This window comes from Lissotriton vulgaris, chromosome 8, assembly GCF_964263255.1.
Source record: "Lissotriton vulgaris chromosome 8, aLisVul1.2, whole genome shotgun sequence".
In the NCBI taxonomy this organism is placed as follows: domain Eukaryota; kingdom Metazoa; phylum Chordata; class Amphibia; order Caudata; family Salamandridae; genus Lissotriton; species Lissotriton vulgaris.
The window spans coordinates 536,058,779-536,202,957 of record NC_141696.1 but is presented as its reverse complement, the minus strand read 5'-3'; the positions used below and the strand labels follow the sequence as shown (position 1 = coordinate 536,202,957).

General features: G+C 44.8%; 1 protein-coding gene across 1 annotated transcript; it reads left to right on the top strand.

The window, feature by feature from the left end:
* The first annotated feature begins 33,348 nt into the window (after nt 1–33,348).
* EIF1AX (eukaryotic translation initiation factor 1A X-linked) lies at nt 33,349–95,163 on the top strand. The gene is made up of 7 exons (XM_086934350.1): nt 33,349–33,628; nt 70,466–70,549; nt 71,709–71,812; nt 72,542–72,592; nt 78,775–78,856; nt 78,949–79,040; nt 92,804–95,163. Exons 1-7 carry the CDS (start codon nt 33,613–33,615, stop codon nt 92,807–92,809), a joined length of 435 nt encoding a protein of 144 aa, XP_086790476.1. The 5' UTR covers nt 33,349–33,612; the 3' UTR covers nt 92,810–95,163.
* Nucleotides 95,164–144,179: the final 49,016 nt, after the last annotated feature.

The window sequence follows — 144,179 nt, the reverse complement described above, 5'->3', positions numbered from 1 at the left end:
TTCTGAAAGAGGGCAAAGTACCCCCAACTGTTATTAAAGTTTCGAGTCAATCTAAGCAAAGTTATACTGATTAGGATGATGGACCAACAGTGAGAAAGTCGAAAAGAACTAAATTACCAAATCTAAGATACGATGCACCTGAATGGACTTATTAAGCAGCAACCAATGACTGGGAGAAGGCATATTAGGCTTTTTGCTTCCAAGATTCAAGCTCAGAAAAACCACAGTGAGAGACTGTCATAATAAAGGGGCATTATGAAAGCAGAAAATAAAAAAAGGTCTGTAAGAATTTGAAGAGATGAACATACATTGAAATAAGCCAGAATCCTGAACCTTCAAACTGTAACAGTGAGAATAAGCAAAAAAGAATCCCACCTATGAGCTCAATAATAAACATTTGCTGCAAATGTACGCTATATGAAGCATTTGCTATAAATGTAATAGAAACATGAGTTCCGTCTCTAGAGAAGTGAGAGATCCCAATTTAGTATCTTTAAAACTTAAACACATATGTGTTTCCTTGCTAGCTGCTTTCTCTAAAGTGAAGCTTGATATTAACCCTGCTTCTGTTACTAAACTGTTGTTGGAATAGAAGAATAATGGAATTGTATCTAATGACTCAACTGATAAAACTCTACAGCAAGACCAATCTATTCATGATTTCTCTCTAAATGTTTTTACTAAACTTTTGTATGAGTATGTGGACACAATGAATGCTTGAGATTGTTATGTATGCATGAAACTACCTTCCTCGGTTTCAGAGGGGGTGACCTACCATCACCTGCCTCTTACTTATGGAATTTTTTGTAGTGTAATAACCAGATTGTTTTATTGCAAATGGCAATTTTAATATTATTACTCAAAATATGATTTAGTGTTCTCAGAAGTACCAATTACGAAAAATATGAACAATTTTACGAGATACACAAACTGCTGAAATTATGGGTGAATGTTTCAAACCAACACAAAGTATAGATACAGTTTATGCACACAAACATAATTTAACCTGCTTTTTCAATCAAAAAGACTTTATTGCGGTTGTATATACCATAAAAGCACATTCAAATTTCGACAATTACAGATCCAGGGTAAATTAGAGGTATAAATTAGTAACGTACATTGGCATTTGGGTATAATAAAACAATACCATTACTTAAAAATCATCAATATGAAAATTTCATAAATATAAAACACACTTTAAAAATTTGTATTAATTGTACAAATTCGTAAAATTCAAAAAATACTGCACTGATCTCCCGATCCCAAACTACGTAAAGCTAGATCTTCCTCTATCTCAGACTAAGGTTAAAAGCTCCATGATACCAGGTAAGAAAAAGAAGGTGCTACACAATATCAGAGGTCTAATCCGATTTTAACAAATTTCTGCGAATTGTTCACATAGAAAACAGAAACTTTGCTATTGCAACCACATAAACTGGGTCAGTATCTGTTTTTAGGATCCTGAAGAAATCAGGATAATTCCTAATGCCCAGGTTCCTAAACAATTGTATAATCCATTTCTGCCTAGCTTTTTTATATGCCGCACAGAAGAGGATTACGTGGACGGAAGTTTCCTCCTCTGCTAGGCATCCAGGGCAAAGGCGATTTTGAACTCCCGCCCACCTGTTTGTAATTGCGTGTAGTGGGAGAGCTCCATATCTGAATTGGAAGAACAGCTTTTTTGCGAAAGTTGGTTGTATAAAATCTAGCACCTGCTCAAATTCATAGTGACACTTAAACTCCAGAAACCCGTATGTAAGGCTCGTTGAATTTACTGACCGAAAAGTTTCCATCAATTTATACTCTTTAAGTGCATTTGTCAGTGGTTTCTTGGGAGTCGCTAAACAGGACCAAATTTATCCAGAGATTCTCCATAACAATTGCGCTAAAAGAGTGCCTTACAAATGATAACCAAGGTATTCTGCCTGCCCCTAGTGATGTCATTACCGCTTTCAATTCTTCCCTGCAGCTTGCCAGCTCGGGAGTGCACCACAACCGCCGCCAATAAAGCAGCGGACGTGTTGCAATAGCATCAGAAATTGGAAGAATATTTAAGTCCATCCTTAGCGGTACTAGTGGTGTGTTTTTCGGCATGGTCAGGATTTGTCTGATAAAATTATTTTCAGTTGATGTGAGGGTGTTAGAGGGTCTGTGCCCCATATAGGGATGCTGACCTAGCTTGGACTTTATAAATTTCAAGAGGTGGACTTATAGTTTTTAAAACACAATTCTTTTGGACTTTTAAAATTCCCCCCACAGCCTGCATTAATTTCATATTAGCCTTATCGATCTGAGGGCCCCACCCCATTTTGTCACTCAGCGTGAGGCCCAAGTAATCGAAGACGGATACCCTTTCCAGGGGTCTATCCTCCATCATCAGATGAGGGCAATTAATGGAATTAGCATTAAAAACCATGTATTTGGTTTTATTGATATTGACCACAAGATTCCTCTTTTTACAGAACTGGCTAAATTCATTTAACACATGCTGCATGCCCATAGCTGACTTTGAGAGCAGCAGGGTGTCATCTGTGAACATTAATGCGGGAAAACTACGTGAAGCCAGTTTCGGGGAGTCTATATCCTTGACGGCAAGAAGATCTTCTATCAGCTGTGGTAAATAAAAAGTTACCTATGCGGAATTTATGCGGTAAAGTTCAATAAAATAGCTCAATCTAAAATGAAAGGCAGAGTCCGTGGTATCTGAGTTTTATAAGGGTTTTATTCCATAAAATGGAATTGGTTCGAACCAGGTATCATGTTCCATCACCACGAAGGTTCAGGAAGGGATAGACAATGCTTTATTGACAGAATACAATATATATAGTTAATGCACATAATGGTGATGGATACAAAAAGGCGTAACAGCTGAGAGAAACGAGATAAGAACACAGGTACGTAACAAAAGGCGTAACAGAAGGCGTGCACAAGGGCGTACACGGAGGTGTGTACTAGAAACGTCATATGAAAGTGTCATAAGTGGGTGGATTCATAGAGGAATCCTGCAGTGTCAGCAGAAATACATGGCAGAGATGCGCGCGCAGCAGCATGACGTATGATTGTCGTGGAACTGGAGGGTGAAGGGGACTTGACATTTAGCCCTACATGAGGAGACAGAAGTCTGGTGTGTCAGAACAACCTAAACCCAAATCATATCTAATATCTTGTGTTTGAGGAACTGTATTATCTAGAAGGAAAGGTCTCTCGGGCAAAGGCTATTCTATACTGACTGCTAGTGCGTGCATATGTGTCTACGTGAGATGCGAGGGGCCATGGGCCTACCATGGCAACAGGAGCAATGAATTACTTGCACGGAGACAGAAAGGCCGGGCCCTTTGCTCTGCAGCTGGGGAGATGTTTTCCTAAAATCACTAGACAGGAATGTATTTTCGAGGAGCGGAGCAGATAACTTGAAGGCAAAATACAGTCTTGGCAGGCAAGCAGGCCGAGCCAGGCACCGCTCGCCGCACAGGGAGTAAGGCAAGGGTCATGGAAGCGGCAGGCTGCAGCTTTCAGAGAAAGAAGGCAGAAAGGGCTCGATGGCAGGAATCAGGGCCTAACTCACCAGAGCCAGAAAAACGTGAAAGTGCACCATGTAAAGACGGTGGCAAGGCATACTTAGGAACTGAATATTCGACCCATTCATGGTGCATCTGAAAGAGGACATGTTAACGTTGGACGCAAATGTATTTGCGTCTTCATAGCTGGTTGCGGAGGGAACATACATGTACTTGAAGCACGTACATGGAGCCGTTGGGGTCTACGTTAGGGGACACAATTGACCATAAAATTCATATTACCTCACAGCCCATTAAGAAAGAGGGAGAAGGGGAGGAGGAGCTTCGCGGGCAACCAAGGTGGCCGCGTGAGCTCGGAGCTCCGAAGACCCTCCGATCCTCCGAATTAATCCTGCTATCTATCCTGTCCCACACTAGTGGGAATCTGTCGCGGTGCTGTTGCTGATGCGGGACCCGTTCTCTGATCGAGGATCCGGGTTTCCTACGCAGAGTTACACCATGTTGGAGGTTGGGGCGGACGACGCCATAATAGACTGGCACTACGTGGGCGACGGCGGTGCTTCTACGCGGTGGCAGTTCGAGGAGGCGGTGGCTGCCCCGTTCTGCGCTGGCGACCAGGCCAGATCACCCAGTGGATTGACGTGCTGGAGAGGCGGTGGAGGCGATTACTGATTTTTGCCGCTTGGAGGCTGCAGAGGCGACTGGTTCCTATTCCAGACTGGGATAACCCCGTTGCCCAACATGGCGGGCAGAGGTGATCCGGACAAAGGGAAGCCCAGGGTCAGCAGAAAACCTTCCCTTTCGCAGCCCACTATCTCTGAACGCTTCACCCTTCCGAAGGGATCGCCTGGAGCCTCAGGCCGTATTAAAGATACGCAGCGCGATGTGTCGCCGGACGACTCTGAACCCACCCTCTGGGATGTAATGGGAGCCATTGCGGGCATCAAGGCCGAAATGCATAAGCAGCACGAAGTGTTAACGCATAAGGTCGACACGTTGGCGACTGAAGTCAACCTCACCAGGGCCGACCTCGGCAAAACTAATGACAGAGACAAGTCGCTCGACATAAAGACGTCGAGTTTGACTACTGATGTATCCGACCTGCAGTCGGAGATTCGAGATCTGAAGGCCACGAACATGTTGTTTGCCCGCAGGCTCCATGATTTTGAAGGACGGGCAAGGCGCCAGAACGTCCGTATCATAGGTGTGCCGGAGGGCGCCGAAGAAGATGCTGCCGATCTCTTTGTTGAGAATCTTGTGCTGAAACACCTAGCTCCCGGTGGACTGAGCAAGTTCTTTTCGGTGGAGCGGGCACACCGACTACCTGGTGGCCAGCCGAAACTGGGAGCACCTCCGCGCCCCATCATTGCCAGAGTTTTCAATTTCAGGGACCAAGACGCGATCCTGCAGGCCTCGAGGAAAGGTGGTCCGTTAAAATTCCAGAATGCTGATGTTAACTTTTTCCCCGACTTCACTCAGACGGTGCAGAAACGCCGGCAAAGTTTTATGGGCGTCAAGCGACGGCTGAGAGAGATGGGGATTAAATACTCTATGTTCTTCCCGGCGAAACTTCGGATAGAACATGGCAGCCGGGCGATGTTTTTCGACATGCCGGAGGCTGCTGGGGACTGGCTGGACACCTTGCCCCAACGACGGAGTGCCCCCGAGGATCAGTCTAATGCAGGGGTGCAGGGTGGGGGGTGGTTGGTTTGAATGTTTTCTTCGTGTTTTTCTTTTTTCCTTTTCCCTAAGGCAAGGTGACATTCTCCTGATTATTATGTAGCGGTGGCTGTTCTCTGGGGGCGGGGGGAGGGCCTGTGCTTTGATGATGGGGGTAAGACGCTAAACGTACTGAGTTGGAATGTGAATGGGCTGGGGGATCGCATAAAACGTGGGGTGGTATTGCAAATGTTTAAAAGGTGTGTACCCGATGTATTATTGCTACAAGAGACGCATCTCATTGGTAATACGTGCCAAGCACTTAATAGGAAAGGATTTAAGATGGTGGCTCACTCGGGGTTCTCCTCGGGGTCCCGAGGGGTGGGGATTATGGTGCGCATGTCTCTCCCACTGGAGGTGGAGACTAGTGTGATTGACGATAGAGGCCGTTACGTTGCCGTCACGGGTAGATGGGAGGGGCGTACCCTAGTTTTGGTTTCTGTCTATGTCCCCCCTGGCTTGCAATCGACGACCTTCCAGGATCTCGGGGGCGCCATTTTGGGCCTGCCGGAGGGATTGCTCATAGTCGGTGGAGACTTTAATGCAGTTGTGTCGGGGACCCTTGATCGTTTTCCATCCAGAGATCTTCGCGGTGCACAATCTTGGCTCCCAGACTTCCTAAGTACCATGGGACTCATTGACTGTTGGAGACTTCTCCATCCCGCCCAGCGGCAATATTCCTTTCATTCGGGTGCGCACGGTAGCCTCTCCAGGATTGATTATATTTTGGCCCCGGCAGTCCAGGCTTCGGCCGTCTCTGGGGCCCGCCTGATGGCCAGAGGCATATCGGACCACTCCCCAGTCTGGGTGTCATTTGATTTTGGTATCATGGCAGCCTCTAGAGTAGCACCGGTCAATCCCTGGTATTTTCGTAACCCCAAAACTCGTGACCTCCTAGCTAAAGCCATTGACCTGTACTTCTCCGAGAATACGGGCTCGGTGACATCGGCCTTGTCCCTATGGGAGGCCTTCAAAACCGTCCTGAGGGGAGAGGCCTTCTCCTTGATAGCCGAGGTGCGCAGGCGCAGGGATGAGGATGTGGTGCGGTTGGAGTCAGAAATTGAGGACCTTGATTCTCAACTGGAAACAGACCCGACACCTGCTCTGTTACATGCTCTCTCCTTAAAGCAGTCGGAATACCGGACCACTGCCACTGACGCTGCCAAGGCGATGGGCAGAGAACAACAAGGGAGGATTTACGATGCAGGGGACAAGGCAGGCAAGCTTATTGCTTGGCTGGATCGTAAGGAGATGGCCTCCCGTGTGGTGCCCGAGGTGTTGGGTGACGACGGAGTGGTTGTTACTGACCCCAGTGCTATAGATTCGGCCTTTTCTGACTACTTCAAGTCCGTCTATACGTCGGTTTCTACTTCGACTGAGTCGGACTCGGCCTCTTTCCTAGATGGGATCGAGCTTCCTTGCCTGTCGGACACCGAGCGTGATGACATGGATAGGGGCATAACGGCGGACGAAGTGGCGCTTGCGATACGCTCCTTGCGTTCTGGCAAAGCTCCCGGCCCCAACGGGCTTCCGGTGGAGCTTTATAAGATTAAGGCTGATACCATTGCTGTACCATTGCGTCGCATGTTCCTGGAGGCTCGTGAGGATGGCGAGCTCCCGTTGGATCAGCGATTGGCTACTATTGTGGTTATTCACAAGGAGGGGAAGCCTAGGGACCTTTGTAGGTCGTACCGCCCGATTTCCCTGTTAAACGCTGAACCCAAAATTCTGGCTAAACTATTGGCCAACCGGCTGGTGGGTGTGATCGCGGATCTGGTCCACCCGGACCAATCGGGATTTATACCCCATCGCAACACCGCTCTCAACCTTAGGAGGCTACACGCGGTTATGGCACGTTTTGGCAAACTCTGTGAGCCGACCGTCTTGGCATCACTGGACGCAACGATGGCGTTTGATTCCCTCGAATGGAATTACCTGTGGGCGGTGTTGTCTAAGTTTGGGTCCGGCCCCGACTTTATTAGTTGGGTTAGGCTTCTCTACGCTTCCCCGCTAGTCAATGTAACGGTAAACGGCTGTGTATCAGCTTCCTTTGCCTTGCGCAGGGGTACCAGACAGGGCTGTCCACTGTCACCGCTTCTTTTTGCTTTGGCGCTTGAGCCGCTCGCTGCCTGGATACGCACCCACCCACACATCTGTGGGATTAAGTGGTCGCCGGGCTTTGAGGACCGCGTTTCATTGTACGCGGACGATATACTACTCTACCTTACCTCCCGTTGCCGGTCCCTGATTGTGGCCTTTGACGTGCTGGGTACTTTTAGAGGGTATTCGGGCCTAGTTATTAACTGGTCGAAATCCTACCTCTACGTGCTTAGTGGAGAGACCCCACGTCTTCCTAGGGGCTGTGCTATACAGGTTGCACTGCAGGGATTCAAGTACCTGGGTATCTATATATCAACTGATGCCCGGGCACGATACTCTAATAATTTGCGTCCCCCTCTTGCGCGCCTTAGGCGCGATGTGGAGGGCTAGAAAAGGCTGCCGCTGTCCCTGCTTGGCCGCGCGGCATTGTTTAAGATGATGTCCCTGCCAAGATTCTTATACGCGCTCCAGAATACGCAGGACCCCGTCCCTTCCAAATATTTTAAGGAAGTTGAAGGTCTGCAGCGGACCCTCTTGTGGGAGGGCAGGCCGCGTATTGCTGTGGTCAAGCTGACAATCCCATGGTATGACGGCGGTATTGTTCTGCCGGATATCCGTAGGTACTACTGGGCCTCTCAACTTGCCACTCTTAACCATGGCTTTTATGGACCGGTTGATAGCCCGGGCTACGCCATGGATCGATGGCTCCTGCATGATGGGAAGTATTACAGAGCGCTATACTCAAGATCTCTGGATGGAAGAATGACTGGCCCCACCAAGACTGCTGTGAACATTTGGAGGGCCATCACGAAAGCACTGGGGTGGAAGGGTAGACTTACTATGGCCACTCCACTCTATGACTCTGACTTGTTGGGCAGGTTGTGGCACACAAAGGGGTTTGACCGGTGGGACCTCATTGGAATCTCCAAGGTAGCTGATATGATGGCCAGGGGGAGATAAAGTCTTTTGATGCTCTGCCAACTGAATTTCAGCTGGGAGCTACAGAGTATTTCAGATATACCCAATTGCGACATGCACTTGCGGCAGCACTGCCGGTTGGAGAGAAGATCCCCGAATCGTCCCCGCTGGAGGATAGGGTGCTGGACGGCCATATGCCGGACAGTGCCATTTCCCTGATTTACAAAAAGTTGATAAATGTTCGCACGGATCTTTTGTCGGGTGTGAGAGACCAGTGGGTGCGTGATGGAGTTGAGCTGGATGATGAGGACTGGCAGTGTGCGGTGTCCTCCCCTAAAGAAGTGGCAATTTCGGCTAGATTACGTCTAGTTCAGCTGAAGATCCTCCATAGAGTTTATGTGACTGGCCCCAGGTTGATCCATATGGGGCTCTCAGTGGACGGTCTTTGTAGGCGTGGATGTGGAGAACTAGCCACATTCTTACATGTCATCTGGGAGTGCCATGTTATAGCTTCGTACTGGGAACGTGTGCATGCAGTGATGCGTGAGATGACTGGGGTGGACCTGCCTGTGGAGGCCCGGCGCTGCTTGTTAAATGTGTGGGGTCCAACGGACTACAATAATGCCCAAACCCACTGGGTCACTCTGGGTAACATGATGGCTAAGCGGGATATCGCTCAGAAGTGGGGGGCCCCAACTCCCCCCTCCGTGGAACAGTGGAAGACCAACATGGATTGGTGAATTCTCCGTGAGAAGACTGTATATGTGGCCCGGGGAAAGCCCAGGAGGTGGAGAGTGGTTTGGGGGGCCTGGAACGAATATAGGGGTGACCAAGAAACTCTGCCGCTCCCTTGAGAAGGCCTGGAAAAAAGACCCAACCACCAGCACCAAGGACGCCTTCAAAAACGCCACCCGCATACACCACCAACTGATCCGAAAGGCCAAGAAAACCGCCTTCAAGGACCGACTAGATAACAACGCCCACAACAGCAAGGAACTTTTCAACATCGTCAAGGAATTTACCAATCCCTCGGCCAACTCTAACGACATCACCCCCTCTCAAGCCCTCTGCGACTCCCTAGCTTCATTCTTCCACAACAAAATTGCAGACATCCACAACAGCTTCGACAACCAACCCGGAGACCAACCCACCCAACCATCTGCTGGACCTTCACCCCCCTCGAACATCCTTAATGACTGGAACCCAATCTCCACTGAGGACACCATCCGCCTGATGAACTCCATCCACTCAGGATCCCCCACAGACCCATGCCCTCACCACATCTTCAACAAAGCAGACTCCATCATAGCACCGCACCTCCGAGACGTCATCAACTGCTCCTTCAACTCCGCCACCTTCCCGGAAAGCTGGAAACACGCTGAACTCAGCGCCCTTCTGAAAAAACCCACAGCGGACCCCACCGAACTCAAAAATTACCGCCCCATCTCGCTCCTTCCATTCCCGGCCAAAGTCATCGAGAAAGCTGTCAACAACCAGCTCGCCGCCTTCCTCGAAGCCAACAAATCCCTCGACTCCTCACAGTCCGGCTTCCGAGCAAAACACAGCACTGAGACCGCCCTCATCGCAGCAACAGACGACATTCGAACTCTACTGGACAATGGAGACACTGTTGCCCTCATCCTCCTCGACCTCTCCGCAGCCTTCGACACAGTCTGCCATAGCACCCTTCTACAGCGCCTCAGAAACATCGGAATCCAAGGAAAAGCACTAGAATGGATCACCTCGTTCCTCACCGGAAGAACCCAGAGAGTCCGCCTTCCACCATTCAAGTCAGAGGCCACTGAAGTCATCTGCGGCGTACCACAAGGATCTTCACTCAGCCCCACCCTCTTCAACGTATACATGAGCCCCCTCGCGGCCATCGCCCGCCAACACAACCTCAACATCATCTCCTACGCGGATGACACTCAACTGATCCTATCACTCACCAATGACCCTAGCACCGCCAAAACTAACCTACACGAAGGTATGAAAGAAGTAGCCGAATGGATGAAACACAGCCGTCTGAAACTGAACTCAGATAAAACAGAAGTCCTCATCTTAGGTACCTCCCCCTCCGCATGGGACGACTCTTGGTGGCCAGAAGCCCTTGGAAAAGCACCCATCCCGACAGACCACGCACGGAACCTGGGCGTCATCCTGGATTCCTCACTTTCAATGAACAGACAAGTCAACGCCGTCTCCTCATCCTGCTTCAACATTCTTCGCATGCTCAAAAAAACATTTCGTTGGATCCCCACCGAAACTAGGAAAACAGTCACCCACGCTCTGGTCACGAGCCGACTGGACTATGGAAACACCCTCTACGCCGGTACTACCGCTAAACTCCAGAAAAAACTCCAACGCATCCAAAACGCCTCAGCCAGGCTCATATTAGACATCCCGCGTAAAGAACATATCTCTGGTCACCTGAAAAACCTTCACTGGCTTCCCGTCAATAAGAGGATCACTTTCCGGCTCCTAACCCACGCACACAAAGCACTCTACGAAATCGGACCAGAATGCCTCAACACACGACTGTCCTTCTACACCCCCTCCCGCCAGCTACGATCATCCAACCAAGCCCTTGCCACTGTACCTCGCATCAACAAAACCACCATGGGAGGTAGATCCTTCTCCTACCTGGCAGCTAAAACCTGGAACTCACTTCCCACTTACCTTCGCCTTACCCAGAACCACCTAGCATTCAGAAAGCAACTTAAAACGTGGATATTCGACAAGTAATTCCCCACCCCCCCTCAAGTGCCTTGAGACCCTCTGGGTATGTAGTGCGCTATACAAATTCTCTGACTTGACTTGACGTGACCTTTGTATACCTCCTGATACTGACCCGATAGAGGTTCGTCTTTCTCCCTAGCCCTTCCTTCCACCCACCCTCTCATTCAATTGACATCCTGACTTTCTTCCCCCCCCCCCCACATTCTTGCTTTCTTTTACCAGTATGGTTACTCCTTGGAGCCGTTTGGCACTGCCCGCCTCCCGGAATTATGTGTTGCCGCCTCAGTACTGCTCCTTGCCAATTCCTTTCCTTTAGTGTTTCTTTTTCATTAGTATTCTTTTAGGTATTGCATTTATATTATAAAATTAAACCTGACTTGTTCCTTTGATTTGATTTGTGCGCACTTTTTATCCACTCTCTACAATGCTGCCTAGCCTCAGGGATGTAAGGCTGAATAGCTGTGTGCTTGGATTTTCAATAAAGGTTTTACAAAAAAAAAAAAAAAAAAAAAAAAGAGGGAGAAAAGGGTCGGCGCAAGCACGCAACCCTGCCTAACCCCCTTGTCTACAGGAAACGGAGCCGTCAGTTTCCCATTCTTGCCATACCGTACTCTCGCAAAGGAGCCTTCGCGAAGTCGTTTAAACTGGAAGAATAGATATGGTGGAACCCCCATAGCCAGCAAAATACTCCACAGCTGGTTGCGGTCCACCATATCAAATGTCGATTTCAAGTCTACGAAGGTTAAGTATAGGCTACCCCCTCCCAACACTACATGCTTCCAGTGTATTAACTGAAGCCTAAATAGCTGGTCGATTGTAGAGGTTTTGGCCCTTTAGCCTGCTTGTAACGTGGTCAAAATGTCTTGGTCGCTAATCCATTCTTGTAATCGTTGTAATAAAACCCTTGCGTACATTTTTTGGGATACATCGATCAGGCTAATTGGCCTGTAGTTAGCTGGATCCATAGGGGACCCCTTTTTATAAATGGGGATAATCTCCGCCCGCCCACGTACAGGGGGCTGGAAGACCCTGTAGAATTGCGTTAAATAATAATTGAAGATAAAAAACCCACACTACCTGTTCCTCTCTGTACAGATCTCCGGGAATACTATCTAAACCATGCGCTTTATTCCGTTGAAGCTTCTCTAAAGCCAATTGTACCTCAGCCACTGTGCAGGGTGGTATGCACCATGTGGGACAGGGAGTTAAAAGGCATACTGGCAACTCACTTGCTTCAACTAACAAGTTTGAATATAATTCTTTAAAATGTAAGCGCCATGCTTCCTCACAGATATTTGGGTCAATAGTAGACTTTCCCTCTTGCTTCCCAGTGTAGACCAAATTCCAGAAGGCCCTCGCATCTTTTGCGTCTAAGGCAGACTTAATGGTCTGCCATCTTTCTGCCTCCCATTCTGTTTTTGCTTTAAAAATATATTTTTTAAAATCTGCCCTTGCTTTCTTAATACGTAACCGATTACCCTCCTTGAGGGATGTTAGCAGAGCTTGCTTTGCTACCCTACAGCCCCTTCTAAACCACGGATGTTTGTTACCACGATATTTACTCTTGGTAGGCCTGGTATTATAAAAAAAATCCGCCAGCGTTACAACCATTTCCTGGTGGATTTCTCTCAGATCCTCACCAATACCCCTATTGAGGGAGTTTTCTGAAACAATGCTTGCCGTTTCTATCAAGGGAATTATACTGTTATACATTCTTGCCATTGTTTCTGTAGATTGATTAATTTTAGCCCAGCGAATACGCCTCCCTCCATCCACTACTCTGAGATCACTTCTGGGAGTGATTACAGAACCTTGGCCTGTGTCGTTACAACAGATATCTAGCAAAGTGACCAGAGGATTGTGGTCACTTTCAATGCGCTGCACAATGCTAAAACCAAAAGCTTTGTGCCATAATTCTATACTAATTAAAAAATAATCAATTGCCGATGTTTGGCCTGATCTTTCAAAGTTTGGTTGCCCTGGGTTAGCATTCGGGAATCGCCCATTACAAGCCCTTATGGAAAAGGTAAGAGTAAAGGAAGTCATTTGGAGGACAAGTGGAGTCCACCCCTTTGCCGGATATGTGTTTGGCGGTGGAACTGACCAAATTGTGTCCTCATCAGCAGTAATAGGTTTCAGAAAACCATTGAGGGGTTCATAGTGGCAATTAAAGTCCCCGCCAATTAGAAAATTCACATCACCCGAGAGAGAGTTCAAAAGACTTTTCAAGGAATGCAATGTCCGGGAGGTCCCTCCATACTGAACTGGACGAGAATAGATATTAATAAGTGCCAGTTTTTCTGAATTTTTATAAGTCAGGAGAATACAAATTATGTCTGGGCAGTAGGTATCAACTCTCTTCACCACAGATCCAAGGTGGAGTCCCACCCGTATACACAATCCCCCCGATGGTCTACCATTGGGTCCCTTAACAGCTTGCTCGTGGTATGTGACAAACCCAGCTAGCTCATGGTATGTGAAAAACCCAAAATGCAGTACTTGTAGTGGATGTACCGGTGGTCACAGTGAGACATCTAACTCAGGTCAGTCACACAGAAGAGGGGGCGTCTGCTGGTGGGTCTCGAGGCACGGGTTCAAGTGAAGCTCTGAGAGAGTCAGTCTCTGTTTGTATCGAGGGTCATGGACAGAGGAACCTAACTAGGTGAAATATTAATCCAGCTGTTTTTAAGAGTGCAAGCGAAAAGTGAATGATAAGTGGAGACCGTTGGCCCAGAAGAACTGACAGATTGAGGCAAATTCTGAAAGAGGGCAAAGTACCCCCAACTGTTATTAAAGCTTCGAGTCAATCTAAGCAAAGTTATACTGATGAGGATGATGGACCAACAATGAGAAAGTCGAAAAGAACTAAAGTACCAAATCTAAGATACGATGCACCTGAATGGACTTATTAAGCAGCAACCATTGACTGAGAGAAGGCAAATTAGGCTTTTTGCTTCCAAGATTCAAGCTCACAAAAACCACTGTGAGAGACTGTCATAATAAAGGGGCATTATGAAAGCCGAAAATGAAAAAAAGATCTGTAAGAATTTGAAGAGATGAACATACATTGAAATAAGCCAGAATCCTGAACCCTTGAACTGTAACAGTAAGAATAAGCTAAAAAGAAACTCACCTATGAGCTCAATAATAAACATTTGCTGCAAATTTACGCTATATGAAGCATTTGCTACAAATTTAATAGAAACATGAGTTCCGTCTCTAGAGAAGTGAGAGATCCAAATTTGGTATCTTTAAAACTTAAACACATATGTGTTTGCTTGCTAGCTGCTTTCTCTAAAGTGAAGCTTGATATTAACCCTGCTTCTGTTACTAAACTGTTGTTGGAATAGAAGAATATTGGAATTGTATCTAACGACTCAACTGATAAAACTCTACAGCAAGACCAATTTATTCATGATTTCTCTCTAAATGTTTTTACTAAACTTTTGTATGAGTATGTGGACACAATGAATGCTTGAGATTGTTCTGTATGCATGAAACTACCTACCTTGGTTTCAGAGGGGGTGACCTACCATCAACTGCCTCTTACTTATGGAATGTTTTCTAATGTAATAACCAGATTGTTTTATTGCAAAGGGCAATTTTAATATTATTTCTGTAAGGGTTCACCAGGCCTATTCTGCAGGAGCGCCAGGAATACGATGAGAAGTCCTCAACCTTCCGCTACGACCTTCTGCCTTAATCAGACACTGGAGAGCAAAAGGTGCATAGGGGAAAGAATGGAAACAAAACAAGGAAAGAAGGGGATGGGATCTTGTCTTTCTGCGCCTCTCCTCAACTAGCTGGATGCACTCGGATACTGTAAAGGAAACTATGTTATATGCCTTGCAACAAGATTTATACTGGCAGAGCAATGTCTTTCTGTCTCAACAAAATCACCTATTCTCCTGTGTAACTATTTCTCTCTTGATGTGGGGGAAGCAGGAGCCATGGAATCTATAGTCTGTAAAAGGTAATGCAAACACATTCAGTAAACAACAACCTAATAACTACAGGAATAAGAATGCAGGTAATGCTATCTTACCAATCTTTACTCTGACAGGGAATAGGGATCGTATGTCGGGAGAGACAGATGGTCCTTAATTGTGGAGAATAATAGGCCTGAAAACATACATAAGACAATCTTAGTCACAAAGCAAATATCCAAATAGCATTATAATAAATCACTGTTGCGCAGCGCGCTGTTACCGGGACCCAGGAGAGCGTGGTGCTGTTCTTTTGACAAGCGACCGCTGAGCCTGTAACCAGGCGAGGTCGCCCCCACACACCCCTGCTACTGCCTCGTTTGCCTTATCTTTGGTTGCCTTCGTTTTTTACTTCTGCTGTGCCCTAGTTGCCTTATCTTTGTTGCCTTCGTTTTTACTTTAGCTGTGCCCTAATCTGCCTTATCTTTTACTGCCTTCGCTTTCTACTTCAGCTGTGCCTTCGTTTTTTCCTTCGTTTTCCACAGGGCGACCCAGCCGCCGCTGAGCCGCCCTCTGACCTCCTTTCCCGGCGCTGCCTCCCTGCGGCCCTTCTCCCTCCTGCACATTCGCTGCCCCGCTCCCGCCACCCAGCTGCTCCTCCCTCCCGGCTCCTTCTTAAGGGGACCGCTCAGAGGTGCAGGGAGCGACCGCTGAGCCTGTAACCAGGCGAGGTCGCCCCCACACACCCCTGCTACTGCCTCATTTGCCTTATCTTTGGTTGCCATCGTTTTTTACTTCTGCTGTGCCCTAGTTGCCTTCGTTTTTACTTCAGCTGTGCCCTAGTCTGCCTTATCTTTTACTGCCTTCGCTTTCTACTTCAGCTGTGTCTTCGTTTTTTCCTTCGTTTTCCACAGGGCGACCCAGCCGCCGCTGAGCCGCCCTCTGACCTCCTTTCCCGCCGCTGCCTTCCTGCGGCCCCACCCCCCTCCTGCCCATTTGCCGTCCCGCTCCCGCCACCCAGCTGCTCCTCCCTCCCGGCTCCTTCTTATGACGCCCATGCACATGCGCAGCGTTGACCCGCAGCGGGTGCGCCGATTGCACGCCAAAGGCGCGCCAAAGTAAAGCCCGTCCGTGCCCGTCCGCTCCTGGACCGCGCCCAGCGCCAGGACCCCTGGCCCCCGACAATGCCTGCCCACATGACGTACTTACGACGCCGCCACCCTCATCGCACTCAAACCCGACCGAACAAGAGCCTGCCACCGAGCCACCCCAAGACGCACCCACGGACCCTTCACCTGTCAAGCCTGCAAGTTCACCTGCCTCCGGACCTGCACCACAGCCACCAAGCCAAGAACCAACAACAGCCACCTCAAGTGCTTCCTGCTCAACACCCGCTCCATCCACAGACACGCCATCGAACTTTGGAACCTTCTCGACACAACCTCACCAGACGTCGCCTTCCTCACAGAAACCTGGATGAACGCCTCCTCCGCACCCGACATCGCCATCGCCATCCCAGACGGATACAAGATCACCCGGAGAGACCGCGTCAACCAGACTGGAGAAGGCATCGCACACAAGAACACCATCCGCATCACGACCGACTCCAACGACACCTTTGCCGCCGCCGAGCACCTCCACTTCCAGATACACACCGACCCAAAGACGACCCTCAGAGGCACCCTCGTCTACAGACCCCCGGGACCACGTACACAATTCAGCGAAGACATCACGGACTTCATCAGCCCGCACGCCCTCCGCTCCACTGACTACATCCTCCTAGGGGACCTCAACTTCCACCTGGATAACGACAAGGACCGCCGACCTGCTGGACAACCTCGCAAATCTCGGACTCAAGCAACTGGTGAACACCCCCACCCACTACGCCGGCCACACGCTTGATTCCGTCTTTTCATCCAGCAAGCACATCACCTTCAGCCACTCCACCGGACTTCACTGGACCAACCACAGCTGCGTCCACTTCAGCTTCAGAAGAACCACGACCCACCACCACCCGCAACAGGTTCCTCACAGGAGCTGGAGCAGGATCACCGCTGAGCAGCTCACCACCTCCCTCAGCCAGAACAGGCCCGCCAGCACAACGGACCCCAACAAAGCAGCACGCAACTTCACGCAGTGGCTGACCGCCTGCGCCAACGACCTTGCGCCACTGAAGAACCCTCCCAGCAGACCCAGAAGCAAGAAAGCCTCCTGGTTCACCGCCAAGAAAAACTGCTGCACCCTCGAAAAAGCCTGGCTCCTCGACCAGACCACAGACAACATGACCACCCTCAAAAACCCCACCCGCAAGCACCACCAGCTTATCCGCACCACCAAGAAGAAATCACTGAAGGAACGACTGGACAACAACGCCCATGACAGCAAGGAACTCTTCAGCATCGTCAAGGAGTTCTCCAACCCCAGCTCCGGCAACAACACATCACACCTTCACAAGATCTCTGCGACTCTCTCGCCTCGTTCTACCACCGCAAGATCGCCGACATCCACAACAGCTTTAGCGCACCATCCATGCACCCAACCGTCGAACCAACGCCCCCCACCGCCACTCTCCGCACCTGGACCACGGTGACCACCGAAGACACAGCCCGCACAATGAACACCATCCACTCCGGATCTCCAATCGACCCCTGCCCACACCACGTCTTCAACAAGGCTGACTCCATCATCGCACCCCAACTCCGGGACATCATCAACACCTCCTTCAACACCGCCACCTTCCCGGAGAGCTGGAAGCATGCCGAGCTTAACGCCCTACTGAAGAAACCAACAGCGGACCCCACCGACCTCAAGAACTTCCGCCCCATCTCGCTCCTCCCCTTTCCTGCCAAAGTCATCGAAAAGACTGTCAACAGACCGCTTGCAGCCTTCCTCGAGACGAACGGATCCCTCGACCCCTCGCAGTCCGGTTTCCGAGCCAACCACAGCACCGAGACCGCCCTCATCGCAGCCACCAACGACATCCGAGCCCTGCTCAACAAGGGGGAAACAGCGACCCTCATCCTCTGGAACTCTCTGCAGCATTCAACACTGTCTCCCACCGCACCCTAGTCCAACACCTCAGCAAAATCGGTATCCAAGAGAAGGCACTGGAGTGGATCATCTCATTCCTCGCCGGAAGAACACAGAACACCTCCCCCCATTTCGATCCGAGGCCACCGAAGTCATCTGCGGCGTTCCGCAAGGATCATCACTCAGCCCCACCCTCTTCAACGTCTACATGAGACCTCTTGCAGCCATCGCACGCCAACACAACCTCAACATCATCTCCTACGCCGACGACACCCAACTGATCCTCTACCTCACCAGAGACCCCGCCACCGCCAGAACGAGCCTACACGAAGGGATGAAATACGTAGCCGAGTGGATGAAGAACAGCCGCCTGAAACTGAACTCAGACAAGATGGAAGTCCTCGTCCTGGGACCATCGCCCTCCATCTGGGACGACTCCTGGTGGCCCCCCACCCTGGGCACCACTCCCAAGCCAACAGACCATGCACGCAACCTGGGCTTCATCCTGGACTCCTCCCTCTCAATGACCAGACAAGTCAACGCCGTCTCCTCATCATGCTTCAACACCCTACGCATGCTCCGCAAGATCTTCCGATGGATCCCGACCGAAACCAGGAAGACGGTCACCCAGGCACTCGTCACCAGCTGACTGGACTACGGTAACACCCTCTAATGCTTGAGTTTCGGCCCTGGACCAGGGTTCAATTCCCCGCCTCGGCGGGTCTTGGGCTCAATAATCCCACGGACTCGATAATTCTCGCTCCGGTGCCTTCTCAATTCACGGGTTCACACTCTGCGACTCTGGGCAATAGCTTGCTTAATCTCCACATCGGCCCTTCGCGGCGGGATGCCTGGCTTTCACCTTGTGGATACCCTTCCAGGGTTATCTCACAGGGGAATACCAGGACGGGTTCCCTAAGCAAGCGCGGAGATGCCCCAGGGTAAGTCCTGCGCTATATAAGTTTCATACATTTACATTAACCACAGCCAAGCTACAGAAAAGACTCCAACGCATCCAGAACGCCTCCGCCCGACTCATCCTGGACATCCCCCGACGCAGCCACATCTCCGGCCACCTGAGGAACCTACACTGGCTCCCCGTTAACAAGAGGATCACATTCAGGCTCCTCACCCACGCACACAAGTCTCTCCACGACCTGGGCCCCAAGTACCTCAACGACTGCCTGACCTTCTACACGCCCACCCGCCAGCTACGTTCCACAAGCCTCGCCCTCGCCGCCGTACCACGCATCCGAAGAGCCACCGCCGGAGGTAGATCCTTCTCCTACCTGGCGGCCAAGACATGGAACTCCCTCCCCATCCATCTTTAGCTGACCCAGGACCATCTCGCCTTCAGGAGACAACTCAAGACCTGGCTGTTCGAGCAATAGCGTACCCCTTCCCCCAAGCGTCTTGAGACCATTCCGGGTGAGTAGTGCGCTATACAAATGTTATGATTGATTGATTGATTGAATGCTGGTGAAGAAAAGACGGTTCCAAACTAATAAGGGGTTAGGTAAACTGGTTACAAAATGGAGAAGAGGACAAAAGGATAGGTTGCTGTACAGGAGGAGGGAATTTGAAGTCCCAAGACCCTCAAGGTCTCTTCGCTGGCGGAACGGGCAAGGCTGCGGCCGGCCGGCGGGAGTAGCTCTGGCCGACGGGCGGAACATCACACTCGGCCATCCTATCAAGCAACCAAGAACCACGAAGGTGAGGATCCCAGTATCCCTGTGGAGGGAAATCATGAACACAGTCAGTGGCACCAAATGCCGGTCAACGTGCCGTGTCTCCAGACGCTGAGCAACTCTAATGGCTGAGTATTTTCCCAGGACGAGTCGGCACAGCGAGGGGTAAGAGCTGGAATGAGCGTCTTAACTGCAGACGCTAAACACACAGTTCTGAATAGAAACAAAAGGACGGAAACGATAAGTTCTGAGTAGAAACAAAGGACTGAGGAATCCGAAAACAGAGGTCCGTCGGGAGGCTGTCACAAAAACGCGAAGCACAGTCTTAGCCGGGAGTCAGGCTTTTGTTGTCTGCCTGACGTCCGCGCACATGTGCAATGGGATGCCACCATCTTGGTTAGGAATCCGAGAATCATGACAATTACTCAAAATATGATTTAGTATTCTCAGAAGTACCAATTACGAAAAATATGAACAATTGTACCAGATACACAAACTGCTGAAATTATGGGTGAATGTTTCAAACCAACACAAAGTATAGGTACAGTTTATGCACCCAGACATAATTTAACCTGCTTTTTATATATTGTTGAGAAAGATTTTATCAATTCAGTTGAAGACTGAAGGGAAATGAAGAAAAAAAGGCTGAAACTCAATCAAAAATTCTACCTTGGGCATACCAGGAGGGTAAAATGTAAAAAGATGATGCACGATCTGCAATGGCTCTGGATTAGCAACGTAAATGGAATATATGCATACTAAGACGCAGAACTGAATTTAACAAAACATTTGTTGGTTTCAGTGAATGTAATTACACCTTCTAAATTGTGGGAGGGTGGGTCTTGTACCTTGGAGGAGTGGATCCTGTATTTCCAGGAGTATATTATCTGGCTACCAAAACATTGGTAGGGATGCTGCTATAGGGGAATAGTGTTTGCAAAAATGTATCATGTGGGACAAAGAGAGGGAGCCAATGAATTTAAGCACACACACTTAAGAAGAGGAGGGAGTGTTGCCGAAATAATTAGGGATATTTTTGGTGCAATAATACCATCAGTTGGAGCAATTCTAAATTCTCACAAAATTTGAAAATATTTTACTGTGGTTGATGGTTTATCAACGGATACAGCAGGAGGATTCCTTGTTATAGATACTGAAATGGGTGCTATTAGATCTATGGTGTTACAAAACAGGCTTGCGTTAGATGTCCTACTTGCAAAAGAGGGTGGAGTCTGTCGAGTGCTGAAAGTTCAACAGTGTTGTACTTATATCCCTGACAAAAGTAAAGATTTGCTGGGATATATGCGCAACATTGCCCATTTAGGAAAAGATTTGGATGAACTTAAAGCTGATGGAACTTGGGAATCAATTGGGAAGGGATTTACTTCTATGGGAAAATGGTTTGCAACATTGGGAAATAGTTTAATGGGGAAAATACAGACACCAATACTAACTATTGCTATTTGCATACTAATAATAATAATGTTTATCAGATTTTATAAACACATGAAAACAGTGAAAGAAACTAGAGGTTTAAAGATAAAGAAATCAGACATTGAACTAGAGGAGAGGCAATGTAGTTGCTATGATGAATTGACAGCTTTAGAACAATCTAGGCTAAAACGTATGAAGACATCAGCACTATAAACATGACATCAGATAAGAAAGGATAAGAGGGTGATGCCTTGATTCACCATCAATGGGGGGATTGATAGAGCAGAGGTTTTTCTTCTCACTAATTGAAGGCATTTTACAAATAAAAACGATTTGTGACACAACATTACATGAACAATCAAAACGTGTGTTAAGCTCCACGTTTCTAGAAATGAAAAAAACTTAGTTATGATCTAGATACTGCATCATAAAAGTATGCAGAACATTAGTTGAGTTCATGTTACATCCTATATTTACTGACCAGATGTGAATTTTAACAACTTAATGACATGCACTATTGTTATTAGATAATGTGATAATAGTGGTAACTAAGAATTCATATGTGGGAATTGAACTTTAACATATTGCAGATAAATAGTACATTAAAATGTGTAACGTGCACTAAAAATGACAAAAGAAAAGTAAGTACTACAAAAGTTTTAGCTAAAATTGTATTTTGTGAACCTTTCCTTTGATGTGCTTAAATAAAATATGTGCAAAGAAAAAACTCATATAATTTATAGATAAGAGGCAGTGATATTTAAAACAAGCATTTACAATGCAATGGTTTCGCCTTTGGAAAAGTTAGAGCTATTGGCATTGCTCAATTAAAGTTGATATGTTTTTCATTAATTAAAGGTTTGTTATAAGGGTATTTTTTTCACCTGGGGCCCTCTATTATCACAACAGATGATGTCATCAGGAGGTAAACATCAGAGGCCTACCTAGTTACCAGACTCAAAACGTCTTCTGACACACACACCTATTTGTGATAATGACAATTGAAAAGGCAGGTGCATAATTAACCGTAAACAAAACACAAGAACGGCCAGGTGGCAACCTGAATTGTTTCCACGCCATCTTGTGCTCTTATTCCTGTCCCTTTGTTGAGAACCTGGTGATGCAATGCCAACGCAATCTAATGGCCTACCCACTTCACCTGAGCCGGTGCTCAACAGCACATGAATGAAAGCTCTGCAGTGGCAAGTCCCCAGCTCCTTGCAATGCTGTTGAGAAGTAATGATCCGAGGCCTGCAATTATGCACACTTGTTATTACTTAGACATGCAACAGTCTTTATTAAAGACCAGAAACAGAAAATACTTCCCATTGTCAACGGTGTGTTGTACCTACAGAGGTCTGGCTTGGAGACAGGTGTCCCCCAACCTGCATGACCGGTTTATCATTTACACCTTTTGCCTCTCTTGAGGTGTTATTGCATTTGGGTAATGGCAGTAACGTGATTGTCTCTAATTTTGCCTTGAGGCGTACATTTCTAAGGAGCATTGGAAGAATGTGGCAGTTCATAAAATCAGGCAAATTTATGGGAGCTTTTGGCAACGCCCAATGGCGATTGTTCAACTTCCTGACCACAATACAGAAGAAACAGCGCAGCAGGTACCAGCTCTTATATAAGCGTCTTCCCTAGCATTACAGAGCACAGTGGTGTAGTTGCGCCTCCGGCAGCGGGAAATCCTCACCGTTCGCCTGGTGCCTTTCCCCTCACGGCGGCGTCAGGCTCTGTTTATGCCCCCAGGAACGCTTGGCGCTCGTTGCTCTTGTGGCGCCTACGGGCGCGGGATGCTGTGCCACGCCCTCTCCGGGGCTTCTGGGAGCGGTAGTCCGCTCGTCGATGTAGTTGCACCCCCGGCCGCGGGAAATCCTCAGCGTTCGCCTGGTGCCGTTCCCCTCACGGCGGCGTCAGGCTCTGTTTATGCCGGTCAACAGTTACAGAGCCCCCAAGTTTATCGGGTCCATGCATTATAACAGTTCATCCACTCCAAGTTTTTAACTTGCATTCTGGGACTTGCAGTTTTGCATATCCCATTACAAATCCCAGGTTGTAACTTCCAGAATGCAAAATAAAATACAAAAAAAAGCTTGAGAGAATCAGATTTTCAAGCATGATTTGGGGAAAGTCAAAATCTCTTTCAAGAAGGTTGTAAGGGAATAAACTAGCATTAAAAATTAATTTCCGGGACAATATTGCTATAAATACATATATGTAACAGCACAGTCATTCATTCCCTCCATTGCTCTTTACTCTTCGCATTCCTTCCTTCCTATACATCCCACCAGCAATTTCACAACTTATTTCTGAACTTGAAATGAAAGGTGAATTTAGGGACACATTCACAAAGAGTGTAATAAGGGTATGTACCGACAGTGTTATGATGAATCAATTTCACTGTCTGCCTCTTAGCATTCAAGTTCATGTGCAATTATTGACTCAACGTGACTAGAACAAAAAGCAAATACAAGTAAAACCCAAAAAAATCCTAAAGTACCAAAATCTGCAAGTTAGTCCTCACTTTAGGAGGAAGACTTGTAAAAGGTGCTATTTATAACATCTGATAAATAACAAACGCCAAAGCATCATTATTTGGGACGTGAGATGAATATCGTTCCATAATCCAGCCCATTGGTAACGAGGGCCTAAGTGTGCATACCTAATTGTGATCAAACATAGTGTAATACTTCATATGGGTCGCATCTGGTGTTACACCTGATTTTTATTTAATTTTGTAATGCAGCATGGGCGCAGTATCAATAAAAAAATTTAGTTTTTACCCAAGGCACATGTTTTTGGGCCACTGGCAATGGTGAGTGTGTAAACATAAGGAAAGAGACAGTAAGGCCTGACCAAAGAACAAAATTGCAAAATAGCACATGCACTTGCTGGTACCTAGAGCTGGACTTAAGTTAATGTTACATGGTGGTGTGTTTAATGCTAAGTTACTGCATCTCATGTTATATTTTATTATTGTTTGTAATCTTGCACTTTGAAGTTGACACTGCATGGTAAAAAATAAATGCAAATGTCCCTGTGTTGTCGCCCTTTCATCTTCACTACCATCTCTCTCCTTCTCGTGCTCCACCCAGCATGTTCTTTGTGCTTGTTGTCAATGTTGTGAGTGAAATGATTGCTCTCAGGGGCCTGCCAGAGGTGACCTAGAGCTGCCCTATGGCCTGAAGTCTGAAGAAGCTGCTTGGCTGCGCTACTCTCAGCATTCCAAGGCATTGCCAGCCAAAGCAAGGTAAGCTAGTCTCATTGCCGGCGCACCAGTAGGGGCAGCAAATACCATTACCATTCCACAAGGAGCTACAAAGACAGTGTTTTAGAGAGAGGTATAGGAGACTATGGCACCGATATGGTTAGGTTTGTATACTGATTAATATCCACAAGAGAAATGCGTGCTAATTGAATTTATAGCACAACGTGAAAAAGGCCAACGTATCCCCATGAAAGTGCTGAATTAGAGGAGTTGTGAATGAATGAACACAGACAGTGCCAAGGTCTGCGCTGCCACTATCGGAGAGTATCTGAACTGTAAACTGTAGGCAAAATGTCAAATGGCCGCGTTTGTCACTGAGGAACAAAGAGATGTGTTTCAACACCAGCCTTATCTTATCTACCAGATATGAGCTGCGGGGACTGGCTCTTAACTCCTAATGCATACAAGAGTTCACATAAAGGAAGTGATACTCACTACAGCGCAGATCCAAAGTGCATCCTCCACCGCCACCAGGGGCGCCTAATAAACACGCTTTCAAGTGTTTGCAGGCTCTGGAGACAGGAACAATCGATCGATCCTTTTGTTTTCTGCTGTTTTATAGCGCTTTACACAGCACCAGTTATGTTACACAGGGATACATTCATTTTTTGTTAGGCAGATAAAGTGATTTGCCCAGGAACATAGGCTGTTGAGCCGAGACTCGAACCTGGTTCTCCAGTTACAAGGTCGGCAGCTCTGACAGTTACGCCACATCCTCTCCTCTGCCTGTCAGGCGCAGGTGACTTGCAGCCTAGGTGACCGCATGGGGGTTTGACAGTAGGAGCGAATTGACCACTTCTACCCCGTTTTGGTCTGATAAAACTCTAGAAAAGACTGGCTGCCCACCCTTCTCTTTAACCAGAAAACCCTCTAGAAAAGACACCTCACCATTGCCTTTCACCTGACACCTCTCCTACGGGCATCATCACCACGAGGCCTGCATCTCTCAGTCCCGCAGCTGCGCACATCTGTCATGGGCAGTCGGTGCGCCATCAGTCTAAGATGGCGCCCCCCACACCCTTCAGCCTGCCTCAGACGCTCATCGCCCTGAGACATTTCTTCGCAGACATGTCTGCCGTGGGGCCGCCCTTTGCCCCCGAGAAACATCCAAGGCTACAGGGGCCGCTCAGCGCGCCTTAACTACAAACAAACAGCGGAAGCGCTCACAAAGTGCTCGACAAATACCTTCTAAGGAACCGTGCATTAAGCAAGTGCAGTGCACAAAACGACAATGGCCTCCGGGGAGTGGAGGAATGTTCTCACAAACACCAAAGGCGGGCCGCTTTGCTCACTCACGGTGACAGATTGAAGAGGTGCTTAAAAAAAACAGAAATGGTCGGGTCGCCGTAAAAATAAACAAGTCAGGTCCCAGGCCGTGCTGTGATTGGCTGACGTCACGGGGGTGTCCCGGGCCGGCAGCCAATCACAGCGCGGCCCGGGAATGACGTCACGGGGGTGTCCCGGGCCGGCAGCCAATCACAGCGCGGCCCAGAACAAAGGGGCGGGGCTTAAAAAAGCACCAGAAACGCCCCCGAATCGCGTTTTCAAGAGAAAGCGCGATTGACAGCCTCTGTCTCCCAATGGCTAGCCTCCATTTATGGAGCTAGCCAATGAGAGGCAGAGGCGGTGCCGACATCCCTACTGAAAACAAAAGTTTTCGAACTGGGAGGGGCACTGACGAGCCCCTCGCCAGGTCGAAACCTAAAAATGTATGAGTACCCTATACCTACATGAATTACCTACAATTTGATTGAAATGTTTATTAAATGCATTTAGTTGAAAGATTAAGACTCCATGCTATGCAGTGCGAGATTCATGTTTTAGCATAATTTCACTGTGCACAAGTTGTATTTCAATAAGGCCTCAAATCCTGCTTCTTTTTCTATTATGAACTTATGAGTAATTTGAAGCCTATGAGAACTTTGCGTAAAGTTGCCACTTGTATTCTATCAATGATTCCTTTGACATTTGTCGACCAGTCTGACTGAACTGGAAACAAAAACAGATACATGCTGGAACAGATGCTTGAGAACTAGTAGACAAAAGATGAAAGCATAACCCATCTATTTACTGAGTGTCACAATGTTCCTATGACTAAACCGATATAGATTCTAAGGAAATTACACATTATGGATTACTTAATTCTTCCAGATTTGTATGATTTTTACCTACTACATCGTCTCATATTATCATAGACAACAAATAGGACAGAGTGGTGTGACAAACTTGGTGAAGTCAAGGGATGTCTCCCTCAAAAGAATGAAGTATAATTGCTCAGATTTTAGAGCTGATGGAGAGAGACATGCTCACCTATATTGAGGCACAGAAACTGACATTTTGGACGTTCAAAAACAATGTGAAATGTAACGTAAATCCTGTGATCTGCTGCCGGCTCTTGTGCTAGAGTAGTGGAACCTTTTCGACAGAAAGGGTTTGATTAATACAGCTGTGACTTCTAACGTTACAACAAATGGACAGAGACAGACTCCCTTTATTTAATTAACTGGAACTGGTCATTTGGAACAAACTGAAATGTCTTAAGGGTTGGTATGAGGCTCAATCTATTGATACTAAATTCATTAGCAAATCAATCTCCCTTGGCTGAGGAAGATGAGGATGATCAATCTCCATATCGTTGGATCTCGCAGAGTTTTTTTAATGCTTATTAAACTTTAATAAGCTTCATTTAGAATTGTATGTTCTTCACTTAAAATAATTTTGAAATACTAAAATTTTGAGATTTAAACTAAACTCTAAGGATTCCGACTCATTATTTGTTTGTGACAAAATGTATTTGTCTAGTGTTCATTGCTTGTGGGTTTCCTGAGTGAGATAAGTACAAAATCATGGGTAGAAATGATCTTAGTCCTAGTCCTCATTTCATAATTGCCTATCTGCTGAGCATTCCATTCCCTTTCAGCACAGAACAAGATCCATTGGAGGACTAAGGAGGTTTTGTAGGTAGCACAGAGAACAAGCATTTGCAATGCAATAGGTCTCCCATTTACGAGAGTTTAAGCTATTGGCATTGTAAATGACAATGTGTTTTATTTATGTTTCAAAAACAAAAAAATAAATAAAAGCATTTTCATTTACAATACCAATTTCTCAAAATCGTGAAAATGCGAGACCTATTGCATTGCAAATGCTTGTTGTAAGGTGCCTGGCAACCTATTTCTGGTAGCTTGCACACGCCTTGTGTAACTTAATAGAGTCTCCCAAATTGGCACATTGTAATTAGATATGCCTTTAAGCTTTCACATATCCCAGAAATGTAGCGCTTCCAGAGCTTCTTGCATTGTACTCCGTCAGCTGTGTGATATTTCTTGCTTTGCACAGCTCATGGCACCAAGATTACACATAACAAGCTGACTGCCTCTTTGTACCTTAATGGTATTTATACAATGTCCACAAATCTTCCAGGAAGCAATGCACTTTTATCAATGTATTTTGGGGGTCTTGGGACATGCAAGTTATATTTTGCTACTTCATGAAAATGGCATATACTACTATTTGCTTAAACAAACATTTTCAACTGTAAAATAAATTACAATTATTAGTCATTTGTGTCCCAGAGATTAGGGCCATATTTTATGAGGTTTTAGGGTCATAAATACATATTTCTGGGAGATTTTGGACATGTGCATTTCATAGAGATTTTGGAGAATTTATTAAGTTATTGAAGTTTGCCATGGCTATGGTCTGTAGGTGTACAAGAGTGTAAAGGAGGCAGGCTGGCACAAAATGAAATGCAATAGCTGAAGTGGTGTGTTTCCAAATAATCTGGTAAAACCAAGGTTGCCAAACTCCCCTGTTGGGGAGGGGCAGGGCCTGTAGTGGTTAGCTTCCTGAGTCATAAGACGTGCCCATTGACTTACTATGACATCATGGGAAGAGACTTTATTGGAAACGTCACGGAGGTGGTGCCCTGAAAGTCACTGGACTGATGGAAGAGGCGGGGTTAAAGCTTTGGCCACAACTTCCAAAATCTGCTGGTATTTATCGAAGAAAGTATGAAGTACTGAGGCATGCAAGATACAAGCGCAAATCAATAGATATATGATAGAAATAAAACAACATTCATACAAAGATTAAATGACGCACAGTGAGGTAAACGTTTGCAAAGGGTCACACATTTGGCAAAATGAGAAAGCAGCGATTTACATTTAAACCTAGGTTTTTCACTCTGTCTGCAACACAGCAAGAATGCTTATTCTGCTTCTAGTTTCACAGATAAAAGTAAAACTTTGTTGGAGAACTAGGAGAACACGATCAATAGGATATAAGTCCTAAAATAAATGTGTTGGGTACTATTTGGAATGTGCAGTGACATCATCAAAAGTGATGTTTTAAGAAGAAGCACCTCAGCCCTTATAACCCACGTGGCTTTAATTGAAATGAGTCTGCTTTTTTGGTCTCCCCTGCGACAACTCATGTGCAGTGGCTTGCAAAGACAGTATGTTAACCTAAAAGGGGCTCAGAGCCTGCCCATTGCTCACTTCATTGTCACTCAATTTCAATTTTTTTTTATTACTTTATTCGGTTAATCAACAATAACCATAAAAGTATACAACATGAAAGTTCATTTACAATGAAGTATCACACATAGTTCATCATAAAGAGGCAATTTACGCTTAAAAAACAATTACAATCCATCATACAAATTGATTTCCGTAATATAAAAACTTTTTTTTTAAATTCTAAAATAGTTGCAACCGTTAATATTGTGTCCAATCTCTGCAATTCTAAAAACGCTGGGCGGCATCTATTTACATTCATTTCCTTTAAGATTGGGATAATAAGTTTCCTACACGGTAATGTATAGAATTTGCAGAAAAAAAATATGAATGTCCGATTGGGCTGAAGAATCATCACATGGGCACATAGTTAAATCATGGGACCAACAATTGTCAGTCATTTCCTTTCTTCTCATTTCTCAGTACTTGCCAGGTTTACTTAGTCTTTGTGCATGTGTCCATTCCGTTGAGCACTGACCAAGTACTGCTTCCTTTCAGCACCCTGTGTCCTTCCACTGCTCAAGCGCCTTTGGAGGTACTTTTTTTTGGCTGCAGCACTCTATAAGAGTGCATCCCTTTGCAGGCTGTCTCTTCCCAAACCACATCCCTATCACATGCTATATTTGCCACATAATTCATCATCTGCAGATTTTAACACAAAAATATATTTTTTTTTCAGCTCAAACATATCAAAAGTTACAAAGAATGTGGCAACGACATGTTAGCACGAAGTGGAAGACCCTTTGCAAGAGTTCACTGGTCATCTTTCAGTTGCTTATTTCTGTATTTGGTGGTTAAAAAAGCACTAATGAGATTAAATATCTTCCCAGACAGAATTACATGTGTAACAAGCTTCCTAGCGCTACGCACATAGCTCCGTACTATAGTGCAAAAGTGTATTCATGATGTCTAGCGTATGGTTGGTGCCCTTCCAGTACAACACACTATACTGAGACCACCTTGAAAACCTTTCCCACATTGTTCGTGTGCTGTACAGTGCAGCACACATACAAAGTTTGAGAAGTTTGTGGAAAAAAAGTTCTCTTACTTTGCACCTGCCTCCAGGAGGCATAATTTTTTGGCGCAGAGCCCTGTCTACATTTGCTCGTAGATAGGGAGTGTGTCAAAAACCAAGGGTGGCAGCTTGGGAATTCCCATATACCACCCATGGGACACCACCTTTATGCGAAGTAGTAGAAAGCTCTATTTGACACTTTTAGACACCTTTCCAGCGGTGGAAAGGAAATAGTTTATCAAGCCTTTGACTTGGTTTGTGTAACTTTTAGAGACCTTGAATTGGTGCAAAGCTTTGATAAAGTCTAACCCAGAGCGCCCACAAAACTCCTCAGAGTATGCCTGGTCCTTTAGTATCCCCATTATACAGACATCTTGCACCCCCTCCATATTTTACGACATGACACAGCACTTTAAACCAACTTCGAGCTTTACGTTCCTCTCAACTTCATTCTCGTGTTTGTATAGGCTCCAGGCTATGTAACGCAGGCTTAGATTGTGCTCTAAACAGAAACACAATGAGTTATGGGAACGATGACCAGATGGGGCACATTTTAGTAATAATACAATATTTTATGCTGAACTTCTTACATCTCTTTTATAGTTTCTTAGTCCTACAAATCATAGTTACTATTAAAAAATCTAAAAGCATTTATAGTTACTATTAACCAATTTACTTGCACGTATAGTTACTATTGACTAATTTACTTGCACTTATAGTTACTATTAACCAATGTGCACTTAATTAATTGACCCCGGAAGGATGGGGGACTTGGGTTGGACAGCTGGCCCCGCATGCCCACCAAATCACTGCATGTGTCAGTGACGTGTGTTAACTCGCTGAGTCGTGTTGCTGGCACAGCACAAACACTGATGAGTGTGGGTTGCTATGCAACAATGTGAGCGAACATTGGCCGATGCAAGAAAAGCATGTAATAGAACCGACTAGTGCAAACAGTCAGGATTTATCTAGTCACTTGGTGCAACCGTAGGTGTGCAAGAGGCGGCATTTCAAATGTTACGCACCAGCTGTTCAGCGTAGCTGTTGGTGCAAAACCGACCTACACATTTGTCGGGCACTAGCATGCTTGATTTACATTAATGCACAAGGATTCACAGATTGAAAAAGAAAAGTATTCAAAACTATCTACTTATGCAAGAACACGTGCCTGTTCCTTCAGACACAGATCTTGAGTGCGGTGGTAAGGAAAAAGGAGGGGGCGGATTGAAGGCTTCTGAAACTCAACAGAACAAGCTGGCTCCGTGGAGCGACGAGGGGGAGGGAGACTGAAGGCGCGTGATGTGCGCGCTGCCAGCCTCCGTGGACAGGAGATGTGCACGGGTACGGAGTGCACATTTCCTGTCCGTACGCGTGCACATCTGTCCGCGTGTGCCACCTCCTGTCTCCCTTCGGGACAGAAAGCGACAGCAATAGAGTTTCAGTAGCAAAGCAGCGCATGCGCTGTGTTCGCATGCGGGACCTACAAATTGGATAAGAATAGGATATTAGAAATAGGAAAATGAGTTTGACTCAATTAAAATGGTTTCAGCATGCTAACGCTACAACACAGTCCATCCCTTGAAGCCATCAATAGGCCTGTTCCTTTTTGTATGTCAAACTCCCCTGATTGCTTCCTCGTAGGTGAGGAAGCCTATGTACGACTCCTTTGTGCCCATGGCCCCCTCACTCCATAATGGCAGGGGCCGCTCCCTATCCCTGAGCAACCGCTCCCTGCCACCAAAGAGAGACACTAAACTCAATTAACCTTTTTGTGTTGCAACTTATGGTTTTAATATAATTTGGTGCTGTTATATTTTGATTCTAGTATGTTAATTTTACAATTGATTGTGGGGTTTATGAAAATATAATTTTTCATTTCTTTCTTTGTTTTTATTGTTCCAAATGTTTTTTATTCATGCATTATGTTTGAAATTGTTTTGTGTTTTAGTTGTGTGATTTTTCATTATTAAACAACAGTACTTTCAGACTGACTAGCTTCTAGCCATATTAGCAGGGCCATTAGGATTATGAAAAATGCAGCCTTGGCATGTTCACATATTTATAGATGCAATGTGCTTGCCACATAAGCCATCATCTGCTGCATGATTTGCAGAATTTAACCGAACATTTCAAGAAGTATAACAAGCATAGGTCTGGCTTGCCTTGAGGACTGACTAAATTTTTTTTTTTAATTGCAGCAGTGAAACAACAACAAAAATTGCTTTCTGTATCAGCTACATCTATGACAAAAAGAATGTATTGTGTAATGATACAGCATACAGGTCAACAGACAAGATCAAACGGGAGACTCATGATTTTAAAGCCAAAAATTGCTTTATGTTAGCTGTTTCACATTTAAAATTGGCTTGGTTTCAATGCTAGTCAAAGAATGAGGAAAATTAATTCCCCTGATATTTTTTTTTCAATATCTCCCTTTTTCCTGGTTCGAAATGTTGGCATCTATGGATACAGTCAACTTTTGAGATGGGCGGTAGTCCTTCTTGGGTTGCAATGCAATGCAAAGTAGAATGATATACTAGTCAGTGGCATGTGGTAAGAGAGTGTTAGTTTGCTGGGCAATGCCAAAAGGCTACTCCACATATATTTTAAAGAATTGATTAGAACAAAGCAGGCTTTAGCACTGGTGGTGCCCAGTGCAGCTTTTTTGGCACCCCCCATATCTCATTCTCCATGGTTTCCTTAAGTACGCCCTCCAATATTTGCCCTCCTCTCTCCAGTCCCACTCTCACATGCATTTCATTTGTTTTATAGCGTTACTCATACCAGTGTAGGGTGTCAGAACACTTTACATCACACACATACAGAGACAATGAATCATGTGTGTAAATCAATCTATAGGAAATGTTAAATAAAACAATTAGAATTATAAGGTGTAGGAATCACGTCACCCATACTAGTAAACAGTACATTTGGTCTATTTGGTGTTTGGTCTGGAGAAGAGCAAACTCTGTTTTTTAAAATGTAACACAATGGTTGACATTACTAATAAGATTGTGTTTCTAAACAAACAACCCCTTTTTTAGCAACATTAGGATAATAAAAGAGCGGGGAAAACGTAAGGTTCCAACCCTATGCCTTGCATTTGCATTCACCTCTTCACAAGGTAACTCATAAAAGCATTTTGGAAATTAATGTGTCCGCTGTATAAAGAAGAACCATTGTAGTTCAAGAAATAAACGTGGTAGGAAAACAACATCGCAAAATAAAGAAGTTTGCACCATACAGAATGTATTTCAAAATTCCAGTTTGAAAATATTCATAACTCGCGCTCTTTAAATTTATTGTAAATTTGTCCTCCTAAAACTGTATGCAATTGAAAAGAAAACTGCGACTCTTGTTGTTGTAAAGAGAAAGCAACATTGTCTCATAATGGCTGCAGCATGCGTGTTATGTGATCTAGATAAAGGTTTGCTGAAGTCTTTCTTCTATTTCTGAAGCATTGCTCTGTCATTACGTACAAAAGTTGCGATGGCAGAGAAAGCGGCTGCGCGCGCCCTCTGACAAATTGCGTGACGTCAAAAAGCCGTGCGACAGCAGCGTCCTCCCTTTTGCTCGTGCGTGTCTGAAAGCGCCCTCTCACTGCCGTAGGATTACAACACCCGGCAAGCGCTGCACGACTACCAGTCGCTTCTTCACCCACCGATAACTATACCTTCTGATCGGGTGACTGTAGTTGGAGAGCTCGAGAAAAACATCCCACTCTTTCCGACACAATGCCCAAGAATAAAGGTGAGACGGGGTAGAGGACAGAAGGCGGGGGTGTACAGATGTCTGTGCTAGGCCTTTCACGGTTGCCAGTTTGGCAGGCACACGGGCCTTGGTTTGATTCTCCTAGTTTATTTTCTTAGTACTTTGTGAACTTGTTTGTTAGGCATGGGTAGTTGTGATGCAGCACCAGTGCCTGTCGGAGTTCCGGTTTTCTTCAGAGGTTTAATGTAACTCAGCTGACGCCGCATGATTCGCCGCTTCCAAGTGGTACCTATGTCTTCAAATACCCCCTAGAGCACCTGACTTTCAGTCTACAGTCCATTACATTTTTGGAACTTGTAATTTTGCATTTTCGTGCTACCAAGTGCTGTTGCCTTCAAAATCCAGGACTAGCTGAAGGAAGGTCTCCCCTGATGTGGTGGTTCACTTGGCAGTTGTGGGCAAACATGTCTCACTTATCCGACATTCATATTTCTTTTCATAGGCTCTGTGTTCTTATTCGTTCGTAGTCTGTTTATTTTTGTTTCTTTTAAATCGTGAATGGTTTGTGGCTTGATTGTTTCCTGTTAATCAGATTGGGTCGTATCTATTGGCTATTAACCTTTCCAAAAGGCTTATTGAAGCCCTGAGACTCAAAGCCATGTCCGTGTGACGTTTTGCACTTTCATCTTTTATGTGAATTTTATGTCCATCTGCGCCAAAAATACATCCTTCCGCTTCAGAGCTCATGCCAATTTTGTCCAAGCAAGGTCAGCATTACTATACATGCACATGAGCTCCTCGTCCATGATTTGTTTTGGAGTTGCTAGCTATTTCGCTGGCACTATAATAATTAGGCGAAAGATGCCTCCTGTGTACATGAATTTGTACCTTCACTGATGAAATCCACAAGAACTCTTCTCTGATGAATTTTACACGTTGAATTGTTATAGTCTGTTTTTAATTGATATATTTTATCTTTTTATTTTAATATAGTTGTAGGGATATGTGTATGCATAAGTTGTATTTGCTGTGCATTTATGGTGTTCCATTCGTCTTGCTCTAATAATTGCTCCTGGTGTATTCATCTTGTGCTCTTATTAGCCGATTAAAGAATTTTTGACTGACTGACTTGCCCGTTAAGGTTGACTTTGTTTTTAGGCGTTTCTCTATATGGCTCTACAGTGGCACTCTAGTCATGGCGCTGTATAGTACCACCGGCACCTGAAACGGTTTGCCTAATACTACCTCTATAGTTCATATTGTCAGGCATGCACAGATCTTAAATTAGCACAATTTCTGGTGCCTTGCATGCAAGTGCGATGGTAAACACCTGCAAAAAAGTATTAGAAACTTCAAGTTGGGGGTTGCCATTAAAAGAACAGAAGAACATTTATGTTAAGAATCAAACCTCCCCTATCTGTCTTTCAATTCTCTTGAGCAACCTCGCCCTCACATCACGCTTAAATGTTTTTTCAGTTTGTAAAACATCTTATTGTGGATTGTTTCTGTGGTGCCTAATAATCTTGCCTAGACACTGCTCAGTGACTTTATTTTGTACTCTCCCATGTAGAGTATTCTAAAATGGCTCAAGAGGTTGTGAGGTGGGGACATTTTGGAGCTATTGTCAAAGTCGACCCATTCATAACCTTACCTTAATATCCACTTCTGTATGATAATTTCAGCGCCACTAGAATTGTGGCAGTGGAGGAGCAACCTTTGTGGTGTGCTTGAATGTGTTCTACTGCAAATATGTGGAATTATGGGTGGCAGTGTTCTCCATTTGGTCATGTTGACACATTGCTGTAAATGCAATCCCAACGCTGTGCCAAACAGAGGTTTCTTAAATAATAGTCTAGCCATACATAGCACGCTTGACATTTTAGCCACCCAATAATAACTTTGTGTTTCATGTTGGCACGAGAAAACCTTTGGATGATACCGTCCCTGCTAACTGCCAGAATAAAATTGTATAAAATAGAACATTGCATTCAGCAGATTACAACCTAGTAGAATGACACCTCTAACGATTGCATCTTTAAATCCTACTTTTTCAGTTGTTTTATAGTACTGGTTTTCCGTCCCGTTACTGTTTAGTGTCCACAATCTACCTTTACTGATCTTTATAGTAAGCACCAGCTTGCAGAACAGTTTTTTTAGGTCTCGCGACCTATCGATGCTCGCAAGCGCATCGAGCGGAGCGAGAATTAAAGTGGCGAAAACATCCTGAAACCAAAGGGCTTTCAGCCCCGCGGTTTTCATGCAGTTCACGTGAACCACGTGATTAAACATGCACGCGCATCGGCAACATTTCTCAATCACCCTCCCACAGGCACGCCCCCCATCAGGCTTCCCTCCTAATCCGCCGCAACATTTCTCAATCACCCTCCCACAGGCACGCCCCCCCACCAGGCTCTCCCACCCCCATCAGGCTTCCCTCCTAATCCGCCGCAACATTTCTCAATCACCCTCCCACAGGCAAGCCCCCCTACCAGGCTCTCCTGCCCCCATCCGGCTTCCCTCCTAATCTGCCTCCCCTCGCTCGCATTCCCGCCCCAGGCTCTCCGCCCCCATCCGGCTTCCCTCCGCCATCTGCCTGCCACACTAGAGCTGCGGACGCCTCAATCTCCTCCCACCTCGCATGGCCGTCCTTTCTGCCCCCCAGCACTTCAGATTGTTTTAGGAGGGACTGAACTGAACGCTCATTCACAGAAGCTTAGCAGAGCAGAGAGCCTGGCAGCGTCATTGTCTGCACACAAAGCTGTGGGGCTGCTTTAAGCCCGTGCAAAAGGTGGACTTTTCCTTAAAACCACATGACGGTTTGCTTTGAGCATACGTTTCTGGTAATCAGAATTTCAAATTTAAAAGCATAAATAAGATCTTGTATACTTGCTGATATCAACCACTAACGTGAAAATGTTTGTGAATGGTTTGCACTCTGAAAAACACGGACCACGCGCCGTATATGAAGTTGGCGCTTCCGGCATTACACTAGCAGGCCTAGCCAGTAAGGCGCGTGCGTTGTTACAGTACTAGAGCACAGCTGCAGCCCTCGCGCACCACCACCAGGCTCTCCCGCCCCCATCTGGCTTCCCTCCTAATCCGCCTCCCCTCGCTCGCGTTCCCGCCCCAGGCTCTCCCGCCCCCATCCGGCTTCCCTCCGCCATCTGCCTGCCACACTAGAGCTGCGGACGCCTCAATCTCCTCCCACCTCGCATGGCCGTCCTTTCTGCCCGCCAGCACTTCAGTTCCGTCCCCCCTAAAACAATCTGAACGCTCATTCACAGAAGCTTAGCAGAGCAGAGAGCCTGGCAGCGTCATTGTCTGCACACAAAGCTGTGGGGCTGCTTTAAGCCCATGCAAAAGGTGGACTTTTCCTTAAAACCACATGACGGTTTGCTTTGAACATACGTTTCTGGTAATCGGAATTTCAAATTTAAAAGCATAAATAAGATCTTGTATACTTGCTGATATCAACCACTAACGTGAAAATGTTTGTGAATGGTTTACACTCTGAAAAACACGGACCACGCGCCGTATATGAAGTTGGCGCTTCCGGCGTTACGCTAGCAGGCCTAGCCAGTAAGGCGCGTGCGTTGTTACAGTACTAGAGCACAGCTGCAGCCCTCGCGCACCACATCAAGCGAAGCTAAAGCGCTAAGATGCTCCTTCCGTGGGAGCTGCGCACTTTACACAATCCAGAAAATTAAACGTCACATTTATTCTCACCAGTGCTTTCATTTTGCAGCATTTTGTGTTTGCATTACAATTTTAGCCTTTAACATAAAGGCTCCTAAATAAAATATTTTCTCAACAGTTCAAATTCCCTACAATAAAACAGCAGAAACGGCACAGAGACTGCCCAGAATATTAATAAAAATCGCTTACAAACTGACAAACTCGCTTATCTAGAATATTAAAATATGTGCACGAAGGATCGCACGTTTGAAACACACGAACAGGAACGACACCTTTGAGGCCCAACGGCACGTGCCAAGCATAGGTTCCCAGACCTCAAACAGTGCAAATTGTCCTCAGGGCAGAAGAAGGTCTTTAGGAGTGGACACCCGATGCAAAACGTGACAGCAACACAAACCTGGTGACAGGAAACACTGTACAGCTACAGCCACAACATTTACCAATCCAATTGTGCATTCTGCGTTGTCAAGGCAGATGCGGTTATGTGTTAATGCATCACGTGCGCTATCATGACACGTGACTTTTAGTCTGCTCTCCCAATGAATTTCCACTGTTTAACTTCGTCATGGGGGGGGGGTGTTTAATATCGCCACATCAAAGGCATCAATCACCCTCCCACAGGCTTCCCCAGCGCTGCCCCGCCCCCTGCTTCACGGCCAGGCCATCTGTTCCCAGCAGCAGCATTTCTCCTGCGCCAGGCCACATTAAAGGCTCTGTGCCACTTTCACCCACACAGCACCACTTTCAGAAACGCAACGCCACTCACCCACGCAACGCCACTCACCCACGCAACGCCACTCACCCACGCAACGCCACTCACCCACGCAACGCCACTCACCCACGCAACGCCACTCACCCACGCAACGCCACTCACCCACGCAACGCCACTCACCCACGCAACGCCACTCACCCACGCAACGCCACTCACCCACGCAACGCCACTCACCCACGCAACGCCACTCACCCACGCAACGCCACTCACCCACGCAACGCCACTTTCAAACACGCAACGCCACTTTCAAACACGCAACGCCACTTTCACCCACACTGTGCAGTGCACAATAGGTCTCGCAGTAGGAAAGTTGGAGCTATTGCTTTTGTAAATGACAAAGCCCTTTATGTTTTTAAAATGAAAACAAAAATAAAAGGCATTGTTATTTGCAATTGTAATAGCTCCAACTTTCCTACTGCGAGACCTATTGGCAACGCCAGTGCTTGTTTCTTTTACTTTGCATATGATAATTCAAGTGTCTCACTAGTAGTCTCTTTAAGATTGAAGACTGACCATACAAAGGTAAGTAACATGGATGTTTTCTTTACTGAGTTCTCTTGAATTGTCTGCTGTTTTAGTGTATGAGTTGTAACCTGAATTTAGATAAATAATGCAATCTAAAGTGTTTCATGATAAAGAAGCAGTTATTTATTCTGAATTACATTTATGTATGTCAGGGTTTTCATACCTCGTACAAAAATCACCCCAATAATTGGGAGCATTAATACGGTCTCGAAAGGTTTCACCTCATTGAAACCAAAATACCTTGGTTCAGCAATCAACATCTGCACGGTGACAGTTCATCCTTTGTAAATTATCTGCCTCAGTGATACTCCGCATGTGGTGCATTTTTAGTAACCCGTTGTAACTGCACCCCTTAATTATGTATTTTTTGTCTATGTGCTTTTTATGATTCGTCATGAATCGAAATAAAGTTGTTTTGAACTTGAACTTGAACTAGTAACTTATGATCAAGGTGAGCTGGGAACAAATTCTATTTTGTTGAAATTTGCAAATCATGCAGCAGAGGGTGGGATGTGTGGCACAAGCGCTAGAATGCTTGATATGCTGGGTAAAAATAACGGTAGCTATATGTAATCAGATTTGTATTTATTTTTAACCCGTTTGCTTCTTCTGTCGGCCAGCGGCAGTCACGAGCACTACCTGGCTAGTGCTGCGCTCGTCCGTTGGCAGACGTGGCCCCGCCCACTCTTCAAAATGACTGCACCATGGCGGAATTTCCACCGCGGTAAAGGGGTTAAGCGTTCACAAGATCGGCACTCTGATCGTGTCAACATTTTAACGTCTGGCTACAGACCACTTTCTGTTGTAAGTGTTTACGAGCTCAATAGAGCGCCATAGCATATCGCAGATTGTAACACTGCCTTTGACTTTACATTGAGTGAGTGTAATTACGGCTCACAGTTTCATGGTATTTTTTTTAAACCTTTCCGTGTGTGTGTGTGTGTGTGTGTATGTATATATGTGCATATATATGTATGTGTGTGTATATATATATATATATATATATATATATATATATATATATATATATACACACACACACACACACAGGAAACCCTTTGAAGAGACGTGCCACGCGAAGGTTGATCAGCTCTCTTTATTATGGTTGCCTGCCAGCAGGAACTCACGAGGAACAGCTTTTCAAAATAAAATGCCAGACGCGTTTCAGGTAAGACCTTTCTTCAGTGGCATGTGGTTGTAAGAGACTGCAAGCGCTTCGAACTGCACAGTTTATGATTTCCAGCACCTGTCCTTGTGGGCGTGGTCATTTGCATGGCCTTGTGGGTGATGTAGTGCAATTTCTGTATTACCCCAGTGGGTTCGCTGTCTTTGCAGTCTCTGAATGAACTCATGAATCTTGCATTGTCCAAGATAGTGCCTGCCGAGCTTTAAAACACCAAATTGTAGCTTGCGAGCTGGCTCCCTCCCTGCAAAGGCTCCAGCTCACCTTCGCTCACAAATCAGAAATTGCACTACATCACCCACAAGGCCATGCAAATGACCACGCCCACAAGGACAGGTGCTGGAAATCATAAACTGTGCAGTTCGAAGCGCTTGCAGTCTCTTACAACCACATGCCACTGAAGAAAGGTCTTACCTGAAACGCGTCTGGCATTTTATTTTGAAAAGCTGTTCCTCGTGAGGCAGGCAACCATAATAAAGAGAGCTGATCAACCTTCGTGTGGCACGTCTCTTCAAAGGGTTTCCTGTTTGTGTGTGTTAAAATATATATATATATATATATATATATATATATATATATATATATTATCAATACTATTGGTATTTATCATATTCATTTTTTGTTTTGAGGTCGGATGGAACTGTAAAATGGCATATTTTCACGTTTCTCTTGGATGTGCACCCAAAACATAAACGCCTGTCATTTAATTAAATTAAGCAGCCACGTATAACCAAACACTACACTTAAAGTTACATATTAACGTTATCCTACAAATATGTTAACATGCTTGTGTTTAAAGAAATCTCTTCCTGTTTTTTAACTCTTCATGCTGTCTATCTGCTTGGCTGTTGCCTGGAATTCATTAAAGACAGCACTGAGAGTCTCTTACAAGAAGCACCATTTTCAGTATTTTTCCGCTTTTAAAAATATATAGGCAGGAAACCTTGTTTTCTGTCTGTATTCTTTTTTAAAAAAATCATTAAACGCAAAACCGGAAGCAATATGTGTAATGTAGTTTCTGAAGTAATTTTTTATTTTCTTTCCATTGTATAAAGGACAGGGGTGTGGAAGTTAATAAAATATCTACTTGTCTATGGGACAGGTTTCTTCATAAATGTACTTGTCCTGTACCAAAGTCCACTTGTCCCTTTGGTCCCTTGTAGTGCTGCTGCAAATTATGGCAGCAATCTCATTATATAAGAGCTCTGATATAGCCTCTCTGACTATGCCAGGGCTCATACCATAGTAGTGTTTGAATACTTGCAATCCCCTTATGTTGCCACGTATCCACAGATCTACATGCTGGGGCTTAAAGTAGTGGTAATCAATAGCTCCAGGGTTAGAATGCTCTTTCAAGTCTGTGCAAACCTACTAACTATATAGCATGTTTTGAGGGTTTTCAACAACTCTTCTCTAATCTTTTCACATACTGAGAAATGTTGGAAATTTACGCCTGACAATGGCAGACGTAAACCTTCTTCCAGAGTTGGGGGAAAAAGTGGTTGGAGGGATAGTGAACTTATAAACACTCTATTTTTGCATGAGCAAATCTACACATGCACATTTGCTCATGCTAAAACGCAGTTCATAAAGATTTTCTAAAAGTACTATTTCTTGTCCTGCTTATGTAAATTCTTGGGAATTCACGCAAGCTGTATAGCTGCACTTAATGCAATGACATGTACCATGGGTGCACTTTTGAAACTTTCTTTAATAATTGGGCCCCTAATTTGGTCTGGCATTGACCGTGACCTTTTGTGTTTGTTAAAATTCAGTCTCTCTGTATCGGCTGTTTCCCTGTGAGTGACCGCATTCTGCTCTTGAACAAGGAGCATATCGGCACACAAAGTAGTTTTGTTCAGTGCCAATAACTATTTAGGCAGTGTGTGCTTTTTGAGACCAAAACCAATTTTTGGTTTTGCTAATGTTTGTTATAATGGTGAGGGCCCGACCGATCCCACACCAAAATGGTTTTGCAAAAAACATGCCAAATAAAGTCGCGCATTGACAACTAAAAAGCTGACCACAAATTTCAAACCTACTGGCTCTGCCAGTGCTTGTTTATTTTTGTTTCCCATCATCTTATTGAAACTAGTTACACTGATTTTCCATTATGAAAATGTTTGGGAAATACTAGCATGCATCAACACGTTACTAAATGATGCTGTGAAGAAATGTTACTTGACATTTTAAGTAGAATAGTTTAAATGTTGTTTTTTTTCCTGCTTTCATTTTTTATAAACATTTTATTTTGACAGCAAAGGATCGTCAGTCTTGCTTTCAAGCTTCTGCAAATATTTGCATCAAATCAGAAAGCATTCTGGGAGCATTATACATAACATCATATTGCTAAACCTTGAAAACGTGTGTATGCATTTTTATACTGGAAACACGGTCAGTAGTGCAGTCAGAGCTTACAACATTTACTTGGAGTGCGCTTCCTATAATAAAGGCTTTCAATTAATGAACCATGAATACAAGTTTGAACAGCATTAACATAAGGACCAAAATATTACCTTAACTGCAGACCGTGACCTTCCATTATCCATAATGTAGTACTAAAATCTGGCATCCAAAGGGTTTGGGCTGTAAGCAATATGTCCTGGGTTTTGGGCTATAGGAATTCCACATCCCAGAAAGGGTCACTGTTTACTCCACATGATGCAGGCATACATTTCAATCCAGAAGCATTTTCATTTTAATTTCAAAATATGCCTTATGATCCCGGTCTATTACCACCAGTACCTGAAATGGACTGGTCACTGAATAGCTTCTAAAACTCACTAGCAAAACTGCGATTAACCTGTATCCGCTGTGCCCAAACTTTAGTACTTGGCAATACCTGTGTAAAGCTGTGATGGCAAACTTTGGCACTAAGTGATTCTTGTGTGTGCTTTTTGTGTACTGTGGCATTCTAAATGATTTTTGGTCTACATGGTTGATTTCTCTTGGCACGAAGCAGTGCACAGCAAAATAACTTTATCTCTCTCTCTTCCATGGGTTGTCTGTATTGGCAAACACTTGTCTTGAGATCCCCAGTGGGCAAAATTTGTTGGGCCAGTTCGGCGTCTTCTGCAAGCCGAGTGGGCTGGAGATAAACCTAAACAAAACAATATACATGGTATTGAATCCCTGCCAGATGGCCAGATCGCACCCAGTCCTTAATCGTTCTTTACTGGAGAGGGTTTGTAACTTTTGAATACTGGAGGCTCACCCTTAACCCCTTCTATGCTCATGACGAGCTGAGCTCGTCATGTAACGCGGGTTTTTCAAAAACCCAGCGCACAGCGGGAAAACCGCTAGCGCGCAAGGTGTTAAGGAACATTTTGGTTTGACACCTCCGATCCAAAAGTGTAAACTCAGACTAGAGCATTATACTTGTGGTATCCTGAGAGCCTCGAAAGGATCCAGCTTTTGCCTAATAACACCCACATTGCAAATTTACAACTTGGAAGTTCTGGGGAGAGGAGTCTCTATATAGTGGTGAACTCTGGGGGCAAAACAATGTAAATTGTATATCACTGAAGGAAAATGGTGTTCTCAGAATCCTTACCAATCTTAGTGCCACTCGGATTAGACCTTGGCATTCGACCTCTTGCCCTTTGAAGTAAAACTCAGACCTCTGCTGTATTGGAAGAGTCTGATCCTCAGCAGACTTATTGTCCTTTTGGCCGGACCTGGAAGAAATTTTAAAACTTCTTAGGGCTCTCCGGACCCCATCACAGGGGTGTATTAGGCACAGTATTGAAGAGATTGGGTGCAGAAATATGGGGGCCCACGTAGAAACATTGTGTGATACCTGGTCCATACTTAAGGAGCTGCATTACAAGCATGAAGATGGTTGATTCCATAGGGCGGCGAGGGGGTGGGGGGCAGGTACCCTGACCTCGGCTATTTGGGAATTTAAAGACCCATATTGTCTGAGAGTGATTGGATACAATCAAGCCCCTGGCTGCCAGATCTTTGTCAAGTTCTGTGTCCGGTCCTTGCAGCTTGGATCCGTTACTGTGAAGTGGCATCGTCTCCACAACGAGGCTGAACCTGACTAAAGCTGTCCTTTTTGCCATGAGGCTAAGGAAAATGTAGGCCATGTCCTGTATTTTTGTCCACAGTATTGCCCACATAGGAGTAAATGAATCTTGCTGCTGTGCCGCAATGTGAGCATTAGGGACTACAAAATTGCAACTAGAATACTTAATGCAGACCTCGCTCAACCAATTGTTTCTTGCTTTCTCGCATAAATGTGGAGACAGACAGAAAAGGGCTGCCCTGTTTCTGCTTAATGCATTGTGTCCAGAACCTGTGTGTTGTCTTTTGCAGTTTCCAGTGATTTTATAAATTGTATGCTGTTTTTGAATACAGTATTACAGCATATTTATTTATTATAAGTTTTAAATAGCGCTAGCTAGACCCAGAGGTATCGGAGCGCTTTAAATACACATGGGAACATAAATTGCATTGCATAGCAGGACCTAGAGATGCTTAACGAATATAAGCTAAACATTATAATTATGTAGGTGCCATATCAGGAATACAAATTAATTGGTCGAAGTCTGCTCTATTCTCCTTAACGGATAGGACCGCGCATTTTCCCCTGGACTACCCCTAATATGGGAAACTGAGGAAATAAAATATCTCGGTATCATTGTGTCCAGAAACCGAGAGGCTCTCATTAGGCCTAATTATGGCACTGTCCTGGATAAATTGACCGATACCATCACTAAGTGGATCCATCTCCCACTTTCAGTGGCAGGGCGCATCTCCCTGATCAGGATGGTGGTCCTTCCCAAGCTGCTATATCTCTTCACTAACATACAGTACATCCCTGGATCCCACTTCTTCCGCGCCCTCCATTCCCAATTATCGCGACTTATATGGGGTGGCAAACAGGCCAGGATTATCCTAAAGACACTAATGTTACCTTATCGTCAAAGCCGGTTTGATGTTCCAAACTTCCAATGCTATTATGACTGTGCCCAGGGCCACTTCGTCGCGTACTGGTTTCAGCCTCCTCCCTTCATGGCCCACCTAGCTGTGGAGGACGGATATATGAGGCCCGTACAACCGTCGGGATATTTATACACTGCGTTGCGTGTCACAGACTGGGACCCGACCACAGTTGACTGCACGGTTCAGGCTTGGAAGCGCCTAGCTGACCACATGGAGGTCGAGTTTCTATATTCACCATGTATGCCTCTAGCGCATGACCCAAGATTGCGCGTCTCCTGTGAAGAGATTGGCCGTAAACTGCTCACGAAATTGGCGATTCATACGTGGAGCGATCTATACCTCCAGGGACAATTTCGTACATCGGCTCAATTCTTTGGGGAGAACACCCCCTCAGTAATGGATACGTTCCTTTATGTTCGGCTTCGTCAGAACGTTAAAGCGGTCACTCCCAACTTCCCTGACGAGCCAGACACCTTGGCGCCCCTACACACCCTATTACAAACAGACACCCCAAGACATGTTGTGTCTATGCTATACAAACATGCACAGCCTGCCCCATCGCCCCCACCGCTAAAAGCACGCAGCGACTGGGACAGCGACCTAGAAGTCCCGCTGTCGGACGAACAATGGGAGGAAAGCTGCTCGCACACCAATGCAGTGACCGGTAATGCTCGTCTCAGACTGATTCATTTCAAATTCTTGCACCGACTTTACTATACCCCTTCCAAACTTTTCCGTTTCGGTCTTCAAGACAACGACAAATGCCTCGGATGCAAAGGCGAGAGTGCTGACTTCTTCAACCTGGAGTTGACATGCCCTGCTGTAGCTGAATATTGGCATGAGATATTTAGAGCATTGTCCGACATGGTCGGTCGACATCGCTCCTTGTCCTAAGGTTGCCCTGCTGGGTCACATGGCCCCAGCGCTGAAATCACAAAGGAAATTTTTCCCACTGGGCCTCCTATTAGCTAAACGCAATGTGGCATGTAGATGGGGTAGGGGCCGAGCGCCTACATTTAAGATGTGGCTAAACACAATGTCTACTTGGAAAGATCAACTTCCAAATCATGCCGAACTCTTACCACACAAGTCACGTCCCAAGGATCTCTTGGGGCCCCCTCACTGCATATCTCCTTCGTGAGCAGGGCGAGGAACCTTCGGAAACGTGAAATTACAGTGGAAAATCCTAAACTAACCCCTCTCCCTTACTCAAACCTGGCCCTGATACCCTGCCAGCCGTGTCTTTCCCCCTCCCATCCTCCCCCCCCCCCCCCCCCCCCCCCCAGGTATCATCCTACATATAGGCTAGACTACATACTATGCCCTATGGAGATTCACCCAAGACATTGCCCTACCCTCTGAACTAGTTGGAGACTTGACCATATATCTTGCCAGCTTAAGATACCCGGCGTTTGACTGATATGCAAAGTGTACTCAATACCAGGTTGCTTACTCAATTCACTTGCATGTTATAAGTATCACTACATCCACGGCCTTTGCACGCTATTACTCTCACAGATTTGATTATGGAATACCCCCTCACCCCCCCCCCCCCCCCACCCCCTACCCTCTCCCTCCCATGTCAGCCAGAAGTCTTTAGCGGGTGCGGAGCAACACTAACCCCGGCGAAGGTTGATTCTCTATCTACTTGGTACCACTCTATGGCTCCTCACCTCAAGGTCCTTTAATCCACATACTGTGTATGGTGGGATATCATGGGAGGGAACAGTTTCTGTTGGTTTTTGCAGTTTGTTAAAAAATGATAAAAGAAACCTCAGATGTATACTGCTTGCATACACTATGCTTCCTTACTGTAGTTATAATGCACACTTCAACAGGTTATGCCAACTTTACATCGCGGCCGGCCCAGCAGGGTTGTAGGAGGCATGCTGTGTCAAATTTCTATTGCCTAGCCTTTCTGAATATAATCTTGCCCAGGACTCATTTGTAGCTGCTGGCCTGCAGCCGCAGGTTGTAGGCGTGAAGCTGTGTACTACCCCTTTTTTTGTCATCAATAAAGGTTTAAAAAAAAATTATAATTATGTATTAAGATATAAGCTAAACATTATTAAGCATAACATTACATCACAGGACATAAAGGTACATGAGGGTATACGCAACACATTATGATTAGGCACACAGTGAAGGGTAGGGAGGAAGGTCAAGATGTCGAACCATGCCTTTAACCATCAATCCTAAATGGACAAGTGAACAGGGGGACAACTAGGCTATTGGTCTAGGTTTGTTTACTTGGACATTAAAGTATTTCTTGAGGGGAAGGAATTTCAGGTCCCTTATGAAGTATGGGAAGGAGGGGTTGCATCTGAGGTCAATCGGGAGTGAGTTCCATATCCTGAGTACGTTACCAGAAAAGGATCTGGACTGTGGTTTTCTTTTTCAATTTCCGAGGGATGGGAAGGAGTGAGTTGGAGCTTCTCGGGATCTGGATCTTCAGTTTTAACCAATTTGCTGTTTAGGTAGTTGGGGGAATGTGATGAAGGGTTTTGTGTGATTCAACCCAATTTGTAGGTACATCTGCCTTCAATGGGCAGCCTTTTGAGGGAGCGGAGGGTTGGTGTGATGTGTTTAAACCTTTTTACCCTAGTTATGAGTTGAGCTGCCATGTTAAGGACTGAACTTAGTTGGCCTAGGTGAGCTTTCGGCGTCCCTGTAAGGATGGCGTTCCCGAAGTCTAGTTTGGAGAGGACTAGGGATTGAACAATAGTCTTGAAATCTTCCTGGGGAATGAAAGGTTTAATTTTCTTCTGGTGTTTTATTGAGTAAAGTGCACTTTTTCAATAAGTTTTTGTCTAGTGTAATGCCTAGTGACTTAACCCAGATGTTTATTTTTTGTAGCTAACATTATTAATTCAGTTTTGTCTGGGTTCAGTTTTAAGTGGTTTGCGTTAAACCAGGATTGGATCTTGGTTAGTGTGACATGGAGGTGTCGGATGTCACTGAGTGATTGGATTTTGTAGTAGAGTTGGGTGTCGTCTGCATATAGGTTATATTTAACTCCTGCTTGTTTCAGAATTATTGTAAGGGGTTCCATGAAGAGATTGAAGTGGGCTGGGGAGAGGATCGAGCCTTGAGGGACCCCAAGTGTGACCTGTGTTAGTTTAGAGAGACAGGAGTTGATTTTAATAAGTTGCAAGCGTTGCTGAAGGTAGGAAGCGAACAATTTTAGTACTATGCCATTAATGCCAGAATGGCCATTCAAACTCTCAAGTAAGGCTGGATGATTTATTGTGTTGAAAGCAGTAGATAGGTCAATAAGGATGAGAAGACAGGCTTCACCATCTAAGGCTCCGTGGATATCATCTGAGATATTGAGCATGGCTGTTTCGGTGCTACACCCTTTCCCGAATCCTGATTGAAAGGTGTCGGAGGTTGAAATCATCAATATGTTTAAGTTGTTGGAGAATGCACTTCTCCAGGGTGTTGGCAAGGAACGGAAGGTTGGATAGGTCTTAGGTTGTTGAGATCGCTAGGGTTGGCCCCTGGTTTTTTGAGTATGGGTGTGATTTGTCCTAATTGAAGGGATTCTGGGACGCAGCCTGATGTGAGAGAGGAGTTGATGATTTTAGTCCAGGCAGGGGTAATGATGTGGTTGAGTTTTTCTACTATTGTGGCTGGGAGAGGGTCCATAGCTCGCAATTATATTGAAGACCGTGTTTTTCGACACAAGATCAAAGGTAGACCAGTTTGCATAATTTTTCATCTGGTAGCGGACCTGGTTGTCTTTGATATGAATAAGATGTGCTTGGCCGAGTATAGAGGGGCAGGTTAAGATTGACGGTGTATTGGAGGTTTAGATGAAGTATTGATACATTTTTGTGACTTTGTGAAGAAGCTGTCAATTTCTTCGCATCCATCCTTGGCCGCTTTTATTTCGTGAGGGGATGTGCTGTTCCTTTGCCTTTTGACAATGTTGAAGAGTTCTCTAGGTCCATTTTTGGCCTAGTCTAGTTGTCTGCGGAAGAATGAGGACTTTTCTCTAAAAATGTGCTTTTTGTATTCTGACCGTGCAGATTTAAGTAGCACTAGCACTTGTCGATGGGTTTGATCTCCAAGCCCTTTTCGCAAGTCTAAGTTGTCGTCTTTCGGTATTCAGATCCACATTGAACCATGATTTAGATATGATCGTTCCCAATTGTTTGAGTGGCGCTGCTTGATCTAATATCTCCGTGATTGTTGAGTGAAAGTGAGCTGTGAGGTCATCGGCCGATAAGGAGGTAGGCTGGGACTGTAGATGGGCTTGAATCTCAGATTCAAGTTTGGAAATAGGGACTTCGTTGATGTTCCTGATCCAGTGCTTGGGTTTGTCAGATCGTATTGGATGGTATCTGACATGTGAGTCGATATTAAACAATATGAGGTGGTGGTCAGACTAGTCAATGGGAGAGATCATTCTCAGAGAAACTAGTTCGTTTTTGGTGATGAGCGCATCCAGAGTTGCTCCTTTGTGTGTTGGTTCATTGCAGAGTTGTTTGAGGTTGGTTATTTCTAGCAGGTTGGATAGGTTTTGGGTAGTGGTGTCTTCTGTGTTATTCCAGTGGATATTAATGTCACCCAGGAACACGTCTTGCGTGTCTGTTAGGGTGAAACAAGTTATTAGGTCGGTTAGTTCTTTGGTGAAGAGGGCATGCTCACCAGATGGATGGTGTGAAATGTGATGGGCGTGGTGCCTTTGACTGGAAGTTCAACACTGAGGTACTCCCGAGTCCAGTATTCCGCAGATTTTAATGTGGTAATCTGTATACATTCTTTGCAGTCAATCGCTAGCCCGCCACCTGTTTTGAGCAGTCTGTCCTGTCTAATGATGTTGTATCCTGGCGGGATGAGAAGGTTTAGAATGGGGGTAGAATGGTTGTTGAGCCAGGATTCTGTGAGGAATGTTAAGTGTTTATTCTCCAAGTATCACTTCAGCAATGTCTGTGGCGTGTTGCACTGCTGATCTACAGTAGAGGAGCATGCAAGAGTGTGCAGGAAGTTTTAATGTCTGGGTGTGCTGTATGGATAGAAGTGTATTGTGCTGGGGGGTCTGGGCGAGAGTACTGGCCTAGAGATTCTATTTCTGCCAACTATGACTGGGATTGAGGTGGGAGCTGTATTCGACTCACCTCGCAACGAGCCAGATCTCATCAGCTTCTATTACTGAAATGGGGCGGAGAGCTCAGTTAGGTCGATGAGTCTGTCTCTCCAAAGTAATGGAGGGCCATGGGGGGGGGGGTCAGGTGGGGCCATGGAAGAAACTGTGTGGGGAGAAGGTGTGTAGCTACCCGGAGAGTATGAGACAGGTGGCTTAAACCGGTTGGGAGGGTCTAGTTGCAGGAGTAGGATGTCAGCAGCTAGGGCGTCTATTTTCTGCTCCATTCTGTTCAGTTGTTGGGTAATTGAGATGAAGGAGTTTTTAGTCCTCGGAGGGAGCAGCGTACGACTAGAGACTGTGGAAGGAGAGTACTAGGTTGTGGTTTTCAACAGTATCATTGGGGTTAAGCAAGGGGATGATTCAGCGTGGGGAGTTGGGTCAATGATGCTTCCAGTCTTGAGGTAAGGGGGAGGTGTTGCGGGTTTTGGGCCCAAGAGAGGGTAGTGAGCAAAGGTAAGGAGGGGGTCGGTGTCCACGGGATTTGTCGTGAGATTGGTGGTGGAGACAGTTTGGGAATGTGGTCGTGGGTCCGGGTAAGAAGAAAGGTGAGCAGTGGTTTGAGGGAGGTCGGTATCTGAGGGATTACCAGTGGCGTTGGACTTGGGGATGATTTGGGCAGATGGAGTAAAGTCAGTGTTGGAGTTGGGGATAGTTTGCAAGGGTGAAGTCGGGTCTACTGAGGTGAAGGGCGGGTGGCTATGGCGAGTTCAGTAGCGGAGCGACTGCAGTTTGTGTCCGATCTGTCTGGCTCGGGGTCAGCCTTGCGGTGTTTGTTAGCATATGTCATAATGCATTATGTCTAGGTTTCCTGAAATTAACTTTGCCTTGAACAAATTGTTCTGATAAAGCTCTCATATGCTACTAGTTCTTATGTTTTTTTTTTGTTGTCATATTGTACAGTTTTTAACGATTTCTAAGTATGGGGAGTATGTAATGCCCAAGTGTGTTGCATGTTGCAATTCCGAATACGCTTTCAAGACCATGCATGTTTGTTAAATAAGATTTTGTCTTAGATTAGCGAGTGCCTTTTATCCGCTTTATTCAATGTTTGTCAGAATGACAAACAGTCTTTCGCCAGAGGCCTGTCTCATTCCTGACCTTTATAGATGACCGCAGGTACTTGGTATAACCTGACTGGGGGTCATCTTCTTGTGCCTTCTAGAGCGCATTAGGTGGATTTTGACAGTTTATCCCGATTTTGTACCATGTTTTTATTGATACATATCTTCTCTCTAGATATTGCTGCTGCTGCAGTCCATATTCCAACCGTACCTGCACTGGAGAGGTATTCCGTTGTAGACCGAATACTGTTTTATATGCCCTTATTTGATGGGTTTCCAGAATAGCTGCGTCTTTTCCGTGCTGGACTTCATTTGTGTAGGCACGCTCGACAAAAGTTTTGCTTTAATGACTACTAATAATGGCTTTTTGCTATTGAGCAGAAGGCAAATATTAGGCCATTTCCTTTTTTTATTCGATTCTCATATGTTTGAAAATTAAATAGAGTATCTATGTATAATCATAGATACTTGTGTTTGCTGACTGCTTCCAGGTTTGTGTTGCCAAGCTTAAATGATTGTAGTTTCTGGTCTTGACGATTCATGGTTAGGACTTTGGTCTTTGTTGTGTTTATTTCTAGCATATTTGTTTTGGCGAAGTGGCTGTTTGTTGATCACTCTTTGGAGGCCCACTCTTTTGTAGCTTAACAGATCTATATCGTCAGCGTATGATAGATGTGTAACAGGTAGTGTACCCAGGTGTGGATGATGCAAGTTAACTTGGCTTGGCGAGAGATCCGCCATATATTGGTTAAACAAGTGAGGTGTTAAAACACAGCCTTGTTTTAGTCTTGCTTCTGTACGAATTTTCCTGGTGAGACTCCTGCCATGAGCCATTTTGACTTGCATCCACGTGTTTGTATACAGTTACATTATAGCCCTAAAAATTGGTAGCATAGAGGACCTCTATTAACTCGGTCAAAAGCCACCTTAAAGTCTAAAAAACATAGATGCAGGTTTTTTTTGTGCTGCCGCAAGCTCTTGTCTGCCATTAGGCCCAAGGCGGGTATGTTTGTGGTGGTACCAGAGCCCCTATGGAATCCTGACTGGTTAATGGGTATTATTTTATTATTTTTTGACCAGTCTACTAGATCTCGAAGTATCAGTGAAGCGTAGTACCTTGCTGCAAAATCTATTAAGGCGATCACTGTATAACTTTTTGATTCTGTTATGATCACCTTCTTTGTACCCTGGGTTGATTATTGATCTTCTCGAACTTTCGGGCAAGTGTGCTTGTATCTGGACATCTGGGCTGTCCAAAAGTCAGTGTAAAAAGCTTGTAGAATACCATTTGGGCCTGGGGGCCCGTCAAGTCGGCCTGATCTTATTACTTGAGATTTTATCTTTGTATTGAAGGTGGTGCTATTGCAAAGTTCGTAATCTTCGGGTGCATTCTGATTCTGTACGTATCTTGAGTATTGTATGTGCATATTGTGCCTGTTCTTTTAAACTATCCAGTTCTGAAGGTGTAATATGTTAGGGTTAAGTGTGCTATGCTGTGACCCGGCTAAGGAGTGATTAAGGGGTCTCAAAACGTTGTCACTTTTGTGCTCTGCTTTAACGAAAGTGGTGGTTAGGTGGAGTATCCAGGCAACGTTAATCATCTTTGGAGATCTTGTAAGGCCATTTATTAGCTCCCAAAAAGATCTGGTGTTTGATTGCTTTGCCTTAAATAGACGTTTGGACCAAACATTATCGGTTTGTGTTCTTTTGTCTTCCCAAATTTGCTTTTTGTACTGCTTCTCGAGGCTTTTAATATTTTCCCCATATATTTTGGACAAAACAGTGCCCCTTATAGATCTAATGCCACCTCAATTTCTTTCTTAGGTTCCTGGCTCTTTTGGCCAGATGTTTGAACTGCATGCACCTTGATCTACCAGGTTGATTTACTGTACGGGCATCTTTTAGTAGATTTGTTAAAAAGGGAGCCAAAGGTCCTACTTGCGAGCCCTTCCTTGAATCATAGTTTATCAATTCCTTTGCCCTACTGGCTATTTTGGGGCGAGAGTTACTTGACCATCTTAGGCGCTTCAAATTGATTGTTGTTGTTGTTTGTCCTACCTCTGGTGGCGCTGTTGTGTCCTTGTAGGGAAGTTATTAGTTCAAGATGTTGATACGAATGGTCATTTTTGGTGGTGTATTTGATGGAAAACTCCTTTGTTTGGCAAAGCAGTGGTAGAGTAAGAATTGTGTAGTCTACTATAGACGGAGTACGGGCCATGATATGTGCAGGTCGTAGGTCTATCCTGCGAGTTCCATTTAATACACTCATTCCAAGATGTTCTAGGTCTGTCACTATCTTCTGTCCACTTAAATCATGTTGTTTCAGAGTTGGACGTTTTTGGGGTTGTATTGCCCATATTGCATTTGCTGTTGACAAGTGATCATCTTCCTCTGGTGTGTATACTACATTTGAATTAAAATTATTTCCCATGTTGTGTTTTCAAACCTTATTTCTATTATTGCAGTTGTCAATTTATTGAATAAGACATTTTCGTTATCTCTTTTGGATATGCATAGAGATTCTATGTCCGGACCGGAGGCGAGGATTATGCTCACTTCTCTCTTCGCTTTATTACAAAATTCCACCACAGCAGCTCATCACAACTGCAACCAAAACTACATTTCCCAAAGCAAGGGCAAAAAGAACAACATTCTTCTAGTCCTTTAACTCTGTCTACAGCATATCAGTCCATAATAGGCGTCGTCACTTCCTATTCGTCCTCTTTCTTCGCTGCTCGGCAGCTCTAAGATGAGTGTTTTCTTTTGTCTCTGTGGTTTTGGGGAATGATGTGGCCTTGAGGGGCACGTATTTCTGTGTCTTTTATTCCAGATTCCCTGCCTAGCTGGGGGACCGTGTCAGTGCTCCTTACGCGGCTTTGCCCCGTACGTTGACGGCGGTGCGGTCCTCCGCCCGACAGAGGGCGCTGCGGGGGGGCGACGCGGGTCGCGGAGCGTGTCTGATGTCAGTCTGCCTGTCACTTTGCCAGATGCGCTTCGGCCCCAGTCTCTGTCTGAGCCCCGCAGAATTAATCCCTGCCTGCAATCGCCCAGCTTCGTACTGGGTCTGTACTTGATCCCTTGCCTCCTCACGCCCGCTCGGCGGGTCGGTAGCGGTGAGCTGCACCTCGGACTACAACCGCCGCTCCGGGTAGGTATTTCTGTGTGGCCCGCAGTATTTGGCCACGTGGACATCTGGGCAGGCAGTAGGGTTCCCCTAAATAGTGTGGGAAGTTGGGTGTCCCAGGGGTTGATGGCCCCGTCTGAGTACTGCTTTGCGCAGCCCAAATTTCCTGAGAGCTCTTCAGATAATGAAGTCTCGCCTCAGTTGGGGTGTTAGTTTTGGGATTACCCGGACAGGTGCCCCCCCCAAGGAGCCGGAAGGTGCGGAACCCCCTCCCAAGCAAGCGTGCGTTGACTGGGTGGACTCTGGTGCTTTGGTGGCCTTAAGCAGGTGTTCTTGGAGCATACCGCTCCTATTGTGGCGCCTCAGCCCACTGCCCTGGTGTCGGAGGCCCCCCCCCCCCCCCCCCCCCATCCCCCAGCACGGTGATACCCCGGATGACTCGGACGACGAGGCGGGGTCCTCAAGATAATGGAGACCTTCGTGGCCTACTAACCAACCGAAGGCGGGCATCTCCGACATGCTGGACCCGGACGACCTAGTGCATCCTAGGTCGGCGGAGTGGGTCCCCGCCAAGAAGACCGTGCTGTACGTGGCGTCCCGCCTTTGGAAACCTTTGGAGAACAAGGCCAGGAGTCGGTTGAGGGCGGGTAAGGTGTCCTTGACATCGGAGATTGAAAGTAATATGGCGAAATTTTTGGCCAAATTTATCAGACACGAAGAAGGGGATTGATAGGTCCTGGCGGGCATGCCAGAACAAGCTGCTGGATGCCATTAAGCCCATGACCAAGATCCTGGACATGGAGGAGGAAGCCCGTGGCTCTGGGGCCCTTATTGACCCTGCGATCTTGTCTGCCTGGGCGCAGCCGCTATCTGTTTCATGGGGAAGGCGAACTGCGCGCTTAACATGGAAAGGCGTAGGTCCCTCCTCATTAAGGTGGATCCTAAGTTGGGCGACCTGGCCTGTTCAGAGGCAGGTGCTTCGGCTCAGGGTGGTCTCTTTGGGGAGCCCTTTATTAAGGAGTTAGGGAAGTTTGTGGCTACATTCACCTCCCAGGATAAGGCGCAGGCAAATATAAAGAGGGTTTTTACCCCTCTGGCTTTTCCCGGGGCCAGTGTGGGTCGAAGCCGCCTGCCCGGCCGTGGACACTATCAGCAGCCCTAGGGAAGGGAGCAAGGCTCCGGCAGAGGCCAGTATCAGACGGACCAGCGGTATACCAACTTTTACCCCACGTGGGGACAGAAGTTCAGAGGCCGAGAGACTTACAGGAGTCTTGACGGATGAGCCTCCGGTAAGTGTGCTGCCAGCGGCGCTGTTGCGAGTCGGTGGCAGGCTGGCACTGTTCCTTTCCGCTTGGGAGTCCCTGGCGGGGGATGCGTGGGTCCTTCAGTCGGTCAAAGGTTTCCACATAGAGTTTCTCTGGATGCCCCGTCAGAGGGTCAGACCCCGTCTGCTAGTTTTCTGCGAAGCGGACTCTGCCTTTGTGGACGAGGAGGTGGCAGGCTTGCTCCGGAAAGGGGAGGTGTCTCTTTGTGGTGCCGTCAGGAGTCTGCCGTGTTCGAACTGAGTCTTGCCTCGTATTTTTGATTCTGACTAATTGTCTCCCACTGTAGATGCTTTCTAGCCTTCCTGGCACATTGCCTCTGTCTTTTTATTTGATAAAGATCCAGTGGATTAGCTTGATCTCTTTGGTTTATTAATTACTCAGTTGAGACTGGATTGCTGTCAACTGAAACGCTAGGTGGCGATGGTGGATTTCTTTTGTTAGGTGTTTTATAGTATTTACAGGGTTCTTGCAATAGGTTGCCGATCTCTTGCATATTTTCGTTTGGTGATGTTGTTTCTAGAGATTTTTTTTTTCCCCGTTTTGGTAGTTCATTCTTCAGTGAACCATATGGCTCAAGTGATAGGTTGCTCTGTTTGCCCTCATTCAGTATGCTAATTTAGATGGTTGGTAGTCACATAATTTGTCAGGCATTGGTCCACTTGGACAATGGTTTGCTGGTGTAATGGCGGCTGTGTGGTTTTTCTGTGTTATGAGTTCCGCCAATGTTTCAAGTTTTGAATTTATGGCGGTAATATGCCCTGCTATGATGTACATTAAGTTAATCTGGATATCCAATTTATCCGACTGCATGTTAAGAACGCTATTTGAAGATTGCAAGGTATTTAATAATAGTGTTCAGGTAAAATCTTCCACTTTTTTATATCCGGTTTATCCTTATTTTAGTTTGTCACACTTAGGAGGCCCACTCTTTTGTAGCTTAACAGAACTATATCGTCGGCATATGATAAATGTGTAACAGGTAGTGTACCAGGCATGGAGGATGCAAGTGGTCTGTTCTTTTGTGTCACTGATCACCTTTAGTAATCCAGCTCTGTCGTGCATACCATTGTAACTGTACGTTTGGGCCTGTTTTTCTCTGATGCAGCACTTTAATTTTCCTATAGGAAATTGCATCAGGAAATATGTTTATGTAAAATACCACCCCACCCCCCTTCCACCAAACCATCTCAAAATGTTTCACAGAGGAGCTGCGTTTGTTAACTTTTTGGTGGAAAGTTTCCTGAAGATTTGGCAAATAACGGCCAAGTTAGTAGCATACCAAAATATCTGTTTCCAATGGAAACCTTTTTCTAACTAACTACACAGTGGAAATACACTTCTTTATGTATGTTTGACAGTAAAGTGGTTATTGAACCCTGCTTTTACCAAGTACAATTTCTTATACATTTTGTGTAGTGATCCTTCTATACCTCAGATTCTGAAAATACAGGAGATTGACCCCTTTCTAATAGCCAAATCACCAGGCTGTGTAGACGGTGGCCACATATAAAGAGGACTTAGTAATGAGTCTTTAAATGTATTTCTGGTGGGGTATAAACCAGCACTCTACATGGACTATTAAAGTGATTCATTCCAGTGTATCCCTTTCCATACATATTTTCCAGACTAAATCTATCTGAAGTTGGCCATCTTAACTCCACTGCGCAGTGTGCTCTAGATATGTGCTGTACCATCCAGCCGCCTTAGGTTTTACACTTGGTGCAGGGATTTTTGGTACTCATGTGATCAGCTCCACATTCCACAACCCAGGTACTTCATACCTGTAGTCTCCTTAACTTTTTTCAGGGCCAAGTCATAACTAAGTAATTCAGTAAAAGTTCCATACACTAGACATTCTTAATAATTGCATTGCAGATCACTACTTTAAAATATCCCCAGTGTGTTGTACAATTCTCCACCAGACCTACATTTTCCCTAAAAGTTATGATCCATTTCATCCCGGACCATGGTTTTGGAAGCCAGATTGTTCTTAGCCAGAACTTATAGTTTCCAGAAGGGGGTTATTCGTAAGGTGTCTACACCATGACTTTGCCAGTAGTTGGTGGTTGTGAGTGGGTATAATCTTACATAAATATTCTACACTTGTACAACGTCCCACCATCACTACTTTTACCCGGAAATAATTGGCATGTGGAGTAAATTAATCCATAGAGGAGCGTTCTTTACCCTTTTCACGCAGCCAGAGACGTGATAGCCGTTCTTTCATATCTAATTTGGCTTTATCCCCTAGATGTCATTGGTGTGATGACCTATTGAGGAATTAGTCTAACATGTAATCCAACTAAAATCAACCCACAGTAATGCGGAGTGGTTTCAATATTCAGCCACTATTCTCATTCTAATATGCAGGAACTCGTACGGGTGAAAATTGGGTGCCTAAATGCATATCAACTAGACAGGATACCCATAATCGTCGTCATAAAATCTTTATTTCGGTAAAAAAAGACCATAAAAGCACAGGTTAAAATATGGACAGATGTATATGTGTTACAGTTTATACATGGCAATTGATTATTGCAAATCACATTCAAATTAGAACAATAAAATTGAATTCTATTAAAAACCTGTCAGTATTTTTAAATGTTACAAAAAAGACGGAGCAAGTTTATAAATTAGCCCATATACCATGCATTAACCCTGGTCAATTGAAACAATACGAATACGCCACATAGCTGCCAGAAACTTCGAAACCGCAAAAACAATTGGTCCAGCGGTGTCAGTTTTCAATATTCTGAGTGCATGCGCACATTGCTGGAAACGAAGGTTTTAGCACAATTGGATAAGCCAATGCCTCCTCGATTTTTAAATAGGCAGGGCAAAAAAAGTGTCTCCTATTCGCTTTGACATTCGCACTGAGGGCAGTTTTTCGGAGCAGACATTTGCATGTGAAGGTTCGTAGGGGTAGAACGCCATATCTTCATTGCACATGCAGTTTTCTGGCTAACACAGGGTAAATTATATCTAGGAAACATTCAAAACTATATATCTTTCATCAAAAGAAAAGTAGCGGTTTTGGAGCAGATATTGGGATTACACAGTGCCACGTTCAAGTTCCCAACAAGGGGTGGTGAGGGACAGAGTCTCTGAATTAAACAGAATACTCTCACCCAGTCAAGAGATCAGGGCTAGATCCAACACCGTTTTTTAGCTCACTGCACCATCCCAGTTTCAGAACCTGGCTGTATGCAAATTAGTCTGTTCCTGTCCCAGTGCATGATGGGAACAGGGCAAACCAAACTACAAAAGCCAATTCTTACACTGGGAAGGAAACAAGCTACCGGGGACCGGTTTCTGGCATTTCAGCCTCTTCGGCCCGGCTTGCTTGAATCCTGATGGTGCAATGAGCAAGGGACTCACATCTGAGTATACCCTTCCACGCTTAGGGTGGACAAAAATATTTACAACAAGGGGTGGTGAGGGACAGAGTCTTTGAATTAAACAGAATACTCTCACCCAGTCAAGAGATCAGGGCTAGATCCAACACCGTTTTTTTAGCTCACTGCACCATCCCAGTTTCAGAACCTGGCTGTATGCAAATTAGTCTGTTCCTGTCCCAGTGCATGATGGGAACAGGGCAAACCAAACTACAAAAGCCAATTCTTACACTGGGAAGGAAACAAGCTACCGGAGACCGGTTTCTGGCATTTCAGCCTCTTCGGCCCGGCTTGCTTGAATCCTGATGGTGCAATGAGCAAGGGACTCACATCTGAGTATACCCTTCCACGCTTAGGGTGGACAAAAATATTTACAACAAGGGGTGGTGAGGGACAGAGTCGGTAGCTTGTCTCCTTTCTGGTAAAGAATTGGCTTGGTAGTTTAGTCTGCCCTGTTCCCATGATGCACTGGGCCAGGGACAGACTGATTTGCATATAGCCAGGTTCTGAGCTGGGATGGGGCAGTGAGATAAATAACGGTGATGGATCAAGCCCTGATCTTTGGACTGGGTAAGAGTGGTCTGCTCAATTCAGACACTCTGTTCATCACCACCCCCTTTTGCAAAACGTTCAAGTTCCCAGCGCGAAATACCTTCGCTAGCATAATGGCCGAAATCTCTTTGCAACCCTGCTCGGGGTCAGACCATAGGACGTAAAGTCCCCACCTGGTCAATTCCTTCTTGATATACATAAGCCAGGGGGATTTGGAGTATGCTCAGGGAAGTGAGTATTTCCTGAGCTCCTGCCTATAGTTAATCGGCTCTGGCGTGACCCAAAGCAGACGCCAGAACCTTAGTGGTTTTAGGGTAACTCCTCATTGATTGGCAAAATCCCCATATCGAGTCTTAGTGGGAAGAGCGGGGTACTGGGTGGAAGGGCTAGCAAGTGCCTTAGAAAGTTGTTCTCTACCCAAGTGAATTGGGTGTTGTTACAATGTCCCCATAGTTCACCACCGTACATACTTTCACCCCTAGCTTGAGATTTGTAGACCTCCAAAGGGGGGGGGGGGGCAAGAGGCTTAATCGTTGAGACATTAGATAGTTTGAGGATCCCACCAGATAATTGGGCAAGTTTTAATTGGGATTTAGTTTGCTGGGGACCCCACGACAGACTCATTAATTGTGACCCCTAGGTAAACAAAGGTTCTTACCCTTTCCAATCTAGTTTTACCTATGGTGGGATTGGGTCTTGTGGTTCTAGGCGGGTGGAAGATCATGTATTTTGTTTTAAGTGAGTTGATCTCCAGTCCCCGAGCAACACAAAATTCTACAAAACCATCCAACGGCCGTTGAATGCCCATTGGGAATCTAGCGAGCAGGAGGTTATCATCGGCGAGCATTCACGCCGGTACCCTATTCCCTGCTAGCTTGGGTGCGTCATTATGCTGGACCCTGTTAAGGTGCGCGATTACCCCGTTGATGTAGAGGCAAAACTGGGTCGGTGCAAGCACACAGCCCTGCCTTACCCCCGGTAAAGGGGGAATCTAGATGTTAATTTGCCACTCTTCCCGCATCTAACTTGCGCGAAGGTAGCCTCATGTAGCCTGATCAGGACTGAAAGGAGGTGGATGGGAACACCCAGCTTGCGAAGAACACTCCAGAGTTTGCTCCTGGGTACAAGATCAAGGGCGGAGCGTAGGTCCACAAGCACCATATAGAGGCTGCCACCCTCTATACGTGCCGTTTTCCAGTGCAATAGCACTAGTTGAAAGATTTGGTCCATGGTTGAGGTGTTCTCCCTGAACCCCGCCTGATAAGGGCAGAGTGTTGCATGCTCCTCCATCCAGTCCTGTAGCCGTTCCAAATAAGTTTCTCAAAGATCTTTTGGGGAACATCAATGAGATTTATAGGTCTGTAGTTGGATGGGAGCAGAGGTGATCCCTTTTTAAAGATAGGGACTATCTCTGCTCCCAGCCAAGTACTGGGAAGAGCCATACCTCTTAGGACTGCATTAAATACAGTCCGGAAATAGGGACCCCAAACTTTTGGCTGGTGCTTGAAAAGGTCACCCGGGAGTTTGTCCAGACCGGGTGTTTCATTTGAAGGAATTTTGTTAATAGCGATGCACACCTCATCCACCGTTACCACACTCCTCTAACAGAGTATTATGCGGGTGAAATGTTAGGAGATTAGGCTGTTCATCCGGGGGAGCCTCGCTAGAGTAGAGAGCCCGGAAATGTCCTTCCCATACTACTGGCGCTAAGTTTGGTTCTACATCTGTTTTCGGTTGAGCTGTGCCGTTAATTATGAACCAAAATGTTTTATAGTCTTTGGTGTCCAGGGCGGCAGATAAACTGGTCCACTTTTCCTGCTCCCACTCTTCCCTCGCGCACTTGGTGAGCCTTTTATATTCAGCCCTCCTGTATTTGATCGCTATTCTATTGTTATCTTTGAGGGCCATCACTAGCTCGGACTTGTCTTTCCTGTACGCCTTATTATACCAGGAAGAGCAGGGGACCCCTTTACCCTTAGACACGTGGGACTCAATACCTCCGCTAGGTTAGTTGCTAGGTCCCCATAGAGCACCTCGTTGTGATAGAGAATCCACAGACAATAGGGGTTCAGGTAGGGCTGCAACCTCTGTCAGAAAGGGAATCTCCAATTTATACAATTTCGCTATCTGTTCTGGGTTTTTCTCAAGACGAGACCATCTAATACTGCGCCTATTGTTAGTCAGGGTGAGGTCATTGTTGTTATTTTGACCATCTTCCATCACTGGAGCTCCGTTTCTACAAACATTTGGCAGGCCCAGTTCTAAAATTAAGGCGTCATGGTCACTATCCCCTCTAGACGCCACAGTGAGAAATTGCCCTCGGCCAGAGCCTAGTTTCCAGTAAGATGTAATCAAGATGAGACGTTTGCCGTGGTTTATTATATGTACATTTGGCTGGAATGTCCGAGGGAGTACGGCCATTACATGCACATAGAGAGAGTGGGTGATGGTTAGTGCCATGACCTGAACTGCTAGTGGGGACCATGCTTAACAGGCGGGGCCTGGGTCATAGGGATTGACTAGTGGTCCTCCTCTGCCATTAGAGTTCCTTCATTGAGTCCCTCTAGGGGCTCAAAGTGGCAGTTTAGATCTCCCCCTACCACTATATTGAATTCATTTGGAATAGATGAGATGAAGATGGAAAGGCCATTGATGGTGCTGGACTCTTTGCCTATGCTAGCGGGACGTGAATAGACCTTAATCTGTGCTAGCTTATAGGCATTTGGCCAGCCAAGAACCACGCATTGAATGTCTCTAGAGTGAGTAGTGAGTGTTGTAGCTTTACAGCCCAGGTGTGATCCCACCCAGATAGTGAGGCCTCCCGAAGTACCACCTCGCCCTCCCTAAACTGCCGGGATATGGAAAGAGGCGAAGCCCACCCTGAAATGCTCCTCGCGTGCCCAAGTCTCTTGGAACATGCACACATCGGTTGCATCCACAAAGGATCCCCATGCTGGGCATGCGAGTTTGTTGGCTAAACCTGCCAGATTCCAGGACAGTAATTTTATTACATGTTCATTTTGGCCCCTGGCTCTTCTCTTACATTGGTCTGCGTTGGCCTCCTCAAGCGGGCCTGTTTCGCCTATAGAGCTATGGGTAGGCTCCCTCTCCCCCATTAGATTGAGCACAGGCTCCTTATGCAACAGGCAGCTACTTGCAGCCACTATAGTCAATGCAACCAACTCTCAGCTTGTATTCTTCCCATCCCCTATTGCTTCCTGCGTCTGTCTACCTGGATCAGTCCCCTCTTCCGGGTCTTCCTTCGAATCCACCTGATTTATACCCCCAGTACTGCTAACCAATTTGCCCGGATTCAGTCAATCCACCGCGTCTAAAGAACTAAATCTATTGTGTAGGGAAACGGCCTCAGTTACCCGATATTCTCTGGGGCTTCTCTGCTTAATGCCAGTCCTAGCTAAGGAGCCTACCAGGTTCCATGATGCATCTCTACCAGTACTGGTGCATGCTGGAGCCTGGGGATAGAAATAAGAGAGGGGGAGGGACTGTATGGCTCTCACCTGTGGGCTGTGACCACTGACCTATATGATACAAGAGGGGGTGGTGATGGACGGAGCATCTGAATCAATCAAACACTCACACCCAGTCAAAAGATCTGGGTTTAATCCATCACCGTTCTTTAGCCCACTCTGCCACCCCAGTTCAGACATGGCTATATGCCATGTCTTCCCTGGACTCACGTCTGAGCATACCCTGCCACACTTATGGCGGCGGTGATGGATTTAAGCCAGATCTTTTGACAGGGTGTGAGTGTAAGATTCAGATTGACGTAAATAATTAATTTACTCTCTTAATTTCTATGCAGGTAAGTACTTAATCAATAATAACTCAATCGGAAATGAAAGAAAACAGAGTCCGTGGTGTTAGAGTTTCTAAGGGTTTTATTCCTCATAAAGGAATCAGGATATCATGTTCTGACCACCACAGGGGTGTCAGAAGGGATAGATGAGCGCGCTCTCGTTTATTGACAATACATAGCTTATATACTTAATTTACACCATAAGGTTCAATGTAAGAGGCGTAACAGCTGAGAGAAGACAAGATAACAGTATACACGTGATACCAATACATCATCAAGAGGCGTAAACTAGGCGTGAACTAGAGGTGTGTGCTAGAAACGTCACTGATAGGTGACGCAAGTGGGTGGCACCAAGGGGTGGTGCTAACAGAATGTTGCAATGTCAGCAGAAAATCGGAAGCTTGGATGCGCGCGCAGCTGCATGACGTGTGATTGACGGGGTGCAGGGGACTTGACATTTATACTGACGGAAAGAGACAGAAGTCTGGCATGTCAGATCAACTTGTACTTCTATCATATCTGATATCTGATGTTTAGGAACTATACTATCTGGGCGGAAAGGTCTCTAGGGCAGAAGCTACTCTATGCTAACTGTGGATGCGTGTATGAGCGCCTAAGTGTCTACATGTGAAGCGTGGGGGCACGGGGCCTTCCATGGAAGCATGGCAACGGAGGCTATGAATTACTTGCATTAAGACAGATCGGCCTTTTGGCTCTGCAGCTGGAGAGGATGTTTACAGGATCTAGTAGGCAGGAATGTATTCTCGGGGAGCGGAACAGATAACTCGAAGGTTATAGTCAGTCTTGGCAGAAAGCAGGCTTGAGCTGAGCGCGAGGGGCCGCGCTGAAAGTAGGACAGAGTTCACGAGTACAGAAGTAGCCTGGGCAGAGCCAGGAGCCACAAAAGAGGTTCAGATGGCAGGAATTCAGGGCCTACTCTTGCTAGAGCAGGAAAAACACGAAAAGTGTACTACAAAAAGACGGTGGCATAGCATACTTAGGAACGGACTACATAATCCATTCATGGTGGATCTGAAAGAGGACAAGTTAACGGTGGACGCAAATGTATTTGCGTCTTCATAGCTGGCACAGGAGGGAAGTTACATGCACTTTAAGCTGGTACATGGAGTCGGTGGGGTACGCGTTAGGGAACACAACATGGCCAAAATTTAATTTTCCTCAAGATGCTCCGTCCATCCCCACCCCCTTTTGTACCGCTTTTGGCCGCCATAAGTGTGGCAGGGTATGCTCAGGACGTGAGTCCCTTGCTCACTTTGCCACTGGATTCAAGCAAGCCGGGCTGAAGACGACTGGAATGCCAGAAACCGGTCCTCGGAAGCTTGTTTCCGGTCCAGGGAAGACATGGCTTGGCAGTTCAGGCTGGACTGTTCCCATGAGGCACATCCCGTAGATGTCCATTTTCCATTGGGGACTTTCCTAGTCCCGGTCCCAATGACTGGGGTCGTTCGTTACCGCGATCTCCTGGGTGATTACGTTAGATGCTCTTGTGATGAAGTAGTCCAAGGTTCCCATGGGACCCCAACCCATGGGAGCATTCCTGTCTGGATTTTCAGAATTTCAAATGGCAAGTCTGGCTTCGCCCCTGGCCATAGCAAGGGGCGGTAGAGTGTAATTGACTCCATCGCTGCCTCAGCTTGTCACTCAATCCTTAATGAGGTGAGTTTCTTGAAGAAAGGCAAAGTGGAATCCCCACCCCCAAAAGGATTTCATGGGATTTGCTTTATCTCTCACAAAGTCGGGAACATACGTTGGTTAAGATGGAGCATTGGCACAGTCCATAATATACGTTGAGGGCACCATCACAGCAATCATACAATTTAAAACCTGCACACCGAATGCAGTTCTTGCACGCTCAGTTACTCTAATAAGAGAGTACCTTAAAGCTCAATGTCATTAAGTACCACACTATAAAACAAATTAAAAATACCTTACTCTGTTTTCTCATGGGTAATTTAATCCGAAAGATAATTTGACATTTGCAATAACATCTGAAACATCTAGGGTGAGGTTGTGCATTGCATTTGATGGGAAAGTTATAATTCACATAGCGGCTTTTAGAGCCAACCATAACTTGTGAGCTCCATTTCTTTGAACAAATTGTAACCAAAGCTGTACATTTTTTGTTCTTGAAAGATGTACATTGATAATGCAACAGATTAATCTGTTGAAGCCCAAGATAAATAATTAAGAGTGGACCGGACAAAGACTAGATTAAAACAACTATTGTCACAGTTACATGGAGGATAATTGGCTGAACTAAAGGTTGGGCTGAAAGGCAAACATTCTATCTCGATTGGCTTATTTTTGTACATTGAGAGACTTTAACCTCCAGAAGTGAGTGTTCTCTCTTTCCAATGATAGCTTGTCAGCCATTATACTAGGTCATCGATTGCACATTGACAGAGCATAGCTCTGGTCAGCTTGATTGAGTTTTATTGGGGTAAGATGCAGTCTTTCTCTGCAAAATCGTAGGATGGGTGATGGGGGGGGGGGGGGGGGGGAATGAGACTAAATAATGTTTGCACCTGTAGATATTTGGCAATAGGGACCATACAGAGACTGCAGTTTGTTGGTCACCGAACCGCATGATGTGTTCGCTCTGGGCATGAATCTAAATAGTGTGCAAATATGTACCCCTTGCAATTTGGGAACGGACGGTGAAACTCGCCATTGCCGAGTACACGAAGACGTTGCGATTGAAGCATGGGTCAGTTTTTGATTTGGACTCAGATTTATGCAGGAAGCACACTTTGCTCATAGTCTTTGAGAGGGAGAGGTTCCTTCCTCTCCTTCACTATACTGGAGATTCATTATATGCAGTCTTCAAAAATGCCATGTTTCCTGAAACTTAACTATACTCTCCATCTAAGACACAATGCAGTAAAGCAATTTGTTTGCTTTTGTGATTAAGTGGTCAGCTTAGGCACTCGAATGACAGTTGCCCTGTGTAGAGACAAAGACAAATGTATTGTCTGAGTCTTTTCAGTCCGGGCCTTCTCAGCTGTTGCCATTTAATGAAGCCCTTCTAGATGCCCTTCTGGTTACATGGTCTAAGCTATGCTCATGCCCATGAGCTAGAGCTATCGTTTGGCAGCCTAGGCCAGTGACTAAGGCATCATAACTAGGCACTTTCACTGGCGATTCTGATTGCTCAAGTCTCAACAAGCAAGGTTGATCTAAATTCCTTCCCAACTAAACTTATGGATCAAAATGAATGGATCTAAAAAAAAAGAATGCTCTCCTTGGCCAGTGTAGCGCTTTGGTCTATTAATGCAGTTTACCTTCTGGGGAGAAGACCAGAAACATCTTGCTGGCCTTTCCGGAGGACCTTGGGGCTTCACTAGCGCACACTATACATGATAGTCTAGATTCAGCCATGTATGTACTCTGGTCTGGACACTACAGACTGCCTCGGAGTAGCTTTTGGCACGTTTTTGTGCTCAAGAGGCATGCAAGGATGTGATAAACAGAAAATTGTTGATGTGCAAGCATTCTTGAGGGACACTCGTTCAATGACTGGATGTTTGGGGAAAAAAGGCTGAGGCAACGATATAGTGATTCATGGATAGTCGAGCCACAACTCTAGTTTTGGGCCAACTTGATGCTGGGTAACTAATTTCCTTGTTACTGAAAATTCAGGAGTTATTCCAGGGGACTAACATGTAGGCTGCACCAGTTTTCCCTTCCTGTTTTCAACAAGTCCAAGCCTTTCGAAGTTGCTGGTGTGCGCCAGCAGGAGCCATTCAAACTAGGAAGGATACAATCCTCTAATTCTTCCTCGCCGGCTGCAGCAGATTTCAAGCCGCTTTCACTCGCTCATAGCCATTCGGAGTCAGAATTTGGAATTTCTTCCCTTGTTCGATTATACATCATTGTATAACAAGATGTACCCCGGCACTCCTAATATTTAAATTTCAATTATATGACCGTTCGGTCCAAACTAATGAAACAAAAGTCTGCTTTAACACAGGGAAACACTAGAGATTACTTATCCAAATGTTCCTAGATTTATTCCATACAAAGTTAAAAATTGGCTAAAAGCATTTTTTTAACAATATTTAACAGGACTGAGAGCACTTCAGATTCAAACAATTGCAGAATGAGATTACTTGAGTTATGTGATAGTCTTGGTAACGGAACACCAGAGCAGCCAACACGTGTTTCGTCACATTCGTGACTTCCTCAAGGCTGTAAAGACAATAATATGGACATATACATACTATTAGTTTTTACCTTGCATTACATAACACATCTGGTCTTCACAAGACCCAGAGATGCATAAGGATTTTTTGGAAAAAAAATCCAACAACCGTGCAACAAGATAAGTGTTGAATCCAAGTGCCAAAAATCCATATACCCAGCCTTTTTCCACAAGGCAGACCTATTGTTTCCAGTATTGGTTCTCCCACGAGTGTCCACCCAACAGATTCCTCACTGCCCACCCTCTTCACTGTTCTGACATCTTTGCCATCTAAATAGGTCCCAAGTTAGGAAACAGCACATTAAGACCATTTTTTCTGTGCTCCATGTCTGCATGCGCTGAAGGACAAAGACGCTAGAAACTGACAACTGTGCACAGGGGTCGTGCTTATATGCTGCTCTACTCAGTCACTTCCAGGGCTTTAAGGAGTCCTTGTGGAGCTGCACAGTGCCACTTACTGGCCCATGGGAGCATTGCTGAAAGACTTTTCTGGATACATTCTTGCAGCTGGAGAAATTTTGACCACATAAGCCGGTAGGGTTACATACGGCCTTTTGTAAGCATGCCTGCAACATTCGTATGTTCGGTGTGTGGTGTTGTCATCAGCTCGTGTCTGTGCCCCCCCCCCCCCCGTGACAAGGAACGTGGGTAATGTAAAGAGAAGTAGAAGAAGGGTGGGTCGTACACAATGTACATGTGATGGTGGAATTGGCCAGGCTTTCCCGCCTGCGGTGCTTGTGGATGTGCTGTACCCCTTGGCTGGCGGCCTAGGGGGGCTTGTGTGAGGACAGGTAGTTGCCTAGGGAGAGCCACATTTCGCCCATTGTGTAGGTTTTTGATTGGTTTGCGGTTATAGTATCTGCCCCCCGTAGGAAGGTGATCCAGTTGAACCAAACCTTGAAGGATGCTTTCTCTGGGTCCTTCCAGTTTAGGACTGTCTTGACTGATGTGAGTAGGAGATCAATCAGCTCTGTCTTCTTTGGATTGGATTGATGATGCCATGAAGGCCATGGCCAATCCGTGGAAGTCTAGCTGTATTGAGAGGCCTAGGGCATTGTTTATAAAGTCGCTTATTCTATTCCAGAAACTTTTGACCTTAGGGCAGTGGAAGATTAGATGTGCCAGGTCCCCTTTTTGCTTGTTACAGTTCCAGCATACGCCACTGTCTCGTATCCCTATTGTCGCTAGGCGGGAGGGGGTCCAGTATGTCTTGTGTAGGAGCCAGAATTTAGTTTGGGCTAGGGTGGTGGTGACTTTCTTGTGTGATGCTGACATCCAGAGGTTAGACTTTTCCCTCTCAGTGTGACGTCTGTGGAGGAGTGACTCCCAGTATTCAAAGGCCATGTTGAGCTTGGAAGTTCCTGGGCTTAGGAGCTTATAGAGGTAGGACGTTTGGTGCCCAACCTTATAGGTTCTCTGCATATTGCAGGATTGGGGGGTAACTTTTTTAAGTTCTGCCTTTGTGACTGCCACCTTTTATCTTGAGGAAGTTGTAGAGCTCGATGTCTTCTAGTTTGAGTGTGTGTCTTATAGCACCGAAGGTGGTGTGTGTGTACCTTGGTTACTTGGTTGGGAGTGGAGATGCCATGTTTATACCAGGAGACTATGTTGAGCGTTTTCTCAACAGTATTTTTAGACTTTATGGAGAGCTGCTGCCCATAGCATGTATGTGAAATCTCCAATGGGGTTAACCCAGTATCTCTAAGAACCTGGGCAGTTAGTCAATATTACAACAATTGGTTCCTTCGGGTGTAACACATTTCTTTTAGTCACTCATAATTATATGTAGTATATAAAGTAAAATCAGAATCCAACACCAATCATGTATTTATGTACTACTTTATGAATTATAGTCATTCATAAATACTCTTTGTAATTATCGAAAAAGCTGTACAATAAGTGAAAGTGCAATTTTGTGACATTTAGTGCTCAGTGCTGGCGGCGCAAAAGTGAACAGAAATTATACAATACTTATATACAAGGAAATATACAATAGTTTAACTTTGGTCTGTGCAATTTCACATATACCACTGTATACTACATGTCAGTTTTCAGCACAAGGTATTGGGACAACAGATCCAACTATTCGTCGACGTTTCGACCCTTTAAATGCGCACATGTGGCGTCAAACACGGGTTTTCTTCAGGACTGGCAGGGAACGGTACAGCCTAAGTGATTAAAAGGAGGTGTTTTAGTAAGGGGATTCTGCAAGGCATCTAAATAATAATGCCTGTGTAAGACATAGCTGCACTCACCTTCAGATGAACTGTTTAGGTGGTGTAGCTTGAGTAGTTTGAACTGCGTGTGTCTGTTCAAATAGAAAGACCTAATTAATATCATAGTTCTATAGGAAGAGTTGGGAGGATGTGAATTGGCCCATTTCATATCTTCCTCACCTGTCAGTAGTGCGTGGAATGCTCCCACATTGGTTATTCTTATTTTAGCGCTGTGCCCACTTTATTCCTAACTGGGAAAGTGAGGGGTATGTATTTAAAATATTGCAAATATTAAAGCAACAACTTGGGCATAAGTCATACAGTATGCCTGTGCTTCAGCTCACCTGGGTATTGGGATTATTCGTGTACCCAGTCGTGCTTCACCATATGGCTTGACACTAAAAACGGAATACAAAAGTAGGGATCAATTCACTATCACAGCAATGCCCAAACTGTTGATATATTAGCTCAGGCACCTACACGGGGACTTGGCTTACCTCTTACTCAATTGCCAATGCTGGAGGAGAATTTATTCCTTCCTAGCGTGGTCCAAACAACATTGAATGCAACAGAGTCCTTGAAATGCCGGGCGCTATAGCATGTAGGCAGTAATGTATTTGGTAGCAGTTTTAACCTCAACACGGAACCAAACTGCCATGTTTGAATTATGACATTTGTTTATAACTGCCAATTCTATAGTGTAATTGTAAAAACAAATATTTTTGCCATTGCATAGCCCCTTAATAAAATGTTTGAGTGTTTGATGTAGGTCGCCAGCTGTAAACAAAAAACAAAGTTTGACAACCACTACTCTAGCTAGTCCTTGTCTTGCTTATGGGTATCTTATGTGAAACATTTATTTACCTTTTGGCTTTCACCACTCTAGGTAAGGGAGGTAAAAACAGGAGACGAGGTAAGAATGAAAATGAGTCTGAGAAGAGAGAACTGGTGTTTAAAGAAGATGGACAAGGTAAGGGTCGCTTTACTGGAATTTTCCTTTACTGTTCTAGATCTCCACTTGTGTTGCAAAGGTACCAATAAAGCATTTGTTGTACGAAAATCAGTCGCGTCAAAGTAACAATGTCCTGTATCCCCTGCCCATATATGGACATCTCAAATTGTAATGGGGAGGGGTGTTGTGATTAGTTAATTGTGCCTTCACACAACTTTCCGACTTCCCCACACTCACTTTTCTCAGTGTATCTATTTCACATTTTAAGCAATTAGTTATGACCCAGATATATTGGTATTCAAGACCAGGAATTTACTGTGGAGTCTAATTTAGTTTGATATTTATTGTAAACTGTTATTTTTGCATTTCCTTGTTATGTGCACAAGGCAAAGATGTATCTATTGCAATATCGGCTGTACTGGTACTGTGCAGTTCATATTGGAAGTAAAAGAGCCGGTGAGCAGACACTTATATAATTAGCGTCATTCAGAAGTGCATCACAAGTTCAAAATGCTGGGTTAGACTTGCGTGTATACCAAATAAAAGGTTTGCATAATTCACAATGTGTGGAATAAGGTGGCGTATCTTGCTCTGCCCTAACCTTTTTGAATTGATAGGAATTGAATAACATCTGTATGTAGTTAAATTAAAAAATCTACAGTTGCTCTGTGGAATGACACTTTGAATGGAATCTCTAGTGGAAAGACCTGCTCCCTAAGTAAAGCTCTAATGGCACTTGTTACATTGCCTTAAGCTGGCTGCAAGTATGGAGGGAATGTCATTTTTGGCTCATTTAAATTTTATCAGACTTTGTTCCCATAGCCGAATATCTTTTTTCAGGATTTGTTAAAAATGTTTACAGTTGTTGCAATGCCATGCCTTACTGTGCATAACAAGTTTCATGTACCATGTGCAGACTTTGTTGTAAATTTGGTTGGACTTGACGATTCATAGTGTTCCTTCTGCAAAACGTGTTTATATGTCCTAAAAACAATGGCTCAGTAATTATTCTTTTGGTGAATACCATTTCTTTGAGCAAATTGCTCTCCTGGTGCTATTGATTCAATAGTACCAGGAAAGCAAATAGCTCTTGATACACAATGCAGTCAGCAGTTGATGTGCGACTAGACATCTGTAATTTTTCAGATTACTTATGCACTTTCCTCTGTTCATTTAGAGTATGCCCAGGTGATCAAGATGTTGGGAAATGGCCGTTTGGAAGCAATGTGCTTTGATGGTGTCAAGAGGTTATGTCACATCAGAGGGAAATTGCGAAAAAAGGTAAGATTGCGTGACCTGATAATGTGTTATAGTAATTTGGGGGGGGGGGGGGGGGGGAGGGGGTTGGGGGGTTGTCTGCTTATTGGTTGCTGCGGAGTACGTCCATTTATAAAGTCTCGTGCAACTTTTTAAATATCTAAAGCACCACAATATTTTAAAATGTTTACTCTATAAAAGCGTGCATCTTCTGTTTTTTTAGTCTTCTACTTTGTGGAGCTTTTACAGGTGCATATAAAGTAAGTCACATAGGTGGAGAAATTCCTAGGAGACTAAGCTTTTTGTGCCTCTCCCCAAACATGTTCCTTTCCTCCATATTTGTACCTCTCTATCTTCCTGTGGCTTTACACTTCATCTCTTTTATGTCTGCCATTTTCTCAAACCAGAGCCTTTGATTGAAATACTAGCTTTCAAGTGAATCAGGACTGAAATTGCGAACCTACAACTAGCTTGGCTCTTTGTGGCATTTTCTAATTCAAGCTTTCTTTAAGTGTGTGGATCGATGTTAATGTTCCAATATGACCTTTTTATACACCAGTCTGATCTAGTCTAGTGTCTCTCAAATAGCTTAAATGTAAATTAGTTTCTGAAGTGAGATACTTACTGCAATGTAAATTAGTTTCTTGTTGTAAAGAATGTTCCAGTGTATCCATAGGCGGTGAATTAAGAATGCTGTGCTTTAACCTGATTAACATTAATAGAAAGGTTCAATATTCTTTCTTTTCCCGATAGGTTTGGATAAACACATCTGATATCATATTGGTTGGTTTGAGAGACTACCAGGTAAATATTTGTGTAGCTTTTTTATGTTGTGTACAAATAGATTTGCTGACCTGCACAACCAATCCATTGTATGTGAATTTCCAAAATTTACGTATTTCAGCCATGTTTTTATGTTGAGAGGTTGAACCAACTCTATACATTGAACGTTTCATGTAATATTGCAGCCATGTAGTCACTCATGATGACTGTCTTGTGGCATTAACTGAAGTGCTTAAAAATCAATTGGAAGGTCAATGGAAGTCCTTACCAGACTCCACTTTAAATGCAACAACTTTACTCGGTCGTAAACCTCCGCGGCAAATACAGGACACTTCTGTGTGCTCCGTCATTAGCTCCAGCTTATATGAGCCTCTTCATAAACAACCTAGAGGTCCTTTTATACTTGTAACATCCGGTGTCAAAACCCTTGTGAGGCAAAGATGAACCGATCTATTTCTAACAGTGGAATGCAGGAAAAAGAATTGAAGAAATTCACAACTTGCATTAAACAGTATCACTCTTGCCATTAAGTTCACCAGTAGCAATTCTAAGTCGAAGTATAGGCTCCCTATTAAGTATGCTCCGCTCTACAATATTGAGGAAAAAAACAGATTTGTTGAACAAGCCAGTGAATACTTGTTGGAATTAAAGTTGGACTTGCCATCCACTCTGCACTAAATTCACCATTGTCTATTCCCAAGCGATCAAGTGAGACTTTTACAGCAATGAGGGTCCAGGCAAACAAAAAATATTTATAGACATTTGTAAGATCACTTCTGGAGCATTGCTAGTCTTTGCATATAGAACAGCAACAAACTAATACATTGAAGTTGCCCAGAGAAGCAGTTTTTTTAAACGGAACAGACCGATATTAGCCACCTCTTTAAAAGCAAATGGGCCCGTTCCCATGTTGCAACGGGGCTGATGGTAGCTAACAGGGTTTTGCCAGAATTTCTTGTATGTGTTGTCTCTACCTTTCAACAAGTGGTCGAAATGCATTGATTATTGTGCTGCGGATGTACTTTGACTGAGTGTGCCATTGGCCCCTGCCAATGAGGTACCCAGGGCCTATGTTCTTTCCCTAAATGGCATTAAAAATAAAGCCCAATTGGCACCCTTTGGCCACAGGTCAGTGCCTTGTAAGTGGTACCACAGGTACCAAGGGCACTGTGGCCTGGGAATGCCTCTATGGGATGCAGCACTTATTGTGCCACCTTTAGAGGCCCTGTACCTTTACACACAAACACACTGCCTTTGAGCTGAGTTGAGCTTCCGCCAGGACACCTCATGGTAATAGTGTGCTCTATAAATATAATTAACATAACATTTGCAGGGTGTGTGTTCTGGTGCAAAATGAATTTGACATGGCACACATCCCTGTGTGCCATGCCTACAACGCACTGCCCGGGCATGGGTCAGCAACCCATCTAGCTGATTTCTCTATACCAGTGGTGAAGGTACAGGTGCATGAGCTCTTTACCCCTACAATGTCTAAGCCAATTCTTAGACATTGTAAGTGCAGTAATGCCATTTTGAGTACAAGGTGCTGGCAGTTTGTCATTGCGAACTCCACAGCATCATAATGCCTTTACTGAAAACTAGGAAGTTTGGTATCAAACATCTCGGCACATAAAACCTACATTGACCAGTGTGGGATTTAATGAAAAATGCACTCAGAGGGTATCTTGGAGATGCCCCCTGAAAAAAACACTTAACCTTGTCCATGCTGAGTGGCTCCCACCACCAGACATGTTTCTGGACCCTGGGTCGCGAGCCTGCTGCTCAGAGGGGGTCTGAAACAATGCACATTCTGGGACGAGGTGCCAAGCCTCCTCGCCCAGGATGGGCAGGGTCCACGAAGGGTAAGCTCCAAAGGCTTGCTGCTTTTATGGGCTACCCCAGGCCTTTGCTGCTTCCAGCAACCGGCCCCCACCGGTTCTGACTCCCACTTTGTGCTGGAATACCAAGTGAGGAAGGGAGGTGTGCCCACCTTTGCCAACACCACCCCTTAGGTGGGGGAGGCAAGGTGAAGCACAGCTTTTTGGTTGTCTGGGTCCCCCCCCCCCCCCATCTGCAAGATGGCAGTGGGTATTAAGCCTCCTCCCACTGGAGGGGTGGCATAATAGTAGGTGTACCGACCCCAAGGAAGGGACCCATTGATCCCAACCTTTACTTTCCTGTAACGTCCCTAAATCAAGTATTTATGGGTAACCCTGAACCTTGCCTCCTCAGACAAGAAGCGTCAAGAAGAAAAGGACTGAAGAACCCGTGCTGAAATGAAGGACGCCCACTGAGTTGGCCCCAGCTCTACTGGCCTGTCCCCACCTCAAACCTGCTCCAACGAAATCCCGGTGTGTCCTGCAGCCAGCAACCTCGAGGACCTGCCCTGCCTTCCAAGTCAAAGACTTGGTTTCCTGTGAGCACTGGCTTTGCTCACCAACAGACACTAGCCCCAGCCAAAACCGTGAGTCTGCACCAGACGTCTATGGTCAGAGTTCGAGTGGCCCAACACCACGAGGAGTCTCCCCTGCGATCCTGACCTGAGACCTGGTCATCTCTGACCTGCCTCGATCCTCCAAATGGCGCCTGCAGTCTTTCTGGAGGACTCTCCACGACCACAACCGGCGCTTGTAAGGAAACCTGACGCCTAAAGGCACCCGTCCCACGGCCTTGGGTGTCCCAACTGAGTGGCCCAGCATCCCCAGGCATCCCAACTTCTCTCCAACTGGTCGTCCCCTTCAGAAGATCTTCGTTCCCTAGCCTGCAGTATTTTTCCCCCATTGAAAACTAGGCACCCAACGCCAAAACAGCACTCTGCACCCAGCCGCCCTTGCGCTGCTGCGGGCGGACTTTGGGTGCTAACTTGAAACCCCCTTTGCCCTGAGCCTAACATCAGAAGCTTTGCTACCACAACCTCGTGGCCTGCTTGTGAGCAGCCACCAACCCGGAAATCAGTAAAGTTATTGCAGGAAAGTGCCTCTTTTGCCATGGTTAGCCCCAACTTTTTGCTTGATGTCTGATATTTCGAACTGTAAGTGCACTGGGTCCCTTCTAACCAGGTTCTCAATGCCAGATTTTTCCCAGATGTTTCCTAAAACTGTACCAAGATTGGCACAACTTCAGCCATCCCTGCAAGTCCTTAGTAAATGGCACAACTTTACCTAGGGCTCGGGTATTAGAGGATCCACTTGGGCTGCAGCACAAATTGTGCCACCCCAAGGGCCACTCGCCAAAACTATCCAAACTGCCATTCCAGGCTACATGTCTTGGTTCAGAGACAACCGACTGCATGAGGATAGGTAACTCACCCCTATTGCAGACTTTACAGCCCTAAGGCAGGATGCAATATATTACATGTGTGGACATATCTGCATGAACAAGTATGACCCTACCAATCCCGTCCATTCTTGGATTATTTAAGTGCACAGGGAAGTCATAGAGTGTGCATGGGCTGGATACTTGTTATTATGAGTTCTCTAGCTGCATGATGCCTTCACTGTACCCAAAGATGTTTGATACTAAACATCTGAGCTTAGTAATTCCTTACTGGTGCCAGTGTTGGATTTATTATTAAATGCACACAGTAGACTCATTTAGAGGGTCCACTGAATACCAGCCTGCCACCCCCAGACCTGTTTCTGATCTCCTGGGTTCAGGCCGTAAACTGCTTTCTCTGAGCTTAGGTGCTTCACACCTCCAGGCTGGCAGCAGGAAACTTCAATGGTGGTACCGCCTTTGAAAGTGCAATCCAGGCTTCCCCAGATAGTGGGGGATGCCACCCCCGCTCCACATTTGGCGGGAGCGAAAATTAGCTAGATGAGTGCCCACATTCAGCTAGCACCTACCCTATGGTGTGGCAGGCGATGTAGACACTATAACCTATTGGGTCTAGGTAGTTCTCGCTTCCCATAGGAAGTAGTCACTTAAACTATAAAAATTCATAACTTTAAAAGTACCTACTGTGCAATTAAGTTCTTGGTCTGAAATTACAAAAAAATCGATATTTTTGCAAATTGATCTCTAAATGTATTCTTGTCTCATTACCTCTGTGTACAACAAATACTCAGCACTACCCTCTGCTAAGCCTAACTGCTCGTCCACACTACCTCATATGGAGAGTTAGTATTATCTACTTTTGCCTCTGTAAACCATTGAGGAATCCACTGGACTCTGCAGTGTACTTTGTTTTAGTACACTATATAGATCCAGCGTCCTACTGTTATTTTACAGTAATTTAAACACTACGGATCTGAACAGATCTCTGGACTGCATTGGTTGCGAGTTCTGTTTGGAACTTTTAAAGATAGTATTTTCTTCTAGCATTCCATTAAAGCACTGAAGTTTTATTCCTTTGTTTTAGTTTTTAAATCCAGCACTATCAACTGACCAGTCACTGAGAAAGCAATCCTGTGCTATCTGAAGAAGGCAGTAGTAGAAACGTTGCAGTGGAAATTAATATTTTGAGTTGAAGTAATTTATTTCTTGGATACACTAATAAAACAAATGCATCAAACTTTCAAAAATAAGCATCCAATGTCTGACTAGTAGACAATGTTGTCCTTGTCACATCATGGAGAGATTAGTTCATTTTGTGACGGGACACTACTGCACAGGATCACATGCTCACATAGTGCAGGCCAGGCTCTTACCTCCGTGTTTGGTTCTGAGGCAGGGAAATAATGGAATTCTGAGTGCTTCACCCTTGTTGGGCAGTGGTGTTTTGATACCACCAACCGACTTAATGGCAGAAAGACCTCCTCTTATCACTGCATGTCCCATTGCAATGGTGTCTGGAGTTGCCCCAGTGTCAGGTGATAGTGGTGTTTCTAGCTCTTTTTTGCCAACATTTTTTCTCATGGCCTGCATCAGGTTTGTTTGACTCAACATTCATTCACTAGTACATTCAGGTGCTTCAGTGCCATGGTCTGAGTGGGCAGTGGACTGTATGAACTTGGTCATTATTAAGTCCTTTAGACTTTGAGAGCTCATTGGCTGGCAAGACTTGTATGTAAGTGGAAGGGGGCTGTGGTGCCAGTTAGGAAAAGGGGTATGTTTATAAATGAAGCTGAGGGAAGTAAATAGGGTGCCGGTATTTCTTTATAAAGTAAATACCTTAGTTTGAATTTTCCACTTCACTGGTAAGAGTGAGCTTCTGGAGGTCAAAAACAGCTGTATATCTTTAGTTGTTAAGGCTGGTGAACTGTGGCAGTAAATTGTGGAAAACATTCTCCAATTGTCCGAATCGTTTTACTTAGGGTGTAGAGAAGGCCACTTTTTAGGTTTTGTTTACTAGACGGCACATGTATTTTTTGTTGCTAACCCTCTTAGTTTACAGTGGGCTTAGAGCCTATCCATTGCTTACCATTGGGTGGCTTCGTTGTCCGTCACATTTGTTTGCCTATTTGTTAGCATGTGACTGCTTTCCTTCCTCTTGCATTTGTCCCTTCCCTGGACTATGGAGCCCATTACTGTGTCCATACTATGCTCACTTTTTAGGCGCTAATTTTTTTTTCCTTTTGCTTAGCACTCCATGAAAGTTTGTTGCCCAGCTGTCTCACTAGTGTGCTTCTCTCTCCAAGCTGCTCTCTAACCAGTGTGGTTCTTTACGCCTCCCAATGATGCCCGCACCCTCGTGTGCTCCCCACCTGCATTGCTTTCTTGTGTGAGCCTTCCAGCTCCACATAGCTCTCACCCATTTGGTTTTCTCCCCTGCTCTCCATGTTGCTCCCCCAGCTCCGTTGCCTCATCACCTCGCACCTGATGTTGCTTCCAGCACACTGTTACTTCTGTCCAGTGTTGCTTTAATGCCACCTGCTTTGCCCTGTGTAGCTTCCACATGCCCTACTCTTGCTCCACTTCCCACCTGCTTTAAGAAAAAGAAATTGCCTCACTTTTTTAAAAATTCCTTTCATTTGCCAATGAGTTGGATTGGCAAATAAAGTGGAAATAACGCCCACATCGTTTTGTTGGTGTACCTCAAAGTAATACTGTAGTCTTTTCTTCTTATCGAGCCTTACTTTTCAGCATCATGAAAGTTGTACAGTATGGTTAAAACGTTTTCGCAAAGCCAGTAGGTCCCAGAGGTGTGCCAGTGCCTATTCTGTATAAGGGCTCTTGTTGTTGTAATTATTAGATGATATAAAAATCGACTGTTAAACATGTGAGCATTTTCAGCCACATACAGATGTGTTCTTCTTTGGCAGGATAATAAGGCTGATGTCATCCTAAAATATAATGCAGATGAAGCCAGAAGCTTGAAAGCATATGGGGAACTTCCAGAACACGGTAACACACCTATCTTCTTCAGCACCTATAGTCACTTGTTATGCTTTTACAAAGCATCTTTTAATGTGTTTTGCCTTTTTTTTTTTCAATAGCTAAAATCAATGAGACGGACACGTTTGGTCCAGGTGATGATGATGAAATCCAGTTTGATGATATTGGAGATGATGATGAAGACATTGATGATGTAAGTGATGGACGACTGTTTATCTTTTTATGCACCAACTGTGCGTACAGATGCTTTAATTTTGAAATGCTTTATCACTTAATCTGTCTCTTGCTATCCATATCGCTTTCCAGTTTTTCGATCTTGCTTTTGTTGCCTCTTTTACTGTGTCTCGCATTCTCCATGTCTCAAGCATGTTCATTTCTTGTTCTCCCACTTAAGACCAGGATAAGAAAGTATTTTTGGCTTATTTTAAATACACACAAAGCAATTTTCTTGAGATTCCAAGATCTCATCCCCCCCCCCCCCTCCCAAAATTAGAGGCAAAAAATATCTAGTGAAAAACATGATTTGCTTAGGTTCTGCTTGGAGTACCAAAACTTAGATCAAATGGCAGCCTAAAATCCTATCTCTAGTCTCCTGAACAGTGGCGGCTGGTGACATTTGAAAGTGGTGAGGCGTGAAATTTGAGTGGGATTGCACCGCAGCGAGCGAGCCTGAACAACCTAAGGGGGCAAGAGTTTGCTAAAGTAAGCAAACTTGAATATCTTAAGGATCTTGGGGACCCTGGGCCAAACATAATTAGGGGGCCTCCGGCCCCTGTTAGTAACAGCTTTGAGTATATGGTCAGGAAGTAATTAATCTTGCCTCTTCCTGGAACTGCACTGCTCTCTCAAGCAAATCTAACGAAGAAAACCTTCAATCTCTGCCGGTAGGAAGTTGCTGCCTTTTTTATGTATTAGTTTACAGCGACGTGGAAATGCATGCCTTTCCAGCAGGTGCTTAAACCCCCGATAAACTCATTTTATCCTTAAAAGAAGTGAAGCTTAAAGATGGGTATCAGGGCCACATGACTGCTGGCATTGTTTTAAACCCCCCCAAGAGATGGGTTAGTCCAACAAGGCAAGGCAGACAAGGATTGAAAATAATTAAATGCCAGTGTATTAATTTTCATTATAAGAAACTGCCTCTTTTTGCAGGATCACCTCATGGATGTCACTGACCTGCTCAGAATAAAATGCGACTTTCTATCCTCCATTGAATGTCCTAGGTTTATGAAGGGGTCCTTCGCTTCTAGGGTACCTAGGTTTGGCCAGGATGTAATGCTGAGCTCTCCCTGTGTCCACACAGAATACATACGTAGGATGCTCCCGCCGGGCTGATTTAAGGAGACATGCACCCAGGCTAACAGAGCTACCCGGCTGTAAGCCAGTGTTTTCACAGTTACATTGCACACACCTTATTTTAACATACGCAACACAACCACCTTGGCACGCTCAAGATTGGAAAACTCAAGCTCATGCTGTGATATGCTCCTTATAATGATGCAAATATTACACAAGTCTGGCGAGTACAACAGCTGTTGAATCTACCTTGCCACTCAGCCAGGGTGTGCAACATATTCTACTTTACACACACAAAGACAGTAAAGTCTGGGCAATTTGACACATACTTTTGTCACCAGAGGCATTTCTTCCCGTGGCGCCGAAGCAGATACGGACATTAATAAAAAAAAAATACAACAAAGGATACTTATCAAGCGTAGCCATGACCCTCCGTGCTGTCCCCTTCCTCATGTTCTTGGAGGAAGTTTCTCCCCACAGTTTCTAGTTCAGTTTCAGTCGGTGGTTTAGATACGGACATACATATTGAATGTTAATAACTGACTACATAGCAAGGGGTCATATAGGCAAGCGTGGGGAATTTACTCCTACCTGCCTCCGCCAGTACGTAGTCCAAGGGACAAGACACAGCGAGACACATCGTACAATTAGGTTACTTACCTGCAAATCCATGAGCAAGAATATACAGTCCCATCTTGCGGAATGGAACCCATATGTTGAAGATGAGTTATATTTGTGGAAATTATGTAACCTTTCTGTGTGTGTAACAACTGACATATGATTGATATAATGCCCCACATGGGAATCTAAAATGTAAAACCCTAGTAAGATATAAACACAAATCCAGCGTAGCCATGAGAACATGCAGGCCTCCCTCACGAGGACAACTCGGGCACACGCCGCGACCACCGCATAAAAGTCGTTCCTGTGCTGCGGTAGATAATGACGACACAAAAATGCATGGCAGGGATCTGAGGACAGGGAAGCCGGCAGGCTGATGTGTCTCCCAAAAAGCCAACTTGCCTCATAATTGCTGAGCAGTTGCAAGGGTACCCAGTGACCTGTTCACATGACCCTGATGATAAAACACCAGTGCGAGTCGGCGGGGAGGTGCAAGAGCACCCTTTAACTATAACTGACAGGACACATAATAAAAAATAAGTAAAGCAAATATAATTCAAACGTTTAAAGCAAAATAAGTGATACTGCAAGAATAATACATTTTTTAGTTTAACATTTGCTTTTACCTACAAGGTTCCATAACCCGTTCCAGTCGCGGCCGGCATGACTGGCGGGTAAGAGCAGGGTGGAAATGGGGTCATGCAAGGGGGGATTGGGGGGGGGGGGTTTAACTAAAGAATTAAATAAAACTTACCTTCCTGCTTCTGGATAGATCCAGAGTCCAACTCGAGCCGTCCACCATTTTAGAATTCCGACCTGCAGTAATCGTCATCCAGGAAAGACAGCCACCCTCCCTCCCCTCTGCCAATCACAACGCTGCAATGGTAGTGTTGTGATTGGTGAGGCGCAGCGGAGCGTGCCCCACCCGGGCCATTTTCTCTGTGGGCTGCTGCATGCAGCAGCCTACGTGGAGAAAAGGGAGATTGGGCGGTCCTGCTCGAGGGCATGGGGGAGTAGTTTGCACACTGTTGTGGGTATTGACTGTTTGGTCGGCCCCAGGGCTGACCAAACAGTCAGAACTCACAACAGTGTGCAAACCACTCCCCCTTGCCCTCTAGCAGGACCGCCCACCCCAACCAGGCACTTATGCTTTCTCGCCGTGCGAGAAGGTAGAAAAGTAGATGGTAGTTATTACCAATTCTGCCTTCTCGCACTGCGAGAGAACTGGGGCAACCATGCCCGGGGGGGGGGGGGGCACTGCTCCTGAAGTATACCCGATTTCTCATAGAAAACATAGGTCATTTTTAAGATTCACCTAACCCTCCTTTGACAGTATCCAATTTAGGACCTCAGACCTGTCCATGTTGTGCCATTCTGCAATTTTTCCTATTGGAGCGTAAGTTTCCCATGTATTTTTCATTCAGCAATAGTTTGCAGGGTCCATAATCCGCTGGGAATCTTCAAATATAAGATACATGCACATCATGGTAACCCCTTTGGCGAATACTGTAAAGGGAGGCTCACCTTTAGTTGCAAGAGTGTAAGCTGCCTCAAGTCAATCAGCTTGAAACTTGGGTGGTATCAGGATAGTGAATGCTATTTGGGGTCTCATGGTTTAAAGTGAAGGTGCCTGCTGGCCTTCCTGGGTAAACTGAAGTCTTGCACTTAGCATTGACAGAATCCCTTTTTAGGCATCGCCTGAGCCAGCGCGCATGCGCTTGCTCTGCAAGGCATTTAGTAAGGGCTTTTAAACTCCAAACGCTTGTGCGTATGCTTTTTTTTTAGATCACTTGCTTGTGGGCTTTGCATTTGTGTTTCTAAGAAAGACGGCACGCAATTGGCCCAAGGCGGGTGCATGTCCCGCCTTCTCTGTTCTCTGGCCTAGAGTGCTCGGGAGCGGGCATCAGCGCCATCTGTTTCCAATTATCGTGCCCGTTAATTGGAAACAGATGGCATTCAGCCACGATCTGCCTCGTTTAACCCCTTTGATGCTGATGACGAGCTGAGCTCGTCATCAGCCACGGGTGACGTGTGCGGATGACGAGCTGAGCTCGTCATGTATCGCGGTTAATTGAAAACAGCCGCACAGCGCAAAAATCACTGCAGCAGCGATGCGGTTAAATATCGCTACCCCCACTTTAAACCCAGTGTGATTTTTAATATCACCTTCTTTTATTTCAGCCCGTTTTTCCAAAACTGGAGCCTCTGTTATCACGAACTACCCATCATTTATTCAGTGGGATTCTGGGCAAATTAATAATGTTACCGTGCCAAAATTGCCACCTATACTAGTCCGAACGCTATGGGATTACGCCTCATAGGTGGCCCGGCTGTATTTGTAGAGTGGCTATTATTCCCTTTAATGGAACTGGGTTGTGAACGTATTGCAATCTGTATGTTGTTCAGCAGTTCAGAGCACGCTGCCTCGGGCAGAGTGCTGCAGTAACCCACCCCAGCTGTTGTCTGGGCATACCAGTCCCACTTAATGCGTAATAATGAAGTAATACAAAAACGTTTGGCTGGACTGTTCCATTGGAGCCGTGTACTTCAGTGAACCTTTTATCAGCATTGGTATAGCTCCTTGAACCGCTAGCCTGGGACATGGCACCCTATCATTTGGTTCCGAATTCCAGGTACCGGCTGCGTTAGTTGGAAGTGCTTTTGAGATGTCTGTGGCAAGGGCAGGTGCATCAGTGCCCATGTGTGCTTCAGCACTGAAAGCGGGTTGAGGTGGGCGGCAGGGGTACATCCGATGGGTGCAGGTGTGCGTCAGTGTATCAGCGTTGTGCTGCATTTTTGTGAGTGAGCATTGAAAGGGGCATCAGGTGGTGGCAGTGTGCGCCCTGAACCCCCTGCCTGACAAATGCTTGAGGGGCTGCAGTGCAGATGCCCAAGGCATGATGCTGCCCACTGGCATGAGCTGAAAGCATGACTTCACCGCCCTTGCCTCCCTCACCTTCTCAGTACGGAAGCCGTGAGGGCTGCACGAGCTTGCAGCGCGTAACTGTGTCCTTACTCACTGCCGCAATTACTCGCAGCACCTGACTTGGACCTTTACATTAATTGAGAAGGGCCTGCTTACTCTGAGTACAAGGGGCACTCCAGTTACTTGCCCACGCATTAACCCTCTGTCTGCCGGCCGGCGTTCCTTCCAAAGCTTGAATGGGTCTTGGTGTTGTAGTGGAAAAATACAGCCGCTCTGCTGTGCCTGGGAGACGGTGTGGTCAGACCATGTGCACTTCACTGAAGTGTGAACAATTAAATCTACTGCACATCACAAGGGAATGCAAAGATTTGAATTGCTTTTATTTTTTTGTTGTGCAGCTTTTGTGAAGATTTTAAAGTTTTTCGAACGACCAATTCCTTGTTTAAAGAGATCTGTAGCAGATCATCACACACAAGCTTACTCTTCAGAAGTTACTCTTAGCAAAAAAAGGTTTCTTTTATTTTTGAGATAAAATTAAATTGTACACAGATATGCTTCCCAACAGGTGAACATTCGAGAAAAAATCGTTACAAATGTTTTTGGCTTGATTTATTTAGATTACAGTGAAAAGGATTTTTCCAGGTGGTGAAATGATTTTAGTGTCCCAGGATCTGTTGTGCCCAGCCATGCTGGCTTGTCACCAGTCCTCTGACTGTCTCACCAGTGCGGGTCTGAAAACAGTGTCCAGTGTTTTCCTTATTGCTCATAGCTGCTCTTCGTACCTGTGTCAATAACTCTATGGCAGTGGTCTTTAATTTTTAATGTCTACATCCCACTTCCCCCTGGGAACTTAATCGTGGGAGCCTATAAACTTTTTTTTTTTTTTGCACCCTAACATTCCATAAAATATTACAGCAGTAGTGCTTTTCAATGTACCAAAATGAATATAAGCAACGTAAGTAATTCTTGCACGTTATTTGGGATCTCTAGGTAACAGCATTTTAAGAGTAGTCCAAAAGCGATGTAAGTGTTTGTTTTCTTACAATAAACCCATTTGTGACATTGAAAGGTATTGCTGGTGAAGGAGCTAAAATGTGTGAATGATTTTAGCGCATAAGAAATTAATGAATCCCGCTGGCAGTTGGCTCCATGTCACCTGCGACACAACAGCAGTCTGCTTCTTAGCTGAAGCATTTGTTTTGCTAAGATTTATGAGCCCATACTAACCATGTTAAATTTCAGCTACAAATCCTCAAATGCAATGGACTGTTGGCTAAAATACTGAACAGATTGAAGGTGTTGTGCTAAGCAAGACTACTTGACAGCTATAGACATATGGAACATTTTTAACTTTGAGTGCACATTTAAAAGGGATAACTGACCAAAAGTGCAAATACATGATTGCCAACATGAATACATTTCACCATATTCTGTCGACTGTGTCATCCTTTATCAAAATTGGGGTGAGGTGTTTGGACTCAATTTATCGGACTTCTTTTGACACCTACTATCAGCTAGAACATGACTGTGAGACGATGTACTGGTTGCACATTAAACTGTAGCTTACAGCAGCACTGTTTCTTTAATCACACTACCGTACTACTTTTTAGCTTCCCTGCTTTGTTAGAACATGTTTAGTGCTACTGTCTGCTAGTACCCGGTGCCCTCGCTGTCCTCTATCAGTTTAAGCCCCTCCCATCTCCCCACCGCTACTATATCCCTCCCTGAGGGCCTACTCCACAGACTGAAGACCACTGCTATGCGTTGGCACTCTAGCTTCACAAACTACTTCAGCAATTCTTCTGGTTCCCTGCGTGGCATGCTATTCCACTTTCCATTGACAACCAGGGGTGGTGGGTGAGATTTGAAAGTGGTGGGGCGCAAAGTGATTTGCATACAGCACCGTAGCGAGCCCGAACCCCAAAAGGGGAAATTTTTTGAAAAAAAAGAATCTTTCATTTTCAAGCAAATTTGAGAAAGCTGGAAGGTTAATAAAGCAATTGTGAAAGTGCAGTTATTACATTAATAGATGGCATAACATAGGTAGCTGCTTATTTAGTATAACCACAGAGCTTCATACATTCCAAGCATAGGTGGTAGGAGTTGGGGTGTGAGGGTTCTGCAGCGTCCGTGGGCCCAAACTCCTCAAGGACACATCAGCAAGGAATGCAGGATGGCTTTTCACCAGCTCACTGCACTAAAGAAAGTCAAACCATTCCTCCCGGAAGGAATGGGAGGGAGAGCGAGCAGAGGAAAGTGCAAGAAGATGGAGAGAGAGGACAGGGAGGGAGAGAGTGAAAAGGCGAACGAAAGAGTAGAGGGAAGTGCAAGAAGATGGAGAGATATGAGAGGGAAAGGGAGCGAAGCAAGAAGATGGAGAGATGTGAGAGGGGAAGAGAGCAAATGTGAGACAAAGAGAATGGATGACTGATAAAAGGAGAGGGACTCTGAGATGAGCTTGGGTGCTGGAACTCTTAATAATAATAATAATAATAATAATAATAATAATAATATTAATAAGGCATGTATTAAGCGCCTGGCTACACAACTGTGTGTCCCCGCGCTAACTGCAAAGGCAAACTCGTCCAAGGGATAGGTTCGAGAGATGACAGAAGTTAATATTTAGGGAAAAGGTGGGTTTTCAGTTTTGCTCTGAATCTCGTTTCGGAGGGCTCCATCCGCAAGTGAATTGGTAGGGCATTCCATGACTTAGTGGCCAGGTAGCGGAAGGATTTTCCACCCATTTTGGCTTTTGTAATGCGAGGGATTTTGAATAGCATCCTGCCCGATGATCTCAGATCCCTGATCGGGCGGTGAATGGTGATGAGGTTTTTCAGATAGCTAGGGCCTTTATTATGGGCAATGCGATGAGCATAACAGAGTCTTAAATATAATTCTCTCTCTAATTGGGAGCCAGTGAAGTTTGCCAAGCGCATTTTTAGTGGATGTTTTCCGAGGAAGACCGAGCACCAGTCGGGCTGCTGAATTCTGTATACATTGTAGTTGGTGCAGTCCCTTCTGATTTAGGCCTAACAGGAGAACATTTCCATAGTCCAAGTGAGGGGATATTAAAGCGTGAACTATGGTTTTTCTCGCTTGGTTGGCAAGAGGTCTAGTACTTTGCGAAGAATTTTTAAAGTGCTAAAGCATTTGCTTGTCACTTTATTCACATGGGCTTTGCATGAGAGGTCGGCGTCCAACATGATGCCTAGATTTTTCACTTTCTCCACTGGCATAGGTAATTCTCCTAGTTCACTAGGCCACCAAGCCTGGGACCATGCAGACATAGCTTTGCCTACTATTAGTACCTCTGTTTTGTCTCCGTTTAAGCGGAGGCAGTTGTTGTTCATCCAAGTCGCTACCGCTGACATACAGTTGGAAAAGTTGTTAGCTAAGTCTCTGCTGTCTGGAGTTAGTTTGAATATCAACTGAGTATCGTCAGCGTAGCTGACAATGCCCACTCCAAAATCCTCCGCAATGCGTGCCAGGGGTTCCATGTAGATATTAAATAAAGTAGGGCTCAAGCTAGAGCCCTGTGGAACCCCATGGCAGACACCGCGAGGCGAAGATTTAAAGGGTGGGCAGTGGAGTTGGAACGTTCTGTCAGTAACGTAGGACTGGAGCCAGGTGAGGGCTAGATCTTTGACTCCCATGTCTGAGAGTCGAGACAGCAGCGTTGAGTGCAGCACGGTATCAAACGCTGCACTTGGGTCCAATAGGACCAACGCTGCTGTCTCTCCCTCATCCACCAACTTCCGGATCTGTTCGGTTGAATACAGAACTGCTGATTCAGTTGAGTGGCCTGATCTAAACCCTGACTGAGATGGGTGGAGGAGAGCTTCTTTCTCCAGAAACTCCATGAGTTGTAAGTTGGCCACCTTTTCTATGATTTTGGCACAGAAAGGGAGAAGCGAGATCGGCCTGAGATTTTGGAGCTGAGAGATTGGGATATTTGGCTTCTTTTTTAAAGGTATAACTTGGACAGATTTCCAGTTTTTCAGGACATGTCCTTCTTGGAATGATAAGGTGATCATGTTACTAATTTGATCTAGCAATATGTTTTCCATGACCGCTTTACATTGTTCCTGGGGGGGCAGGCATCCATAGGGCAGCCTGAGCCAATTCCATTAATGATTTTCATTAATTCCTGTTTGGTAGGGGTCCTGAAATTGGTGAGGAGAGATTTAGAAGAGAGGGAGCCTGGATTGCATACATTGTTTATTGTTGTATTAGTGCTACTGGAGAAGGTAGCATAGATTTTTTTCAACCTTTTCCACGAAAAAATCCGCTATCTGGTCGCATATCTCCGTGGAGTAGGTATCTTTGGTATCTAGGCGTGATGGGTTGGTAATTTCTCTGTAGATACAGAATAGCTCCTTCGTAGTGTTCTTGGATTCCACAATTCTGCTTTTGTAATAGAAACTTTTTTCTGCTCTCACCAATTTTTGATATTTTTTCAGTTCGCTTCTATAGTTTTCTTTGAGTTCCGAGTGTAGTTTTTTCTCCATTTCCGTTCTATGGATTTGCAAAGGGCCTTGGCATTTTTGAGTTTTTCTGTGAACCATGGGGCACTTTTAGATTGTCTGGCTGGTGGTTTTAGTCCATGGAGCAATTTTGTCCAAGGCTTTAGTTAGCCAAGATTCAAAATTATCCCAAACTTCCTGTAGGGAGCTTCCTGTTAGAGGAGGATGTTCAGTTAGTTCGTGTAAGAAGTTCAGGAGTACATTTTTTAAAATTACGGCGCCTATAAGGTGGCAGTTTTGCATGGGTGTTATTGATATGTTTTCTGGCTATCTTAAACGGCACCATACTGTGGTCCGACCATATTAGTGGGATGGGCGGCAAGATGTTAATGCCTTCCCAGTTCGCAAAAATGGGATCTAATAAATGTCCTTGTTGATGAGTGGGCAGAGTGGAGAGGAGTTTAAGATCAACCGAGTTAAAGGCATTCACTAGGAGCTGAGCTTCTTTGGAATGGCTATCCTCTAGATGTATATTGAGGTCGCCGAGGATGATGACATTTTGGTGTCTAATGGCGAGCTGGGTTGCGAATTCAATCAGATGGCTACAAAAGGGCACCGCTGCACCAGGGGGTCTATATATAAGTAAGCCAGTGATAGTGGTGGTAGCATTTAGTTTAATGGTGAATCTGCCACATTCACTGTCAGTGATCTTTAATTCAGTTAAGGTACATTCTAGTTTTTCTTTGCAAATCATTGCCAGACCGCCCCCCCCCCCCGTCGATCGATTCTCAGAAGGCTATAATTGTTAATGACAGCCTCCAAGATATCCGGGGAGGAAGCTTCGTCTAGCCATGTTTCTGTAATAAACATGGCGTCAAGATCTTCATTAATCAGAATATCGTAGATTTCTGTTTTATGCTTAGGCATATACCTGCAATTGACTAATAGCAAATTGAGGTTCATCGTAGTATTAGAAGTCAGGGTTAGCTTGGGGAGAGATTGATGGCATAGGTTACACTGCGCGGGTAGAAACTCTGGGTCAATTGAGTGCAAACAGTTACGAGAAGTTGACGCACCCAGTTTTAAGAGGTCAGATTTAGAGTAATGAATGCGCGGTCTTATTGTTGAATGACTCTGTAGGTGCAGAGGAGCGTGGACTATAGAGTCTCGCCCCGTTCGATCGCGGACGGGCGCAGACGGGCTGGACTCTGGCTTGACTCCAGCGCGCGATCGGCGCGCCCGCAATGCGCGTCCGCTGCGCGGAGCCATATACGTATGTTTTTATAGCGTCGTCCGAGCGACGTTACCCAGCGAGCCCTCACTAAGATGGCCGCTGTTCTGAAGCACCCAGTCCCCGCAGATGACGGCCCTTAGATCGGCCACACCCACAGAGAAGGTCCGAGCAAGTAGGCTGCCCGTTGAATGGGGAAACGAAATGGTTCGCTAAGGTACACACACCTTTTTAACTGTAGCAAGGTTCAAGGCAACGTTAGGATGTTAGATGCAAAAATAAACGCAATCGCGTTTTGCAGCTTCAGCGCGAGGGAGGGGGAAGGACACACAGGGAAAATTCAATAGTTTTCAATAGTTTTTTAAAATCAACAACGATTTAAAAAAGGCAAACCTCCCGGCTCAAGCCTCAGGAGAGAAAGCAAGCGCCAGGGCCTCTCTGGAGCTCAGCCCGCCCTGCTCACATCAACACCCACAGTACGAGAACTGGGCCAGCACACGGTCTGTGAAAGCAGCATAACAGTGCTCTCTCATTTTCTTGTAAATATCCCCCAAGGCGTAGAGGGAACCCTTCCAAAGCTTCTCTTTTATGAGTGTAGTCCGCTGACTCATTTTACATTTTTTATCAGTGCTGTTATTTATTCACTCGGAAAGTGTGGTCTCGTTGTTTACGGAGGTATGTAATGGTTTATTTAATTAATACATACTCCATAGGGACACAGTGCCAATATAAACAAACTCTATTGAAGCAATGATATTACAGATAAAAACAATTGTTGAAATCATGAAACTAAAAGAAAAAGCTAAAAGCAGGCTACGCACAGCGCGCAAACGGTGGGCAAATGGTTTTTTTTTTGTGTTTACATGAGGGATGGAATTTGGAGCTCATTAGATTGGGGTCAGTGGAATTAGCACCCTTTTCTGCCCCCTCCCCTTACTCAACTAGCCTGCCACCTGCAGCGCCTGGCTCTGGAAGCCGCACTCTGATTCCTAAATCAATTGGATTGCACAGACCCACTGACCTAGGCTGTCACTGGGCTGCTGATGCGCTTTGTCCTTTTGTTAACCATCAGACACTACAGCTGCCCTATACCTCGGCGGGCAGACTGTCGGGTCCCGAAAATGGCGTTTGCAAGCAGCGAATTCTGAGGTGAAAGTATGCATGAAAGCATGGAGTCTTAGCATGCATGCAAAAACGGCACTTGACATAAAATTCGACTTGTGGCATGCTAGGATGAGGCAATGCAAAAAAAATAAGTTTCTTGTAGTAATTCTATTTTCAAAGCACATTTTCCAGGTGTAAGTGTTGTTGGACCCTCCTCAGATGCATCACTGCAGCACCGTGATATTTTAACTCCAGGCTGCCATGCCAGAGATGCATTAATAATGGTTTATTACAGTGTCCTGTACTAGTAAACCAAAATGAATGTTTAAAAATAACAGAATAGGGCATAGGACTAAAAATATAGCAAACGCCAAGTAGAAGCACATTTTTTCTCATCATTACATAACTGGAGTCACTAGTATGCTTGAGTGAACAGACAAAAATTAATTCACTGGCGTCCACCAATTCATTTTTGCAATTTTCCCTTCATGTTGTAGCCCTCTCACACCATAATCAAGTCCAAACGGACCTTACATAACTCGTACCTCCAACTGCTAGGGTACTTCAAGGACTTTAACATAACATACCCTATGTGCAGATGTAGATTCAGGCCTTTCCACTGCACCTTTACTCGGGGCACACCTCTTTCTTCCGTAGACAGATGGTAGAAGTAGCAGAGCTCTTGTGGCCTCCAATCTTCCAGAATTAGCACTAATAATCACCCATCTGTCCTTGATGCAGGCAACGTTTACTACCAGGATTTAATCAAATTACATCCCACCAATCTCATCCAAAGCACCAATCTATCTCCCCTTGAACTTGTAATAACAGAGCGAACAAGCACTGGCATGGCACAGAGAACTGAGCGAGGGACAAACACTGGATGGGAGTGCGCAGAGGCGAGTAAGCGTGAGTCACGAGGATTTGGATTCTTGTGGCAGCAGTAGTCAGACTCAGCACACTGGAGGACGCTCCCCCCGCACCCCACCCACAGTCACTCGCTGACTCGCTCGCTGATGATGAAGCCTAAGCAAAGAGAGGCAGCGTGTAGGCAGCAAGCTTAGCCAGGGCCTGCCTGAGGCCTACACTAAGCCTAGGCCTCACTCAGGCTGGCAGGCCCTGGGGGCACTTACACGCTACTACACTGACAGTCAAAGAGAATGTTCAAAGCGGCCGCCCTCCCCACGTGATGAGTGATGACGGAGTGTGAGACCGAGTAGTAGTCTAGAGTACTAACTTACTAATTCCAGTGACGGACGGTCTGGTCAACAACAACGACGAACTCAGTCACGGTCTGCTGCACGCACAAGACGGAGCCCCCGCCCCCTGCATGGTAAACTTATACACAGCGCAACTAGGGGAAACGTCACGGCGCGCACGTCCTCAATCATTGGCCAATCACTTAATGGCTTCATATGCTGAAGTCCGTGATTGGCCATGACTGAAAGTGCTGAGCCCAGTGTGCCACCCACGCGTGGCATCCAATTGGATTGCCTGTGTAGTTTTGGCGCGGTGGACCAGCCAATCCTGGCGCTGCATAAGCGCCAGGGGGGCACACAGACTACTCACCCTGGCGCCTTCTAAATCAACGGGGCCCGGCAAAAGACGCACCCTCTGGCCCCTTCGGTCCGAAGCAGTTAAATTGATGCTAACTAGCATGCGCGGGCTAGTGTCTGCCCTAAATTCCTCATGCGCAGCAGAGTCCGACCAACTCTGAAGTGTTTGTTGTTGCTTGTAACCAAGGTTACCCAACCCCACCCCCTGCGCACTCCCTATTACATCGGGTCTGTCCCGGACCCGGAATCCGATTAAAGCTCTGTGCTGCGCTTAATTTTCTTTACGTGCTCTGTCTCTTGTCAGTGATGTGACCGCAGGTGCGTCCACCAGGCTTAGTGGGCCTACTCCCCAATGGACGCACCGCGGCTGTTGACGACAAGTTGCCCCTGGCTACCGGTGCAGTTCTTCTGTTTTCCTCGTGTGGCAAAAACAACCAGCCACAAGCTTGGAAAGCTGACTGGATAGCAATAGGCTGGAGCATCTCTGACATCCTTTCCACGTCCCTAATACATTGTTTAAAATGAGAACCATTTTGTCTAACTCTTGAAGGGAGTTGCGACTCGTGATGACCTGTGCGTCCCAGTACATTACCTTTGTAGATTGATATATGTACATCTTATGGAGATTTGTGTACATGTCATTGTGCTTTATTTAAAATACAGATTTTTATTTAAAACTCACACTGCTGCATACTTTCAGAATGTTAATTTAATGTAGTTGGGAGCCTTTTTTCATGTTTTCCCATTTTCCTTCCACAGATCTAAATCGAGCACATATTCCATTCCAGTGATTCTGCAGTGTTGATTTTTGGCGAAGTCCTCCCCTTGAGAAGACTGCTTTATTGCTCCATAAAAGTCAACTTTTCAATATTTCTTTTAATGTATTTAAATTTTTTCGAAGAGGCCGGCACAAACTGGATAACATGAAAGCCAGAAGAACATCTATGAACTGTGTGGTTTTTTTTTTTTGTACCGATTAAAAACACTTGCATCGGGATTTGAGTTGTTTTCTACAGTGTGGATCTTTGAATTTCATGCTCGCCCCAATAGATTTCATGTATGCTGGTGGTTTCGAGTAACTTTTTTTTCTGCCTAATTAAGGAAATCCTTATAAGATGGTATCTAGCTATAGCCACAGTGTTGCTCCCCCTGCTCAGTTAATTTATATAGTTTTCTTTTTTTATGGTTGACCGTTTCACTGACTAATATATGGCGCTGCTATTTTAGTCTTTTGTGGCTATTTTTATACACTTTTGAAAATAAAGTTTCTTTTAAAGGATTACATCTTTTGCTGCGACCTGAAGGACCTGGGTCCCAATTTTGCCTTTATTAAAAGCTAGTACATTTGCTGCTGAGCAAGTGCAGTAGATAGTTAAAATCGAGTGGTGCCCAATTTACTGAATATTACTGGTTGTAGATAATTTTTTTTGTACTACAATCTTGGAGCAGGTTTTGTTTTTAACTGGATGGGTACATTTATTTGTTGCGTATTTTTTTGATGTGTTGAACTGAACCTAGAAGGATATTTTTACAGTATACAAAAGTTTAAAATAAATATTACTTTTATAGTACATATAGACTTTGACCCTGGGCAAAATAGAAACAAGTTTTTTACTTTGCACCTGTTGCTCACTAACATGAATTAACACGAAATCTAGATCTTGCGAGCAAGGTAAATCTGCATCTTCATTATTAGTCTCTGGTAACCTCGGCTTCTCATGGTGAACCTCATGCATTTTAACAACGTAGGCCAAATGTGGACTGCAAAATAACCCTCAGATCTTAACCCTTCCAACTTGCTCCTATGCTGGTAAAATAACTTTGGGAACTGTTCAAAACATTCTCCAGCAAAGATTCTATTAAAATGTTGATCTATTTGATGCCTGAATAACTAATTTGCTATCCAATCTGAACAGTTTTTTGCTTAAAGTAATGGAACTAATTCCAGCGCTATACAGCAAACATGTGTATGTGTTTATTTTTATTTACCCAAATCTAATGCATGCTGACCATTGCATTTCAAAATAGGTCTAGCAAGTTGCAATTTCACAATGTAATTATAATCTGGCAGCTAAAATGCTTGTCTAGATATTTGAGCAGTAACAATTCAACGACAACCGAAATTTGCTATAGATTCTTACCACCGCCTATTGCTGTATATTGACATAGCTTAAGAACTTGGGGAAGTCTCCTTCACCTTTCCAGTAAAGAGGTGATTTGAGGTGTTGGTGTGTGCCTGGTGGTAGTGATTATTACATACTCTTGCATGAACTTGCCACCTACGTTCTCGGGTGAAGGGTTCTTCCAACATAATTGATTCGCTTGTTGCACGCTAGTGAAGACAGAATTGCTCCTGAATACTTTAACTAGGTTGGTATCCTTCTCCTCCTTTTTAATGTCTTTATCTAAATTGGTGCACCCTTTTTGTCATCTGCTGCATACCACTTTTATATTGATAAATAACATTAGCCGTAGATCGTGATAAATAGTCCATGTTCAGAAATGAATGATGGACAAAATGCACTTTTTCCTACTGGTCTGCTTAATTCTTTTTACACCACATCAGTCAATTAGCTTGATAGAGAACCTGAAGTGTAATGATACTACTTCTATTTAATGCAGTCAGTCGTTGCAATCTTCACTTAGCTTATTTTAACAATTTCCCAAAATAATTTGTTGTAAGATAATGTAATTCCATGCTTTTAAGCTTTGAGGCTCGTAGGCCCCCCGCCTATGTTGCTGTGCCATTCACCAAACAGTCTTTAACTGCTTCCGAAATTGTGCAGTGGGCCTAGACTTAAGAACAAGTTTTCACTGTTAAATAGTGAGAAAGAATACATTCAAATGTAAACTGTGGTTAAGACCTCCACCTAAGATGCATGGTTTAATGTTATGTCCTTTACCCCACGAAACCCTTGAAGGGATTTTGTAGTTACTGCGGGTCTTAACATTGAATGTTACTGTAAATTGCCAATATTCGCACACTGTTGAAGCGAGAATGCTCTTAACTTAGCCCGATAAGTTGATATCCTGGATAATGGGAAAAATAACAAATCTTTGAATGATTGATGTGACTGCAAAACCTCAAATAAAGACTATTGTCATGTTTATCTATTCAATACAGGCTCTGTTTTGTTCACACGTTGTTGCGTGAGTGAATTTTTACTATTTTATTCTGTTACAGGGTAAAAGGTTTCTAAGTAACTTGGTATTGATTGCAGGTACTAAGTGTGGCCTCCCTACTATACACATGCGTTGCCTATTGTGACAACTGATATCTCTTGTTTGGAGCAGTTTCACAAGTGAAGTGTGTATACTTAAAATTCGTACAGCTATACTGTTTTTTTGATTCCTTCAATGAGTCCTGTACAGTCCAGGCTACTAATTTTAGCTTCCTGGTTTATGCCTCTGTCCTAATCCCTACTACAGACGGTCAGGTAAAAAAAGTCCTGCTGTACGTTTCATTGACAAATGGGTTATTTTGAAGCGCTTTCTGTCCCTCGTTGCATTACTGGAACAGCTGATCAAAGGGCGTATGGCAGTCCTAAAAAGATGTATATACAAACTGTAAAAGCATTCTGGCAGACATCTACAGCCCCAAAACACACACCAATGACTTGCTGACCATGATTCCGCCACTTCCGTCAGACGGTTAGTGCACAACTACTTGGAACCAGTCTTTAATACTGGGGTGCACTTCTAGACAACCAAATGGATTGCAATGCTGTGCTAATGCAGGAACTATGCTAATACCATAACACTGCCCTACTTAAAATAGATGTAAGCTGAGAGCTGCAGTTAGCAAATGGAGAAAAATACATTGGATACACTATAGTCCTTGCTTTTATTAGTATTGTCCCTGCAACTTCCATCGCACCTGCTTGCCTGCTACAAACATCAGTCTTCAGAAAATCACCCCCACATGCTCCTGGAATTCCCACTGCGATTCAGATTACTATAGATTTTAGAATTTGTGCTTGTGCTAGGGAGTGTGTGTGTGTGTGTATATACATACATTATTTTTGGGCATTAGTATGAGCTGCTTGCTAAAACATATTTTTGACTCTTTAATTAGTTTGTTCTTTACAATTTCAGCAGTTGATCAACCTTTTGATCCTGTCCAATCTTTTTATACATATATATATATATCGAGTGATCAAGGCCCGATTAGAGCAGAAACATTGGCATTAACTGCTGCTCACTTAGTGCTGTCTCGCCATTACATGAAATTTGAAACAACTCTGCTACGTGTTTGTGCACTTCTTTAAAGGTGGAAGAAGGTGTTGGCTTTTTTTACCAGAAGCCCCGCGTTGAAATGCACTGACCGCCCTCCAAGGTTCAGGCTTGTGTCGTGGGGCGCTGTGTATATGTATGTGTGTGTATGTGCATGTGATCAAGGCAGGGATCTGCCGAAATGCGTCGTGAGGGCTGGTGGTGTTTGAATTAGAAAATAAACTAAAACTGCACCCAAGTTGGGTCTGCCTCGTCTTCTTTACGAACCCGGCTGGAGTTGGTGGCTGGAGCGAGTAATATTGGAAATATATATTCATTCACTGAGAAAACCATGGGTTATAGACCATATATAGTTAGGAATTAGCATTTACAAAACCTTATTTTACTCACACAAAACCATTGAAATTCCATATATAGTTAGTTGCACTAACTATATATCGCGCACCCGCAATCCACTGCTGCTGATGTCACATATTACATCATTCATGACATGGTCAGTGACATCACTGATGACAACTCAAATGACATCACTGATGATATTATCCAATGACTGTATGTTTCTGTAAAGTTAAAATATGTCTTGCATATTGAAGAATGAGTGGATGTATAAGTGTCTGAATGAAGAATTTAGTAGGTGCATGACTGACTGTATGAGTGAGTGATTAAATGTGTCTCACTGAGTGCATGGGTTAGTGACTAAACTGTCTTAATTTGTGTATCATTATGTCTGTTCTGTAAACTGCTGAATGTGTTAATCAGTAGCTATGTGAGTAACTATATGGGATATTCATTGGTTGCCCAAGTATTTGTATGGGAGTCTAAGTATGTGTGTGAGTGGCTGGGAGGTGTATGACTCTGTGCATAGATGTGTGAGCAGTTGATTCACTAGATGTATGGGTTCAAAAGTGCATGTGGAAACAGCTGCATGGGCGGTTGACTGTGTGCATGAGTGTATTGGTGAGTGAATGGATATCTCAGTGCTACATGTCAAAGTAAGTACATATGTAAAACACAGTACATGTGAGTTGACATATATAACCGTGCATAAGGGCCAGTGAATGTGTGAGTGGCTGTATGGATCATTGTGAACTTGTATCAGGGATCGTATAGGAGATTAAATATGTGTTAGAATATGTTTGAATTAGTAAGATGTGTATAACTGTATAGTTGAGGAAATGGAGGTGTGATTGATTCTTTGCATGACTGACTAGATCAGTGGTTCCCAAACTTTTTTGACCTGCGGCTCCCTTGACCTATTGGCGATTGGCCGCGGCTCCCCATTATGTCCCTTTTTTTTCGGGTGAGGGATGCGAGTCCGGACTCAGAAGTACTTTAATTTTTTTCCATGAAAGTACTTGGGAAGAAGTCGATGAACATATTTTAATTATATTTGTTACAAAATAAAAATGAAAGCAGTCGTTTATAATAAACTTTAAGTGTTAAGTGACTGTAAGTGCATAGAAACATTCCTGCGTCTTCAGGTGTCTGTGTTAATCTCACTGGGCCTGTGCCGTGATCTTCTTGACTCTCGTGCTTCTATTCACCTCCTTTTCCCTCCATCTGTTTTGGGGCATCTATCTGTTTGTACGTATGTGTTGGTATTTTTGGAGCATAGACCTAGCTGGAGCACAACAGAGCTCTGAAGTGTGGACATACCCTCGTGCCTAAGATGTTTTGATTCAGCTCATTGTCCTTGAACATACTTAGGGGCCCATCACTCTTGTAAAGCCGCCTAGATGCTCCCTTTTATCCCTAAAGATGCTTAGATGCACCACCATGGCCCATAAGAAAATGGTCAAAAGTACTCACTGTCTTTGATTTGAAATAGCTTGAATGCACGGCTACTCTGTCCCAGAAGGTGCTTTGAGGCACATCCTAGTCTGAGTCCCTGAAGGTGCTCAAATGCACCCTTATCCTTGTAGTCAGAGGTACCCTTCCTCTCTGTGTCACTACCAGGTGTGACAACCCCCCCCCCGCCCCCCTGTGCACTACTTCATTTGAGATATCCCCTTCCTGTATGCTCCTTTCATATGCGAGACCATCTCTCCAATGGCTACTGGAAATGTGAGAAAACTACATATATCACACACCAGGGCATAAATAGGATGCAGTTGGGTAATGCATAACACAGAGGAATTACCCAAAGCATAACCATATCTATATCCCCATAAGTCCCCTGTATCTCAGAAATCACGAAACCATGCCATAAACGTACAAGTAGCGGCAACCTGCACTCCAAATATATGGTGCTATGCACAACACAAAGGTGACGGGGACATCTGCACTCCTACCACAGTGAATGTGGCTCGCACAGGAAAATCTGCGAGGCGGGTCCTGGGGGCACTAGTCGGAGCTCCTCATGGTAAAGCACTTCAATAGTGAATGCGGGCCCATCCTTGCTTGCCGGTCACCACTGATAACTGCTGATAGTCACTGATGTTTTTCTCTCTGGGCACTCCTCACAGGGGAACAATGCTGCACTCCCTGCGAGTTCAGCCGACGTTTGGAAGTTCAACTCTCCACATGTTTTCTTTCAACAGTGAGCAGCGCTCACCAAACGCTGTACATGAGGAAATCAGTAGTGCTTACCCCGGTGGTTCCCAAACTGTGCCAGTGAGACTCTCTCTCCCTGCGTGCTCCTGCCCTCTGTGAGGTCCTTCCCATTTATGTATTTATTTAATGCGATTTTCTTTAGCGCGAACATTACCCGAAGGTGTCAGAGCGCTTTACAAAAGAACCAGTTGCGATACATAAAGATTTAGGATTACATGCGTTACATAAAAGATACAAACAGGAAACAAAATTGCAAATGTACAAGTTGTAAAGTCACACAGGGAAGAGATATATATATATATATATATATATATATATATATATATATATATATATATATTTTGTAGTGCATATAACTTCCATCCTTGATAATAATTCAAATGTGTAAATACACACTGTCGTCCACACATGACATTTTACTTTCCCTGCCATAGGTGCACTTATTCTATATAAGACAGCATGGTAACACCACTAGACCTCAGGGAGAAAGTGTCCAAATCATGTGACTGGTGTGTCATGGTACTGAATTAATTTAGCTTTCAATGCAAGACTCATTCTTTCAGAACTACAATTAATTTAAAGCCTGACTTCTGTCTCGTCAGGTCCTACTGATTCTGACTATACTGGACTGCTTTTTCGGCAATTCCCTTTAGATTAATTCCCCTCCTAGTTGGTCCATTTTTTTGTTCCTTTGCACAAATAGACACTCAGCAATTGTCTGCCCCGACCTAAACTGCAATAGTCTGGGGAAATCCTTTAACCTTCCATCCTAATTAGACTACTTTCCTCCATTACATCAGTGAAAGAATGTAAGCTCTGCTGCTTCCTTAACCTTGTTTCACATCCGGAAGGTGACCCATGAATAAAACCATGGACGAGCCGTATTTTACATTTTCCTATACATGATTCCGGGGCCACGTTTACTTCGAGCCCCTTATGTTCACCTCTCTGACAACGAGCACTTTCTGACTTAAATTTTTTTTCTGAAATATTGCTAAATATATGTATTTGATATGTAGCGGTTATTTTTTTGGGACTATTTTGTGGCTGACTTTATGGGTAACACCATGAATGAAACATTGGCCTTACAGCCTGTCACCTCAGTGCGAATGCTGTTGCTTCTTTTATAGGCTGCCACCACTTGTGGTAAAAACACACTTCAGTGTGAAGCTGCCAACGGTGAGAACGCCTCCCGTAGAGCTGCAGTAATTGTGTGTGCTTTTCACACTCATATCTCATTAGTGCCTGCTGGGAGGCGGGCGTACCAGAGCTGTGTGTGCTGCCTTTTACACTTTCCCAAGCTGTGCGTGGCGCCCCTGGCTACTTCTAACGGCGCACCAGGGCGCCGCGGCGCACAGTTTGGGAACCACCGGACTAGATGTATGAGTAACTCCATGGATGAGTGACAATCTGTGAGTGTCTTTTTACACTGATTGTATCTAAGGTTATATTAGAGTCTGAAGAGGTTCATTCTATTATCACATGAATGATATTATCAGTGATGTTGTCAGTGATGTCATTTGAGCTGTCATCAGTGATGTCACTGACCATGTCATGAATGATGTAATATGTGACATCATCAGCAGTGGATTGCGGGTGCGCGATATATAGTTAGTGCAACTAACTATATATGGAATTTCAATGGTTTTGTGTGAGTAAAATAAGGTTTTGTAAATGCTAATTCCTAACTATATATGGTCTATAACCTATGGTTTTTTCAGTGAATTTCAATGGTTTTTTAATAGCAAATATCAAAAGCTTTAAAATGTCAAGTACGTGGTAGGTAAAAACATTTTAGTGTCTATGCACGCTGATGTGCTTTGAACGCTGCCCCCCCCCCCCTCTTTTCTTTTAGTATTCTCTCTTTGCAGATAGTGAAGGGTAGGTAACGCAGGCCTTTGCCCCCGTTGTAATCCGTCGTGCCTGCTTCCCTCTCCATTTGATTTATTGTTATCCAAGCATTTACTGTTTTAGAATTGGTTCTCTTTGGTTCATTCTCTATTTACAAACTAGCACAGAGTCGCAATACTGTGTTTAGTCTTTGCAGATAGTGAAAAATCGTTAGAAACAACAAAAGGAATCAAACTCAGTAGGCCACTAATGGGATCTCTTTTTGACCTCGCTAAAATAGAAACATTAGGAACAACCCCTCATGAGAAATATGAAACTAGTGAGAGGAACTGAGCTCGACGCCATGATGGCTGCAAGACAGCTCGGCTCCGCCGCCCACCCCGCCCAAAACAACGACAAACACTATGCAAATATTATAAATATATACAACACACCACCAAAGTAACAGGGTAAAACGTTTCATTAAATAACTATTTACATGGCAGCCTCCTGCAACATCGATCCAAATGCATGCCGCCGTTCCCGGGATTTCTCCCCGACTACTCTGTGGCCTACGAGATGGAGAGGCCGGGGCGTTGACTAGGCGGGGCCTCCGGCCGCAATCACAGCGCCAACGATTGCTGCTAACAGCCACTGATCTGAAGAACCGCTGCCTGCGATGCTTCCCTGAGCCGCTTGACGGAGGCCCCCGAGAGGGGCTGTGGTGGCGCGGACTCGGAGGGGGCGCTTGACTCCTGCCCCCTCCCCAAGTCTTGTTGCCCTGGTGTTGCCTGAGATCGCCCCCGACATAGGCCGTCGGCTCCCGGGGTCAGGCGGAACTTGTTGCCTTTTGGTGACTCTTCCATTCTGGACCTTGTCCCACAATCCGTTTGACCTGAAGACACGTCCTGCGGTGCCCTGGTCCAACCATCACATATACCTGCGCCAGGACACGGCGTGGGGTGCACTGAAAGGGAGAGGCGGCGCGAACGAGCCTCCCCCACCTCCCCAGGTGGAGGTTTATCAGCTACACCCCAGCGCTTCACTCGGCCACCTGAGTTGCGCCCGCTCCTGCGGCACAGGGCCTCGCTCGGCCAGCTGAATTGCACCTGCTCTTGTTATTACAGCGTCTCACCCGCCATCCGGATGAATTGCACCCACTCTTGCAGTACAGCGAGAGGCGGCTGCCACGGAGCTCAGGAAATGGCGGTCCACTCCACAGACTTGGGCCTGGCCTGCAAGGATGGCTCTGGGCAACCCTGGAACTCGGACGCTTGACTGCTAGGGCATGGGCCCCATTCCCAAAAGCGTCCCCTCAGCCTTGAAGATTCTACAAGAGTCACCGGGGCCCCCGACTCCCGCAGACTTACGGTGGGGAGCGACTGCCATGATTGCTTGCGGAATGGCCACGACGGAGCCACGAGATGGTGGTGCTCTCATGCTGACGCCAGCTTCAGTCTGAAACATCCAGAAACACTGTAGACGACCAATTCGATCAGTTCCGGTGGAGCCCCAACGTGACCCGGTAGAGAAGAACTTGCCCTCCCCTCTTTGACTGATGGTTCTTGTTGCCTGTCCCTTCTGTCATATGACGCGCCGCGTAAGCGCACCCGGAAGTGCTCCGGTGCGCGAGGCGCGAAAAGCAGCTACCCGGAAGCGATCCGGGGCGCGGCGCGTAGTGCGTAACATAAGCATAACAGGTCATGTGACTTGTTAATAAAACTTTTCATTGGTTCATTTCACTTTTGGGTTCCTAATGATGTAAGGCTAGGTCATGTGACCTAAAAATAACACTTTTCATTGGTTCGGACTGGGAGGGGGCGCTTAGCTCCTGCCCCCTCCCCAAGTCTCTCTCGGCCAGCTGAGTTGCGCCTGCTCTTGCTATTACAGCGTCTCACCCTCCATCAGGCTAAATTTCACCCACTCTTGCGATACAGCGACTCTTCCATTCTGGACCTTGTCTCCCCAGAGGTACATCACCTTACACAGACATGCACTCTGATCTCCTTGGTCTCAGTCAAGCAACAATAGTAAGATTTTCATAGGTGAGTGTAAGTGGGGGCTGTTTGAGGACCTGACTGCATTGGAAAGCAATGTGATGCGGTGCCTCCCTGAACCGCTTGACGGAGGCCCCCGAGAGGCGGTGTGGTGGCGCGGACTGGGAGGGGGCGCTTGGCTCCTGCCCCCTCCCCAAGTCTTGTTGCCCTGGTGTGGCCTGAGATCACCCCCGACATAGGCGGCCGGCTCCCGGGGTCCGGCTGAACTTTTTGCCTTTTGGTGACTCTTCCATTCTTGACCTTGTCCCACAATCCGTTTGACCTGAAGACACGTCCTGCGGCCTGGTCCCTGAATGTGTGCAAGGGGGCGGTATTGATTGGATCAAGATGGCGGCTTCACACAAAGCTGACTCAAGTGTTGCTGCTGATGCTATGCAAACAAAAACTGGTTTCAGTTTGTACATTCTTCAGGATTTTTCCATCCAAGGCTGGTTGAGAGTTTGTAGAACGATGGCTTCAGATTTTCAACATACTACTCTTCAACATTCTTCATAAATGTAACAATGTGAGACTCACTCGGAGAACGGCCGTTTATCTTTCCTTTCAAAATGCTGCCAACAATATTTTCTGAATGGAAGACACCATCTTGTAGCATAAAAGGCTGCGTCGAGGGTGGTATTGCCCAGAATGTCTTGTTTTCTAGTGCTCGTAATGACGAAGCCAGAACTGCCAAAGGATTCTGGTCCTGCCGCTACTTACTGGAGACATTGAACTATACTCTGAACCTGCCTTGCCTCGACCAAAATGGCGCCAGTATGGAAGCGACTTGCAACTCCTTATGACGTTCTAGTTACTTAGCCTTGACATTATGGGGGATGTATGCGGTCTTTGTGCACATGGCGGGCGGGGAAGGGTACTGACTGGGAATAAGGGCAACCCTATTGATGTCGATTTTTCATTATTGATTATTGTATCAATAAAGCTTCGAAGTAATGTTACCCATGATACTAGCCCATGGTGTGCGTATGAAGGATTTTATTTTAACTGATCCTGTTATACTTTCAATTAAAAAATCAACCTTAACTGATCCTACAACTGTTTGTCACGTTTAGTTTTTTCAATTAAATGGCTCCCTTTTTACATACTCCTATACCCCTGGCTTTTGAAAGACACCATCTTGTACAATAAAGGGTTGCGTCAAGGGTGATACTGCCCAGAATGTCTTGTTTTCTAGTGCTCGTAATGACGAAGCCAGAACTGCCGAAAGGGATTCTGGTCCTGCCGCTACTTACTGGAGACATTGAACTATACTCTGAACCTGCCTTGCCTCGACCAAAATGGCGCCAGTATGGAAGCGACTTGCAACTCCTTATGACGTTCTAGTTACTTAGCCTTGACATTATGGGGGATGTATGTGGTCTTTGTGCACATGGCGGGCGGGGAAGGGTACTGACTAGGAATAAGGGCAACCCTATTGATGTCGATTTTTCATTATTGATTATTGTATTAATAAAGCTTCGAAGTAATGTTACCCATGATACTAGCCCATGGTTTGCGTATGAAGGATTTTATTTTAACTGATCCTGTTATACTTTCAATTAAAAAATCAACCTTAACTGATCCTACAACTGTTTGTCACGTTTAGTTTTTTCTATTAAATGGCTCGCTTTTTACATACTCCTATACCCCTGGCTTTTGAAAGACACCATCTTGTACAATAAAGGGTTGCGTCAAGGGTGATACTGCCCAGAATGTCTTGTTTTCTAGTGCTCGTAATGACGAAGCCAGAACTGCCGAAAGGGATTCTGGTCCTGCCGCTACTTATTTGAGACATTGAACTATACTCTGAACCTGCCTGACCTCGAACAAAATGGCGCCAGTATGGGAGCGACTTGCAACTCCTTATGACGTTCTAGTTACTTAGCCTTGACGTTACGGGGGATGTATGCGGTCTTTGTGCACATGGCGGGCGGGGAAGGGTACTGACTGGGAATACGGACAACACTATTGATAACGCAAAAAAAACGATTTTTTATTTTTTTTGCCCCGCGGGGCCCTTTTAAAGCCTCCACATCAAACCTAGGGGGTCAGGGAATATCTACTATGCCCCCTTATGGTCATTTCCCCCTTCGTTTTGGCCTCCTCTTGTCTCTCGATCCTACCGAGAGACAAGATGGCAGCCGCTCCGGACTGTATAGAATGTTGACAGACACTGAAGAGCCAATCAGCTTCGCTTTGCAAAGTTCCGGTACGCGAACCGGAGCGCTACCCGGGACGCTGTTACAGATATATATATTTTTTTGAACGTTAATTTATCAAAATCCACTGGAGCACATATATTGAGACCTAGCAAAGGCACATCGGGCTAACAGTCCCTACAATTTTGCCAAGTTTCGTGCAAATCCATTCAGCCGTTCGAGCTAAAAGTGAGGCCAAACGCCCTATGGAAATTAACATGGGAAAAACGCGTTTTGGGACCCCCTTTTTTCTCGGCCCCCCCTTGACGAACACCCCCCAAATTTTCAGGAGCTGCTCAAACAAAATGTGCCATTTTCCTGGAAATTTCAGCCAATTCCGTCCACAAACGCCAAAGTTATTAGACATAGAATTTTCAAAAATCCCATAGAGAAAAAATCCTAACCATATATACCTACTGGCGACCGCCAGTAGGTAATATATTCAAAACTCAACCTCGACACAGAATATGCAGAGGAGACAACGCCAATGTGGTGAAAGATATCTCATTTATTGCCGCTTTTCTACGCGTTTCACCTGACCCAGCAGGCTTGATCACGAATAAAGTTTTCAAGTACAAACAAACATTTAAAGTGCACTAGTACCATGTGACTCATCACATGACCCATAAGATCAATAGAACTGAACGAAAGACTTTCTTTACGTTGTACAGGTTGCTGAATTTTGTCAATACATACAGTTCATTTATGCTAAATGGCTAAATTAGTAAATAGTTACAAAATTGTTTTTAGTCTTAAAAAGCAAACTGGCTCCAGGGAAAACAATTCAATCTAAATATAAATGATCGCATTGGTGGTTGTCACTTGATGTTTTATAAATAAATTATTCAAAACCAATTATGCAATCAATTGTGCCCAAGTGGGCATAAACACAATATGAACTTCAGGACCTTACCAGGCCCTTCATTCTATGCCAACCCCTTCTTAGAATTACTAAGGTATAATCGCATGTGACCCCCTCCTATGCACCTCCTTTGTCTTAACATCCATATGCAAAAATGATACCCTGGTAGTCAGAATGCTCCCTTAGGGAATAAGTTTTACTTTCCACATTCCTTTGGCAATGATGAGTTACACCCACAATAATGCCTTGGAAAACAACACCAAAAACTCTTACAGCTTATCAATTCAGCCCCAGTGGGCAAGACGTTCAGTTCAACATAAAGTGAAAAAATAAAATTTTATAACAAAACAAAAACCTTAAAAAGGGAATCTGGATGGCACTGTTTAGGAAGCAATAGTATAGATAATAACATTCAATCAACAATACAGTGTCAATTCATTATTACAGGTGCGTATACAGATCTTCTTCAATATTCAGTCCATAAGGGCTTTTAGAGTTCAATTCCACAATGTACCATGATTCAAGCTTACGTAGCCTCTTAATCCGGTCACCTCCTCTTTCATTCACAGGTATCGAATCAATAACAAAATAAGTCAGACCGCTAACGTCCTTGTCATGAAATCTTTCAAAATGCCGGGCGACCGGATATGATCGATCTGCATTTTTGATCGCCCTTAGGTGTTGTAACACCTGTTGATGGACGGGTTTGATCGTGCTCCCCACATATTGCAGGTTACACTTACAATTCAAAACATAGATGGCATACTCAGTTTTACTGTCATATTGTCCTTTTATCTTTTTGATCCTGTTGGAGAGGCCTGGTTTATATGTACTGACATTTCTCCCATGCTCACAGGCTTTACATTTACTGCATTTCAAAAAGCCATCTAATTACTTTTTTTTTACTCTTTTTCTTGATCTTTGCCACCATGGTTTTCACCAACATTTGTTTGAACGATTTCGCTTTGAGAAAGGTGATAAGGGGTCTAATAGCTAACGAAGGGCCTAGGATTGGGTCATTCTTGATAACATGCCAATGTCGTGCCAGTATCTTCCTTACAGAGCCATGCAGCCTATTGTAGTTGGTAATCAATCTGCATTCGTTCTCGGTCGTACCTTTCATCTTCTCCCTGTGTTTGAAGAGGACATCCTCTAGTTCGCTGCCTGACTTTAACAAATGAGCTATTTAAACAGTTCTCACTATACCCACGTTGTTTAAATCTCGATTTTTAGAGTACTCCATTCCCGTTCTCTCTGTAGCGTCACTGCAGTTTCTTAAGACTCTCAAACCCTCCCTATTAGGGATGCTGTTTACCAGATTTGTGGGGTGGAAACTACTTGCGTGTAACACGGTGTTCCCAGATGTTTCTTTCCTGTAGAGCTTAGTCTGCAACTTATTGTCTTTTATGTAGACTGTAAGGTCAAGAAAATTAACGGACTCAGTGCTCTCAGTACTTGTAAATTGTAGATTCAAACTGTTCTTTTGTAATTTTGCTAGAAATAAGTTTGTCAGGAATTGTCCCCTTCCAGACAACAAACAGGTCGTCAATAAAACAACTCCAATGTAGGATGTTGTTGTCCCACTCCTCATGACATTGCTTCCGGACCACCTGCTCCTCCCACCAGCCCATATGCAAATTAGCATAGCTGGGGGCGAAGCAGGTGCCCATCGCAGTGCCACACGTCTGATGCAATCATTCATTTGTTTATTATAAGTTTTGTATATCGCTAGCTCGACCCGAGGGTATCAGAGCGCTTCACATCAGGTAAAACAATGTGCCTTGATGGCGAAGAAAGATTGATAGCTGTACAGTTCAAGAGGGTAAGAAAACCACAAGAATATACAGATCATAATGACATGGGTTAGGGGAACTAAGAGTATCCCCTTACAGTTCAGGTGTCCTCCAGGAAGAGGGCTTTGAGTAAACTCTTGAATTTTCGGAAGTGGGATGTCATTCTGATGTTGGAAGGGATGGCGTTCCATATCCTTGGAGCATTCCCTGCAAAGCATTTGCTTAGAGTTTTGCGGTTTCGCCATTTCAACGGGATGAGAAGAAGCGTGTTGGAGCATCTGAGGGCCCTGGACTGGCCAGCCCTTTTGAGTTTCGCGGCCAGGTATTCTGGTTTGCCTGTGTGGAGGGCTTTGTGTGTAAGGCATGCTGTTCGAAAGTTTGCTCGTTGTTCAATAGGGAGCCATTTCAGATCCTTGAGCGCGGGGGAAATGTGGTCGAATTTCTTGGTTCCTGTGACCATTCTAGCTGCGGCATTGAGGGTGATTTTCAAGTGGCCAAGGTGTGATTTGGCTGAGCCGGTCAGGGTTATGATTCCATAGTCCATTCTGGAGAGCACTGTTGGAGGTCCTTGGGAGGCAGGAATGGTTTTATTTTGTAGAGAAGTTTCAGATTGAGGAAAGCGCTTTTGGCGGAGTTAGCAATGTGTTTTTTCATGTTTAGTTTGGGGTCTAAGGTGATTCCTAGGGATTTGACAGTCTTTTGGCTTGAGGGTGACATTGATGGCGTCAATGGCTTTGAGCCATTCTTCAATTTGGGGGTTTTCGTCTCGGTTGGAGAGGAGAAGAACTTCAGTTTTTTCTTGATTGAGCTTTAAGTGATTTTGTGAGAGCCATTGTTGAACGTCTTTGAGCGTGTCGTTAAGTTTGAGAATGTCATCCATACAGGTGGTTTCCAGATAGAGTTGTGTGTCATCAGCGTAGAGGTGGAAGGGGATGTTGGAATTCTTGAGTATTGTGGTAAGCGGTTCCTTGTAGATATTGAAGAGTTGGGGGGAGGGTACTGACCCTTGAGGGACACCTCTACTGACGGGTAGGGGGTCGGATTCAAAGTTTTTCATTTTTACTCTTTGGTAGCGATTGTGTAGAAAGGAGGAGAACCATTTCAATACCGTCAGATTCAGGCCTGCTCTATCTTGAAGGGCTTTTAGGAGCAGTGTGTGATCAACAGTATCAAAGGCGGCCGAAAGGTCAAGGAGAATGAGAAGGCAGCATTGGTCTGAGTCAAGTGATTTGTGGAGATCGTCTATGACATTGAGGATGGCAGTTTCAGTACTGCATCCTTTCCTGAAACCCGATTGGTGGGGGTCAAGGAGCTTGATGTTCTCTAAGTGTTGGGTTAGCTGTGGGAGCACACATTTTTCTAGTGTTTTGGATAACAGAGGGAGATTTGACACAGGTCTAAAGTTGTTCATATCTTCTGTTTCTAATCCTGTTTTTTTTTTTAGTAGCGGCGTGACTTGGCCGACCTTGAGGCAGTCTGGGATGGTTCCTGAGCTCAGCGAGCTGTTGATGATTATTCTTCAAACAAGTTGAGACCATTGAAAGAAGCATTTGAGTATGGGCCCAAAGTTTAATTGGTCTAATTCCCAGGAAGTGTCTTACAGCATTAAAGCCATCGCTATGCTTGATACTGGTATGTAGCGTGGTGACATCGATTGTCACCAGAACCATATCCTCTTCCCAAGGGATGTCATAAATAGACTTAAGGAATGCCCCAGTGTCTAGTATGTATGAAGGAAGCAATGTGACTAGTGGATTAAGAAAGGAGTCAAACTTAGAAGTATTTTCAAGCCCACTACCTATCGCAGAGATAATAGGTCTGCCCGGGGGGGGTCACAGATCTTTGTGGACCTTAGGTAGTAGATAGAAAACCGGAGTTACAGGATTGACTATTTTAAGGAATCTGTATTCATCGTGTGTGATCAATTGCTGGCCAAACCAGTTATCAAGCTCAGAGTTGTATTGTGTGTGTGACTATTTGTCATGATATCTGATTTAATCCTCGTATAGCATACCCTGTTGTTCAACTGCTTATAGGCTTCAGAAAGATATTTTTGCCTATCCCAAAGAACCACGTTCCCACCTTTTGTCTGCATTGCGCACAATACCCATATCATTCTGTTTTTGTTAATGAGGGCAACCTGGTCTTTTTCCTGCTGATTAAATCTTTTATTACACACAGGTACATTTCTCTAAATTTTTCAAATCATTGACAACTAGGTCATTAAACATATCGATAGTGTCTCGTGCAGTATAGGGAATGTACCGGGACCTGGGTCTAAAGCCAGTAGGATCACTCGCATTGATCACAAGACCCTCAGTCCTTGCCACTTCATCTGCTTGGTTCATCAATTCCAGTGGGTCTCCAATTGTAAGTCTCTCAGTATTCTCACTGTTTTCGCTATTTTCAAACATCACGCCAGATGGCTGGATATCAAGCATTAGGTCCATGGCCTGTACATTTAACTCACCCAGTAAAGCCTCACTGGTTCCTTGATTCAAAGCCTTGTTCGCCGAACGTTGGTTCAAAGTGAAATGTTTTTTTAGTTTCAAAAGTCTTGTAAATTTGAAAATGTCTAATCTGGTCTGGACATAATTGAATTCCGCTGTCGGACAAAATGATAACCCTAAATTCAGGATTTCCTCTTCTTTTGTCGACAATTCCATGTTGGTCAGATTAACCACCGATGTCATGGGTTGTACCACATCCGGGATAGGGTCAGATTGTAAGTTTGCACTGTTTATTGCACGTTGTTTTGCGCCTTTTGCTCCTCTGCCTTTTCCTCTTGGCGGTTTGGCGTAGTTTACCTTTGTTCTGGGGCGTAGGTTGAATCGTCGGTCCTCCTGAAAAAAACCCGAATTCATCGATAACTAGGGATCCGTTCCGCACTGGGCCCCTCTTCCGCTGAAGTTACCACATCAGAGCTTGGGACGCTACTTGCTCCTGACTGGGACCCTTGTTGTCTCTGCATGGCACCTCTCATCTTCATTCTTCTGACATTTTCGAATTTCTTTGCAAAAGTGTAGATCTGCCCACGGTTGTGTGTGTGTGTATGTATGTGTATATATGTATGTATATATATATATATATATATGTGTATATTTATATATAACCTACCCTGCCTGTTCTGCAAAGCAGGCAGTTGCGGCACAAGGGGACCAAGGAAGACGGCCATGGCATTTCCTCTGGACTGAGTACCTCACAACCTACCTGCAAACCAGCGTGAACTCATCGCTTTGCCTCACTCCTCCATACCACCCTCTCGGGTCGGCCTTCTGGGAGTTGCAGTTTATTCATGGACACTGAACTGCTATGGGTGTGACGACATCATTAGGGGGAGGAGTACCGAGTGCTGGAGAGTATTTGACACAGGTGGGAGTTAAAGGGTGAATGATATTTTTCAGTGATGGGCGCTGAAGAAGCCTGAAGTGCATTCGCCGCCACTGTAACTGACGAAATAAAGCACTAGAGATGTTTCTGCTGACTGGAAATCTACTAGAGGATTTAAAGAATGCAAGCCGCAAGAGGAACTAACTACAAGTCCCAGAAACCTGTCGACATGAACAAGCCTACTTGAGGGCGCGACTCACCTGTGGTGGTTCTAGTATGAAAAAGAGGAGACCTGGTTTCTCCTCCTTTCCAGCCAGCTGACATTGCCCAGAGCCTGCGAACAAGGAGCAGGAGCTCTGAAACGCATAGGACAACTTAACAACTTAAGCGCTGTGATGTCCGGTACAGAAATAAAAGGAAGCCGTTTCAACTAGCAGCATCTGCCTGTTGCTTCAAGTGCGTCTTCACCTGGGGACACCCTTTTCTGTATGTATGTGTATATACACTAGCAGCCCGTCCCGACGTTGTCCGGGTATGAATTGCGGCCGGCCGTATATTGTTTTGTAGAATTTCCTTTAGATAGCATTTCTTATCTGTGACAGGCCTGTGAAACGCTCCGATTCACAGTGCACTGCTGATGCACTTAAGAGTGCGTGTTCAGTAGTGTGTGAACTCGAGTTTCCCTATTCTATTTTTACTTGCAATATTATATAGCGCAAACTCGACAACATGGCATGAGCACAATTTACATTACAGAAGAACACATTCATTTGTGGTAGGCACGGGGAGACAAAGCGATTTGCCTGGAATCGCAGGATGTTGAGCTGATGCAGAGATTCGAACGTAGCTCCCCAGCTCTAAAGTTTGCAATTCTAGAACTTGTGGTGGGAGATGTGTCTAAAAGTGTATGTCTGTGTTGGCCATCAATGAGAGACCTGTGCATTTTTCAAATCTGTTGTGAAAAAATATGACTGTTGCTGGAGATGTGGGCCGCCATGCCACCAATGTACTTACCGGGGGAGGGTAAACACCCATTATTCCGCCACTTGCTTTCCGCATACCATCACTCTGCATACTTGCATTACGAAAGTACCATGACTCCACAATGCCAATATAACGCATGGCATTACATTTTATATGCTTTTACCACACATACATTTACAACGAAATTCGTTGTAAATGCATGAATGGTAAAAGCATTTTTTTTTGTTTGGAAAAGGTAAGTATGGGTATAGGGGTATATGTTTTGGGGTACTGAGTTATGTTTTGGAGTGTTTGGGTATTTTAAGGGTTCAGATATAGTTTTGGGTTATGGGGTACAGGGGTAGTTTTAGGGATAGGCATGGGTTTTGGGGTACTTTTAGGGTTCAGGGCTAGGTTTAGGGTACAGGAGTATTAGGGTTCAGGGCTAGGTTTGGGTTTTGGGGTACAGGGGTATTTTTAGGGTTCATGAGTAGGTTTGGATTTTGAGGTACAGGGGTATTTATAGGGTTCAGGGCTAGGTTTGGATTTTGAGGTACAGGGGTATTTATAGGGTTCAGGGCTAGGTTTGGGTTTTGGGGTATTTTTAGGGTCTAGGGACCAGTTTGGGATTTGGGGTACAGGGTATATTTATAGGGTTAAGATGGGTTATTCTTTACGGGGTATTTGAAGGAGTAAGGATGGGTTATGATTATGGGGTGCAGGGGTATTTAAAGGGAGCAGGGTGGACAGCCGGGTCTGGAATGTACAGAACCTGGGAAGAAAAAACAATGAAATATTTGGCACAATGCTCACATTTTTTTTCTGTAATCCCGTACCCACCCACGCCCCAGCACACGATATGAGACATGGCATGAAGGGCGGAACATACCACATGCCCCCAGTGTTTGTCACACCCCCAGCACACGCCCACAGCACAACGCAGACACGCCCACAAGGGACTACTTTCCTGGCACGGTTCTTTTACCTTTTAAATGTATATGGTGGGCATCTGCATAGCCTATGTCCTTCTGCTGCAACTGGCCTTTCTAACGCTGTATTGGGTGTTGTGATTGGTGCTGTGGTTCCTGAGATTACCCGCCTCAAAGGTTTGGGCTCTCTTTAATAGATAGATAGATAGATAGATATCTCTTAGAGGCCTCTTAATCCCCTCTCGGCGGAAGTCACGGCACAGCAAGCAGGTAAGTATTTCAAAATTATTTTATTTTACACACCATGTGCAAAAGTTTCCGTGCAGTAAATTGGACGGCCTACGCTTTTCGGCTCCTCCTAGCCTTCCATCTATCCGGCTCCACTTCCTTCGCGGCATGCAAAAGAATTGACCGCACTCTGGTGCCAGATCGCTTGGAGAATTGTAGCTTGCCTGCTTGCTTCGCCAGCTACTTCATCGGCAAATACCCTCACAACTTGCAGCTCCCGCTGCGTGTCACAAGAACCCTGACCTGTCAGATAAGAAATCCTCTGAACAGCTGCCGCGGCGTGGAGAGGCTGCAGGGGTGTTGCGCGGCAGGGACTCACTGTTCCAGGAGTCCCTGCGAGACCTGACGTCACCTGGTCAGCGCCCCCTGCCTGCCCCGCCCACGGCCGGCTGACCTCTGATAAGGCGTTTGCTTTTTCATCCTGGAGATAACCCTGCTGAGTGCCAGATCGCTTGGAGAATTGTAGCTTGCCTGCTTGCTTCGCCAGCTACTTCATCGGCAAATACCCTCACAACTTGCCGCTCCCGCTGTGCGGGAGCCACTGCGTGTGAGCCACTGCGTGTCACAAGAACCCTGACCTGTCAGAGAAGAAATCCTCGGAACAGCTGCCGCGGCCTGGAGAGGCTGCAGGGGTGTTGCGCGGCAGGGACTCACTGTTCCAGGAGTCCCTGCGAGACCTGACGTCACCTGGTCAGCGCCCCCTGCCTGCCCCGCCCACGGCCGCACTTCCTAGTATAAAAACAGCAGTAGCTCCGTCTCGCGGGACGCCGGGCGAAGCCCGGGCAAAGGGCGGGCCGTCTGAGGACGTACAAGGACGGGACGGGCCACCCTACTAACATCTGCGCCCGAAACGGAACGCTACAGTGTAACATAGCCCTAAAGGACCTCACCATAAAAATATTGTAAGGGGCTCGATATAAATTTCGTAAGCGAAGTGTGGGCCGATAGAGGATCGTCTCGAAGCTTGATAGTAACAACAAAACTAAACGTCGGAGAAACTAGCCCCAATAAAACACAAACAGGCTGACAAAACGAAAAGGAAATGGGGTTCAAAAAACTACGATCACGTACGATATTCATGAAACGTATGGGCACAGAGGACGCAGTACGGAAATCCTCAGATAAAGCAATAAAACAAGGCTGCATAACTCGGACCCTGGCAATTAGTGAATACTTTTCTGCTCTAACATCTAAAGAGGATCTAGACATGAAATTACTGGAAACAGAAAATATACCCAATCCACCGTCATACACAGGGGCAGAAACATGCACCGCAATGAAAACTGAACCAACTCTAAATTTGAGCAATCTGGTATCTGACCCTATTAAAAAACCTACTAATTCCTCACAAGATCTACAATCCCTGGATCAAGAGGCGATTCATCTAAAATCCTCCACACCTATTAAAAGCTTCGGGAGTTCATGCCAATTAGAAGAACTTTGTGCTAATAAATCAAAGATAACAGAAAATCATTCAGAGCTCAAGTTAACCAATAGTCCTCTGCAAAAAACACCTGAACAAGCTCTTACACTTGATTCCTCTATGGATCCCTTTACTTTAAAAAACAATATTTCTGCTAACACTGTCACACCAATGTCAAAGGCCATTTTTTCGCTACATGAAATATTGGAGTCGGTCCTTTCCTTTTTAGGAAATATATTAGAAAATTCGGACCAAACTTTGGATGTCCAAATTGGAATATTAAAGCATCTAGTAGAAGAAAAGAAGAAAAAAGATCTCCCTGAAATAGAAAAAAAACAATTGATACCTAACAATAATCAATTGCAAAAGAATAACACAATCACAACAATGAAAAGGAGCAATTAAAACGTGACTTTGGTACTCAGACATCATATCTACCAAAACGAAAAAAGGGAAAGTTGGAAACCCAAAATGAAACAATAATATACTCTTTAAAAAAACTATTTAAGGAAATATCTCAAAACGTAAAACAATATCCGATTTTCTCAAAACCAATAAAAACAGATACACACAAAAATGATCTTGTTCAAGACACCCAAGAAGCCAGCTTTAATAATATATCAGAAACTGAAAAAGGTGAAATAACCAGCAAAAAAACCGAACAAGTTGGAGGAAAAAGGAGGAAAATACCTTTAAGACGGATCCACAAAAAGAAAAACCGCAAGTTAAAATTTCAAAAATCTATAACTATCAATAAACCACAAGAAGTACAAGCAGTTGAAACTATAAAGCCTCAATCTTTTGAAAAAGTGGAAACCTGTTATAGAAATAATGTAGAGAAAATGCAACCATTGGACCCAAGAGCAAAAGAATATCTTCCACGCAAGCTCTCCGAAAAAACAGCATACCGAAACACAGGTGAAAGTAAAAACGTAGAAAAATACCAACATAATGTAGAAGTGTCATATTCCAAAACATTACAACTTGAAGAACTTTTTCCAACGGATACAGTTCCACTTAATAGAGGAAGGGTCATCAATCTCCTACACCACATAAGGCCTCTGAAATCTTAAACATAAACAGTAATGAAATAGATTTAGTAACTTTTCCGGAAAAAAGATAATAACAAAATAGTAACGGTAACTTTCTGGTCATCTGTTCTTCCAGGGATCATACTTAATGAAAAGGAGACACTGCATAAACATGGATACGACGTCATCGAAAGAGTGGAATCAAAAGAAAACAAAATCCCTTCATGGTACAACGACCAAGTACGACTAATCTCTAATTCTCAAAACAAAAATCGTCCTAGAAACACTGATGTAATAGAAGAACTAGGAGTCATGAACTCAGGAATTAAGTATCCAGGGAAAGACACTCTAAAAATACAGGTGGAAAACGGTGAAAGGGCAGTATGGTATCAAGACTCAAAAGAAAAGGAATCCAGCGATTGCACAAAGTCGTGGTCTTGGGTATCGGAGACCTTGAATAGTAATAAAGTCTCTACATGCCTAGGACAACCTGTTTAACAATGGATTAAAAATCACATCGTGGAACATGGCAGGAAAAACTAAGAATAAAATGTCGGAAGCCACGAGTAATCAGCCTGATATCCTGATCCTGCAAGAAACCTGGGCAACCGAATCCTTCTCTCAGAAAAGTTACTATGTTTATGACATTCCAGCAAGAGCCACCAACCGGGGTCACGCAATAGGTGGTTTGGCCATTCTATTGAGGGAAGAATACTTGTGGGCCCAGGAAGTTGTTCAGACCAAATCAGACAACCTGCAATGCATCAAGGTTTCCTTAAAAATACATAATGCAGCATCCAAAAAGGCAATCCTGCTCTTCAATGTATATGCCCCTCCTGGCAAGAAACAAGACATCATATTTTCAGATATCATGGAAACCATTACGCAGATAGTTGAAGACCAACTCCACTTGCCATATATAATCGCAGGCGATCTAAATGGCAAAATCTCTAATTCTGAAATCAGCAAATGGGTACAATTATACAATGAGGAATTTGTAGAATTTTCAACTCCACATTTCCCTAACGGCATACAAACCGATAAGAGGCAAACTACTACTATCAGTATTACCTAATCTAAATGGAGTAATCCTGAATGGCAATATAGAAGGTGACATTTCGGCATCATACACCAGACGGGGTAACGGAAGCTTTTCTATCATTGATTACATCATCTGCAGCATGGATTTGCTGGAAACTGTTACGCATTTGCACGCAAAGTTTAGTCTAGAGAGTGACCATGCTTTGATGAATCTAACTACTGATTGGATGCCTAAACCATCATCTGGCAGCCAGATCATTTTTCATAGAAGTTCTGTCTTGATAAAAAGTGAACAGAGACAAATTTTCTGGAGCTCCAAAACTCTGGACAAAATTTCTACATTGATTGAGCACACTCAACTCTTAGCGAAAACAATTTCGGAAGACCCAATAGAAAATTTTGAATACATAATTAAGGAACTCAAAAAATTTCTACTAGATAAGCTACATCATGGTACTGCAGGAAATAACAAGTGGAAAAATCAAAACCAAAACAAAAATAAAACCCAAAATTCTATCACTAAGAAAAAGCTCAACAAACTTGTACGTGCCCAATACGTGAACTTTTCCCCGTCTATTGAGAAAGAAATTAATAAACTAAAAAATCAACTGAGAAGAGAGAAACAAAGAAATAAAAAAGTAATACAAGATCGTAATTGGGTTGACTTTCAAATAGCTGCAAAAGAATATAATCAACGCAAATATTGGTCCCTTATAGCCAAAATAACGGGCACAAAAAAGAAACTCCAAACAATACCGGTCCCACCGAAGGATTGGGAAACTTACTTGACTGATCTATACAAAGCAAACCCGATTAATCCAGATGGAAAAAGTCCAGACAATAACAAGGAAAAAGATAATTCACAAACATCCAAAATCACAGCTACCTCAGTAGAATGGAACATCCGAAAAGCAAGAAAAACAGGTGCCTCTGGCCCTGATCAGATACCTATTAAGATTTTTCAAGCAAACCCAAAGGAGTGGGGTCAGTTGCTATCAACCCTTTTTAACCATATCTTCAAAACTGGACAAGTTCCAAAATCTTGGCAGGGGAGTATCATCATCCCTATACATAAAAAGGGGAGCAAGATCATCGCAGGGAACTACCGTCAAATAGCACTAATGGATGCCGTAAGAAAAATCTTTGCTGCAGAGGTATTAGATCGACTGAAGGATTGGGCTTTTTCGCTGGATCTAATACCTATGTTCCAAGCAGGTTTCAGACCGAAACATTCCGTTACAGATAATATTGCTATCATCCAGACAATACTAGACAAATATGTAACGGAAAAATCTCAGGTTGTATACGCAGCATTTATAGACTACTCGACTGCGTTCGACCGTGTTGACCGACCAACCCTATGGCACAAACTCAGGGGACTCGGAATTCCAGAACAATTGCTGCAAACCATAGTAAATCTTCACACCAGCACTTGGTGTCAAGTACAAATGGGGGGGGGGAAAGGCTTAACGAAAATGATTAATACAGCTAACGGGCTAAAACAAGGGTGTCTCCTAGCCCCGATACTATTTTCCCTATATCTAAGCGACTTGCCCAAACAGTTACAGCAGGGCTCAAGTTTACCCCCTAAAATCGCTAAGCACAGCATACATGCACTACTCTATGCTGACGACATAGTGATGCTAGATCTTACTCCCTTCGGTTTGCAAAAATCACTGGACATCCTGTATAAATATTCAAAAGAAAACTTTTTAATCCCAAACTTAAAGAAAACAAAAATTGTAGCCTTTTCGGGGAGGAAACCAAGTGCTAAATACAGCTGGAGCCTCGGAGGAGAAAAGATAGAAGTAGTTGACAAATATCCCTACCTTGGCAGGATTCTCTCCAAGAACTCATCAAATACAAAACAGATAGAAAATTTAATGAGGAAATCTGAAGTACACGCTGAGGCCCTCTTAAGACTCTATTGTTCTACTGGGAACAGGCATTTTTCCTCACTGTTAAAAATATGTAGAGTAAAAATCCCCCCTGTGCTATCATATGCAACAGAGTATATTCCAATAAAGCAGTGGATCTATATGGATCGTAATTAGGGCTCCCGGTTTTATGGTATTTATTTTTTGACCATTTCCGTCTGTATTTATCCATATTTATTTTTTGGGCATTTTTTCTGTATTTATCCACATTTATTTTTGCCACACGCAAAAGACGCCACTACATCTAGTATTTTTCTGCATTTATTTAAATTGACAATGCACACCAGCGCCGGATTGTTATTGGTCAACACAATACATTCATCTGAAAACTTTGCCATTGTAGTACAAGCACATGTGAATTTCCAGAGACTTTGCAGACATTGAGGCTCTTTCTGGTTTGTTAATGAAATGAAGACCACTGAAAACCAGTTCAATTTTTACTGATGCCACTGGAAGGGCTCCTCCGAGCCCTGCTAACAACTGATGGCCTTTCTGTTTGTTGCTGTTTTAGGGGTCAGACTGCCACTAATGAGGTGAAACTACTCCCAGACAGTATTAAAATGCGTACAAATGACCAAAACAATAGGTAATACTATCACAAAAGATGCCACATTATGCCTCATAATTTGCCCTTTCTTGCTACATAATTTAGTCTACCTTGTCACATAATTCCAATGCCCTGTACGTAGCAGACTCTCCAGAGCAATTCCCAAAGCAGAGATGGGGAAATAGAGGTAAAATACCTGTGCTGATTTGCAGCTGTCAATGGAAATGTCCCCAAAAAAAGTTGACGAATTGAGGAACTTGCTGTTTGCCAAGTTCATGCAGAGGTGAATCTGTGGTTTTTGGTTCACTCAAGGGGGTTGGTGTTTGTTCTCTGGACAAGAGTACATTGTACGTCTTTACAAGCTACTACAGGTTTTTAATTCCAATTTATACTGGGTTACAGTGTGGGACAGGAAGAAAACCAATCGTTTGGGGAGTCCTCTAATTTCAACTGGGTGAGTTACTTCAGTCATGCACTGCAGATTGCCCAAATGGAGCACACAGTGCTCCAATCGCAGGCAGAATATTGTGCCAGTGTGTAGTGCCTAGTGCCGAGCACTTCCAATCAGGGGGTTCTTCCTTTTTCTTTATGCACCCTTCCAACGAGAATAGAGTTTGTAATGTCTGGGAATTGAGGAGTCTGTCGGGGAGATAGATGGCGCATAGCAAGAGAACAATCTGAATGCTCTTGCCCATAGGAAAAGAAAACGTAAACAGTCTCTCTCTGCAAAAGAACAAGGAAGCAACCACCATGAGGGGGCTGTGTCTGCTTGTTAAATTGAAATTTCCGGCATTGCGGGCCTTTTGCAATTCCTCGCCTAGTTAGCAATTCGGTCGCTATAAGCTGGCGGTTATTACCTATGCGCCTCTCATGCTCTGCAGTATGGACTTGTGGATCAAAAGGCAGCATCCTTTTGCTACTAAGCATTGCGCTTTTTCAGGAGAAAAGAATCCCTGATTTCTGAGGTTTATTTTTTAAGGACCGAATGTTTTTGCTTCAAAAGCTGGCTTGGCACAACATCTGTAGGAGAGCATATTGAGCTGCATTGTATTGCGAGAGTTGCTCCTGACTGGTTGTGGATTATTCAGAGGCCTAGGTTTGGTGAACATTTGCAATGCATTGTGGCAGCAATTAGTATGTGAATTTAGAATACAAAAATGTAGATTTAACAAAAGAGGTTACGTTGTGGCTTACGTGTATGTCAATGGAAAAAATGTGGTGGGTAAAAAGGTGCCTTTTTACTTAAAGCCTTAAATGCCCCCCCCCCCCCCCCAATTCTGGGGCTTAATCACTGGCCTCTCTACGCTGCTTCTCTCCGTCCCTCTGCAGCCTCGGGCTAATGCCCTCCCTCCCCCACACCACGTAGGCAGCACCAGCTGTTTGCATCCCCGGTGTTCATTTGGGTTTTTCTTGTGATTGCATTTTTATTAGTCTTAGAAAAGTAACAAAGTCCTATCTTTTAAGATTAAAAATGCAATCACAAGAACAACCAAAACGAACACCGGGGATGCAAACAGCTGCTGCTGCGTGGGTGGGGCGGTAGGGCAGGAGCCCGAGGCTGCAGAGGGAGAGAGGCAGGAGCGGCATTTAAGGCTATTGATCTGTCCACATAATAGGGCACATACAGGTGCCTTGAAAGTGCAAATGGCGGCGGGCTGGCGCAGGCTAACTCCGGCGGCGGAGTCCTGGATCCCTGGAGGGCAGGAGGTATTAGCACGCCCACACTGACTCTTCTAAACAACCGGGATTGGCTCAGGGTCACTTGAAGACCCTGAGCCAATAGGTCCACAGTACGTCACTGCAAAGGAATTCCCAGATCTGAGCAGGACACGGGAACTCTGAACAAAGGCAGCAGCGCGGCAAAATTGACTTGTTTACTCGTATTTTTCCGCTTTTACATATAAATACAGACAAAGGAAAAATACTTTTCCGTCTGTATTTATATGTAAAAATCCGTAAATACGGTAAACCGGGAGCCCTAATCGTAATGAAGGAAAAATTCTAAAAAGAATCATGAAGGTCTCAGATTCTATACCAGTTCAAGCACTGAGACTAGAATTCTCCATTACAAGTTCTTACACTACAGCTGTGGCTAATGTAATTAGGTGGACCTACAATCTTCTTCACGCAAAGGGGGGCACGTAAGAAACCTACTGAAAAAAGAAACTTTTGACGTTGAAGCCAAAAAACAGACATTTATAAATAACATGACTGCTGTACTCAAAATGGCAAAAATTAGTCCGGACATTTTGCTCACCTGGTCAGCAGCCCAAATGAAACTTTTCCTAAAATGTTTTACCCCAAAACTGAGTTATGAGCTAGACTACGAACACTGTAAAAAATTATCAACATATAAATCTTACGTAGACTCACTGGAATACCAATACATCCACCCATACATCGGGTTTTCTTTGACTCATGGTGCAAGGAGGACGATTACTATGTTAAGATTGGGCATCCTACCCGTATTAACCTACACAGTAAGATGGCTACCAGGAGGATCGCCACTATGTCCTTTGTGCGAAGGGGGTGACCAAAACATTGAGCACTTGCTATTTGTATGTCCTAGTTCAAAAGTAACTATAGCACGCACAAGATACCTTGTCCCTATTTATCGCACCTGCAGAATTACAATAGTGAGTGAACTTTTAGAGTTGTGTAAACAGCCACCGAATGAATTTGTTTGCTACAATTTTTATAAATTTTTTTAAATCTATTTTACCATTATATTGATTAATGTTGAAATTATCTTTTATTTCTGTAAAATGTAATATTTGTGGTACTCTGTCGAGTACCAATACAAATAAAAACTTTTTGACTTTGACCGCACTCTGGTGGTTGAAATCAAGCAGGTTTATTATCCGTGAAATTCAATAAACAGGATGCATTTCGGCTTCGCACCTTTTTCTTACTGTTACCACACACCATGTTAATCATCATTTAAATAATAGTTTTCAGACATTTTTTGCATTCGATGATGTCTTTTCCGAATAATTCATGGAAATAGATGATGCACTAGTTAGTTCATACACATGGCGGCCATCTTAACATGTTTTTACATTTTGGATCGAATAGCAGCAAAAAGCAAAATTTAGCCATAAATCGGCACTTGAAATTCATTATTAAAAACATTCGAAAGAAAGTATAAACACTCTTAATCTGATTTTAGTCCATCACCTTTCATAATCTAACTATACAATAAATCTTTGCTTGAATATCTGTGTGTATGTATATGTGTGTGTATATATATATATATATATATGCTCCTCAACAAACTACTGAAGGGAAACTAAGCCTTGCTCCATTTCCACCCTCTGGATTGTTCTCTATAGCATCTATCACATAGTAAGTCAATCCCCCTACATCCTTTTTAAGGAACCGCTCAAAATGTCTCGCGACCGGTTATGATCGGTCACTGTTTTTTCAAGGCCAAATACCAGCAGTAATCAATTAATTTGAATTTTTTTTTACAAGAACGCAGGTTCAACTAGGAGGAAGGGGCAACCTGTCGAAGGAGGGCAACAAGGGCAGGAGAACAACAACTGAAAATAACATCAAGTGAAGCCACAATCATCAATTTGACTAATGTGACTCACCAGTCAGGAAGAAGATATTTTGAAATTGGGACTAACTTTCTGCCCTAAAGCCAATTTGGATTATGTCCAGACTAGAATCGATCCATTTAAATTTATCAGAGTACTGAAATTAAAAAAGTTCTTGGCGAATCCAATTCAAAGATCTACCTCTATTACTAATGCACCCACTCCCCACGAAGACGGATTACAAGTTGAGGACTTTGCTTTAATGATGGAGCGCAGGGAAGGCATGGAAAATGCAACCGGATTAAATGTAATCTGAGCAGAAGAAATTTGCAAGAAGGCCCATTATCCAAGAGGCACCAACTTGCTTTAGACCTACTTGACGTTTTATTCTAATGTCAGCAAGAGACGGGATAGATGTTTTTTTGTAACAGTGATTAATGAATTGAAAAAGCTAAGTGTCCAATTGATTGAGAGAAAAGTAAGGAATAAATATAGCGTGACAAAACGTAAGGAATATCCGACTTTAATAAAAAAATTATCGGAAAATAACTGCATCGTGCAGAATGCAGATAAGGGAGGAAATAAAGTCCTTTGGGATAAGCAGAAGTATTTAATAGAAGCCTACAAACAACTTAATAAAAAATGCGATGTAAGTGTAAGAAGACCACATGACCGCAAGTAATACTAGCTACAATGTGAAGTTAAAATGTTGGTATGAACAAGGGCTACTCCATCATGATGGATATACATTTCTTGCAATTGATCAACCCGTTACACCTGTTTCTGTTAGTTTCTGTTTTTAGCCTCTTGTTGTGTTACGTGCTACCTTGTCTCTGCGCCAGGACGCTCCTTGGCTGGAGTATCTGTGCGCACAATAAATAGTCGTAACATAACATAACATAACATTTTCTATCTAATCCCAAAAGTCCATAAAAATATCACAGACCCACTAGGGCGCCCGATTATGTCTGCAATGGGGAGTGCAACATACTTCTAAGTATGTTGATTCATTTGTTGGTCTCGTATAGGGCAGCTCATGCGCTGCCTCTACGAGACATTATGCAATTTGTATGTTGAGAAACTTTCTGGTAGTTTCTCCTTTCACTTGCTATTTGTTAACTCTTGATTTTATTTTGTTAGTGGGCTTTTGGTTGGTTTGTGAGTCGATGCGTCACTTCCGTTTTGCTTACCTCTTGCAGGAAGCAGCACCGAGCAACTACAGTTTTGTTCCGCTGCTCGGCTTTATCTATTGACGTAGGGACTACTTCCTTGTTTTTTTTTTTTCCACGGCCGCTCAGCGCCAAATGCTGTGCTAACAGTAGACCGACTGCACTGGGCTGGCTATAAATAACTTTGGTTCTTCAACCCTGCCTCCTTCTTGGCATAGCCAAACCTGCATTAGTGTTCATTTAAAAAAATAAAATGGCGTGCCAAGGGTGTTATTTACGTTAATTTTCGCCAATTATATTACATCACGTTGCAAGTAAACCCCTTACTGCTACTGAATAAATACCCCTGCGGTTGCTATTCCGCACTGCCACTGCTCCCGGTTCTTCTCCCTATCCCAAGCACCCTTGCGCTCTTGCTGCCCCTCCAGCCCAGACAATGGGAGCAATAGTGATGGACAGAGCAGACACGTTTGCTGGTCAGTCTCATTTGTGTACTGCCTCTTCTCATTGTATGCAGCTTATAGCGTCTTCTTAAAGCCCAAATGCAGAGGGAGGGCATGAAGACTTTTTCCAGTGTCGCAAAACAGAACTCATATAAACACCCAGAGAAATATTTAAATAATGCCCGCTTTTAATCAGAAAAATTAAATGTCCTCGGGGCACACCATGGTTTGTTTACCTAACACGTCCTGTGCACTGCCCTCCCCCTGACACCACCTCCTGTGGCACTCCCCTTTTCATCTTTAATTAAGGCAACCCGTGCTGTGACAGCCCCGTCACCAACTCCTACTGCATGACAATCTTTAAATATGGCAGCCTGTGTGGTGCTCTCCCTCCACCGCCACTTCCCATAGAAGGCCAGTGCACTGGACCGGATATAAATAACTTTGGTTCTTCAACCCTGCCTCCTCCATGGCCTAGCTGAACCTGCTTAGCGTTCATAAAAAAAAAAAAGGACACGCCAAGGGTGGTGTTGACTTATTATTTATTTATGCCAATTCAAGCAAACTCCTTACTGCTGCAGAATAAGTACTGCTGCGGTTTCTATCCCGGACAGCTGCTGCTGGATTAAGCCTTGCACATTTCGATTTTTCATTTGTAGGGTTTTTGTGTAAGCTGCAGGATGTGATTGAAGCTCTTTGGATGAACGGGCTTTATTTTTCAATTTGGTTTTAGTTCCATGGCTGAAACTGCTTTTATTTTCAGTTTGGGGAAAAAAGGGGTGGTTCCGTTGCGAACGGACTTGTTTTTTTTATGTGTAGAGTTTGACTTTATTGAAGCTGTTCGATGTTCTTGCAACTCCTCGGATCAAAGGGCTTTCTTTTCTGTACAAAACGGATTGTGTTTTTCTCTTGCGAACAAATTGTTTTGTAATTGTGTATTTCACCATGGAAGATGCCGGGGAGGTGCTGCAAGGGCCTAGTGACACTGTTTGTAGCAGGCACTAGGGCACTGTATGCTAGGTTGCACTGATGCCTTGCGTGTGCCTCGAATGCTTATCTCCTCTGTAGGGGTGACAATCGGCTGCAAAAGAAAGCTTCCCAATTACGTTATTCAAAATAACTGCAAGGAAGTACCTGCCCCTTGCTCCCCTCTGTTCCACTGTAAATGTATCCTCTATAACAGCCTGAAAGGGGCTTATGGTTGTACGCCTAGAGAAACCTAAGACAGACCAACCAAAGCTTGCTGCCATAACGATATTTCAAGGACCACACTGTCTAGATAGTACAGAATATTATCCAAAATGAGGCTTGCACTACACTTCTTTGTTGTCTTTACGCAAATCACCTCTATGGTGTCTCTTTCATGACTGCGCAATTAAGGATGGGCTGAGTTTTTGACTTCATGATCACATGCTAAATGTAGAAACTTTCCAGGGAACACTCCAATCTTCCGGATCTTTTTTTCTTATAAATCATATGTAAACAGGGATTCAGAAACCGCATTTTTGTAGGTAGACTTTCATCTGTGAATCACCTTTCTGTTCACGTTCTGTAGATGGAAAAGTTTAGATAATGAAGCCTGCTACAACCCAACCTATTGCTCTATTAGCGCAAACATCAACTGTCTCCCCAGCTGCCGTGGCATTTGCCTTTTGAAAAATACAATCTCATTTCTTTTGCTCCTAATAGTGGCATTTTGAATGGCTGATGCTTTGTATAATGCAACCTGGGTGTTAAACTACCATAACTGTCCACCCCTTTGCACCACACCATGAACCTATATGCTCAACTTAGCAGTGCACCGGAATTTTAGTGCCTGAGTGCTACAAGCAAAATGACATTTGCCACACACTCACTCCCCAAGTGTAGAAGAAAAGTAATTAAGCAGGCCTTTAGCTGTTATTCAGTCACTGTTGGTTTTAAGTACTGGCCTGAACTTAAGTGTTTGTGTCAATGGCCTGTCCTCCCCTTCTTTCTCACAATCTTTCTATTCCTCTTTCTGGAGTTCATTCACTACTTCGTGCACAAACTACCTATCCCTCTATCTTCCTGTCTATCCTGTGCAGCTCTCACCCCTATCTATTCACAATGCCACACAATTCCACCATACAAATACACTACACCACCCAATTCCACAACTGAAAATTCCAATTCAACCCACATAATTCCACTCCAAACCACATACATCCAAACCAAGACACTTGGGTAAAAGACATTGCCATTTACAAATACAATAGCTCTAACTCTTGCAAATTCAAGACCGATTGCATTGCAAAAGCTTGTTAAATCCTCTGGTTCAATCTGTGCCGTCTTATATTCAAGACACCAGTGATTTTTTTATGGGGTATGTATGATCTACCATGGGAAGAGGACTATTCATTGTTACCATTAATGTGTCAACACTGTACACAAGCATCCGACATAAAGATTGCTTGAGAGCAATCAAATATTTTTTGGGGATGAGGCCAATTACATTATGGTCTCACACACAAATGCTATTGATTATGATTGAGAAGTGTTTGACAAGTAATTATTTTCTGTTCAATGGAGAACTTTTCCATCCGATTTGTGACTGCTATGGGCACCTGCTTTGCCCCTAGCTATGCTAATTTGCATATGGGCTGGTGGGAGAAGCAGGTGGTCAGGTCGTAGCATCAAAAACAATGAGAAAAACACATGCACTGGAGTCTGTACGTTGACTTGTTTTTAGTGTGGAGGGGCACAGAAGAGGAGGTAAAATTATTCATCAATGATCTCCAACATAACCTTAATTTCACGAGTGAAAGAAGTTGAACTAGCTTGAACATTTTAGACTTAACAGTGTATATAGAAGATGGAAAAGTTGAAACCAAACTGTATACGAAACCTAATTCCAATAATACCCTCTTACATGCAAAGAGCTTTCATCCGGTGAATCTAAGAAGAAGCATTCCCTATGGGGAATGTTTGCGCACAAAGCACAATTGCAGTAATGAAAAAGAGACAAAAAAAGAAATGCAAGAGTTGAAGCAGAGTTTTAAGGAAAGGGTACACCCGGATGAATGGGTGGACAATGCAATATATAGAACCAATAAAATAATGAGGAAATTCTGTTTGGTAAGAGGTAAATAAAGATAAAAAAGCAATTGGATGCCAACAACAATGCAGATTATAACAATTTACAGTGCTCAGCATGATAAATTAAGTATGTGTAATAAGCACTGGCATTTAATCAAAAAAGACCCAATCTTAGGCAAAACAATATCCCGAAGGCCGCAAATCACATTTCATAGAGCAAGGTCCTTCAAGCAAACACTGGTCAAAAATGTCTTAAAGCCCCAGCCAGAAACTACCTGCCTAACAAGGTGCCAGGGCTTTGTGACATGCACGAAGTGCAAAGCGTGTACACACAGGGTGAATACAGAAAGCTATAGACCAGGTTTGAGAAAAACATGAGAGAGAGGGAAGTTCTCTTGCAAAACATTGCTTTCTACGTGCTTCAGTGCCCTTGTGGTCTGAGGTACGTTGGCAAAACAATCTTAGAAGTACATAAGCAAATCCTCCATCACCTGAGAGCCGTGAAACTGTGACCGATCTTATCCGGTCGCCAGACTTTTTGAGAGGTTCCATAATAAGAATGTAGGGGAATTGACTTACTATGGGATAGACGCTATATAGAACAATCATTTGCAATGCAGTGGAAAACATGGCAGCCGCAGGCTAGCGCGGCTCGCACGCCCAGATTCGGCTCCTCAGACTCTCATCCCACTCTGCCCAGCGAGACTATGCTGCGGGACGGCATTCTCAGACTGACTATCATCTAGAGGAATTGGTTCGTTAGGCGGCGGTTACAATCAGAAAAACAAAGAAACTGGGCTGAAGTAAAGTGCGAACTAACCTCCGGTCTTGATCAATGTGCCTGCCTGCTGCGACCCGCCCTCTCCCCACCGCGTTCCTGCCTCGGTGGAGACAAGCAGCCGTGGAGCTTCGGCGTGGCCGCACGGCGGCTGCCTGGGTGCTCCAAGGAGCCGTGGTTGCAGAACGGAGGAGGGGGGCTCTGCTGAAGACCACGTTGCAGCAGTGAATCCGGGTAAGTCAACCAGCGACTTCCACGTAGCAGCAGGCTCGAATGTGAACGGGGTACTCCAGTGCGCTCAAAGGACACAGTAGACCTCCGGGCAACAGATTGCAAAGCGGTCAGAGACTCCAGCGGGGGAACCGACTCTGAAGAGAAGAGTAAGCCCGTGTCCCTAAGGAGTACTAGGAGTGGGATTAAGAGTTCAGAGAAAGGGCACAGGGGATCCCCCAAAAAAAAGACAGCTTCAGGGGTGCTCCACGAGAGTTCCTAGGGAGTTGGTTAAAGACTTTAAGCAGAAGGGGGCAAAAAGTCAACCCCCAAAGAGATCTAGCGGCATCACCCCTTCTCTACGTGAGGTTCCGTGACAATTGTAAGTGGTGTTTTCGACTCATACGAATATGGTCGAGTCTGGTATCTATGAACCGCAAATGACGAGTTTAGTAAGTGTGCGCAGTTTCGCTGTGCTAACTTAAACCGTTCGTTTGTTATGTGGGTTTTTTCATCTGTACCCACGGGTTCCATCTTAGATACGGCATCCATTTTGTCTCTTGCCCTCAAGTAGCCAGCGAACGGACGATGTCCGCTTCGCGACCCTGGGACTCCCAAGATATTCGCGGAAGACACATGTTCTTTGTAAGTGTCTTTATGACGAGGGGGATGCTACTGTAAGGCAGATGGCGCCGCTCGAGGCTCATCTTGCCGCACGGACTTATTGTCTCAGCCGTGCATCTCATTAGGCACGTCCCTTTGATGCCTGTATCTCGTGTTTCCCGATACCTCCCCTTTTACACCCTTTCCGATCTCCCCACTGTCTCCGTCTTCCTCTGCACCTGTCCTTGTTCCTATTTCGATCTATTTTACTGCTGATTGGAATTCGCTAATGGTGGGAAGATGGGTTTTTACAGTTGGGAACCGCCAAATGTTTCCGCACTTATGTTCCGGACCTCATGTGTTTCAAAGTGACCAAAGCGACCCCTCTGGGGGATAATGGTGGGAACCGGGTTGTAAACTTTTGTGTTCAATGTAACTCTATGGGTAAAAACTGTATAAAAGGAGCGATCCACAGAACCAATTTGAAGCAGTCTCCCCAAGTTGCACGTGGTGTACTTGTTGTGACTTCTGTGTTCCCTGCAGCAAATAAACCTTGAATCTTTGACGCCGAAGGAAGTGTCCCGTGTCTCTGTGATTCGTACGCCGGAGCAGGTTACCCACGAAGGTTTCAGGTGTTGTGCCCTGGCACCGCTGGGTCTTAAAGAACCCAGTCCTTCAGTTGGCGCCCAACGTGGGGCTGCATCAGTGGTACCGGTCCAAGCCCGACGATCGTGAGGAACTTCGTGTGAAATCTCCGAGGGAAGGTGCACTCCGCTTCATCGATCCTGTTGTCGAAATAAGTGGCCCGAAGACTTTTCCCGCGAAGATTCCCGCCTCCGGACGGCTGCGACGGACTGCTGCCCTGACTGTAGACCTGTTTTGGCGCCTGGCGTAGACCTTGGTAGAGCGAGACGACTGACGGGCCTTCCTGGTGACGCCATTGATCTTTGAGTTAAGTATTTGTGGGTCGCTCCCAGAGTTCTTGGTTGTTGACACTTTAGCGAGTGTTTTTGTTGTTAACGCTGTGTGAGTGTTTTTGTCGGTGACACTTTGCTAGCGTACTTTGTTGTGTTGTTTGACGACTGCAGCCGCCAAAAACCGAGGGTTTTGTTCTTTGCTGGGACTTGGTAAATCCCGTAACCCTTGAAGTTTGTGAAACTCGGCTAGTGTGCAAGATGCCTGGTCGCAGTACTTTGTTTAGTTGTTTCAGACCTTGTGGTACGGATTCCCGACTGGAGGACTCGTGTCCGATACCTCCGGTTGGAACTCCCACTTATGAGCTCTATAGTAAGCATGGGCTAGGCCCAATTACCTTTAACGATTACTGGATTAAATACACGAAAAAGGACGGCGACCTTCGTTGGCCACCTCATGGTAGCTTCGAGGCCCCGATCTTAGATAATCTAGAGATTAAATTGTTCGAAAGAAAGTCAAGGCCGGCCATGTTTGATGCCTTTCGGTTGTGGCGTAAAGAAGCCCGACAGAAAGACATCAGACAGACTAAACGTACTCAGCGAGATAATGTTGCTACCATAGTGAAGAAAGCAGAGCAGTTCCAGCATGATAAGGAGGTTAAGGATAAGGAAGTGTTTGACCGATTACAGCGTATGACCGTGGATAAATGTTATCCTGCTTTGCCTACGGAGTCGGAAAAGAAGGAAGAGCCAGTTGAGGATCCTTTAATGTCTTATCTCATGAAGTCACCTCCTCCGTACGTACAGGGTACCGCAGCTCCTGTGGTCCCTGCCGTTCCTATTCTTCCGCCTATTCTTCCTCCGCCTGTTCCTCAACCTGCACCTGCCCTTCCGACTGTTCCTGCTACTTTGCCTGTTGCTATCCCTACTGCTCCTCCACTTCCACATACTCCTGCTCCCGCTACTGCTCCTGCTACTGCCCCTGTTTTGTTAACCCCTGCTGTTGCTACTATTCCTACTCCTTCTCTTGTTAGTCCTGTATCGTATGCTTCTCCCTCTACTCGTAGTCGCAATTCTCCTCTTGCGGCAAGCTTCTTTCATTCGCTCGGACCTGTTCATGGGTCCGCTGGTTCCGATGGTCCTCAGAGACGTAGTCAGCTTCCTGGAAACAGAGAACGCGTTGCGCTATATAATATGGCGATGGGTTGGATGGTAAATCCTCTTAGATGTCCACCCCGTGTTGTCCTCGATACATTTTGTCAATTCAATATACCAACCCAGAGATATGTGTTAAATGAAATGTGTAAGTTCCTTCATGATCAGATAGCGGCCGATGCGCCTGACGAGGTGCTCGCCGCTCTGTCTGATCTTCAGCTTCAGTTCGCAACTGGACTGATAGTGGATACTAACGTTCGACGTGCTGTTGAGCGATTGCTATCTTTTCGTCCCGCTCCAATCCCTCATGCATTGTTCGTTGAAGATATTGAAAAACAACCAGACGAGTCTGGCCAATATCCTATGCGTGAAGTTCCGCCGGTTTGGGTACCAGCTGATCCTAATGCTAACCCTGCGACAGTGGCGCATTTCCAGAGAGTGTGGATACACCTCCCATGGAAACGATCGGAAGTGCTACAGGTGAAGCAATCTTTGCCTGATCCACGCAAAAATCCTACAGGGTATTACAAAGAATTATCGCAGCTTGTAGATGCTACGGTAATGAATCTTGCCGATATCGATATGTTATTCGGCAATGTCGTACCGCAACCGGTATGGGCTAAGATTCGGCAGGAGAATCATCCGAATGAATTAGGCGGTGATTGGGCTGCTATTGTAGCGGCAGATGCCGGACAAGTGGCTGCTACTAAACCCGACCAGTTGATTACTGCTCTTCCTCAAAGAATAATAACATTAATGAAATGCCAGCTATGAGGATAAACTGGGACAAATTGTCAGCCTGTAAACAGAAGAAAGATGAGAGTGTTTCCGACTTCTTTACGAGGTTCGAAGAAGCATTCATCGACCATAGTGGACAGGATATGGGTACTGAGGGTGGTCAAAGATTGTTTGTGGATAAATTTGTTTCGAATTTATTGCCCGATCTGAGCAATAAGTTAAAGAATTCGGAAAGTGCATGGGCCGTCTCTACTTCGGCTCAGATATTGGCTACGGCACAATATTATGAGAATAGGGAGAAAGAAGAGAACGACCGTGCTGATAAAAAGACGAAAGAGCTCAAAACTAAAGTGTTGTTGCAACAAGCGTATCCTCCGCGTTCTAATCAGAATGCGTCCCAACAGAATAGATCGCAGTCGCAATCGAATCGATCGCAGTCGCAATCGAATCGATCGCAGCCGCGTAACGATTCCTCCTCCCAAAGATCCTCGTTAGGGTACAATCAATGTGCTTATTGTAGACAGGAGGGACACATTAAATTCAATTGTCCTGTTTTGAATGAACGTAACAGTGGTAACTCGTCTAGAGGAGGTCGTGGTGGTTCACAGCAGGCATCACGTGGTAGAGGTCGTGGTGCTCAGAATGATCGCTCAGACAACTCATCCAATTCTAATAATTGTTTCGATCAACGTGGATCATCGCAAGGACGATCTGCACAGTACAATGTAGACGATTATTACGTCGATCAGGGAACTGACGACAGTAATTACTAGGACAGCCAAAGACAAGGAGAGGGAGTGGTATCAGTTCCGGTTGATCAGAGAGGGCCTTACGTCGCAGTTGCTACATCGGGCGTCGTTGAGCCTTTTCTGTTGGACACTGGTGCAGCGAAAAGTTCTATCATGCATTCGAAACTCCCTGGCGCACCTTTGTCTGGCTTAACAAATGTTTCCGTTGGATTCTCTGGCTCCCCTGTTAGCAATCCAGTTTCGCGCCCTTTGCCCCTAAAAATTGGGCCACGTGAGCTAGAAGCTCCGTTGATTTTGACTACGGGTTGTGGTGAAAATCTTTTGGGCCTGGATTTGCTTAAACGTTTGTACGCGACTTTGTATTGTTCTCCTGCGGGTGTAAAGCTTACGTTAGGAGAGAGGGTTGTCTCTCCTATGTATTTGTCCCTCGATAAGCTTCCACCGGAATTGAGTTCTCTTCCTGCGTCTTTGTGGGCAACAGGTCCAAATGATGTGGGCCTACTTGATATCTCCCCTTATGTTGTACAGTTGAAATCGAATGTGCGACTGCCACGTATTCCCCAATATCGTATCTCCCTTGATGGTGAACGAGCACTGTTAGCGATCATCTATGATTTGATCGAGAAAGATGTTATTGAAGAGACTCGGGGAAACGTGTGCAACAGCCCTGTGCTGCCCATTCTTAAACGTACTGATCCTTCAAAACCGCCTGTTTATCGTTTTGTTATCGATTTACGGGAGGTGAATAAAATTGTGGTTCCTCAATTCCCCGTTGTGCCTGACATCACGGCGCTACTGACTCTGATTCCAGCTTCTGCATCATGGTTTTCGGTGATTGACTTGAAAAATGCGTTTTTCAGCATCCCGATTGCCGAGGAGAGTAGGGACCTTTTCGGTTTCTCTCTTGGTGGACGTAGCTTCCGGTTCAAACGCGCTCCTCAGGGCTACTGTGAAAGTCCATCTATTTACAGCCAAGCCTTGAAGGGTCAACTGGATGCGTTTAGGTTGCCGGTTGGTGCGGCCTTGATCCAATACGTCGACGACTTATTGGTGGCTGCTGATACTCAGGACATTTGCAAGATTGCTACAGTGTCGTTGCTGCAACATCTCTGTGAGTTGAATCATAAGGTGTCCCCTTCTAAACTCCAATATTGTTGTCAAGAAGTAACCTATCTAGGTCACTTATTGTCAAAGGAGGGAAGGAGGTTGACCCCAGAGAGAATTGCAGCGATTGCGCGAATGGCTGTGCCAAAAACCCAAAGAGATGTGCGTGCCTTTCTAGGTATCACGTCGTACTGCAGGCAATGGATTCCTAATTTTTCATTGCTAGCGAAACCATTGGTGGCTCTTACGTGCAAGGATGTTTCAACTCCTTTACCATGGACGGAAGAATGTCAGAAAAGTTTTTCTGAACTGCGTGATTCATTATGTTCGGCTCCTGTGTTAGGTACCCCTGACTACAGTAAGCCGTTTACGTTATATGTTCACGAGAGGGAAGGTTGTGCTTTGAGTGTCTTAACGCAACCTTTTGGTGGTAAGCAACGTCCATGTGCATATTTTTCCTCGACCTTGGACCCAGTAGCTAGAGCATTGCCGAGTTGTTTACGAGCAACAGCGGCAGCTGCGGTCTCCATCCGACAATCAGCAGGATTGGTCATGGATAATATGCTTACGGTGATGGTTCCGCATGCAGTTGATACTCTTTTGAATCGAACGAAAACTCAGCACTTGACGAGTGCGAGGTTGTCTGGGTACGAGTTGACATTGTTGGCAAGCCACATTCAAATAAAACGTTGTAATGTTTTGAACCCGGCAACTTTGTTACCAATTAGCACAGAGTCAGATGAAGTAGCAGAACATGATTGCTACTTGAGGACTGAAGAAGAAACAAAAGGTCGAGTGGACCTTAAAAACACCCCATTGGAAGATCCGGATGGTACTTTGTATGTGGATGGGTCATGTTTTAAGTTGCCGAATGGCGATGTGACTACTGCTTATGCTGTTGTAACATTGAATACTGTTGTTGAGACTGCGAGGTTGAATCAGAATTCTGCCCAAGCTGCAGAATTGATTGCTCTTACTAGAGCATGTGTGTTAGCGAAAGGGAAACGTGTGAATGTGTTTACCGACAGCCAATACGCGTTTGGTGTCGCTCACAGTTTTGGACGATTGTGGAGAGAGAGAGGTTTCTTGACGTCGCACGGTACGAAGATACAGCATGGCCAGCTTGTGAATGATCTTTTGGATGCATTGACTTTGCCTACGCAAGTTGCGATTGTCAAATGTAGTGCGCATCGTAAGGTGACGGATGATGTTGGTCGTGGTAATGCGTTTGCGGATGAGATTGCTAAGGAGACTGCCCGGAACCTTAGCACTCGGATGTATGTGACGAGTTCGGTTAGGTGGCCTACAGAATCGAGTATGTGTGAGGACACTATCGAGAGTGTGAAAGCAATTCAGAATGAGGCCACCGAGACTGAAAAAATGAAGTGGAAAGAAAGTACGGGAAAGTTGGATGCGAATGGTTGTTGGATTGATTTGTCGGATCAGAAAAGATGGTTGTTGCCTGATGCGTATGTGCTGGCCGTTGTGACAATGGCGCATGGGTTAGCACATATTAGCGCGAAAGGTATTTGTAAATTGTTGTCTCCGGTGTGGAAGAATGATGGCATTACGAAATGTGCTGAACGTCTGGTGAAGAATTGTATGGTGTGTATGATGTACAATCCTGGCAAAGGAACCCCAACTCCTCCTGGCAGTTTTGCTCCCCCTTCATGTCCCTTTGAGGTGATTCAATTGGACTTCATCCATATGGAGCGATGCAATAACCTGAAATACGTTTTAGTTGTGGTTTGCGCATTCTCCCGATGGATCGAGGCCTATCCTCTCAAAGACAATACTGCTTTGTCTACTGCGAAAATCCTACTGAAGGAATATTTTCCTCGGTATGGAATGCCTAGAGTCGTGTGGTCAGATAACGGAAGTGAATTTGTTGGAAGTGTGATGAAGAGTGTGTGTAAGGGCCTTGGAATTAATCAGAAATTCCACAGCGCCAATCATCCCCAGTCAGCTGGATTGGTTGAAGGGTACAACGGCACCCTTAAGCTAAAGTTAGCGAAGATTCAGGCTACGACTGGTCTTTCATGGCCTGACGCTTTACCATTGGCATTACTGTCAACTAGGGCGACTGTACACTCCCGAGTAGGGCTTAGTCCCTATGAAATAGTGTTCGGCCGTCCTGCGAATGTGTGGGGGGTTCCTAGGCCAGGAATGTTCTCTGATCTTGAGTACCCAATGTTGATCGATTACCTACATGACTTGACTGCTAAACTGAGGTTAATTCACCAACAGGTTTACGACGCATTGCCGACGCAGACGGAGGGTCCAGGCCACCAGCTCCAGCCCGGAGACTGGGTGGTGACGAGAAATTTTTCACGCAAGAATAACCTGGACCCGAGGTTTACCGGACCCTATCAAGTGCTCCTGGCCACGAGGACTGCCGTTCGTCTCGAGGGACGTAAGAATTGGGTGCATGCCACCCACACCAAAAGAGTCCCCATCCCTTTGCCGGCAGACCCGTGGGTAAGGAGAGGCATTGCGTCATCTGAAACAGAAACATTGCCGGCGTTTGTGCCTTTTAGCGATGCACAGCGTGTTGGAGAATCCTCAGCGCAGCAGAAAGACACTGTTGAACAATTAGCATCAAAAGACTCAAGACCAGAACACTCAACTGATCAGCAGGACGCTGTCTCTTCAACGGATCCTTTGTTTGACGAGCAGACACGTCCTGGGAAAACCCGATACTTTTTGCGATCTCGCACTAAGGACAAATAAAAAGATCTTGCTTTGCTGTATTGACAACTGCATTATCCCGTTTTCCGTGATCAGTTTTGAACTTTCGTATTACTGTGATTATTTTGTACATATATTGAGCTTCATTCCTTATACTTTTTGCTTCCACAGCTGAGAGACTTTGTTTTTGCATACATACATATTGTGCATTAAAGGCCGTAGGGCCGCGCGCGTACTTCCTTCTGGATAGTAGGTCTTGACGCTAGGTTAAAGGCCGTCGGTTCCTGGGAACTCCTGGGGATTGACTATTGCTACACAGAACGAAGTGCGTCAAGAAACGTTGCGGACGGTCGTAGGGAATGGCATTCTCGAAGCTGAATGATTTGGAGGGAGCTCAGGTTCACAGATTCAAGCTGCAGCAACTCAGTCGTACCAAATGTTTTATATTCCAACTGTTTGTATTGTTCTTGACTGCTTCTGCATTATTGGCGGGTGGGGTGTATTATACGATGTCTTACTTCTTGCCTTCTGCTACACCTACTCCTACTCCTGACCCTAAACTTACCTCCACTGTTTCTCCCCATTCCTTTCATATGTTACCGGAACACGAACAGGCTAGACGTGTAGAATTCCGCAACAATTCCTTTATTCAGCTCCTTCATCAGCATCAGTTAGTGGTTAACACTACTAATTGTTGGGTGTGTGGGTTGATGCCACATACTACGGATAAGGGAATTCCATATCTGGTGTTACCGTATAGTTCCCAAGGGTCAGCTCGAGCATTTCAAACAATGTTTCGAAGCGCACTGGGTTTCCACCCCATTCGAGAACCACGTTCCCCCTACTCTGGTCCTACCTCGTATCAAAAACCTTTGTCGATAGCAATAGAGGATTTAGATAGTGATATCTATGATCCCTCGCTTATTCCCGAAGAAGAGGTACAGGCCTATAGGGTCCTAAGTAGAGGTGAATATAGTGCGTTCACTAGCGAAAAGCAGCTCAAAAGCTCGCCTCCGATATGGGTCGTACCCCACACTGGTAATTTTTGTCTCATGGGTCGTGGCCGAAGATCACAAGCCCGACTTGGAGCAAGTGCTTGCACCGAAAATTACATACTGCCGATGGTCTCGTCCCCTGTGTTTCTGGCTGCCAAGGGTACATACTTTATTTGCTATGATCGTGCATATGCATGGTTGCCCGCTGACTTCATGGGCTCATGTTTCATTGCAAATCTGTTGCCTCCGACGTTTACTGTAGATGCCGATTATCATAAGACTAGAGTTGTACGAGGCGTAATTAGCGAAGAGGATACTGCCGGTCAAGAGGCAGGAGACTTTTTCAAGGGTTTCCTCCCGTTTTGGGGACCTATGGTTAATAGTAGGAACCTGAGACAGTTGACTCGAGTGGTAGAATCAACAGCTAATATTACTGCCAGTGCCCTTGGTAATATCACCACAGAACTTCAGGCGGATAGACTTATGACGTTACAAAACCGTATGGTTTTAGATGTCATCTTAGCAGATCGAGGTGGGGTATGTAAAGTGATCCATTCGAGCTGCTGCATTTTTATTCCAGATAATGCTCCTACTGTCTATCAAGCCATCTCGAGGTTGCATAAGATCTCCGAATCCATACACGTGGATGTAGGGGATTGGACGCTACTTGGGTGGTTTTGGGGCCTGATGTCGACTTGGGGTTGGAAGATTCTGATGATCATCGGAGTCGTTGTAGTGTTCCTGTTCACGTGTTGCCTTTGTGTGCAGTGTGGTCCTGCCTTATGTGGCCTCTGTGCTACAACGTGTATAAGACAACCACCTGTTACCAAGGGGACTCGGTTGGACAGAGCTATGCTACAGCAACATCTCGATGGTCTGATGAATATCGAATATGATTCTGACTAGTGCTTGCCTACATGAGGGCAAAAGGAGCGTCTGAGGTTCCGTGACAATTGTAAGTGGTGTTTTCGACTCATACGAATATGGTCGAGTCTGGTATCTATGAACCGCAAATGACGAGTTTAGTAAGTGTGCGCAGTTTCGCTGTGCTAACTTAAACCGTTCGTTTGTTATGTGGGTTTTTTCATCTGTACCCACGGGTTCCATCTTAGATACGGCATCCATTTTGTCTCTTGCCCTCAAGTAGCCAGCGAACGGACGATGTCCGCTTCGCGACCCTGGGACTCCCAAGATATTCGCGGAAGACACATGTTCTTTGTAAGTGTCTTTATGACGAGGGGGATGCTACTGTAAGGCAGATGGCGCCGCTCGAGGCTCATCTTGCCGCACGGACTTATTGTCTCAGCCGTGCATCTCATTAGGCACGTCCCTTTGATGCCTGTATCTCGTGTTTCCCGATACCTCCCCTTTTACACCCTTTCCGATCTCCCCACTGTCTCCGTCTTCCTCTGCACCTGTCCTTGTTCCTATTTCGATCTATTTTACTGCTGATTGGAATTCGCTAATGGTGGGAAGATGGGTTTTTACAGTTGGGAACCGCCAAATGTTTCCGCACTTATGTTCCGGACCTCATGTGTTTCAAAGTGACCAAAGCGACCCCTCTGGGGGATAATGGTGGGAACCAGGTTGTAAACTTTTGTGTTCAATGTAACTCTATGGGTAAAAACTGTATAAAAGGAGCGATCCACAGAACCAATTTGAAGCAGTCTCCCCAAGTTGCACGTGGTGTACTTGTCGTGACTTCTGTGTTCCCTGCAGCAAATAAACCTTGAATCTTTGACGCCGAAAAAAGTGTCCCGTGTCTCTGTGATTCGTACGCCGGAGCAGGTTACCCACGAAGTTTTCAGGTGTTGTGCCCTGGCACCGCTGGGTCTTAAAGAACCCAGTCCTTCATACGTGCATTTTTTAAAGTGCTGCCCCAAGTACTGGATATTACATCGGAGATGGCGACTGCTGTGGCAGGGAGCTCAAAGGCACAGACAGCTTCAACATCAGTTATTGCACCAACACCTACACCCAAGTTTGATATCGGGTCGAAGGAGATAACCGCTCCTGTAGTACTACCACTCCCAATAGCCATCCCTGTACCCGGTATATTAGCTAAAACAGTAACTGGGTTAGTGGAGTCCTCCGCGCTTATCAATGAAACAGAGGTCACAGCTGTTAGTAACCAGCAATCCCATGAAGGATCCCAAGGGTCCCAAAGGAGGGTTGCACCTAATAAAGTAGCAGCACCAGACAGAGGTGGGGGCGATTTGGAGGACCCAGGAGTTGGGAATACACTGGAGGCTTTGGTAAAGTCAATAACTGCAATGAGGGAGGAAATCTGTGCTGATTTTGCAGTTTCTAAGATGAATCAGAACGAAATCAGAGCATCCTGTGAGATGTTGGATCAAAAAGTGGATGGCTTATGCGCAAGGACAGAGGTTTTGGAATGTTCTGTGGGATCACTGACATCCAATCTTGAGATAGCTAGATCTAAAATCCAAGCGCTGCAAAAGGATGGTGAAAGTATGCGAGAGCGAGTTGAAAGCTTGGAAAATATACCCGGAGAAATAATTTGAGACTCTTAAAGATCCCGGAAGGAAAAGATGGCACAAACCTTAAAAGCTTTGTAATTAAGATCCTAAAAGACTCTCTTAATTTGGAGGAGTCAGCTGACGAGCTAGATAACAACATCCAGCGAATTCACAGTGATCCATTCCGTCTAAAGCCAGGGAGAGATAAACCCAGAAATGTTTTGATTAACTTCCTAACATTCTCACTTAAAGATAAGATCTTGAACCTCGCACTGAAAGCCAGATCACTACAGGGCCCGGACTTCTATTTTGAGGTGCGATCAGACCTATCTAAGACCACTCTTGATAGGCAATGGAAGTTGGGGCAGCGCATGGAAAAATTCAGAGCTGTAGGCGCCATTGTTCAGATGAGGTTCCCAGCCTTTTTGCGTATTATGTACAATAATAAAATGCATAATATCCTATCACCCTCGGAAGCAGATGAGTTACTAGACTCTATTAGAGACCATGCCCAGGCTCAGAGTAAAGGATAGCGGGTTATGTGGGTCTGAACAGGTTAACCAACACTATAAAATTACGCCTGGTCTATACGAGTTCCGTTATGGACTTTATAGCCCTGAATCAAAATGGGTAAAAATCATGGTAGGATGGGAGAGGAAGAAAAAAAAAGTAGGGAAAAAGAAGGGGAAAAAAGGGGGAAGTAGGAAAGAGTTATAAAAAAAAGAAACTTTGAAGATGAAAAGTATATAATACATAGTGTACGAGGGCTACACCTGCAATTGCTAAAAATATAAAAATAAAGTCTTTCTCTATTTCTCCTAATTTACTGCAGCACAAGAGAGGGTGTAGGGGAAACACATACATTATTAGATTTTAATTTAACTTGTATGTGTATGTATGTGTGTGTGTGTATATATATATATATATATATATATACATATATTTATGAATCTGTGTATAACCAAAGGTACAGGTAAAGAGGAGTGGTAATAATAATAATAGCAGGAATAATCCACTCTCTGTATTCCCTGCACCTTATAAGGATCCTCTGACATCATAATTTAAGTTCCCTCTTAACATCCATACTGGTTTGGAGTCTGTCGACAGACTATACTAGCAGGGTGGAGGTGAGGTTGGAGAGCCGTTGTGGCTGTAAATCTGGCCATCCACCAGGTCGAGTAAGTAGGGGAGGGTTTTCCCATGGAGGGTGGGAGCAGAGGGGGAGGGTGAAAAAAGCAAAAAATCCTCAGAAGTCTGCCTCTTATTTTGCAGAATGGTTATCTCTGACATCTGTCCAACATCAAAAATGTGAATGGCAAATCTTAGGATTCCTGCAGGAGTTGTTGGGAAAGGTTGATGCGAGGGGGGTAGTGGTGGTACCATGACAGCCCTCCACTACATGTCCTGGAATATCAATGGTTTGCGAGTGAGAAGAAGGCGGGAGCACATAATGCAGTATCTGAGGGACTCCCCTGCGCAGATCATTGCCATTCAAGAGTCCCATCTTCTTAAATCCGAGGCAGTGGAGATACTCAAAAAACAGAAATGGGTTGATAAATTCTGCTCTACTGATCATAATGCCAATATTAGGGGGGTTATATTTAATTTTTAAAAAGCTGCTAAAGCCCAAATCTTGGAGTTTATAGAGGACCACACAGGGAGATGGCTGATATTGAGAGTTCAGTTGGTGGGTCAACAATACACCTTGGTGGGCTATTATGGCCCGAATTCAGATGATCCATCGCATATGGACGCCGTCAGAAATCATCTGCTACTTTTTCAGGATCCGGTGATTTGGATGGGCGATTTTAATATTGTGCTGAATCCTAAGTTAGATAAATCAGCATATTCGAGGGCCTGTAGTTCACCAAAGTCTAAGCAAACTCTTATAGCAATCATGACTCAGCTAGGCCTGGCGGACCCATGGCGGGAAAGAGCAGGCAGTAAATTGGGGGTTTCCTATCTGAATAGTCATTTCAAGCATTCATCCAGAATCGACTACGCTCTGTTTACTTACAACTTGAAAGACACTTTAATAGCGATAGATTATCTCCCATCTCACCTGCCAGACCATTCGGCTCTTGTTTTCTCACTTAGAACCGACAGTAGGAGGGAACACACATCTTGGTCTTTTGACCGGACACTCCTACTGAACTCATAGTGAACTTCCTGGCCACAGGAACAACTGCTTTTTTTTTTTTATTATTAATCTCGAGTCCTCCTCTGCAGCAGTGGTCTGGGAGGCCTTTAAGGCCTTTATAAGGGGGTGCATCACAAGTAGGTCCTCATATCGGAGTAAAAAATATAAAGATATGATAGCTAGTTTGGAACAGGAAATGAAGGGCATTAAGTTCAATCTAGGTCAGTCTTTAGGTTCTCCTGAGGAGCAGTCAAAATTGGCTGAGTTAAAGCTCCAACTAGAAAATATCCTACAAGAGAGGGTTAATAAAAGATGGAAAGCAAGCAAGATTTCTCATTTCGAGAGGCCGCGGGTAGAGTATTTGCGTGGAAAATTAAATCTGACCAAGCTCTGAAACATATCAGAGAAATCAAGATGGAAGGGGAGGCGGCACCAAGGACATCTAGTCAGGAGATAGGTAACGCTTTTTATGAATTCTTAGAGGCAATCTACAGGGAAGAGTTACCAGATGACCAGACGGCACGAAATACATGGCTGGAAGGAATATTGCTCCCAACCTTATCAACAATACAGAGTAACAGTTTAGAGAATGCAATAACGGAGGTAGAAGTAAAGGAAGCAATACGACAGGTAAAAAAAGGGAAAGCATCTGGCCCAGACAGTCTTCCTGGGGAGATTTATAAAGTCTTGGGGGAGAATATCGTCCAAGTGTTGACAACCCTTTTTAATGGTATCCTCAGGGAAGGAAAGCCGCCGCCAAAATCATGGGGTGAGGCCACAATTGTTCTTATACCCAAACCAGGCAAGGATGTATCAGATTGTGGGTCTTACAGACCAATATCTTTGCTGAACAGCGACTATAAGATCTTTGCAGCCATACTTTCAGCAAGACTGGGTAATGTAATAGGCACCATTATTCATCATGACCAGAAAGGTTTTATTAAGGGGCGCCATCTTTCAGACCTCACACATGACTTGGTAGGGGCCATAGATATTGTCTCGGCTTTTTCCCTTCCATTTTCCACCTTAACCCTTGACGCAGCTAAGGCCTTTGATAGGGTCAACTGGTCCTATCTAAATGATGTGTTAAAAAGGTTTAACTTCGGGGAGGGCTTTCGTAGAACTATTGCCTTGCTTTATGGAGCCCCTTCGGCCAGGCTGCTGATTAATGGGATCTTGACAGAACCCTTTAAGATTACTAGAGGTACGAGGCAGGGCTGTCCACTTTCTCCCCTCCTTTTTAATTTATATATTGAGCCGTTTGCCCAGGTTTTGCGAGCAGACAAAAATATACCATCATTTAAGTTTAAGGAGTGGGAGAGGCGGACAGTATTATATGCCGATGATATCGTAATCTTTACCTCGGATCCGGTATTGTCCTTCCCTCATGTGATTCCAAAGGCCATAGAGTTCGGCAAGATCTCGGGCTATAATATCAATTCAAGTAAGACCGAGGTCATGGTGTGGAATATTACGGATCTACGGTTAGGTATAAACACTACCGCCTATATGCGTTATCTTGGGATCCGAATCACCCAAGACATCGGAACCATTACCCAAACTAACTTAGATCGAGTGGCCAGGGAATGGAAGGGCCTATTGAAATCTTGGACTCACTTGCCACTTTCTATAATGGGTAGGGTCAACCTAATAAAAATGTCTATCCTCCCTAAGTTTATATTCATTTTTGGTGCCATTCCTTTGGGGTTTGATGTGAAGATGATGGACAGATGTCAGCGAGAGCTTAACTCCTTTATTTGGAATTATAAGTCGACTAGAATCGCGTGGAAGAAGTTGAGGAGGAGAAGGGAGAAGGGGGGTCTCGCCCTACCGGACTTGGTGTACTACGCATGGGCCTTTCAGTTGTCCTACTCCAGGATGTTACTAAAAACACCATCTAGTCTTCTGGAGGGGACAATGTATAAAGCCATGTTAACCGGAGCAAATCTACCAGCTGATGGATTTCTATATAAATTTGGGAGCCAGAAATTTTTCAAGAAAATAAGGCTAAAAATTATACAGTCATTGGCTAAGGTCTGGCTAGCCATTAGAAGAAGATTGGGGCTGTCTTACTACTCCAATTTCGCTCCCATATGGGACGCCCCGGGTTTACCGGAGTGCCTAAGGGACAGCTTATCTTCTCCATTAGAGGAGGCTGGGATTGCTAGAGTGGAGAGCTATTGGTGGACGGATCAATACTTTCTTGGGATGAATTACATGAGCGTATATGTCCAGCATTCTCTAGATTTAAATTCATCCAGTTGGAAAGCTGGGGGAGAGCCCAGCACTGCAAAGATGTACTATTTGGGAAATCAAGCTCCCTGGAGCAGCTACTATTAGAAAGACCTAGAGGTGGTAAGGAGGTGGCCTTCTGGT

Coding starts and splice junctions, on each gene's coding strand:
- EIF1AX (XM_086934350.1), top strand. Junction 70,550..71,708: donor GTTTAAAGAAGATGGACAAG/GTAAGGGTCGCT, acceptor CTGTTCATTTAG/AGTATGCCCAGGTGATCAAG. Junction 71,813..72,541: donor GAGGGAAATTGCGAAAAAAG/GTAAGATTGCGT, acceptor TTTTCCCGATAG/GTTTGGATAAACACATCTGA.